The sequence below is a fragment of the Geotrypetes seraphini genome, chromosome 2 (genome assembly GCF_902459505.1).
Source record: "Geotrypetes seraphini chromosome 2, aGeoSer1.1, whole genome shotgun sequence".
Lineage (NCBI taxonomy): Eukaryota > Metazoa > Chordata > Amphibia > Gymnophiona > Dermophiidae > Geotrypetes > Geotrypetes seraphini.
Window position 1 is genome coordinate 497657397 of NC_047085.1, and position 123751 is coordinate 497781147.

The 123751-nt window shown below is 43.5% G+C and overlaps 2 protein-coding genes across 5 annotated transcripts; both read right to left on the reverse strand.

The window, feature by feature from the left end:
* Nucleotides 1-380: 380 nt before the first annotated feature.
* On the reverse strand, nt 381-67997 carry LOC117354454 (zinc finger BED domain-containing protein 4-like). 4 transcript variants are annotated; one of them, XM_033932035.1, is made up of 8 exons: nt 67647-67913; nt 53510-53661; nt 43844-43970; nt 30089-30181; nt 25776-25991; nt 3567-3762; nt 2535-2647; nt 381-1015 (listed from the first exon to the last, which is right to left on the reverse strand). In XM_033932035.1, exons 3-8 carry the CDS (start codon nt 43878-43880, stop codon nt 513-515), a joined length of 1158 nt encoding a protein of 385 aa, XP_033787926.1. In that variant the 5' UTR covers nt 43881-43970; nt 53510-53661; nt 67647-67913; the 3' UTR covers nt 381-512. The 4 variants fall into 4 exon arrangements, with proteins under 4 accessions (XP_033787926.1, XP_033787923.1, XP_033787924.1 ...); XM_033932032.1 differs by lacking the exons at nt 381-1015; nt 2535-2647; nt 3567-3762 and adding an exon at nt 20220-23694 and having other exon boundaries at nt 67647-67995; XM_033932033.1 differs by lacking the exons at nt 381-1015; nt 2535-2647; nt 3567-3762; nt 53510-53661 and adding an exon at nt 20220-23694 and having other exon boundaries at nt 67647-67997.
* Nucleotides 67998-86322: 18325 nt separating this feature from the next.
* On the reverse strand, nt 86323-117792 carry LOC117354455 (oocyte zinc finger protein XlCOF6-like). Its single transcript, XM_033932037.1, has 5 exons — nt 117658-117792; nt 113031-113157; nt 98035-98256; nt 96499-96720; nt 86323-87959 (listed from the first exon to the last, which is right to left on the reverse strand). Exons 1-5 carry the CDS (start codon nt 117682-117684, stop codon nt 86401-86403), a joined length of 2157 nt encoding a protein of 718 aa, XP_033787928.1. The 5' UTR covers nt 117685-117792; the 3' UTR covers nt 86323-86400.
* Nucleotides 117793-123751: the final 5959 nt, after the last annotated feature.

Here is a 123751-nt window from a genome sequence, read left to right on the forward strand (position 1 = left end):
TGACCTACAGCCTGTGTCTAAGACCGGGGGCCTTCTCTAACAAGCACACACCACCATTCCACGACCCCCTCCCTGAGGAGGAGTGTCTAGTTCAAATATTCCGTCTTCCGTACATCAAGGATGCACTCTTGCCAAAGGTGACGGCCTGCACGTGACAAAATTCAGATGTGTTAAGCTTGTTCTTCTTGGACATGTTCTGATAATTTCCCATGCTCACAGCACACTGGTCATCTCTCCCTCAGCTCTTCAAATACCATGATGCTCTGCCGGCTATGATCACCTTCTCCAAGGGACATTGTTTGGTAGTTCTTTCACCATGACAGTCCTTGTAGGCTTCTGGAAAGGGGTAAGTATGAAAAAAATGTACATAGCACCCCTGATATGTATAGAAAATAAACACATGACAAATGAAAAAAAAATTGATTTGTGGAATTTACTGAATATAATAATTATTTACAAAAAAATAAATAAGAGATATGTACATAAAAATACATGATTGATTCCCCCCCCCCTTAAACTTGTGGATCAAAGGGGAGAGAACCACAAGCTCCCTGCTGCCTGATGGCCTCTGTGAGGGCCCGTAGTTCTACCCTCATGCCCTCAATCTCCTGAATTAAAGAAGAGGGCCTCTGGCCCTCGACGACTCGGACGAGGCCAGCCATGCAGGAGCGAAGCATTGTGACCTCCCTCATGAGGGCTATATTGCTGTCTGTTAGACCCTGCAAAGTTTTCAAGAGTGTCTGAGATACTGACTGGTCTAGTGGCTCAACTGGGGGTGCTGACTCGGCTATGGTTGGCGATGGGTCAGCTGAGAGTGGTGGCCCAGCTGGAGCAGCAACGGGGGCAACTGGGACAGCAGCTGGATCCAGCTGCTCCTCTTCTGCCTCTTGAATGTCCTCCTCTTCCTCATTCTCCTCCTCCAGCTCTTGGGCTTCTAGCTCTTCATCGTCATTCAACACCACGACCTGATCTCCCCTCACCAGCTGCTGGTTGTGCATGCCTGGGTGATAGGCTCCTGTTGAATGAGGTACACAATTAATAAAAAGACTGATTAAAGATAGTCCAAGACATTGATACACAACATGGGAAAGACTCTACGCTACTGCAATGGGCTTGTCTCCTAGAGCTGCAAAACCAATCACATGCAGGACATACAGTTAAAAAAAATAAAATCCAGGATGAGGAAATAAGCAGGAGTGGCCTAGTTATGACCCAGACACCATGTGTTAGCAAACTGCTATAGAGAAAAACCCCAATATGAATAATAACAGAACAGATCAACACTGGTCCCTGCGTTCTGGCTCCCAGTATCACAGACAGATACTGTCACCCAGAAAGGAAGGTACATACAGACAGAGAAAAGATACGACATCAAGCGGCAAGACACGTGAAGAGTTCCCACAAACTCTTTGATCGGCTGTGCAAACCCAAGATAATTTACAGGATGGCGATGAAACTATGCTCTAATGAACCTGTGCACATGGCAAACACAAAATCTACTTGTGCACTGTTTTGGTTAGTTATTTATCTGAAACCATATGTACCTGAGGCAAACAAAATGCATTTTTAATTTGGCTGCAAATGGATATAACAGGAAGTGGGTACAAGCATTTTCACAGCCCTTTGACTTAACCCCCCCTTCCCATAATATGACAACAGCTCTTTTGAAACAGGCAGATTGTGTTATTAGGAGGTGGGGTATTCCCTGGATGGTCTGTTAATAGAAACAAATAAAAGTACACTTCTCCCTCCGTATTCGGGGGGGGGGGGATACGGGTGGACCATAGGTGCGAATATGGAAAAACTGCAAATAACTTTTTTAAAGTTATTCACGGTTTTTAGAAAAAGCCTTTGTTTTTATTATTGAAACCGTGAATAACTTGGAGCAGCAAGCAGCGATTTCTGGGCTTGGATTAGACAGGCATGCTGGGAAGAAGCCTTTCTCTATGGATGCTGGGAAGCAGCGTTTTTCTCAGTGCACACTGGGAAGCATGGAAGCAGCGAATTTGTGGGAGAAAGCATGGAAGCAGCGATTTTCAGAGTGAATGGTAAGCGATAAACTTTTATCGGTACAGTAAAAGGAAAAAGAACTTTAGTGATGACATAATTTTGGGTGACAGTCAGCATCTGAAAAATCACAAATCTGCAGATAACGGAAACTGCGACTACAGAGGGAGAAATTAGTATACCAGCACCGATTCTGTCATCTTGAAGGCACAAGGGTTTGCAGGCCAGTAGTGAAAGACTAGTTGACAGCCCAAGTGCCTTTAAGAGTGCAGACTACGAGGGGCTGTACTGCTGCTTCAATTTGTAGCTTGAGTTGGGGTGATGAGACCAAGATGTCGAACAGTAGTGGCTGGAGCCTGGCACAGCAGAAGCTGTGCAGTCAAAATTAGATGGGGTGGAGGAAGGATGAAGGCGAGAGAGAGACTGAGTGGAGAGAGAAGGGACAGAATCCCCAAACCCAGGCTGATTTTTGGCCACAATCCATCCCTGTTTTCAAAACAAACATGCCCATAATAATAGTGGCTTACCTAGTAGTGGATGGCTTTCCCGGCGTAGCTGGGCCAGAAGAGATACATCCTGTCGCCGCAGAGCCCGGTACTTGGCTTTAATGGACTCTATCTCCCTCCAGGTTCCTATCTCTCTGTTAGAAACAAAATTTTATATAAGGGAATAAGATCAGTGGATTGGCATATAATGCAGAGTCCCCAGCCCTCTTCCAAAATGCGTATTTCAATGATTCCCTGTCCATAGCAAATTCCTCTTAGGAAACATCACTAATAACTCTAGGCTTGTTATCACTTAAAAAGAATTTTCTTTGCCTCCCAGCTCAGCAGCAGTTCTGAAGGAAGGAGCAACGGCATTTTCCAATGGCAAGAGAGTCCCAATGGGTTCACCCTCTTCCTTCCTAGACTCCACATTCAGCAATCTCCTTGGCTTCATTTGAGCTCAGCAGTATTTGGGGGGCCCCAGCTGCATTCACTCTTTAAGTCATCATCAAATCTGAGGGGCAGTGCATATGCATGTTGATGTGGCAACTCTGGCCACTTTTCCCACACATTCTTGTGTTGCCGTAAACACTCAAATGAGGGACAGACCAGTTAAAAGATGATAAGCACACAGCAACTCTCCAACTGTTCCATCGCTTGGAGGTAATAGTCCTGATGCTAGCAAGAGACCCACTCCCAGCTAAACATGTAGAAACCCCAGAAGGGCTAACAAGACAGTAGGATATTTCCTTATACATCTAGAGTGGGGTGGGGGGGGAATGTATTTTGAAGATTAAAATTACTTAATTATAATATTGTAATCACATCATATGTCATATTGTATTAATAATTGGGAAGAGGGTGGGAGAAAATGATTGTTTTATGTATTTGTGTAGTTAATAGTGCATTTTATGTTCAATTAATTATATTGCATTGTCGAAGTTTGAAAATCAATAAAGATTAAAAAAAAAAAAAAAGACAGTAGGAGAATCCATGCAGTCTGGCTTTGCTACACCTTCCACCAAGCTCACACTGAACATGTCCCGATAGCATCAAAGAAAGTTGTGTGCTTACCTATATATAGTGCAACGGATGTCCGACCATGCCTTTCTCCTTGCCAAGATGCTGCCCCGGCCTCTCCCCGGGGGGAAAAGAATAGACTCTTTGGCCAGCACAAGCCTGGCCAGCAGGACTTTTTCTTCCAGGGAAAAATTCTCCTCCCTTGTTCGTGCCGCCATGTCGAATGCTTTATCCCCCTTTAGATGGCGCTCTAACCCGCGGGGCCGATGACATACATGTTGAAAGATACACAGAGAAAAGCAACTTATCCGTATATATTCAAGCTTGTACGGATAAACAGGCTTTGACCGTGCATATGCAACTACCACTCGATAACTGGCTCATTCCCATAGATACTGAGAGATGGATGGCTACGAGGGGTGCTGAAAAGTTCTCAGCCCAACCAACTTCCTAAATTCTGAGCATTATTTTCCACTGTAGCTGAAAAGAGCCCATTTGCACTCTATTTTGACATTGTTTCAGATCACTGATTGAACCATATCGTTCTCTTCTTGGCTGGACTGAGAACTTTTCAGCACCCCCTGAGATTCTGATGTCATAATGCATCATTCTACCACTAACAGCCAGCCTCATCAGTGATGTCACAATGGCTTGATTGTCCTCTACTTGGCTTGCTTTTATTACATACAAAGGATTGCTGAAAAGTTCTTAGCCCAACCAACTTCCTAAATTCTGAGCATTATTTTGCCACTGTAGTTGAAGAGAGTGTTATTTTGTGAATTTGCAGAATCGCAGTGCTATGATTTGACACGGTTCAATCAATGATCTGAAACAAAGTCAACGAAAAGGGTGAAATTTTCACATGTGGAACTTCGAGCCATCAAGTAGTTCCTATTCCTGCAGAAGAAAACTCCAAAGGAAATCCATGAATGTATGATGCAAGCATTGGGTGACAAATGCCCATTATACTCCACAGTGAAACAGTGATGTGCAAACTTTCAGCAAGGAGATTTCAAGACCAAAAGATGCAGCAAGGACTGCGAGGCCTCAAATAGCGTCAACTCCTGAAACGGTTGACTATGTCCATGACCTGATTTTGACAGATCGGCAAATATCGGCTAAAATAATGGCCGAGACTACAGCTATCCAGGGGGTATAATCCAAGAGCAGCTGAGTATGCAGAAGCTGTCAGCAAGTGGGTGCCCAAATGTTTGAATGCTGGTGAGAAATGATGTTGAGTGGACACTTTCAAGTTGATTTTGCACCAATTCAGTGAGCTGGTGCCAACTTTTGGGAATGACTAGTTACTGTTGTCTCAGGATCATAGTGGTGTAACCAACAGTCCATGCAATGGCGGCACTCAGGTTCTCCAAGACCAAGGAAATTCAAGTCCCGGAAGTCAGCAGGAAAGGTCACAGCTAATGTGTTTTGGGATCAAGAAGGTGTTGAAATGACTATCTCCTAGGGTGCCAAACATTTAATGCAGAATACTACTGTAACTTGCTACGCTGATTAAAGGAAACATTGAAAGAAAAAAAAGGAGAGGGAAGCTGAGGAATGGAGTTCTCTTTTTGCAAGACCATATACCTGCTTACAAGGCTGGCAAAACGATGGATGTTTGGAGGTAGTTGGGGTTTCAATGCATAGACCATCCATTCTACTCCCCAAATCTTGCTCCATCTATTTTCTGTTTCCAAACCTTAAAAATAATTTGAAAGGGTGACAATTTTCAAGTACTTAGGAGATGATTGCAGCAGCGGAGCAGTATTTCAGTGACCAGGCATCAGATTATTTTTTGGGAAGGGTTATAAAAACTTCAGACATGATGTGCCAAGTATGTTGAACTTAGGGGTGAATATGTGGAATAACTTGTAAATTTCATGGCTCCATATCATTCCCTTCTTGGATGGGCTGAGAACTTTCAGCACCCCTTCGTTTGATCAATGTCTATACACATCTTTGCATATAAACAACTAAATCAATTGCATTTGAACATATTCCAAAAATAGGTGACCGAGTTATTTGTGTATATTCAAAGATATGTGCGTAAAGGCTACCTATACCACTTAGTAGAAAATTCAAAAATGCATCCACATCTTAGACGTATACTGCAACATTCACTTGGGCTGTATAACTGTAATTGTATGCCTATCTCCTCAGCTATCCATGTACAGATAACTAGTCACTCTCGAAAGCTTGTGATTTATCCACATACTTATACAGATTTCTTGCTGTTCAGTGGCTTATTAAGTGATATCAGAAAAAAAAAAAGCTGCCACAGCTGAAGCCCAGAGAGGCTTGAAACACCTATAGAACAGGAAGGTGGGGAAAATAAAGTTAGTTGAGCAGTCACCAAAGACCTTGCCTGGCATATATGGGACCACGCAACACTAGACCACCAGGTAAACTAGCTTGCCCTCACCTACCTGACCAACAAAGCATAACAGGCTGAAGCAATACAATGTCCTAAGGAAACAGGTGCAGCTCGGTGCATGGACTACCATTGATATCAGCTTCTATCACAGATTCACATGCTTGCACTGAAGGCTTCAGCTTTCGCGCTTCTAAAAATAAAAAGCAATAACCTGCAGAGAGTGGTACTAACAACCCTTACCACAGGATAGGCCATTTTCAGTCGTTATCTGCCATCTTCTCTGTTACAGTGCATAGATGTCTGTCTTTAAGTATGTTTGAAGAGACACACTATTATTTCATGTGTATACTTAGAATTAGAGAATAACACTGGGACAGATTTTTCCCCGTCCCCAAGGGAACTCATTTTCCCATCCCATTCCTGTAAGCTCCGTCCTCTTCTGCACAAGTCTCAAACACTTTAAAATCATAAGTGTCCAAGGCTTCTGTGGTTAAGGCAGAGCTTACAGGAATGGGACAGGGACAGCAACAAAATTCACTGGGATGGGGGAAATTGAGTTCCTGTGTCCCCGTGTCATTCTCTACTTAGAATCCCAACCCAAATCAAAATATGGCCGCCAGTTTGCTTCCTATAAGGATACATGACGCATCCTTCACTTGCTAATATTCTTGGTAGGCCTATAGCAGGTAATCCAAACCTTTGTTATCACACTGCACAAGGGTATATATAAAATAGGTGCACTGCAAGATTGCGCCTATATTTTTACACATAGGGCTTTCTGGGCACAGCTGGGATATATCTGTGTAGTTTATAAAATATATAAGTACATGTGCAGAGTACATGCATACATTTACATCTTTGTACATTTTTATACAAGCATTTGTGCGCTACTGGGGGTCATTGTATGAGTCTATTTCATAAAACATTAAATAGGCATCTTTTTGGACATTTCACATAGGCATCCTGCTGTGATAAATTTTTCTCCATGTCCACAATTTTTGTTGCTGTCCCTGTCCCATTCCTGTAAGGTCTGCCTTAACCGCACAAGCCTCGAACACTATCATTTTAAAGTGTTTAAAGCTTGTGCAGATGAGGACGGAGCTTGCAGGAATGGGGCAGGGACAGGAAAATAACTCGGCGGGATGGAATAGGAAAATAAGTTCCATGGGGACGGGGAAAAATTTGTCCCCGTGTCACTCTCTACTGTGTAATTACCCTCTAAGGGGTTAATTTCATAACAGGCCATCTACATTTGACGACCACATAGGTACATATTTGTGTCTTTACACCATACTACAGGAGGGGTGTCCAACCTTTTGGCGTCCCTGGGCTGCATTGGCTGAAAAAACGCAGCAAGAGAGAGGAGGGAGTCGGCAAGACGGTAAACACCTGGGGGCAGCAGAGGAAAACACACTGCATCACCCTCGACCGGGGCCGCACAAAATACTTCATGGGGCCTTTGGGCTGCAGGTTGGACACCCTTGTACTACAGCAAAAGCGGCACCTAGGTTAAAGCTGCAGACAACCAATGCCAGCTCAGCAGCAGGCTTTAAATGTTGATGCATAAAGTGCGTTGGTACTGTATAAACCACAAGCATAAGTCATGACTGCCTGTGTTCTGCCCAAAACGTCACCCTTGAATACACCTATGCATGACTGTGTGAAAGTATGCAAGGAAGCTCTTTGATTAAAAAAAACAAACAAACCAACAAAAAACAACCCTCCCCCCACAAGACAATTTTTAAAGGCATGCATGTGCATAATTTTATACACAGAAATGTTTTTTTTAAAAAACTGCTGACCAGATATGAACACAGCTACATATCTTAAGAGATGTTCCCGAGGGAAGGGGTAGGGGCAGAGAGCACCCTTACACATATTACTTTTGGATTTCCAAAAAATATTACCCTCAGGTTGTCACAGAAAAAGAACCCATATGAAGAGTATGTGCAGATTGGTGTGTGTGTTTGTGTACTTTTTCTGGATCAATTTGGAAAGGAAAAAAAAAAAAAACCCTCCCCTTTGAAAATTGTTATAATGTGTGCAGAGCACCAGCATGTTCTTGGTTTAAAAGTTACCGCTAAACTTTTTCATTCCTCTCCAAATGTGCCCCCAAAATTAACGCTTTAACAAGAATGGCCTCCAACTAAAAGTGTTTTGTTTCAGGATGCTTCGATGGGGATTAGCGTATACAGTAGGTGTCTATCTTCAACTCTTCTACTATCTTGGATATAATTTCTGTACTATCATGTGTTTCCTTGCAAATCTGGACCCATCCAGAAGGTCAGTACAGCTAGGAAAGTGCCACTATGTTCCCACGTGACTTATGCACTTCAGGTATTCCCTAGGCTGCAGTTTTATCCATCATCAATTTGATAGCCCTGGTTCCTGTGCCTACTGATCTCGAGTCTCTGGTGATCTCGGCTCCTAATATACTGTACTTCTCATGCAGAAATTTGGCATTAATGACCTCTACAAACTTCGGTGGAGGCAGGTACAAAGCCTCACTAACATCTTGCAGCAAAGGAGATGGGATTATCTATTAACCTGCAGATGAGAGTTCATTAGATTACACGTGCACGTAGGTGACCAGAGGTTATTCGCTAAAGATGAAGGGAAAGTCTATAATCTATTTGTTATATCACACAGTAACGTACAGTCAATTTAATATCCAATTTGCAATTCTTCCGGAATTAATCCAGCTACCTCTCCTCTCTTGTAACCAAAAAAAACCAAACAAAAACCCAATACTGTTGTAACTTCACTGGAAATGTCCAGTTAGCTCTTTTGTAATCCGCCTTGAACTGCAAGGTACAGGCGGAATAGAAGTCCCTAATATAATGTAATGTAAAGTCCTAGGTGAAAACTTTTGTCAGACCTATCACTGAGATAGTGTTTCTCAAGTCATATGAAGATATTGATCACTGACTCACTATCCCCCTCTACAAAGTTGCGTTAAACTTTTTTAGCGTCAGCCACCGCGGTAACAGCTCAGACGCTCAAAGGACTTCTATGAGCGTCAGAGCTGTTACAGCAGCAGCCGGTGCTAACATGACTTTGTAAAGGAGGGGGTATATGTTGTTTTATGTTATCTGCTTATTCTGTTTGGGCCTGAGCAAGGCTAGGTTAATGCCTGAAATCTAGTCAAGAAAAGTATTAAAGTCCAGTCAAAGGATATTATCTTACATTATTTGTGTGCTCACCTTTATTTCCATGTAGTTTAATAAACAGTAATAGTAGCATCTATCGATACCAGATGGGGAGTGCACCACATATAGAATAGTTTTCTTATTTGTGTATTATTTTGCTACTCACTGGTTGTATTAAATATTCCATATGTGTATTTGTTAACCAATCAAAAATAGAAAATTATTACAAGCTTAATGAGTGTTTTGCTATCTGTATCCATACAGCAAGAACAAAACAGATGGCCACAGTGTAACATACTTGGCTGGTGGAAAAAATTGGAATCTCCATAGGATGTTTAGAAAGAATTTATTGCATTTATTGTTGCATCTGTTTTACATGTTTATAACACATCCTATCAATGGCTGACGTGATACAAGGGTTTTTCAGCAGGAATTCACTGATAAATGAATGAAACTACAAATAGTACCACCTGTCATTCATAATAGGTGGCATTCTACATGTCATATGTATCACTGGCAAAATATACCCTGGATAAGACCTTTATGAAACATAAGACTGAAAGCAGACTCAGTGCTATACTAATGTGCGCTTCAAAATTTACAATAAAGACAAATTACAAAAATATATCAGTGTATTTACTATCACTTCCTCAATCATCCTTATTAAACTGAATAATTATACATGAAGATGTCAAGTAACAAAGCAGTCCAAATCTTGGTAACTAAATTATAAATAAGTACTCAAAAGTTAATAGTTAATATACGAACAGTGCCTAGTTCAGATAAATATATTTTTAAATGAAAGCACAAAAAATAATAAAAGAAAAACATATGAGTGAAATGTGTTGAATGTGCTCAGTACCTAAAGGCAAAAGACCAATGGAACGGAGAACCATCATGGCTACATTCTGTTCCCTTTGTTAATATGCAATGTATAAAAATATCTAAAAAGATAAGAAAAAAATCAATACCGATGGCAAAAAGCTAGGTATTATAACTTCAGCAACTAGAAAACATTAAAGATAAGCGAATGAAACCACTTATCTGATCATTGGTGTTGAAATTCTTGCTTCCGAGATTATTCGTGACTGAAACTCATCAGCCATCGAAGGTAGATAATCCACACAAACCAGTCAACTTGATCGCCGAATATTGAATGTGTGTGTCCCAAACACCACAGTATCACATATGTCCAAATTCAAATAAATCCAACTCTGTGAAGCTGTCTCAAAGGCAAGTGTTCCATATTTATTTTATTTTTTTAGACTATCCCAACTCTGTCCACAGGGGTGTGGGGACACACACCGTTCAATATTTGGCGATCAAGCTGAATGGTTTTGTGTGGATTATCTACCTTCGGTGACTGATGAGTTTCAGTCACGAATAACGTCAGAAGCAAGAATTTTAACACCAATGATCAGATAAGTGGTTTCATTCGCTTATCTTTAATGTTTTCTAGTTGCTGAAGTTATAATACCTAGCTTTTTGCCATCGGTATTGACTTTTTCATATCTTTTTAGATATTTTTATACATTAATAATAACAAGGGAACAGAACGTAGCCACGATGGTTTTCCGTTCCATTGGTCTTTTGCCTTTAGGACCGGCATGTGGGGGTACTACTGAGCACATTCAAAACATATTTCTTTTATTATTTTTTTGTGGTTTCATTTAATAATAAAGTAACAAAACAGTAACACCAAATCCTAGTCTACTAAAAGGGAAACAGCTGGTGATTTCAAATCAAAACTCATTTGCATATACAAAGATAGTGCAAAAGTCATCACGTCATGAACTATTTGCCAAAGCAAAGTTTTCAGACACTGCTCTCCACCCAACAAATGTAAAGACGACAGCATACAAGATCATAATTATGTGGGGTAGAAGGCCCAGGGGTATCTTGCAGCTTATTAAGAATCAGCCTCTACTGGACTAGAATTTTTTGTCTTCTCTCTCAACCACAGGGTTGTTTTAACCCCGTATTTTATAGCCCCCCCCCACCGCTGTTACTTAGCTGTCAAAGCAACAGACCTGTATTCTGAGATGAAAGACTTGATATCGTACAGAAGGCAATACCCAAAGTCATTTCTAAGAGTATAGAAACATCATATCCACAGAAGAGTGAGTTCTGGATACGGCTCAAACTGTCCGTACTTTTATCCTCAGACTCTGGAAGCATTCTCTTGAGTGGGGAGAGGTCATCTAACTCCATCCCCCTTTTTACAAAACCGCACAAGAGGTTTTTAGTGCCAGCCGGCACACTGAATGCTCTGCACTGCTCCGATGCTCATTGGAACTCTATAACCGTCAAAGCAACGCAGAGCACGTAGTGTGCTGGCCGGCGCTAAAGACCTCTTGCGTGGTTTTGTAAAAAGGGGGGGAAGGGTAGTTTATTTAAACCTACTTTAATTATTGTATCTGTCTGTGCCTGGGATAGGCATGTGGGATCTCTCGGAGAAAGAGATAATGGTTACTGCGGATGGGCAGACTAGATGGGCCATTTGGCCTTTATCTGCCATCATGTTTCTATGTCCAAAAATTGTCCACAGAGAAAGCAATGATTAAAGCAAAAAGTACCCAAATACATTTGCTTTAAATATGTCAGAGTCTAATATACACTGTGTTTTATTGATACCCCAACATTATACTTGTAAATCGCTTTAAAATATGATGTTGCGATTGAATCAAATTTTTTTAATAAACGTGAAACCTGTGCAGAGTTTGCAACTAGGTGTTCAGTTGTATTTATCCCATGTACAACTCCTACTGAGATGACATCTTGACAAGAACTTTTAAAGGCATCCTTTTGCATCAGAGCATACACTCACCTTTTTTTGCTTAATGAGATCATGTTATAGGATAAGGAGAAAATTTTTAACGCTTTTCATTGATATAAGTCTGTGACTGAAACATATACAAGAATCTTTTTGAACAATTTATCTATATGTGGAATCAATTTAACTCTCCCTTTTCCTGGATTTTGATCATTTTTTTTCATCACTCTGTTTTCATGTGTTTGCAGATATTCTGTACCACTTTTTTGATTAAATGCTGTGCCTACAGCCTTCTGTGATTCCACAACAGTGGAGACCGGCTGCAAAGTCCCTTCCTGTTGAAGTGCTATGATGACCAAGGACCAGATAGAGGCGGTGATACGTTTAAAATCCCTCCTTCTTCCCACTGTGATTGACAGGAGGAGGAAAATTACAGCTGTGTGGTGTCCTTCCCCTCTGCAACCTTTAGCTTGAATGTTTGCAGCAGAGGATTCAAAACAGTTGGGTTTGATGCAGCAGAGGAAAAAGACTTGGCTCAACACAGTACAGCTCTCCTTCACATCCTACTACCAGGGAAGAAAGGGAGAGGAATTTTAAATATATTTCCAGCTACAAGTTCCTGGAGGGGGTTGGGTTGGGATGGCTAGAGAAGGGGATGAAGGAGCAAAGCTCCTTAGTGAGAGGATGTGGAGGGAGACAAGGAACAGGAAGAGGAAGGCTATGAAGACAATTGAGGAGACGTGCAGTATATCAGAGAGAGGAGCAATGTGGAGAGGGATTAGATTTATAAATCGATAATCTTCTTTTTGTATGTGTGTCTAGTAGTCGTGTACCACCCATCTCAACCCACAAGTTTATAGAAACAGAAATATGATGGCAGATAAAGGCCAAATGGCCCATCCAATCTGTCCATCTGCAGTAACCATTATCTCTCTCTCTCCAAGAGATCCCACGTGCCTATCCCAGGCCCTTCTAAATTCAGACACAGTCTCTGTCTCCACCACCTCTTCTGGGAGACTGTTCCATGCATCTACCACCTTTTCTGTAAAAAAGTATTTCCTTAGATTACTCTGGAGCCTATCACCTCTTAACTTCATCTTATGCTCTCTCATTCCAGAGCTTCCTTTCAAATGAGAGACTCGACTCATGTGCATTTATGCTACTTAGGTATTTAAACATCTCTACCATATCTCCCCTTCCCGCCTTTCTTCCAAAGTATACATATTGAGATCTTTAAGTCCATCCCCACATACCTTATGATGATGACCATGCACTATTTTAGTAGGCTTTCTCTGGACCAAATCCATCTTTTTTATATCTTTTGGAAGGTGCGATCTCCAGAATTGTTCACAATGTTCTAAATGAGGTTTCACCAAAGTCTTATACAGGGGCATCAATACCTCCTTTTTTCTACTAACCATACTTCTTTCTATGCATCCTAGCATTCTTCTAGCTTTTGCCATCACCTTTTCAACTTGTTTGGCCACCTTAAGATCATCACATACAATCACACCAAGTTCCGCTCTTCTGTCGTGCAAGTAAGTTCTTCACCCCTAAACTGTACCATTTCTTTGGGTTTTTGCAGCCCAAATGTATGAAGAAACAGAAGTGGTTGACAGCTTCATTTTCCTTGGGTCCCTCAATCACAGTGGCGGTTCGACAGCAGAGATCAAGCGTCGATTATCAATGGGGCAAGTAGTCATGGTGAGCATGGACCAAATATGGAAGTGCAAGGACATCTCAGTCACCATCAAACAAAGACTGATCACTATGATTGTATTATCACTCACGACATATGACTGGGAGACATGGACACTCACGAAAGCAGATAGAAGAAAAATTGATGTCTTCGAGCTGTGGTTCTGGAGAAGACTTCTACAAACCCCATGGACAGCTAGGATCACCAACAAAGATGTTCTTGATCATATAAACCCAGAGTTGTCCCTGTAAGACAAGATTACCACACAGAAACTGACCTACTTTGGACATGTGATGAGGGCGAATTAACTAGAAAAGGAGGTATTACTCAGAATGGTCAGTAGTAAAAGGAAGCAGGGGAGATCAAAGACCTGTTGGCAGGATACCATCAAGAATGACACGGGAATGAACATCAAGCAATTGACAGACGCCATGAAAAACAGGGAAGCATGGAGAGGACTGGCCTACAGAATATCCAAGGATCGGACATGACTGAATAGATAGTAGTGGTATTGGATAGAAAACAGAAGGTAGGGTTAAATGGCCATTTTTCTCAATGGAGGAGTGTAAATAGTGGCGTTCCATAGGGATCTGTAATGGGACTGGTGATATTTAACTTATTTATAAATGATCTTGAAATTGGAACGAGTGAGGTGATTAAATTTGCAGATGATACTAAACTGTTCAAAGTTTGTGAAAAATTGCAGGCAGACCTTAGGAAATTGGAAGACTGGGCGTCCAAATGGCAGATGAAATTTAATGTGGACAAATGCAAAGTGATGCACATTGGGAAGAATAACCCAAATCATAGTTACCAGATGCTAAGGTCCACCATGGGACTATCACCCAAGAATAGGGTCTAGGTGTCATTGTAGACAATACGATCAAACCTTCCACCTAATGTGCGGCAGTGGCCAAAAAAGCAAACAAGATGCTAGGAATTATTAAAAAAGGGATGGTATACAAGACTAAGAATATTATAATGCCTCTGTATCACTTCATGGTGAAACCTCACCTAGAATATTGAATTCAATTCTGGTCGCTTTATCTCAAGAAAGATATAGCTGAACTAGAAAAGGTTCAAAGAAGAGCAACCAAGATGATAAAGAGGATGGAAGTCCTCTCGTATGAAGAAAGACTCAAGAAGTTAAGGCTCTTCAGCTGGGAAAAGAGACGGCTAACAGGAGGTATGATTGAAGTCTACAAAATCCTGAGTGATGTAGAACAGGTACAAGTCGATCAATCTTTACTCTGTGAAAAATTACAAAGACAAGGGAACACTTGATGAAGTTATGGGAAATACTTTTAAAATCAATAGATTTTAGAAGGAAATATTTTTTCACTCAGATAACAGTTAAGCTCTGGAACATGTTTGCCAGTGGTTGTGGTAACGTAGTTGGTTTTAAGAAAGGTTTGGACAATTTCCTGGAGGAAAAGTCCATAGTCTGTTATTGAGGCAGACATGGGGGAAGCCACTGCTTGCCATGGATCGATAGCATGGAATGTTGCTACTATTTGGGTTTTTGCAAGGTACTAATGACCACAGTGAGGACAGGCCACAGTGAGGATGGGCCACTGGGTTCTGTACATGGAATGTTGCTGCTTTTTGGGGTTTTGCCAGGTACTAGTGATCTGTATTGGCCACCGTGATGAGGGGCTACTGGGCTAGATGGACCATTGTTCTGACGCAGTAAGGCTATTTTTATGTTATTATGTTAACGAGGAAACAACACAACACTACACTTCTGTTCTGTTACAAGTATAATAAATAACTCTTGCCAAAAAAATTGTGTGCAACCAGCACTAACATTTATGGAGCTCATAGCTACTCCCATGTCCTGCTAGCAGGCAGAGGCACAGTGTTTTTCTTTCTTTTTCCTTTTTTTAAAAAATTGTTTATTATTGAATTTCAAATTTCCAAGCATAAAAAAATCTTGTATATAGTGTGATTAACCTATAAAAATGATAATAGGAATCACAATTAAACTTATAAGGAAAAATAAAAAACAAAGTAATCTTTAACTATTGCATACAACTTAATCTCATTCAAGTCCTCACAACTAGATCCAAGAATGACAGTCGCTTTTGAGATAAAAATTTTGTCAGCTGACTCAAATCGAAAAAAACATATTTTAATGAGTGGTGCCTAACAATGCATTTGCATGGATAGCGGAGAAAAAAACTCCAATCTGTATCACCCTGGGTTTCAGCAAAAGAAACTGGTGTCGGTTTTTTTGAGTTTCCTTCGAAATATTTGGAAAAATTTGAATATGGAGACCAAGAAAGTCCTTCATTCTATTCAACTTCAATAACCAGTCTTTATCCGGGGATAATGCCACTGTAATTTAGAGAGTAGCTGGTTTAGCTACCTCATGATCAGAAGTGTCTAGCATTACAGAAATATCTAAAGGAGTCTCTCGTTGGTCTTCTTGTACTTCAATGTGGTCTTGAGCCATAGTTGGCAAGTAGTATGCCCTGTAAGAGGAGGCAAAGAGGCCTCTGGAATATTGAGAATTTCTAGAAAGTACCGTTTTACCATGTCTCTGGGAGGAATGGAAATGATCTTAGGAAAGTTTATCAACCTTAAATTATTAGTTATGCTATAATTTTCAAGAGCCTCAAGTTTCCTCCGCAGAATTATATTATCTTTAACTAACATATCTTGATTTTGCTTTAATGTTTTAACTTCTTTGTCCGTTTTTTAAATATCTATTTTATATAAAGTGAATTCATTTTTCAATAAACTAATCTCTACAAACCTCCTAGGGCGAAACTGCCCGAGCCTCCACCCAAGATGTAGTCACCCTTCTGGTAGAGTGTGCTTTCAACAAGATTGGCGGCTGATTACCAAATATACAAAGCCAATATACATGGAAGAAATCACCATTCTAAGCCATCTGGAGATCGAGGTGTTAGATGCCATCTTTCCTCACATGGCCTGACTGATCAAGGCAAAAAGATGATCTGGGAACCAAAATTCAATGGAACTTCAAGGTATCGAATAACTCTCCAAATGTCCATGGAATGAAAAGCAACAACCAGACCTCTTGACTGATATGGAAAGCTGAAACTACTTTCAGTAGGAAAGATGGCAACATGTGCAAGGAAAACCGTGCTCCCGTAAGCTTCAGAAATGGCTCCTTGAAAGACGGCGCTTGCAATTCAGAGACTCTTCTCACAGACAGAGTCACTACCAGGAACACCATCTTGACCTTAAGTTCTAGAAGGAAAGCCTCTTGAAACTGTGCACAGCCGGCCAGGTCCCCTTACCTTTGTGGCACTTCCTCCAACCGACCGACAACAGGCCCAGTCCGACAAACCTCCCTGCCCTGTAGCCACGAATCTAAATTACTTTCTTACAGTAGTTTCAATACTCCAGCTACTGTAAGAAGGTAATTTAGATTTGCGGCTACAGGTCAGGGAGGTTTGTCAGACCGGGCCTGTTCTATTGTCAGTCGGGCGGGGAAGCGCCACAAAGGTAAGGGGCAGGGAGGGAGAAAGGGAGGAAAGGTGTAGTGGAGAGGAAAAGACGCTTAAGGTAAAACTGAGGGGGAAGAAGGACGCTGAAAGCACTAGGGAAGACAAAGGGGTGGAGAAGGACGCTGAAAGGACATGGGGAAGACAGAGGGGGGAGAAGGTTGATGAAAGCACATGGGGAAGACAAAGGGGAGGAGAAGGACGCTGAAAGGACATGGGGAAGACGCGGGGAGAAGGATGCTGAAAGGACATGGGGAAGACGGAGGGGGAGAAGGACGCTGAAAGGACATGGGGAAGACGGGGGGGAGAAGGATGCTGATAGGACATGGGGAAGACAGAGGGGGGAGAAGGACGCTGACAGGACAAGGGGAAGATGGGGGGAGAAGGACGCTGAAAGGAAATGGGGAAGAGAGAGTGGGGAGAAGACGCTGGCAGGGAAGAAGACATAGATGCCAGACTATGAGGGAAGCGGAGGGAAGAAGATGGGTGCCAGACCAATTTGGAAGGGGGGAGAAAGGGAGAGGCACAGTAACAGAGCAAATGGAAGACGCAGAGAGAAGAGAGATAGTGGATGGAAGGAATTGAATGAGAACATGAGGAAAGCAGAAACCAGGCAACAAAGGTAGGAAAAAAATTCTATTTCTTTTTTTTTTTTTTTGCTTTAGGATAAAGTAGTATATTAATTGTGTTGATAAAAATTTATAAACATTAGAGGCTCTGGTAGAAAGCCGTTTACAAAGTATGTATTCTTCCCAATTAATATTTCCAAATTAACAAATAGAAACCCGTTTACAAAGTATGTATTCTTCCCAATTAATATTTCCAAATTAACAAAGTCTTTTTGCTTATTTGTAAATGGGTTTCTACCAGAGCCTTTAATTCAGTAGCATAATTAAATGAAATAACTATTCCTGTAGTTTATAGGGACGGGTGGGAAAGGAGGGGATTCCTCGTAGGGACGGGTGGGGACGGAGGGGATTCCTCACGGGGACGGGTGGGATTTCTGTCCCCGCGCAACTCTCTAGTCTGTGTTTCACTGAGTCACTTTCAGAGGGCCCTGGAAAGGATCTCTTTCCCTGAGACCAAATTACCTGCAGATCCCCAGCCCTTGAGGATTCGGAGAGGTTGAGCCCATGGTTCCCACCCCCCTTGTGTGCCTCGTGGCACATAGATGCTCCTCAGCCGTCCATCCAGTGCAAACCTGGCATGATATAGGGGTAGATAGGCCTGAGGGGTCCTCTCCTATCAATTTTAATGAAAATTGAGGGTTTTTGAGGCAGACAGAGGTTTTTAGAATAAAATTGAGAAATCCAAGATGTCCACCATAGCAGCAATTTTGGCACTAAAAGCAGCCCAGGGGAGGAAAATTAAGACAAAAAATGTCAAGAAGAGGTTTCTAGAGGCGGGGGACCCTATCCCTGGCCCCAAAAATCATCAAAACCTGCACCTCTACCCCCACCCCCGATTATCCCCATAGGCTGCAATAGCCTTACTCACTGTACCATGTGGTGACTGCCTGCTTCAGCTCAGAACTACAGCTGGGAAACTGGAAAACATCTTTGCCTCAATTTAATTTCACAGAATGAGATCTTCAGTTTGCCAGTCAGACCAATGTCAGACTGAACCTCAACCCCCTCAAATCCTCGGGCCACAACAGGGGGAAGACCACACAGCCGACCCTTGATTAAGCCCTGTCAAGCCAGGACAGAACCAAACAGCCTTGCTCAAGCTCCTGATAAATCAGGGATGTAAACTAGCTACAAGGGTAATGGACCCCGAGCTCCAAAAAGCAGCTGGCTAGACAGGTGTCCCCGAGGGCTGATCCTGCTAGCAGCAGACTTCCGCTGAAAGAGCCTGTGTCTTCTCCCAGGCAGAGGTCCCAAATGTGAGGAAACCTTTAGGCACCAAGCCTCAACTGATTGTAGAAAGCTCCCCTCCCCCCCCCCCCCCCCCCCGATTAATAATAAACACCAGAGCAGCTCAGAAAACCTCCTTCTCAACTTGTTTGCAGAAGGAAAAATTGAGGGGGCAGAAGGAAGCTTACTGGGAAGGAGGCAGAGTTCAAAGATGAGTGACATCCTTCTGCAATCAACTTGCGGGTTTAGAGGGATAACCCTACCATTCAGGACTACTAGACACATTGCACTAGAATGGGATCTAGAGTTTATAAGTGTGGAAGACTAGCCTAATGGTTAGTGTCGCAGACTGAGATCTAATGACTGTGGGCAAATCTAATCTAATCTAGTCTTCGATTTATATACCGGGCCATCTCGCAACGGAGCTCGACTCGGATCACAAATAATTAAAGACCAGAGTACATAAAAAAAAGAGAGCATGGAAAAGAAAATGTTGGAGTGCTATCAATTCGTTGGTTCTGTAGGCAAACCATTTAGGTACTGTGCAAACAGCAAAGTTTTTAGGACTTTACAAAATTGCTGTAGCTGACCAGAGTCAGGGAGTCTGTTCAAAGTCACTTAACCCTCCATTTTCCCTGGGTTCAGAAACTTAGATTATGAGCCCACTAGGGACAAAGAAAGACTCTGCACATAATGTGCACGGCACTGCAAATGCCTAGTAGTGCTAAAGAAATTAGAAGGGGGAGGAGGAATTGAAGGTGCTGTTATTGGGGATCAGAGGTTTTAGGGTGAGAGGTTAGAGTGGTATGTGGGAATGGAGTGATGGGATCCAGAGGGTTGTGGAAAGGTGTAGGCAGGGAGAGCAACTGAAGGGATTTGAGGTGGAGGAAGGTGTGGATATAGAGGTGCTGTGGTGTGCTGGGGATCTGAAGGGAGTCATAGAAACATAGAAACATAGAAGTCGACGGCAGATAAGGGCCAAGGCCCATCCAGTCTGCCCACCCTAATGACCCTCCCCTGCCTTTACTTTGCGAATAGAACCCACGTGTCGATCCCATTTGGCCTTAAAATCAGGCACGCTGTTGGCCTCAATCACCTGAAGTGGAAGACCATTCCAGCGATCCACCACCCTTTCGGTGAAAAAGAATTTCCTGGTGTCACCGTGCAGTTTCCCGCCTCTGATTTTCCACGGGTGTCCTCTTGTTGCCGTGGGACCCCTGAAAAAGAAGATATCTTCTTCTACCTCGATGCGGCCCGTGAGATACTTGAACGTCTCGATCATGTCTCCCCTCTCCCTGCGCTCCTCGAGCGAGTATAGCTGTAATTTATCTAACCGTTCTTCGTACGGGAGATCCTTCAGTCCCGAGACCATCCGGGTGGCCATTCTCTGGACCGATTCCAGCCTCAGCACATCCTTACGGTAATGTGGCCTCCAGAATTGCACACAGTATTCCAGGTGCGGTCTCACCATGGATCTATACAAAGGCCTTCCTTTATCTACAAATCCCCATCTCCAATCTCCTATACCTTTCTCAGGAACCCCCATACCCTTACTACCCCTCTGTTTCATGATTCACCTATTCTCTTTTCTCGTTCTACACCCCTATCCTTCCATCCGTCCAGCCCGAGATCTCTCCTCACCATTCTCTTCCTTTACATTTTCCCCCTTCTGTAACTCGCTATCCTGTCCTCCCTCCCCAGCACCAAACACTAAGATCCCTTCTCTCAATAAAGGGCTAAATAAATTAATCACGCACATAACAAAAAATGCCAAAAATATACATCTATAATGAACTTGGGGGGCCTGAAATGAGAGAAAGCAGTGCCGAGTGTGATTCTCAAATCTCAAACTCCCGCAACAGGTAATATAAATGACTGAGGGAAGAGAATGAGGAGGGGTAGAGAGAATGCCGGGAAGAGGGGGAAGGGATGCAAAGAGGAAGAGAAAAAGGATGTCAGGGCAGAGTGGGGGGTGGACAATGCTGGAGCCACTGCAAATGTTTTTCAGGCGTCTGCTAGTCATTTACATAAATTTAGCACGTAAACGTGCAAAATGTATGAAAATGTTACAACAGCCACATTATTAGCTATTATGAGTTGTCTTAATCTCAACATAAAAATAATCTTGTATACTTTAACAACAGTTTTGTTTATAGCAGTATGTCGGATTCCTCTGTTGACTTTACAGACTATACTAATTTTGGTATCTTCATCAAAAATGCAGCTTTTTGTCCTTTTTTGACAGCACAGAAGTTTAGGGATGTGTATAAAGAACTTTATTGTTTTGTATCATAGCGTTGTTTGGGTCTACGTCGTCATGTCGCATTTTCTTTTTCTTATCTGTGATGTTTCTATTAAAACCAATGGGGGGGAGAGTGATGAGTGCGCTGTAATTTTCAAAAACTTGAAGGCATGGAAAGTCCCTCCCTAGAGGTCAATCGGGCCAGCGAGTGACGGGCAGAGCAAACATTAAAGAGGGCATGGAAGAAGCCAGCATCAACTACCTATGGGGCAAAGAAACACAGCAGAGGCAGCTTCTCAAAGCGCCGAGAGTTGAAGGGTGGAAGCTGCGGCAGAAACACTGACATCCAAGGCACTGAAGAAAAAAATAAATAAATACGGACATTGGGGGTTCAGCAGAGAAAACCTTCAAAATGATTTGGTCGTTGGTTTTCAGTAAATGGGAATCTGCCCAAAAATGATGAAATGGTGCTGCCTGTTCAGTCCTCTTGCCACTCACATGGGAATTCAGGGAAACCCAGGAGAGGAAGGTTTATCTTTATGAAGACTAACTGTTCTATCAATTCTGGTGCCACCTGGGGATGGTGTGGACTCAAGATGTCCCCTGCCATTGAGAAAACCTGTTTACTAGGTACACTGGTTGGGGGGCAAGAAAGGAACTGCTGTGCAACCTTGGCAAGGTCTGGCCAGACTGCAGCCTTGTGGGCCCAGTATGCTAAGGGGTCTGTGGACATAACCTCAATGGGCTCGGCAAGGTATCGTTTCACTGACGTTTCTGCAGGGCTCTCCTCCAGGAGGTGCTGATGAAGGCCTCTGCTGCCCACTGCTGAAGCAATGGCTTGCGTCAGAAAAGCCCGTCCTGCAGCGTCAAGGTGGGGGAAACGGGAGAAGGAGGGGGAATAGGCAGTAGCCGACGAAGTGCTGCTGACGCTCCCAGTGCTGCAAGGGGAGCCCACTCTCTCCCCCAAGCTCCCTCGCTGCCTCTTCTGCTCACACTCCTGTACCGTGGCCACCAGCTTCTCCTTCCAGTAGCATAGGGTGCCGGATTGTAAGGCAATGCTTCCTTTTACCCGCGGGTCGCATATGGTGGCCAACATGTAACAATCTAGCTGAGTGAGGGGCTTGAGACGATTCTCAAGTTGCAGCTGCAAGCATTTCACTAGCACCAATATCTCCCCTGCTATTCCTTGCTCCCGATGGAAGCCCTCCAACTTCTGCTCCAGGAGGTTGACTATAGGAATGACCTCACCCAGGGTGGCAGTGCTCAAACTGAGGGCGTCCGTGGCGTCCTTGAAAGGTTTCAGAACATATGCCACCTGTTTCACGTACAACCAGTCCTGATATCCGAGGGGACGATCCAACCCTATCTCGGCCTCCAGATACAGCTCACGAAGGGGTAGCTGCTGATCCACTAATCTCTGCAGCATGAAGTAGACAGAATTCCACCTGGTGTCCACATCCTGAATGAGGTTGGTGAGAGGTACCCCGACTAATGCTTGCTTTTGCCGCAGCTGCCGGCCAGCTTTTATGCTTTGGTTGAAATGCCTGGCTATTATCCTGCACCTCTCTATTAGATTGTTCAGGACAATACTGCCACCATCCTTACCCCCAAGAGCATTTTTTACTGCCAAGTGCAGCAGGTGGGCAAAGCACTGAATCCCTTTGTAGCTGCCATCACCCATTACCCTAATCATTTTGCTGCTACTTTCTATAATGAAAAACCCCCTTTTGATGTCTTTGTCAACCAGCCAGCTCTCCACCATTCCCCTTATGGCCTCCAAAATATGGGCCGAAGTATGGCTCTGGTCCATCACCTGGGTGTGCAGCAAAGCCCACCTATACCCTGATGGCGTGCCCCCGCTAGAGCTGATACCTGCCCCTGCCTCATCCAGTTGCCACCAGTGTGCTGTTAGGGACAGGTAGGCATGTGTATCATTCTGGCTGGTGTAGATATCAGTGGTGAAATGTACGACACTCCCCTCTGCTTTGGCCAACTGTGTTTGCATTTGGGCATGGCACTGTGCATACAGGGTGGGTATAACATGTCTAGTGAATGTAGTCTGGTTGGGGACTTTGTAGGTAGGGGCTAACAGGTGGAGCAGTCGCTTGAAACCCACATTCTCAACCAACTGCAGGGGCTGGTCATCCAGAGCAATCATTTCCCCAATGTATCTGGTGACCAACTTGGATGGTGTCTGCTTCTTGCCATGGGACAGTTCTGCGGGATACCACCCCATCTGCTCCATGGTGGCTTGCCACTGTGGTAAGGGTTGCTCACCCAGGTCATCACTGGGAAAAGATGCTGAGGGATCAGGTTGACAAATGGACTTTCTCTTTTCTCTGCTGCTACTGTTGCTTGTGGTGGGAGAAGGGTTTTCCAGAAAGCCAGCGTCTCCTGCAAGCAACACTTCCAGATGCTGCTTTTTCAAATGGTATCGCATTGCAGTGTTGGAAAGATGCCCCACTATCTTTCCTCGGCTGATCGTTTTCCAGCAGTGCACGCACTCGGCAAACCGCTGATCCTTCATGGCGCGAAAGTGCCTCCAGACCAGCGATTTCTTTCTCGAGCCCCTCTGTGGATCCTTGGATGCTGCTGGGGAATCCCTTGGCATAGCTGAGGTTGATAAGTTAATAAGTAAGACACCAAAGTATTTCAAAGAGCCTTTTAAAATCAAAGGGTTAAACTAAATGGCACTGATAGAGGGGGAGGGGAGGAACAGCAAGCAGAAAATGGAATGCACAAATACTCTTTCAAAAAAGTAACTTTAAAAACTATTTTAGGACTAAAGCAAAAGAATAAATAATATTAATTCACCATAGGCAGCAGGAGAAATCTGCCAATTAGATGGGTAAAATCATGTGACAGCACAGAGATGGACTAGTTCTTTCAGAGCCCAGAAAGAGCTAATTTTTTTCCAGACATACATGTGAGCTCCTGCTTTCTTTTCTGCTCTGATTTTTTGGTTTTATATCAAGATTTGCAAACAACATGCCTGGAATAGAGGGCAGGTATATGGTATCTGATTCATCCTGCTTGGTCAACAGAGATGACTTTATTGTAGTGAAATCATGTCCAAGGGTAGTGTGATCCCAGGGCTTGCAGAAGTCACTCCTACATGGAATAATGCTATCCAAGTTTAATACCAGAAATCAGCTGTCATTATTGGTTAGAAGGATGGAGTGATGATCTGGCCTAGGACTAACAAAGTCCCGTGGGTTTATTGGTTTGGTAATTGAAAGATTTGTATGCTATAGCCCTTTCATGAATCTGGCCACAAAGGGATTTGTTTTCTACTAAGCAATGCTTGAACCATGCTAACATGAAGAGACAGCGAGATCAAACTCCTTCATGGAATCAATTACTATAGTGGGGGGTTTGTTTCTTTCCTTTTTCTTCCTATTTTTAATTCTTCTTGTGATCATTTTTGTATTCCTCATCCCTTGTGCAATCAGGAGAGAAAGCATGGACACATCAAGGTGGTAACATAGATGAAACAAAAACAAACAAAAAAAAGACTGGAGAATCAGCGTGAGAAGTGGATGAGGTGGGACCTTTTGCGCACATCCAGAAAGATTCTATCTCTTTCTGGGCTCTGAGAGAGCTAGTCTGTCTTGGTGCTGTCAGAAGACATCACCTTCCTCTACAGCTGATTCATCTTGTATAGCAACATAGAACCCCTGATATAAGCAATTTTGGTTTGGGGGAAATAAAGTACAGTATATGTGGCAGCCACACACAAGAGATATCTTTCATTCTCCGAGTCTTCAACTGCCTCAAAACTCCTACCCAGCAAAGAAACACCCAGGAAAAGTCTTGTAAATGATCTGTGTCTTAGGTCAAACTAAGCTAGGGTTGCCAGATTGGTTCCGCCTCCAACCCCACCCCCAGCCGAACCTCCTGTCTCCTTCCCCAAAGTCTGGAAGGCCTCTGCACATGGCGGACGTCTACACAATGACGTCATATGCAGGTGCATATGACATTGTTGCATCAACATCCACACATATACAGAGGGACTACGTTTTGGAAATCCCTCCGGGCACCCGTACAGTCCTCTAAAAAGAGGACATGTCCGGGCGCACGTCTGGTAACCCTAAACTATGCTAATGAATGATCCTGGCTCCTCCCCCTTCCCATCCCCACCACGGCTTGTTCAGTTATAACAGTAAAAAAAATATATATATACAAAACAAAACCACAACTCTGAAAACTAAAAGTGAAGCAGCTCTAGATTACAAAAACACTGCCATAGTTCTTGTATCATTTCAGATGGCAAATGATACAAAGAAACAATTATTTTATATTTCACAAATAGTGGTATAAATGTTAGAAACTCTAAGAAGCAATCAATCATCCACTATACAACAAAAGAATGATCCCAAAAACCTAAACTCACAAAATAAGATATGGTAATGGTGGAAAAAAGCCTCATAGCCAGAGTATAGCACATCTGATGTCAGTAATGGGAGTAATATGAACACCATATACTGACACCAGATGGTGCTATATTCTAGGTATGAGGCTTTTTTCCACCATTACCATACCTTATTTTGTGAGTTTAGGTTTTTGGTATCATTCTTTTGTTGTATAGTGGATGATTGTTGCTTAAATGATACAAAGTAACATAACATATGTTGTTGACGTTTTTAAAATGACAGCACTCCCCTACTAGAAGGTAATTGTTTCTCACTACTTACTCGTTATGGGAATCTCTCTTCGCTCAGGACGTGCTATGGCGTACGGCTCCTCGTCTTCCTCTTTAATAATAACTGAAAAGACGGACGAGATATCCGGGCGCACCATGCTGGTACTGGGGTTGTTATCCTTTCCAATAAAGACAGGGTGATCATTGCAAAGTGGCTGGTCCTCTTCTTTAATCCGGAATAAAACCTCAGGATCAGCAGCCACAGAATCTGGCATGTGTAGAAAAACACAAAAAGGCACAACGGGGTTTAAACTGTTAATTTATCAATTACACTTAGGGGGTAATTTTTAATGAAGTCATTTTTGTGCGAATCAGGCCAGATACGAACATCAATAGCCTTTTATAAAATATCAACTGGTTGCAATGCCAAAACGGAAAGGGATGACAGCTTTTGTGACGAGGGCGGTTCTTCTGGGAAAGAAAGCCATTTTGACTAACTGGTTGTCCCAGGATCCACCATCTTATAGTCAATGGAGATCTTCGATGATAGTGCATGCTTCTTTGGAACGGAGACAAGCTGGTGATTTTGACCTGGGCCCGGGTTGCCGCTTTTGTCAGATCTGGGAGCATTTCTGGATGGACCTTTCTCCCCAGGTAGAGAATGACACGGTGAAAAAATTGGTCCCCGTCACCGCCCCGTCCCCGTCTCACCATCCCCGTCACCGCCCCGTCCCCGTCTCACCATCCCCGTCACCGCCCCGTCCCCGTCTCACCATCCTCTTCACCGCCCCGTCACCGCCACTGCCACCCCATTCACCGCCCCGTCACCGCCACTGCAATCCCATTCACTTTTCTTTATTTACGTATAAAGGAAACATTCTTTAAAACTTTAAAACTTAGTTAAATATTAGTTAATAACTATACAAAAACAAAACACGCAGAGAAAAAATTAATTAATATAAATTCTCAAAACTGACACATTTTGATCACTAAATATATAAGCAGTGCTGCAAGTCTCCCCTCCCCCCAGCGATCACGGCAGGAGGGCACCCAACCCCTCCTGTAGACCCCCCCAACGGCCCTCCCGACAATCGCAGCAGAAGGGTACCCAACCCCTCCTGCCGGTCCTCCCAATGGCCTCCCCTAAGATCGCCGGCAGGAGGGTACCCAACCCCTCCTGCTGGACCCCCCCCAACGAACCCTCCCACCCCGGAACCCCCTTAGTCTTACTTTCCAAGTTGGACCGGACGGCTCCTCACACGTATGGCCAGCAGGCTTGCCTCCGTCCAAATGAGGCGGGCCCGCCCCTACCCTGCCCAACCCACAGGATCCTAGGGCCTGATTGGTCTAGGCACCTAAAGCCACTCCCGCTATAGGAGGGGCCTTAGGTGCTTGGGCCAATCAGGCCCTAGGATCCTGTGGGTTAGGCAGGGGAGGGGAGGGGCGGGCCCGCCTCATTTGGACGGAGGCAGGCCTGCTGGCCAGACGAGCGAGGAGCTGTCCGGTCCAACTTGGAAAGTAAGACTAAGGGGGTTCCGGGGTGGGAGGGTTCGTTGGGGGGGGGTCCAGCAGGAGGGGTTGGGTACCCTCCTGCTGGCGATCTTAGGGGAGGCCATTGGGAGGACCGGCAGGAGGGGTTGGGTACCCTTCTGCTGCGATTGTCGGGAGGGCCGTTGGGGGGGTCTACAGGAGGGGTTGGGTGCCCTCCTGCCGTGATCGCTGCCTAACCCACAGGATCCTAGGGCCTGATTGGCCCAAGCACCTAAGGCCCCTCCTATAGCGGGAGTGGCTTTAGGTGCCTAGACCAATCAGGCCCTAGGATCCTGTGGGTTGGGCAGGGTAGGGGCGGGCCCGCCTCATTTGGACGGAGGCAGGCCTGCTGGCCAGACGAGCGAGGAGCTGTCCGGTCCAACTTGGAAAGTAAGACTAAGGGGGTTCCGGGGTGGGAGGGTTCGTTGGGGGGGGGGGGTCCAGCAGGAGGGGTTGGGTACCCTCCTGCCGGCGATCTTAGGGGAGGCCATTGGGAGGACCGGCAGGAGGGGTTGGGTACCCTTCTGCTGCGATTGTCGGGAGGGGTTGATCTGACAAATGAGGAGCACGGTGAAACACAGGTAAATAGCGGTTCCTAGAAGGGGGTACATTGGCCCGCGGGGACAAACCTGTTCACCGTTTCCGCGGTCGGTGAATGGCCTTGTCCCCGTCACCGCAGCGACTGCTAGTTTTCTTCCCCGTTTTCGGCGGTGACCTGCGGCTTAAATGCGGTGGCCGCGGGTAAACCGTCACCGTGTCATTCTCTATCCCCAGGCTCGCAGCAGACTACTAAATTTGTGAAGGGGGCCACATGCTACATGGTGGACTGTTGGACCTTGACTTTATAGATGCGTGGGGGGGGGGGGATGGGGTTTGGTTTGTGCATATGCAAGAGTATTCAGTTTGCATTGCTCTGTGATTTTTCTTTGCACTTTATTGAAAATCTTAATACATACATTCAAACAAAATACCAACACAAAAGGCAAGTGAGATGTCCAAATCAACCAATGGAAATTATATCGAGTGTCTACAACTAAACTAAACCTTAAGCTTATATACCGCATCTTCTCTATAAAGATAGAGCCCGGCATGGTTTACAGAAATTTAAAGAAAAGAAAATATAATAAGAATTAGTGATTGTATAGAGAGCAGCGAAATTTACATTTTTGAAAACAGCCAAGTTTTCAGACGTTTTCGAAATAACTGGAAAGAGCCCAAATTACGGAGCTGGACAGGAAAATTGTTCCAAAGCTCAGTAATTTTAAAGTAAAGAGATTTCCAATATAGCTAACGCCTTTAACGAGGGGGAAAGATAATTTAAGCTTTTGGATAGATCTGGTAATATGAGGTCTCACAGAATTCCAAGATAGAGAAATTAAAGGAGGAAGAGAGCCATGCACGATCTTAAATGTTAGGCAGGCACATTTCAAGTAAACCCTAGAGATTACTGGGAGCCAGTGAAGTTTTAACAACTAGAGAATGGCACGGGGACAAAATTTTAAAGTGTTTGAGGTTTGTGCAGATGAGGGCTGAGCTTGCAGGAATGGGGCAGGGATAGGAAAAGAACTTGCTGGGACGGGATGGGAAAATGAGTTCCCGCGGGGGACAGGGAAAAATCTGTCCCCGTGTCATTCTCTATCTACAACCTCTGCAGGGTTGTTTGTTTTGTCAAATGGAATACAAAAAGGTCCCAACTAGGATCCCACTTTAGGCAGTGCAAACTGTCTTCCTCAGGGAACTTTACAAACAACAGTAAAATGCTGATCAGAGGCTCACTTCGCTTTGAAAAAAGGGGGAGAAGCGTATCGGAGGGAGCAGGGGTGGACTGGAAGAAGGGAGTAATGCATTTCCCTCCCTCACCCCATGTTAAAAATACTTTTGCTGGCAGGGATGCTGAAGCCCTGTCTGCTAAAGAAATTTGGTGCCCGACTTTCTCCCCTTTATTTTGCTTAACACAATATCTATTTTTGTATCATGTTCTCTTTTTCAGTGAGAGAATGAATGTCTTTGTATGACAGAGTTTTGAATAGTGTGATCAGAGAAAGAAAGCGATAATGGTTACTGCGGAAGGGCAGACTAGATGGGCCATTTGGCCTTTATCTGCCAGAGAGAGTGGTTGATCATTGGAACAAGCTTCCAGTGCAGGTGATCGAGGCAGACAGCGTGCCAGACTTTAAGAATAAATGGGATACCCATGTGGGATCCCTACGAGGGTCAAGATAAGGAAATTGGGTCATTAGGGCATAGACAGGGGGTGGGTAAGCAGCGTGGGCAGACTTGATGGGCTGTAGCCCTTTTCTGCCGTCATCTTCTATGTTTCTGCTGCTGTAATGCAGAAGTTAGTGGCGTGCCTCCAGCTGCCAACTCTGGGACTTCCTGAGCATACTCAGTTCTTGCACGAACTGAGCACGTACACCAGCCTTAGGTGTCCGTAGGTTTACCTACGTTGAAGGCGTCCTATGCCCCATCGATTTTTTTTTTTTTTTTAACATGCATCCCGATTGGTCTGTTAGACGGCGGTAGGACACCTACCATCGCCTACAATCGGGACGCCGTTTTTAGAATCGGGCCCAAAATGATCAGAGTTGTGGCGAGCAATTCGGGCATCAAATTTCTTTGGATGGTGGGGCTTTGGTTGCCCCATCAGCCATTTAATGGGGGTTTTCTAGATTTTTTTTTTTTTTAAATACCATAATAAAGATGTTACAGCTGCTGATTATTTGTCATTCTAGACAGACAGGGTGCTAAAGACAGAGTGGGAGGCACCAGACTCCAAAGGTACTGCCATTGTTTTCTTGATGTCTTTTCCATACCCCTTCAGAATTGTCCACTCACTTGCTGTCCTCTCCGAGACCACGGCACGTGCTCTGGGTCCCTGTAAGGCTACTTCGGTGAAATCTCTCCATATAGGTCCGCTTCCCTGCTCACCTTCAGTTAAGGGAAAGAAAGAGAGGAGTTAACTTTAGATAGGCAGCAAATATCATGAATATACATGACTCTTACTTGACACCAGTTTCTTCGTTCAAGAAATAAAGAAACTGAGATCATCATATTAATCCATGTTCCACTGGAGAACAAAATAAAATGCCACAAGTGTCACTTTATGGAGGAAACGTAGAAATAATTCTCCTCGTTTAGGAAGGGCCCAGTGCTTTGTTTGCAGATTGGACACCTGTATCGTTGGGGCTCATTAAGGTGCTGGTGGTTTACAAGCTCACAGACTCAGATAAGCACTAAAGACATCATTCTGGAAAAGGCACCTGCCGTGGTGGTGCCTGCAAGGCGGGCATCTACTGTATGTCAGTCACTGGCAGGTGCCGCGTCCAGAATCACGTCTATTTTTTTTCTACAGACGCCTTAAATGTAGGCATACATGTAAGGTATCCAACTTGCACCTTCGAGAAGTGCCCAGGCACGCATATGGACACCTAAGGCCGCTTCCAGCATAAACCATGACTACACCAGTCTTAGGTGTCCGTAGGTGTACATAGACATCTCCGTACGTGGGTGAACAACGCCTACGTTGAAGGCGTCCTACGCCCCATCAATTTTTTTTTTTTTACATGCATCCCAATTGGTCTGTTAGACGGCGGTAGGACGCCTACCACCGCCTACAATCAGGACACCGTTTTTAGAATCGGGCCCAAAATGATCAGAGTTTTTATAATATCTGGCAGAGACAATATCTGCAGGTAAAGATGATTTTCCTTCCCATACCATTAACTACCATAATAGTTATATGTCAACAGACCACACTTCAGAAGCAAGCAAAACATTTCCTAGTGCCTGAACAAAGGTAGAAGCAATTGTTATTGCTGTGCTTGAAATACATTCTTTTGGCTGCATCTTAAAAGCCCTGGAGAACAACACACATTACGGTAATGTAGCCATGGATGGCTGAAACCATGTTGAAGTACTATATTGCAGAAATTATAATTGGATTTGTTTACTGGCTCTCAGGCTAAGGGGGTGGAGCATAGGCTCAGAAAAGTTGTGGATTTCTGCAACACCCGGACTGCGGGTTGGGACTGAACACATGGTGTATAGCAGGGGTGCCCACATTTTTTGGGCTTGCGAGCTACTTTTAAAATGACCAAGTCAAAATGATCTACCAACAATAAAATTTTTAAAAAACACAACGCACACTGTACGCATAGAAAATGTTAATTATCATTCCTATTCCAGGGTTTTTCAAAGAGGTCAAAGCAGATGACTCTATGCACTATCACCTCAGTAACAACCATACAAAATTAGACAAATATACCCCCCTCCCTTTTTACTAAACCACGATAGCAGTTTTTAGAGCGCAGGGAGCTGCGCTGAATGCCCAGCGCTGCTCTCGACGCTCATAGGCTCCCTGCGCTAAAAAACTCTATTGCGGTTTAGTAAAAGGGGACCTTAGTGTAAAATATAGACAGCAGATATAAATTCAGACACATTTTGATCACTAAATTTAAAATAAAATAATTTTTCCTACCTTGTCTGGTGATTTCATGAGTCTCTGGTTGCACTTTGTTCTTCTGACTGTGCATCCAATCTTTCTTCCCTTTTAGCCTGTATGCTTGCTCTCCTCCACACCTCATTCCCTCCCCCAACTTTTCCTTCCTCTCTCCCTGCCCTTTCTTTCTCTCTGCCTCCCTTTTCTTTTTTTATGTTTCTCTTCTTTCCTTCTGTCTCCCTGCCTGCCCTTTTTCTTTCTTTCTCCCTGCCCTCCCCCAAGACAATGCCACTGCGATCGGGGACCAGGACCCAAACTGCCATCGGGGACCAGGACCCAAACCGCCACCAATAACAGGCCCGAAAGCCGATGCCAATAACACGCCCAAAAGCCGCCGCCGCCCCAACCTCTCCCTGCTTCGGCCGACCAGCATCGCGAGGAGCTGTTGGGGGAAATGCTGCCGGGTCCTGCCTTCGCGGAAACAGAAAGTAGGCAGGACCCGGCAGCAAGAAGAGGAAATGCTTCACTAACATGTCTCCTGCCTTAGCCCGTAGCGAACGCTTGCTTCAGGGCTCTCAACATGTGCGTGCCGGCTTCCCTTCTCCACCCCCCCGGACATAACTTCCGGTTTCGGAGGGAAGAGAAGGGAAGCCGGCACGCACACGTTAGAGCCACGGAGCATAAGTTCGCTACGGGCTGAAATCTCCAAGCCGTTTTTTTTGGTGTTTTTTTAATGTTCAGCGGCGGCGGCAGCAGCAGATGACAGCTGGGCAGACTGCCCAGCTAAAAGGCCCTAGAGAGAACACTGGAGAGGAAGGCTGATCGGCCCGGTATTTCAGGACGGCAACATGAGTATTATCACGGAGCCCGGGTTGGGCTCCGCGATCGACTCGCGTTGCTTTCCTGAGCTACTGGTCGATCGCGATCGACGTGTTGGGCACCCCTGGTGTATAGAATCCGGAAGGGATGCAACATCAATTACCACTGAAAAGAGTTTACTAGCAACTGGAAAACTGGTTTGCAGACTCAAAATGACAGAATTATACAACATACCCAAATTAGACTGCCAATAACTACACAGTATGTTAGGGGTCCTTTTACCAAGAAAGGTATGACATAAAAATGACCATAGTGCCCTTATATAGGTCCTTCCCATGCACCAAGGTCATTTTTACTGTGGTCATAAAATTGCCTGTTTTCTATTTTTATTTATTTATTTATATTCCGCATATTCTACAATTCTATGCGGATTACAAATTATTCAGGTACTCAAGCATTTTTCCCTATCTGTCCCGGCGGGCTCCCACTCTATCTAATGTACCTGGGGCACTGGGGGATTAAGTGACTTGCCCAGGGTCAGTGCAGGATTGGAGGCCACAACCCAAGGGTGCTAGGTAGCTCTAACCACTGTATCACACACTCCCCAGATGTAGATGCAGATGTAGTGCACCCATTCTATACCCCTGATGTAACCCCTAAAAAAAGGGATCAATTAAAGTTTTTAGCAAGTCATAGCACACGCACGTTTTGGAGTTACCAGAGGACACCTGAGCACATCCCAGGGCACTACATTTTTAGCTGCACTAGGCACACATTAGCATCTAACTCAGCTTAGTAAAAAGGTCCCTTAAACTATGTTAGGTGACATTGACTCGTGTTCAAGTCCTAGCAACTTCATGTTCATCAAGTTTTCATGGCAGAATACACAGTATGAATCCAATGTTGTCACATCAAACGCGATCCTCCGCCTCCAACACTACCCCCCATCTGCTGCTGCCCAGATGGGTGGTATATCATTAGTCTGATATCTTCACTGAAACCGGTCCGCTTCTCAGATGCACGCAAGCCCTAGTGGCACGACAAGCCTGTGTATTATAACTGGAGCTTAAAAATATATACACAGGTAAAATATATACACAGGTATCTTGCTAAAAAATGCAAGATAATGCATCTGGGTAAGAGAAACCCGCGTAGAACTTATGTACTAAATGGTGAGACCTTGATTAGGACCACAGCGGAACGCGACCTAGGGGTGATCATTAGTGAGGACATGAAGGTTGCCAATCAAGTGGAGAAGGCTTCCTCCAGGGCAAGACAAATGATGGGGTGTATCCGCAGAGGTTTCGTCAGCAGGAGACCTGAAGTTATGATGCCGTTGTACAGAGCAATGGTGAGGCCTCACTTGGAGTACTGTGTTCAGTTTTGGAGACCACACTACCGAAAGGATGTGCTGAGGATCGAGTCGGTTCAGCGAACGGCCACCAGGATGGTCATGGGGCTCAAGAATCTCACGTATGAAGAAAGACTAAAGAAATTGCGACTGTACTCACTTGAGGAAAGAAGAGAACGGGGAGATATGATTGAAACATATAAGTACATCACGGGACGCATCGAGTCAGAAGATAATATCTTCTGGCTCATGGGACCCTCGACCACCAGAGGGCATCTGCTGAAAATCAGGGGAGGGAAGTTTCATGGCGACTCCAGGAAGTACTTCTTCACCGAAAGAGTAGTGGATCATTGGAACAGACTCCCACTCCAGGTGATAAAGGCCAGCAGCGTGACGGATTTTAAGAGAAAATGGGATACTCACGTGGGATCTTTAAGGGAGTAAATTCAGGGGAGGGGATACTTGGAATGGGCAGACTTGGTGGGCTATAGCCCTTTTCTGCTGCTTTTTTCTATGTTTCTATGTTTCTAGATAAAGAATGACTTCTAAAAGCTGCTATTTGCATGTGGAAATACAGGTTAAGGGGACGTGGCTTGTGAGGGACTAAAACCTACATGTTATTCTCCATTTTATAAAGAGAATACCGTATTTTTCGCTCCATAAGACGCACTTTTTTTCCACCCAAAATTGAGTGGAAATTTCAGTGTGTCTTATAGAGCGAAGATACAATTTTTAACACACACACACCACCGGCACCATTTTAAAACACCCGCCACTGCAGCCCGCCCCCCCCTTTTTAAAACGTGCTGCCGCACCTTTTAAAAGACCAGTTGGGCTAGGGGTTGACGGTACATTGCTCTGTTGCGGCCTCTCTGTGCCTTCCTAGCTAAAGGAGAGCACACTGCTGAGCCACGGCCGGAGACCAATGCAACTTGTCCTCTTGGGAAGCCGAAGGGAGTCTGGCCTTACTGCAGAAAACTCCCGGGAAAAATGGCTTCTGCGTTACTTCTTTTCGATTACCGTCAAGTCTCCTCCCAGCGTTCATGGTAGTCGTATATAAAAGATCTCGAAGCTGAGGCTTTGGCCTGGAAGTTAACAGCTGTTTGATTTTTCCCTCTGGGTGGTCGAGCCAACTTGCCGTGCTTAATCCTTTCTGGGTGTTTTGTTTGAATATTTCTCGTTTAAAGAGAGGGTGTTAAGAGAGGTTTTTGTATCCCTATATGGGTTTTCTTAAATTGAATCGCACGGTGGGCTTGGAGACTTAATTTAGCCTTTTGGATGGATGCCAAGGGCTTATCCGATAAGTTGATATAATAATAAAACAGTTTAATTTTAGCTTTGTGTACGGGGTCATTTATATTGCATTTTATCTGTGATCAGTTGCATCTGTTAATACTTTCCAAACGTTCACAGGAGATTCCACAGCCAGTGGACTCGTGAAAACTGGCGATGTGGGGCCAGGTGGAAGCGCGGAAAGCTCGCACCTGATCTTCGCGCTCCTGACCTGTGCACTGCTGACCGGGAAATAGAAACATAGAAATGACGGCAGAAAAGGGCCACGGCCCATCTAGTCTGCCCACACCAAGACCCACCTCCTATCCCTGAAGAGATCCGACATGCCAATCCCATCTTTTCTTAAAATCTGGCATGCTGCTGGCCTCAATTACCTGTTGTGGTAGACTATTCCAGCGATCAACCACCTTTTCAGTGAATAAGCTGGCTAGAGAGGGAGGGGGTATGGGGGGATGATTTAAAAGTACTGTGGGAGTACAGGGGGATGATTTAAAAATACTGTGGAGGTATGAGGGATGATTTAAAAAGATATTGGTGGGGTATAAAAATTTAGTCGTCTGGGACGGATCCCTCCTGTCCCGGCCTACCACTAGACCACCACAGGGGGGGGAAGGGTACAGAACCTGGGGGGGCAGGGAGGAGGGACAGGGTGCAGAGCTTGGCAAGGAGTGTGGGGTTGTGTGCAGATCCTGGCAGGGAGAATTTTGTTCAGAATGGTTTTTTTCTTGTTTTCCTCCTTTAAATCTAGGGTGTGTCTTATGGTCAGGTGCGTCTTATTGAGTGAAAAATACGGTACATGTGAATTAAGAAAACTCTATGTGTTGGGACTTACACCAGCTCAAAGGCATGTATAAGTTTTTAAAACATGTTCATTTTGGCCAGGATTTTGCACGAGGGACTAAGGAGCCATTTTCCTTAATCCCGTTTATTTCTGCCTCCAAAATGAAACCAAAATAAACCTGCGATTTCACTACTTACGGTAATTGGTGGTACATACACATACAGATATCACTGGACAACAAATTTTTCCAAAAATGTTACTTCCTTAAGACAAAAACAAATATAATTCTCACTGACTGAATCACATAGGAATTTTGAGAAACACGATAGTATCTTTAATTGACTATAACATGTTTTAATGTACAAAGTTTCTGATACACTGGGATAGTTCACCGTGGCTAAAAGTGTTTTCCTGTGATTTTCATTTGTACTCCATGTCCAGTGCATCTCGTTGCAGTGTTCAACAATAGTCAGCCAGCATTGATGGATTCCAGTTGCTCCGATATCTTTTTTTCCATAATGGCAATGTCCTGGTGAAACCTTTTGCCATGTTCGTCGCTGACTGCATCAAGCTTTGCGGGGAAGAAGTCCGAGTGTGAATATAGAAAGTGCATCTTCAGTGACATGTTGCACTTCATGGTTTTGTATGCTCTAAGAAGTTTGCCAACCAAACCCATGTATAAGCATGCTCAGGCATGCCCAGACTGCATCATTTCCATGGACGTTATGCAACCTGCCCTGAATGTATGCCTGGATATGCTCACACCATATCCAGCAAGGTATAACGTGAGCTATAAGCCTATATTAAGAATTAAGCTAAGAATTAATTGCATTAGCCTGAAAGTATAACAAAAAATTGTAAAAAAGTACTTTTTTTGTTAAAATGGTTTGTGATATGTAATTTTAAATGTGATTTTCGTAATCAGCAGCCAAAAATCTGTAAGATACACCGAAAAGTGTTGAAGAAGCAAAAACTTGTTGTCCAGTGGATAGAGATGGTAGGAAAAAGCACTCTTCAATTCTTCTCTTTTGTTTAAATTGAGTATGGTTTCATCAAAGAGGTCATAGTGTTTGAGCGCACTGTTCCATACGAGTTGTGTGAAGACAGAACATACCGTAATTGTTTCCTTTTGAAGTCAATCCTATCTTTAGGATGCAAAGATATGGCCAGCGGTGAAAGGCTTCTTGGTATTCCCTTTCTCGGTGTGGGCTTTTGTCACAATGAGACATAGTAACATAGTAGATGACGGCAGATAAAGACCCGAATGGTCCATCCAGTCTGCCCAACCTGATTCAATTTAAATTTTTTAATTTTTTCTTCTTAGCTATTTCTGGGCAAGAATCCAAAGCTTTACCCAGTACTGTGCTTGGGTTCCAACTGCCAAAATCTTTGTTAAGACTTACTCCAGCCCATCTACACCCTCCCAGCCATTGAAGCCCTCCCCTGCCCATCCTCCACCTAACGGCCATACACAGACACAGACCATGCAAGTCTGCCCAGTAACTGGCCTAGTTCAATATTTAATATTATTTTCTAATTCTAAATCTTCTGTGTTCATCCCAAGCTTCTTTGAACTCAGTCACAGTTTTACTCTCCACCACCTCTCTTGGGAGCGCATTCCAGGCATCCACCACCCTCTCCGTAAAGTAGAATTTCCTAACATTGCCCCTGAATCTACCACCCCTCAACCTCAAATTATGTCCTCTGGTTTTACCATTTTCCTTTCTCTGGAAAAGATTTTGTTCTACGTTAATACCCTTTAAGTATTTGAACGTCTGAATCATATCTCCCCTGTCTCTCCTTTCCTCTAGGGTATACATATTCAGGGCTTCCAGTCTCTCCTCATACGTCTTCTGGCGCAAGCCTCCTATCATTTTCGTCGCCCTCCTCTGGACCGCCTCAAGTCTTCTTACGTCTTTCGCCAGATACGGTCTCCAAAACTGAACACAAAACTCCAAGTGGGGCCTCACCAATGACCTGTACAGGGGCATCAACACCTTCTTCCTTCTACTGACTACGCCTCTCTTTATACAGCCCAGCATCCTTCTGGCAGCAGCCACTGCCTTGTCACACTGTTTTTTCGCCTTTAGATCTTCGGACACTATAACCCCAAGGTCCCTCTCCCCGTCCGTGCATATCAGCTTCTCTCCTCCCAGCATATACGGTTCCTTCCTATTATTAATCCCTTTGCTTTGGATCTTGTAGGGCTCGGAGAGCCTCTTCCTCTCACTGGAGTCCACCAAACATTGTATTGGCAGTTGTCACCTTAAATGCCCTATGCTTCTCAAGTTGCTTGTCAGAGTTATCAATGATATGGAGCTTCATTTTACATTGAACATAGAAATCAGAACTGAGAATCGGATGTGCTCAATTTCAATGGCATTCTAAAGGATCTGGCAAGGCAGAACCTTTTCTAAAATAACTGCAGGAGTGCATGTGTGTTTGCTGGCACGTGACGTGGGAACAACCATTTCAAGAAGCTACACACTGCTAAAGTGAATGGAACAGGCCTAGCAGCTTCCAAATGAAAGTGGCACCACCTTCATGTGTAAGTGAAACAGGGCATCAAGGATTCAAGATTAAGACAAGTGTGTCCAGTGCAGATCAGATTATTTGCCTACGATAGATACGACAGCTTCAAAAGGAGCCGCAATAGCTATCATAGCCAGAAGGATGGCATAGTTGAGGGCATCTCAACTCTGAGTAAATATGCCTGACCACCTTGAAGATGCTCCATGGCCCGGGGAAATACTGGCCAACAATTCTCATTAAGAAATTCTCAATTCTGTCTATATAGGAGAGCCTATTATCATTACAGAAGATACCACTTTCAGAGATCTCTCCAACAACCAAAGAATTAAACCCGCATGAAAAGCTTGAATTTGGGAAAAATAAGCCCTATGTAAAACTCTATAAGTACTTTCTCTCCAAACAAACCCTGTAATAACTTTTAGCAGTCTGTTAATAGGTTGAGTAAAATCAATAAGAGAAATCTGAATTCCCAACTCCTCATTCCAATTTTGTAGAATTTTCCCATATGTATGAGTAGGTAATAAATTCCACCATCACTTGTGTAATAAAGAAACTGAAATAGGCAAATCTTCACATTGATTAAAAAAAAAGAAATAATTCTATCATGAACTCTACAAGAAAGATTCCATCTCTTCAATTTATTAATATAGTTTGCCAATTGCATATATGCATATAATGACCCAGGACCCCCTCCGCTCTTTTTTTTATAGAGTAAATTTGGCAACCCTAGATAGGTCATACTGTATGTTCTTTTATTTATTTAAAAAATTTCTAACCCACCTAGACCTAAGCGGCTTACAAAAATACAAACATACTTGTCATAAAACCAATATACAAACAAATCTAAAACATCTTCAACCAAGATCCAGTTCATTCAAAAGAATTCCTCCTCAAACAAAGTTGTTTTCAACAGTTTCTTAGAATTTTGAATATCGGAAACAACCGCAGCTGTCCTGTTAGATTACCATATTTCCCCGCATACAGGCCGCAAAAAAATGGCTATACATGTTTTAAAACCCCATTTTACAAGCCGCGGCTTATCTAAGAGTTTTAAAACCACATGTGGGCGGCCTATACATCCCTCTCCCTCGGTAAATATCGTACCTCCACCGGCTGCCTCCTGCAATGTCGCAACCACGGTGCAGGGCGGAAGCAATCTTTCCAGCGTCCAGCCACCACCACACTGCTTCCTCAATACCTGCGTCAATTCTCGTGGGACTCGTCCGCGAGAACTGACGCAGGCATTGAGGAAGCAGCGCGGTGACAGCAGGACGCTGAAAAGATCGCTCCTGCCCTGCACCGCGGCCGCAACATTGCAGGAGGCAGGAAGCCAGCGAGGGAGATGCATTATTTTAAAAGGTACGGGGGGGGTCTACTAATGGGGTGGCTTATCTACAATGTCATTAGATAGGCCGCCCCATATAAGGAAGCCACACCTACTGTTTGGATTGCAAAACCCATATATAGGCCGTGGCTTATATATGGGGAAATACAGTATTCCATAGTAAAGCACCTTCAACTGATATTATAGGTGTTCTCAAATTGGCATAATGTACATTCGCTAATCCATTTGTTGATAGTCATAACTTTCCCTCTGATCTTAATGATCTAGACAGGGGTAGGCAATTCCGATCCTCGAGAACCACAGGCAGATCAGGTTTTCAGGATATCCACAATGAATATGCATGAGATAGATTTGCATGCACTGCCTCCTTGAGATGCAAATCTCTCTCATGCATATTGTGGATATCCTGAAAACCTGACCTGCCTGTGGTTCTTGAGGACCGGAATTGCCTACCCCTGATCTAGACAGCTGATAAAGCCTCATCATGACTTTAAAAGTTAATACCAGAACCTTGAAAATAATACAAAATTTGATAAGTAAACCAATGGAGTTGTTTTTTCAAACTTGGTGTCACATGTTCAAATCTGCCATCATGACCTATGTTTCTACGATTATAATAAAATGCTCAAATATTACCATAATCTATATATATATATATAAAATCGGAGGTATGTATGTGTGTATGTATGTATGTATGTGCCGCGATCACGCAAAAACGGCTTGAACGATTTGAACGAAACTTGGAATGCAGATCCCTCACTACCTGGGATGATATGTTCTGGGGGTCTCGCGGCCCACCTGCACACGTGGGCGGAGCTACAAACATAAAATCAGATTTCACCCATTCATGTCAATGGAAAAAATGTAAAAAGCTGCCATTCTCACAGTAATTCAAAAACGGCTTGACCGATTTGAACGAAACTTGGTATGCAGATCCCTCACTACCTGGGGTGATATGTTCTGGGGGTCTCGCAGCTCACCTGCACACGTGGGCGGAGCTACAAACAGAAAATCAGATTTCACCCATTCATGTCAATGGAAAAAATGTAAAAAGCTGCCATTCTCACAGTAATTCAAAAACGGCTTGACCGATTTGAACGAAACTTGGTATGCAGATCCCTCACTACCTGGGGTGATATGTTCTGGGGGTCTCGCGGCCCACAACTCTATGTTGCTTGCTCAAGGGTGGGTTCACCCAAGAATTTATATGTTCTTGCTCCAGGAGGTGAAACAAAAAATGTTGTTTATAATCACGTTTTGCGTTAGTTGTATTGTATTCATTTTGTCAAATATTTCACATTATAATTTGAATATTGTGCTTTTTATTAAGCTGTAAAAAAATAATTTCATTCACCACTATAAAGTATCTTTATTTGAATCCATTTACAGTGTTATTGCTATAATTAAATACCCATGCAACGCCGGGGCATCAGCTAGTATGTAATAATAACAGCAAGACAAATTTAAATCATAGTGATAACAATAATATAATAACATGGTTAGCACAGTACACATTAAAACACAGGAAAACATTACTAAAATGTAAGCGTGAAACTCACATCATGATATCAACACAAACGATAACATCTTAAGAAAGGTGGAACATGCAAACAAGAGCCTATAACAAAAACAGCTTCCAAATTACCCAATCTCAAGAGAGGAATTTTATGCCAGCCCTGTTGGGATCCGTTTCATTGGTTAGACTCAGAGAAAACAAATACCCACAATGCTTTGAGATGTAAGTTTAAAACCAGGATTGGCCCAAAAGTCTCCTGACTGGAAATGGATTAACAGACAGCTCTGTAAATCAGTTGGAATAGATAAAAGTCAGTGGCTAACTTGAAGGACACAATGGCCTGTGCAGTCAAGTTAAGGTATGTGCAACTGATCTCAAGAGTGCATGCAGTAAGCTGGTCCTGTTGCAGGGCACAGAGATGATCTCAGAGGCATGACCTTCTAGTCCAGGGTAGAGTTGCGCAGGGACAGAAATCCCACCCATCCCAGCCGTTCCCGCCAGAATCCTCTCTGTCCCCACCCGTTCCCGTCAGGATCCTCTCCGTCCCTACCCGTCCCCGCCAAGATCCTCTCCGTCCCCACCCATCCCTGCAAGGAATTACCTCCATCCCCGCCCATCCCCATAAAATGAACATAACATAAGAACATAAGAAGTTGCCTCCACCGGGTCAGACCAGAGGTCCATTGCGCCCAGCGGTCCACTCCCGCGGCGGCCCATCAGGCCTATGACCTGTGAAGTGGTCCCTGACTATTCCTATAACCTACCTCTACTTCTATCTGTACCCCTCAATCCCCTTATCCTTTAGGAACCTATCTAAACCTTCCTTGAACCCCTGTAGCGTGCTCTGGCCTATCACAACCTCCGGAAGCGCGTTCCATGTGTCCACCACCCTCTGGGTAAAAAAGAACTTCCTAGCATTTGTTCTAAACTTGTCCCCTTTCAATTTCTCCGAGTGCCCCCTTGTACTTGTGGTTCCCCACAGTCTGAAGAATCTGTCCCTGTCTACCTTCTCTATGCCCTTCAGGATTTTGAAGGTTTCTATCATATCTCCTCTAAGTCTCCACTTTCCAGGGAGAATAGACCCAGTATTTCCAACCTGTAAGCGTATGAAAAGTTTTCCATACCTTTCCAGTTTTCCATACCTTTCCAGCAATTACTTCTGACAGGATCATCAATTCCAGTTTCTTTTGTGTTTGCGCTGCTGTTTTCCTTGTGGAATCTCTTTGGTGGAACTCTTTTTTTGTTTTCTGTTCAGGTAATTAACTTATAAACCCCCTCTTTTACTAAGGCTGACGTGTCCATTATATTATATGGACGAACCCTGCTTCCAAAGCCTTCCATCCCCCTGGGAGTCCCGTTGGCTAGAGGGGGGTCCCCGTGGGCCAGAGGTGGGTCCCTGTAGGAGCCCCGTGGGTTAGGGGGGATTCCTGCGGGATCCCCGTTTCCGTGCAAACCTCTAGTTCAGGGGTGGGCAACTCCAGTCCTCGAGAACCAGAATCCAGTCGGGTTTTCAGAATTTCCCCAATGAATATGCATTGAAATCATACATGCAAATAGATCTCATGCATATTCATTGGGGAAATCCTGAAAACCCGACTGGATTCTGGCCCTCGAGGACCGGAGTTGCCCACCCCTGTTCTAGTCAGTTACTTCATCCATTAAAGGTTTGGGAGGAACACTAGGGTTTCACCTGCTTCCTGAATCTGAAGTGGTCTTATATTAGGCAAAGCCAGGTGGAAGTGAATTCCAATGTGTGGGGGCTGTAGCCTAGAAGGTGGGGGACATATTGCATAACTTCTTTTTGCAAGGGTACAATTAGAGACGCTCCCCAGAAAAATCTTAGAGATCTTTTAAGGGCACAGAGGGAAAGCATGTTCAAGCATTCCGGCCCATTTCCTTTCAAGGCCTTGAAGATCTAAGACAGAATTTCAATTTCAAACCGTTTTATTGATGATGCAAATGATACAATTATAATGTACTTGAAAAGGTATATACAAGGATCACAATAGTGTATGAACTGTCAAGAACAATGTAAGGTAGTATCAACAAATTTTGTGTTTTATTGAGCTAAAATCCCAGACTAAGAACCCACCCCAAACAACCCCCTTCCCTCAAAAAACAAACTCTCGAAGCTAACCAAGGTCCTGTGTTCTTATGAACTTTGGCAAAAAGTTCACAAAGCACCTCCCCCCCCTTTTCAGAGTTCAGTTGTGGTCAAAAGATACAATAATCTTGGAGGAAATCAGACAATGAAAATGTATTGTTAAAAATTGGCATGTGTAAGTACCAAGCTCCGTGCACCAAGGCAGAATTTTAAATCTGGTCCTGCCAAACATGTCAGCTCTGGATACAGCGACCAGTTTACAAATAGTTCGTCCTATAATTCAATGACAGGAAACATCATAAGGATCCCTATAAATCATGGAAAACAAGCGAGAGGATCTGCCATATCTGTGGCGCACCTGACCCTTTAGGTTCAACCAAAGCACTATTAAAGAAACGAGAAGGACTTTACCCAGGAAGAATGGCGTTTCTGAATTATCCTTCATCATTTCCTTATACGCTGTCTTGCGGCCTTCATCTAAACCCTTCTACTCTTCCTCCCAGAAATAATCTGTGGCACCGTCAAACGTCATCAGCACCTGAAAAAGAAATGCAGATCCTCATGCGTCATGCTCTTTGGGCTTGCTCAACTCGGGTTTAGCAGATTTTTCAAGAGATCAGTAGGAACCGCCAGCATTATAAAGGGAAGAACCTTGGCATTACAATCTATATTTGTGGATGTACTAATATTTGTGGAAATCCAGCAGAGGCAGCCCATGAGGTTAAGACCTGAGAAGAGGTAATAAACATGTGTATAAGCTGAATGGCAAGGAAATTAGTTATCCTGAAAAGGATCTTTATGTCAGCGTTTCTAGAGAGTCACCAATGTTAACATAGCGTCAAGTCACGTAACGTAAAGTCAAGCAGTATATGAGTTGCTTTTCATTACATAGAGTCATCATAAACAGGGATCAAGTCATTATTCCACAACTGGATAAAGTTCTGGTACTACACCTAAACAACCCCTCCCCCCCCCCCAAAAGGAGAACTGCAGAGTTGTACTTTGTACATCAACTCCTACAGTTCTCCTTTGTGTTTTGGTTGATTGTGGACTTTTTTTTGTTTTTGTCATTCTAATACTATACCTGACATGTGAGATATAGGTTTGCTCTCACCTGAAGAGGGATGTAATAAAGCTGGAGAAAGTAAGTGAAGAGCAGCTTTATGCTGTGTGGGGGGTCAAATAGTGGAATTCACTTGTCGGTCAATTACGACAACGTCACGACAAGGGTAATTTCAGAAAACTATTAAAAACGCAGTTATTTGTTAATGCATTTTTCTAGGAACTGATCTTTGCGGTTGTTCTTTTGATGGGCACTTCACGTGATTTTCTGATGATTATCCAAGTTTCCAAGTTTATTAAGTATTTGATTAATCGCTTATTCCACATTCTAAGCGATGTACAACATATTAAAATATTAAAGTATTAAATTACAGTAGTTCAAGGGAAACAGACAATATGAATATAACTCACATGACAAAACATGACTCAAGAGGAAGGGAATGGGGAAAGAAATACAAGTTTAAAAGATAGTAAAGGAAACATATAAGGGAAGAACAACAATAGGGAGGGGGAAAAATAATAAGTAACAGAGAATTTGAAGCCCAGGGCTCAGTAGAAAGCCCTAAACTAATCTAACATTCTAGTTTTATTAGCTGTCAAATGCATCTTTAAAAAGAAAGCATTTTAGCTTGCTCTTAAATCTATCCAAACTTAATTCTTCTTGTATATAAATTGGGAGTAAATTCCACATTTGGGGGGCTGTGACAGAGAAAATAGAGTGTCGTCATGTATTTATAGATTTAAGGGAAGGAACTACCAAGAGATGTTGGTCGGTAGATCTAAGTCAGTGGTCTCAAACACGCAGCCCGGGGGCCACATGCAGCCCGCCAGGTACTATTTTGAGGCCCTCGGTATGTTTATCATAACCACAAAAGTAAAATAAAACAGTTTCTCGATCATCTGTCTCTTTAGCTATAAATGACAATATTATTATTAAGACTTAACCTAAAAGAAAGATTTTTAAACTAAAGAGTTTTACCTCATGCAAAATTGTCATTTCTTTAATAAGACATTAACTATTTATTTCTGAGGCCCTCCAAGTACCTACAAATCCAAAATGTGGCCCTGCAAAGGGTTAGAGTTCGAGACCACTGATCTAAGTGATCTAGATGGAGTATATATATGTTAATGTTTGTTTGATTTTATTTGTTTGATTGAATTATGTATGTAACGATATGTAAACTGTTTAGGTTTAAATGGTATAGAAATAAAATCAATCATTCAATACAATATCTAAGGCTAGGAGGAATATTCCCTCTCAAGAGGATGAGACTAAATTACCCATCTAATCCAACAGGTCCAAGGCAGCTTATAATACTTGAGCCAAGAGAAGTTATATCAAGTTCTGCCAAAACTAAACAAAAAAGCATTAAAGAAAAATATACCAAAAACACATTTGGATTCTTCAGGTTCAGTATCTAGATTGCTAACTTCTTTTACACTTCCCCCTCCCCCATTCACGGTTTCGGCAATCGCGATTTCACATATTCGCGATTTTGGGGGGAGGGAGAAAAAAAGGAAAAAACCCATAGGGTAGCCTTCCCCCGGGCGTCCCGGCCTTACCTGGTGGTCTAGCAGGCTTTCAGGGCAGGAGCAATCTTCCTACGCCCCTGCCCCGTGTAGATCGCCTATAGGAAATGGCTGTGGGGCGTTCCCGTCGTAGTCTCGAGAGACTACGGGAACTCACGGCAGCTATTTCCTATTGGCTATCTGCACGGGGCAGGAGCGTAGGAAGATCGCTCCTGCCCCGAGAGACTACGGGAACTCACGGCAGTTATTTCCTATTGGGGATCTGCACGGGGCAGGAGCGTAGGAAGATCGCTCCTGCCCCGAGAGACTACGGGAACTCACGGCAGCTATTTCATATTGGCGATCTGCACGGGGCAGGAGCGTAGGAAGATCGCTCCTGCCCCGAGAGACTACGGGAATTCACAGCAGCTATTTCCTATTGGCGATCTGCACGGGGCAGGAGCGTAGGAAGATCGCTCCTGCCCCGAGAGACTACGGGAATTCACAGCAGCTATTTCCTATTGGCGATCTGCACGGGGCAGGAGCGTAGGAAGATCGCTCCTGCCCCGAAAGCCCGCTAGACCAGTGTTTTTCAACCTTTTTACACCTATGGACTGGCAGAAATAAAAGAATTATTCTGTGGACCGGCATCGGTCCGTGGACTGGCAGTTGAAGAACATGGGGCTAAGTCGTGGGCCAGACCCCGCCCATCTCTACCCAATCTCCACCCCAGACCCCACCCCCATAATAGTACTAATTGCACCTTGCACGTCCCATGCCTCATCTGGAAGCCTTCCCTCTGACATTGCAACGTCAGAAAGAAGGCTTCCGGCTGAGGCGCAGGATGCCCGTAGGAGCCACTGCCCGTGGCTTTGTGCACTGAATCAGTGAGGAAGAGGGAGCTAGCTCGAAGATAACGCTGCATCGATCGCACCGTGGACCGGCGGTTGAAGAACACTGTTTTTGGCCTGATGCACGTGCTGGCCCTGTGGACCGGCAGGAAATTTCTGTGGACCGGCACTGGTCCATGGACCGGTGGTTGAAGAACACTGCGCTAGACCACCAGGTAAGGCCGGGACGCCGGGTGGAAGGCAGGAGGGAGGCGGGGCTGGGTCAGAGCCGGACCGGAAGATGTTCGCGGTATTTCACCATTCGCGGTCCGGCTCTGCCCCTATCCCCCGCGAATCCGGAGGGAGAAGTGTAACTCCCTTTGAAATCTGTAAAGAGTAAGTTAATCCAAACTCTATGCACTTGAAAAGAAAAAGAACTTATACCAAAATGCCTTTTACTGCTGGAAAACTAAGGGCTCCTTTTACGAAGGCACGTCAGCGTTTTAACGCGTGCAATACCACACGCTAAACCACCGGACGCGCTAGCCATTACCGCCTCCTTTTAAGCAGGCGGTAGTTTTGGGCCAGCGCGGGGGTTAGCGCGTGATGAAAAGTCACGTGCGTTAAACCCCGCTAGCGCACCTTTGTAAAAGGAGCCCTAAGTGACCATGAGGTCAAAAAGCAAGAACCATCCCACATTTGGATGGGAGAGTGAACAATAAAAATATGCAAGACCATTCAAGATCTTGAAAACCAAAAGGCTGTTCTTGCATCATGGTTCTCTCTCTCTCTGACGCTGCAGGAGTGTAGTGACTGTTCTAAACGAGCAAAGTCTTGCAAAACAAGTACGTATAGTATTTTGCATTACATTTTTTGGATTGTGGAACGAATCGTCTGAGTTCCCAGTATTCCTATGGGGAAATTCGCTTTGATCTACGAGTGCTTTGGACTATAAGCATGCTTCTGGAACGAATTATGCTCGCAAAGCAAGGTTTTACTGTATATAGTATTGAGAAAGTGCCCTTCCTATCTCCAACATTATCCAACTTCAGCTTATGATACAGGAATTTTCAGATTGGCCCCACTGCTACAAAACTGGTGAGCTTTGAAGAACTGGCGATCTCAAAAGTATTTTGATGTTTCAGGTGTTTTAAGTAGATTTTATAGGAGTTTTGTTGTTATTCTGTATTTTATTTTTTATTGTAACCTACTTTGAACCTGATGGTAAAGCAGGACATAAATGTTCAAATTATATTTCATTTTAATGTATTTAAAAAAAATTAATACCCACTAATAAGTTTTTTACACCAGCATCCACTTAGTACAAGTCAAATTTCAAGTTTTATTAAATTTTAATATACCGACCATCAACAGGTATCTAGCCGGTTTACAAGTTAAAATAGGATAAAAGTAATGCTAATAAAAGTAATATTTAGAGTGGGTACGTGAACATTGAGACTTTGACTAGACATACTAGATAGTGATGGTTAGAAAAGAAGGAAAAAGGAAAAATTACATTGTTAGAAGTTTAAAAAAAAAAAAAAAAAAAGGAAAGGAAATGAAATGAAGAGGGAGAGGATAAAACATTAGGGATGGGATCGCTTCTTGAAAGCAGTTGGCGTGTTTAAGAACAGGTTCTATTCAAGAGCAAGAGAACGCATCTTGAAATAAGAATGTTTTTAATTTCGTCTTAAATTTATCGATTGATATTCGAGCCCTTTATACCGACCCGCGGGCTTGTCTACATGTTAATCAATCTTATACCGATTTTTTTCCCATTTGTCGAGGGACCAGACAGGGCTGTCCGCTTTCACCTCTCTTATTTGCCCTGTCTATAGAACCATTGGCGCTGAGTATTCGGAATCATCCGAATCTGAGTGGTTTTGAGCTGAATGGGGTTGAACACCGGGTAGCGCTATTCGCGGATGATATTTTACTCTATGTGAGGAAGCCTGATGTCTCCTTTCCGCATCTTATGCAGCTCTTTGAGCTATATGGAAGAATCTCTGGGTTCCGAATCAATCTGGATAAAACCGAGGTGTTGAATTTGACACTCACGCCTCCTGAAGTGGAGAACATTCAGGGCAGTTTTCCTTTTAGGTGGGTGGAACATGGTCTTAAATATCTTGGAATCTATATTCCTAAAGATATAACCCAGATTTATGAGAAGAATTATCAGCCCCTCTATAGGCGAATCCGAGCAGACTTGCAGAGATGGCATGGTCTTTGGATATCATGGTGGGGCAGGATAGCTCTAGTGAAGATGAATGTGCTTCCAAGGTTGCTGTTCCTCTTTCAGACATTACCAGTGCAGGTCCCAGCTCGGGATTTAAGGGGGATGGGGAAAGCATTACGTACTTTTATCTGGCAACGTAAATCACCGAGGTTATCCCAATCTCTGTTGTGGGCGGCCAGATCCGATGGGGGGAGGGGACTACCGAATTTGGAATGGTATTATCAGTCAGCCCAATTGAAATTGATCCTGGACTGGGAACTGGGGGAACATAAAAGTGGAATCCAGTTGGAACAGGGACAGGGGGACAGTATGAGGTTGAAACATAGACTTTGGATCTCGGGATCCTGCCGATCTTGGACTTCGACTATAGCTAATCCCTTTGTAAAACATTTGGTCACGGTGTGGACCCAAGCTCGACACCAGTTGAGCAATGGAGCATTGATCTCTTCATTGGCTCCGATACAATTTGAACCCCAATTTCAGCCTGGGAGTGATACTAAGGTGTTTCATCGCTGGGCCCAGAGGGGACTGAGGGTCTTTAGAGATTTGATGGGGAACTCAGGGATCTTAACCTTTGAGACGCTCCAGAAGAAATTTGATTTGCCTGACAGGGACTACCTGGCTTATTTTCAGATACGACATTTCCTGCAGGCCCAGGGTTGGGGACAAGCTTTTAGTGCTGAGCGGGAATCCTTTGAGAATCTGTGGTTACTGCTTAGGCAGGTGCCCCGGCCTTTATCAGTGTTGTACCATTATAGGAGGGGTCATTCCCTTATTCAACCTTCCTTTCAGAAACACTGGGAGCGAGACTTAGAATTTTCCTTTTCCAATAAGCAATGGGAAGTGATATATGGGGAGGTGACCCGGGCATCAACTTGTGCTTTGGTCCAGGAGAATGCATACAAGGTACTCACTAGATGGTACTATACTCCTGAGCGTCTACATAAAATGTATCCGAGGACGTCAGCACTTTGTTGGCGTTGTAGTAATCACGTGGGTTCTTTTTTACATATATGGTGGGATTGTGAGTCTCTTGGACCCTTTTGGAGAGCTGTTGCCGCTACCTTGTCTACCTTGCTAGGGGCTCAGGTGGAGGTTACACCGCAGACGTGCCTTCTGGGGCTTTATAATGAAAAAGTACACGTTTGGCAGACTAAATTGTTGCGCTGGGGCCTAGCTGCAGCCAAATGTCTCATAGCGAATCATTGGAAAAACAAGGAGGCTCCTTCTCCAAATGCCTGGATAACGAGATTTCTGTCCATTGGACGAATGGAGATAGCGGTGGCTGTTCGTCGTCATAAATTCCTGTCCAGGGCTTTTACCTGGGTTAAAATAAGAAATTTATTGAACACCTTATAGGGGACGGTTAGCTAATTCTGCCGGGTCTGCTCTTTGGAAGATGAGAGGGTTTTACAGGGGGGGGGGGGGGGATGTGGATTTAGGATGGTGAACAATGAAGGGAGTAAAAGGGGGGGGGATTGGGGGGAGTAAATTGAGTGTGATTTGTGCATTCTTCATTTCTGAACATTACCTGAAGTTGTTGCTGTTGATGTTCTGGTGTTTGAAGATTGATATTCAAGGAGTAATGTATAACTTGAAAAATTGAAATAAAAATTGAAATTAAAAAAAAAAATTTATCGATTGATTTCTCGTGGCGGATTTGAGATGGCAGTGCATTCCTTAAAGTAGGAGCAACTACAGAAAAATTGGTTTTCCTGGTATAGAAAAATTCCTTAATAGAAGGAACGGAAAGCAAGTTCTGATCAGCCGATCTAAGGGTCCGTGAGGGGCAAAAAGGGATAAGAAGTTTATTTAGAAAGGGAGGTTGATGGGAAAGTTTGATTTTGAAAACTAGCATGATTGTTTTGTAAGTGATGCGATGTGTTATGTGCCAGTGAGCTTCTTTCAGAAGAGGGGTGACATAATCATATTTCCCTAACTTGTATATAAGTTTTATGGCCGTGTTTTGTATAAGTTGTAGCCGTCGTAGTTCTTTTTGAGGGATTCCGTTGTAAAGAGAGTTGCAATAATCAAGATGGGAGATGACTAGAGAATGAACTAGAGTAGTAATTGCTTCAGTGTTGAGGATAGAGGTTAGGGAACGTATAAGCCGAAGTTTGTAGAAACAGGTTTTTACTACTGAACTGATTTGATCATGAAAGGTTAGATCCTTATCTATGGTAACCCCAAGTAGTTTTATTTTGGTTTCCATTTTTACCGGATGAGTTTTAATGAGAATCTTTCCGATAATTGTTTCATTCTTTTTGGTAGGGAAAAGTAGGCCACATGATTTGTTGATATTTAGGGAGAGTTTATTTGCGTGGAGCCAGTCACTTATTTTGTCTAGTTTATTGTTGATTGCTTAAATTTCCATGATGTTTGAGGTATCAATTGGGTGGAGTAATTGAATGTCATCCGCTTAAGATTGTGAAGCCTATAGACTGGGCTAGAGTAAGAAGGGGAGACATGAAGATATTGAATAGCAGGGGAGATAGAATAGAACCCTGTGGGACACCGTAGGTTTGAGCTATAGGAAGAGAGGTTTCCTTCTTCGAAAGAACTCTGAAACTTTGTTCGTTAAAATATGAGATAAACCATAAAAGGGCAGAACCTGTAAGACCGCAGTCTCTGAGTCAGTTGATGAGGAGAAAGTGGTCAATAGTGTCGAAAGCTGCGGACAGGTCTAAAGAAATAAGGAGAACGGATTTTTGATGGTCTAGAAAATAGTTTACAATTGAAATAAGACCTAATAGTGATAGTTCAGTGGAGTAAGAAGAGCGAAAGCCAGTTTGGTGTGGATGCAGGGCATTGGTTTTTTCAATAAATTTGTCTTTACATTTGGTCTAAGAACATAAGAATTGCCATACTGGGTCAAACCAAAGGTTCATCTAGTACAGGGGTAGGGAATTCCGGTCCTCGAGAGCCAGAGCCAGGTCAGGTTTTCAGGATCTCCACCATGAATATGTATGAAAGGGATTTGCATGTACTGCCTCCTTGAGATGCAAATGCTTATTTATTGTGGATATCCTGAAAACCTGGCCTGGTTCCGGCTCTCGAGGACTGTAATTGCCTACCCCTGTGCTAGATGAACCTTTGGTTTGACCCATATGGCAATTCTTATGTTCTTAGATCAAATGTAAAGCCGAATTTATTGAAAAAAACCAATGCCCTGCATCACACCAAACTGGCTTTCGCTCTTCTTACTCCACTTTCGCTCTTCTTCCCCTGATCTAGCCCAACCAACATCTTGTTTCCAACAGTTGCCCAACTCAGGTCACAAGTACCTGGCAGGATTCCAAAAAGTAGCAAGATTCCATATTGCATGCTCTAGGGATAAGCAGTGGCTTTCCTCAGATCTACTTTAATAATGGTTAATGGGAAATAAGACTGGTTAATTTCCCTCGGGAGATGTTTAAAAGATATTTACAAGAAGTTCCAGAGGAGGCTTTACTTCCATTAACACAAGTGTATTATCTTCCTCAAAAACAGCAACAACCGTTCAAGACCCACTAAATGTTTCCACGTTGTTGGAACTTTCAGATAAAGAACAAGCAGTGCCTGCAACTTTACTTTTGATGGCTAATTTAGCTATGGACAAAAATTGGTTACTGAGACTTTTCTTTAAGAATAAACAGAAGGACTTTTTGGGTTTAAAAATTCAAATGTACCCAGATTTGGCTAGAGAAACCCAGAGACGTCGTAGAGAATTTTTACTTTTGAAACCAGGTGTGTTAGCTGTAGGGGCGACTTTCTGTTTGCGTCATCCATGTAAACCTATCATATATTATTCTTCACAAAAATTTGTCGTTTTTGATCCTTTCCAACTGTCAACTTTCTTGTCAGTGTCAAGATTGGAAAAAGAAAAAGAAAGTGCTAATGCCCTGTAATATAATACGGAAGATATCCCGAAGCTCAGCTAATTAGGCCTAATTTCTTGATTATGATTTGTTCCTTTAATTCTCGCTTTTGTAACATTTTGGATCCATTTATATTGAAGGACTTGAGCGGAATTTAAGCGTATGCTTTGCCTTTTGAATTTCTCTTTTCTTTTTTTTATGTATAACTAAATCGCTTAACTTTTGCTTTCTGTACAATTTAAACTTGATATGTATATTGAAAATTATAAATAATAATAATAATGGATAATGGACTTTTCTTCCAGGAATTTGTCCAAACCATTTTTAACCCAGCTACTCTAACTGCTTTTACCACATCCTCCAACAAGAAGTTCCAGACCTTAACTACGGGATAAGTGAAAATGTATTTCCCCCGACTTTTTTTTTTAAGTGCTACTTAGCCACCTCATTACATATCCCCTCTAGTCTTTTGTACTTTTTGATAGAGTAAACTATTTATTTGTACCCTTTCTACTCAAGATTTTATACATCTTTTATCACATCTCCCCTCAGCAGTCTCTTTTCCAAGCTGAAGCAGCCTTACCTCTTAAGCTTTTCGTTATATGAGAGTCGTTCCATTCCCTTAATCATTTTGGTTGTCCTTCTCTGTATCTTTTCTGATTCTGATATATCATGGGGGAAGTAACCTGCACTATATCATGAGGAAAGTAACCTGTCTGCACAGCAGGTAGAACCCTAAAATAAAATAAGACATTGGGCAAAATTATATTCAGGTACATTAGGTATTTCCTTGTCCTCAGAGGGCTTACAATCCAAGGGTCCCTTTTTGTCAAACAGCGCTAGAGGTTTTTAGTGCAAGCCAGGACAGTAAATGCACCGACGCTCGTAGAATTCCTAGGGGTGTCAGGGCACTCACCTCGATGGCCCACGCTAAAAACATCTAGCTCAGCTTGATAAAAGGGTGGGGGGTAATGGAGAGTTAAGTGACTTTCCTCAAGGTCACAAATACCCTAAACATGCCCAGATTTGGAAATACAATCTGCAGTACATGTGTAATTTTTTTTTACTTGCCTCTGGGAAGACCTATCATATATAATAAAATGCTAAGCGCGCATGCGCACTAGCGCCGTGTGTTCCCTGATCTGTCGTGGCGGCACGAGTGCGCATGCGTGCCAGACAAGCTTCCCTGCTCTCCACCTCACAATATGGAAGTGTCCTTAGACGCTGCCACGGCAAGGCAGTGCGGAGCGGCGGCTGCCGGGAGGAGGCTGTGGCGGCTTGAGGCAAAAGGCGGTGCGGAGCGGCGGCTACCAGCCGCTAGCACCCCCTGCCCTCTTCGTCGCGGCTCAGGAGAGACATGGCAGTGCAAGGCCTGGACGTCACCGCCGCGCGATGCGACGCCTGCGCGCTGCAGTAGGGACTCTAGAGGAAGTGGCTAGAAGTGCAGACACCAGCCGCACCAGAGTGAACTCACGCTGCCACCCAGAACTCCCCCACCTCTGCTGACCCTTGCCCCTGCATGTCCCACAGGGCACCCCTGGCAATCCTGGCCCACAATAGTCGGCCCAGACCCAAGGCAGAGGAGACACTGGAACACCAACAATGCAACAGGTACTCTAATGATACTGGATGGGGTGAAAAAGGTGGAAATAGGAAAGGTAAAAGGGGAAATGGGAATATTGGTAGGTAAAAAGAAGGGAGAAGAGCTACTGATGGACAGGGGGAGCAGGGAAGGGGTACTGCTGGACAGGGGGAGGTAAAAGGAAGAGAAAAGGGCTACTGCTGGACAGGGGGGATCAGGAAAGGGGTTCTGCTGGATAGAGGGAAGGTAAAAGGAAGGGAGAAGGGCTACTGCTGGACAGGGGGGAGAGACAGAAAGAAAAGACAGAAAAAAAGGGGGGCTGGGAGAAAGAAAAAAAGACACACATACAGAAAGAGAGAGAGAAATGCCTAAGTCTACACATCTATTCTAGCACCCGTTAATGTAACGGGCTAAAAAACTAGTCCCCAATATATGTCTAAATGTACACATTTCATGGAACATTATAGGGCTCATTTTCAAAGCACTTAGACTTACACAAAGTTCCATAGATTACTACAGAACTTTGGACGTCTAAGTGCTTTGAAAATATGCTTCTGTGTGCACTTTAGGAGGACTGGGGCAGGACAAGTTTCAAGCGGCCAATCTGCAGGCTCATTGGTTTTAGAAATCACCCTTTGTGGGAGCAGTAAATCTTCAGATTAGGAAAGTAAACGAATCCAAGATGAAAACAAAAAAGATCAATATGGCTCTCAAATGAGAAGGCTAAAACATGAAGTAGCTCCGTCAACTTTCTAGAGGAGGATTTCATAATGGGGTTCCTATGTTGATAAGGCACGATTTTGCCTATTTAAAGTTTAAAGACAAATACACAGATTCTTGCAGACATTACTTCAGTTCAAACGCAAATGTGCATATCAGGTGCATAGGCAACAAAGATAACTGGGATAGCTCAGAGTTTTTCCAACCAACTGAACTTGAGATTTCCATCTCAATTGTCCCCATCCATTGTATAAATAAACTCTTCGAGTCTGAGCCATTGGGTTAAAACTTGGCCACAGCTTTATTTGTGACACTGTAACAAATATCTTTTTCTCTTAAATCTTCAATTGCACAACTTACTCACTTATAGGGAGCTGTAATACATAAACACTTGATACCTGATAGTATAGTTCTCTATCAGCTTATTGCATCCCTTTATTCTATTAATATTATATGGGATCCTCAGCGCCACCACTCAGAGCTCAAATAGATTTCATAGCTCTAAGCTTTATGTGTCAGCTCCTCATTGGTTCCCTGTTGTTTATTTCATATTCTTAGTATATGCTTTTGTAATGTTTTAATTTTATTTTATAAATAAGTTTTCATAAGTAATAAGTTATTTAAGTACTTAACTTTGACTTGTGGTCTCTGGCTAGGGGAAACATAACACCGACATGTTTCGCTCCTTGAGCTTTATCAAGGCTTGCCCCTAGAAATAAAACAAAAGCTATCAGCTATTATTTAGTCGACTACAGACAAATAGTAACAGAACTTAAGGTGATACATTTCTTTTAAAGTGTCCTGCCTATTTGCTTACCTAAAGTTTTCGCCGCCACAACCTGTGACCACTCTATCCTGCAGATATGGCGGCGGCGTTTCTACTGAGATTTTAAAGACACCGGGACCCGCCTAAAACGTGACTGCGTCATTACGTTATTAACGCGTCATCCAGGGTACCCGATGCTATACTATTAGGAATTGTGAACTTAAGAAGAAAAGCCAAAATTTTAGCTACCTCCTCACTTTGGGATTTAGTACCTCATATAAATATTATAACAATGAAGCCCACTCTAGTTCGGCATTTAAGCCATGCGGGATCACTGTGTTTAGGGTATGGAGCTATAGAGGAGGTAGCTAAAATTTTGGCTTTTCTTCTTAAGTTCACAATTCCTAATAGTATAGCATCGGGTACCCTGGATGACGCGTTAATAACGTAATGACGCAGTCACGTTTTAGGCGGGTCCCGGTGTCTTTAAAATCTCAGTAGAAACGCCGCCGCCATATCTGCAGGATAGAGTGGTCACAGGTTGTGGCGGCGAAAACTTTAGGTAAGCAAATAGGCAGGACACTTTAAAAGAAATGTATCACCTTAAGTTCTGTTACTATTTGTCTGTAGTCGACTAAATAATAGCTGATAGCTTTTGTTTTATTTCTAGGGGCAAGCCTTGATAAAGCTCAAGGAGCGAAACATGTCGGTGTTATGTTTCCCCTAGCCAGAGACCACAAGTCAAAGTTAAGTACTTAAATAACTTATTACTTATGAAAACTTATTTATAAAATAAAATTAAAACATTACAAAAGCATATACTAAGAATATGAAATAAACAACAGGGAACCAATGAGGAGCTGACACATAAAGCTTAGAGCTATGAAATCTATTTGAGCTCTGAGTGGTGGCGCTGAGGATCCCATATAATATTAATAGAATAAAGGGATGCAATAAGCTGATAGAGAACTGTAACAAATATGACATCTTTTACCCAAGCCCCCCAAAAATCAACTAATGGGTATTTATCAGGCAGTGAAGATGCCTTCAACTGCCAACTGCCATCCCCTTACTTGCATTCCTTCCTATATTGGAGCAATGGGCAGACCACATACCTAGCAGAGCATCCCGCTCTCTCCGCCATCCATCCCAAAAGAATCCTGGGATAGAAACATAATGGCAGATAAAGGCCAAATGGCCCATCTAGTCTGCCCATCCACAGTAACCATTATCTCCTCCTCTCCCTATTGGCTAAGACTCTTAACATTTGCATCTCCTGTTCCTATAGGCTAAGGCTCTTTACACCTGCATCAGGCTTTTGTACAACCCGAAGAAAGATAAAACTTATCAGCTTCTACAAACCGGGGGTGGGAGGGAGGGATTGGGATGCGAGAATGGCATAACCTGCATCTATGTCTCGCTTCCTCCGCTCCCATGCTGCTCGTGGCCAGCCGACCAATCAGCATGCTTGGGGTTTGAAATGGCCCCTGCGCAGGTATCAGTTCACCAGCTATGATGGGCACTCCACCCCCAACAAAGCCGTCATCCTTCTACTCCCTTCCCCTCCACCACCACCTTGAAGACAGAAAAGGTAAAAAGAGGGGGTGGGGGTTTAGGCACTGTCCCATCATTCCCCTTGGTTTTGTTACTTTTGGCCACCAGGATAAGCCTGACAGATTCTGCTCTTATGCTCATTTTATAATACACACACTCGCTTTTCGACTCCACCCAAACTCTGACTCTGTGCACGCCAGCTTGCGCCACGTGTAGTTTTACCCTTGACCTGTCATCAACCCACTGGCTACCCATAGCCAAACACTGCGTCTTTAAGGGCTTGATGCTAGCGTATAAGTCTTTGCACAACACGGCGTTACACTTACGTTAACTAAGCTTCCTCCATATATCCCAAACGGACCGCTCCACTCCCGGGAAGAAACAGGTGTCCAAATACTCCCTGGTCATGCCCTCCAACTCCAAAATGCCAGACGATGATCCTACTCCCGTTTCATGCCAAGCTACAGGAATCAACCGCCCCAACAGATAAGATCCCTCAAAGGGCTTCTGAACTTTAGGAAAGCAATAAAAACGGGAAAATAAAAACGCTTTCAGGAAGCGATACCTCATTTTTCCCTCTTGTTTTATCCTTCCCTTCCTTTTATTTTCATTTATACAATGTATTTTTTAAAAACTTTCCCTTCTGTCCCATACCCATTGTAATCAAGTCTTTGCTTTGATCTCAATCCCCCCCTTTTTTTTTTTTTTTTTGTTATACTGTACATAATTTTAATATTTTAAATAATTTATTTTTACTTTTTATCATTGTAAACTGACCAGATACTTTTGATGGTCGGTATATCAAAATATTAATAAACTTGAACCTTGAAACCTCGTCACCTAATTTCCCCCGCCAAACGCCTGTATGATTAAAAAAGATATGTATACTAAAATGTATGTTGAATGAGATCTTCTGTGTGTGTCAAATTAGGATGAACACAATGCATTATACTCGTAAATATGGCAAACTGGAGGAGAGCGTGGCATAGCGGTTAGACAACAGCTTCAACTCCCTGAGGTTATGGGTTCAAACCCCATGCTGTTCCCTGTGACCCTGGGCATGTCACTTAATCCTCCATTGCACTAGGTAAGTTAGATAGACTGTGAGCCAGCTGGATCAAATAGAGAAAATGCTTGAGAACCTGATTTATAACCCATTCTGAGCTCCTTTGGGGGGATGAGCTAAAAAAAAACCTACTAAATAAAAAAATTGGAACCAATTTTGTCTATATATTATGTACCTTTAACCTTTAAATTACATTTTTTTTTTTAAATTTATAATATTTCTTTATTGAGCAAACCAGTACATACAGAACATAACAGAGTAAATGGACATCCATCAATCCAGAAAAAACTGCCCTACCGGGCATACAGAGAGCAAAGGTCATAAACACAACCAAGATCAGATGTCTCAGGATCAAGAGGTGCTCAATACAATTTTTCATGTAAAACCCTCTGAAAACCCCTCCAGGACATATCGTAACACCCCAATACTATAACATACATTAGAATACACCGTAGAAAACCAGATCCAAACCACCCCCCAACCACCCACCCACCCCTACTCCCGACCTGTGAAATATATATAGATACGAAATACACAAAATAGACAAAAAATAGATAAAATAGACAAAATGGGGAGGAAAACTAGGTCAAAAAGGGAAGAAGAAGAGGAAAAAAGAAAGAGAAAGAGAAATGAACCCCATAAGAGAATCCAAGTAAGAATGAGTCTGAAGAGGGAGAGTACAGACGAGGACAGAAGACCCCAGTAGATGCTAACAGTTCAATAGTAGACTCCTCTCGCGATGGGGAAGGGACAGCCAGTACTCCTCCCATACATCCTGAAATCGAGACCACCTTCGTTCATCCCGAGTGCCCGCAGCCCGTCTTTCCAAGAGAGCTAAGTCATAAAGAGACCCCTGCCATCGAGAGAAAGAGGGAGCATGCGGCTCTCGCCAAAAAGTCAAAATGGCTTTCTTAGCCAGCAAAAGGGCCTTAGAAATCATCTGCCACTGCCCAACAGTGCAACCATGAAGCTCCGCCTCCTGGTAAAAAAGAGCTACACAGGGGTTACAGCTCGGGAGCCCATGAACCAAGGAGGACAAGAAGACCCAAACACGCAGCCAAAAGGCTTGCACAGAGGGGCATTCCCAAAACATATGTCCCAGGGAAGTAGGATTTACGGGACATTTGGGGCACCCCGCATGAGCTGCAATACCGGCCCACTATGCTCTGTGAGGGGAGATAAAAGCCCTGTGAAGGAATTTATATTCTTGTTCCCTATGTAACATGTTACATGATATGGTGCGCAAATGGACAAAGCAGTGAGAGATCAATGCAGACAGAACTATGCAACCCAAGTCAGCACTCCACGCCCCTGCCAACCAATCAGCCCGTTCGATCTGTAGGGGGAGGCCCAGAGCATCAACATAATAGCGAAGACGTGGAGCCGAGTCCTCCCCCAATGCCAAACACCTCCTAAGATCCCGTGCCACAGATCCGCTCAGCCTCATCAGTGATGTCACAATGGCTTGATTATCCCTATACAGGCAGTACCTAGGTTAAGAACGAGTTACGTTTTTAAAGCTGTTCTTAGTTGGATTTGTATGTAACTCAGCACTTGTAGATTTTAAGATTCTTGCTGCTTACCTCTGCTCCCAGCTGACAAAAGGGCCGATTGGCCCTACCTGTGTTCCCTCTAAGCCTGTTTTTCATGTGGTTATACATCATTCCTGAAACAGCTACAGAAGTGTAGGAGTCTGTGCCACTGGAAAGACTGCTCAGTGAAATCAAATGAAGCCGCGACCGCGTTCTTAAGTACGAGTCGTAGTAAAGTCAGGCGTCTGTACATCACACCAGCCTTCTCCCATGATACAACTGTTTGGTCACTCTATCAAAGATCAGATCAGATCTGTTTCACAAAAACCTACTTCTAGTAAAACCATGCTGCATCGGAACCTATCATCCATTAGATTCCAGGAATTGCACTATAATCTGTTTGAGCAGCGTTTCGATTGGTTTATGCACCACCTCTAGTTCCCAGTTCTCATTAGTTCCACTTTTGTGGCCAGGAACCATATCTGTCCATCTCCATGTCCATCACGGTCACCTAAGCCCATAAAGAAGTTCTGAATAGGTCAGGGAGTAGAGTTGCCAGAATTTCCCTGAAGTCATACAAACATAAGAATAGCCTTACTGGGTCAGACCAATGGTCCATCAAGCCCAGTAGCCCGTTCTCACGGTGGCCAATCCAGGTCACTAGAACCTGGCCAAAACCCAAGTTGTAGCAATATTCCATGCTACCGATACAGGGCAAGCAGTGGCTTCCCCCTTGTCTTTCTCAGTAATAGACTATGGACTTTTCCTCCAGGAACTTGTCCAAACCTTTCTTAAAACCAGCTACACTATCTGCTCTTACCACATCCTCTGGCAATGCGTTCCGGAGCTTAACTATTCTCTGAGTGAAAAAAAATTTCCTCCTATTGGTTTTCAAAGTATTTCCCTGTAACTTCATCGAGTGTCCCCTAGTCTTTGTCATTTTTGACGGATTGAAAAATCGATCCACTTGTACCGTTCTGCTCCACTCAGGATTTTGTAGACTTCAATCATATCTCCCCTGAGCCGTCTCTTTTCCAAGCTGAAGAGCCCTAACCATTTTAGTCTTTCCTCATACGAGAGGAGTTCCATCCCCTTTACCATCTTGGTCGCTCATTTTTGAACCTTTTCTAGCACCACTATATCTTCATATGTATCTTGCCTAAACCTACTTTAGCATACTTAGCTCCTCAACACAATCTTCTGAAAATGATTTTGAGGTCTATCCTATTTCCATTCCTACCTGTGGCAGTTTATTGTGATCCTGGTCACTGAACAGATATTTATTAGCCCATTCTACGTTTTTCCTCGGCAGCCTCCACAAATCTCTCCCTCACATTTTGAGTTTTTACAATCCCAATTTTGTACTTCTTCCTGTCACTAAATAGGTCCTAAAAAAGGAGTTCTGTCTCCCTATTTTCTTCCTATTTTACTATCCCCCTTTTATAAAACCATAGTGCGGTTTTTAGCACCAGCCACGGCAGTAACAGCTTGCATGCTCATAGAATTCCTATGAGCGTCTAAGCCGTTACCTCCACAGCTGGCCCTAAAAACCAGGCTACGGTTTTGTAAAAAAAAAAAAAGGGGGGGAAGAGTATATTAGCTATTTAAAAAACAGATTCCATTTGCTTCTTCACTTTTCTGTCTGCTTTCCCAGCTTCTCTTATCTTTTCCAGATACTTTGTCTTTCTGTGAATTCTTGTAGCTTATGAGCACTAACTTCTTCCCATGATCTCTCCCTGAATAACAAGAGGGGAGGAAATTAATTTAAGAGCAGAGTGAGTCATTTTGCATTGCTGTATCTACTTCGGCAAGTCACTCTCTCCCACCACTTCTTTGAGGAAGGGATATATTTTACTAAATGAGCTGATAGCTACCAATGATCCAGGCCTCGCCTTCTTCATGGAAACCTGGCTAAAAGACTTAGCATGTCCAGAACTATCCCACCTTTATCCACCTGGTTACAGCATCATCCACTCATCAAGGCCAGAAAAGCGGGGAGATGGCCTTGTCGTAATTTACAAGACCTTTTTCAAAATCACCTTGCCCGACGCCTCCATTCTTCCTGAACTAGAGTATATGACTAGAGAATGACATGGGGGCAAATTTTTCCTCGTCCCCGCGAGTTCTTTTCCGGTCTCTGCCCCATTCCTCCGCTTGTGCAGTTAAGGCGGAGCTTATAGGAAATGGGGTAGGGACAGGGAAATTGAGTTCCTGCCGGGATGGGGACACATGTGTCCCCATGTCATTCTCTATATAACATATGCAAGTTGGAAGATAAACTGATTATATACTCCAAAGCAAAGGTATCCTCCTGGTCTATCACCCTCTCCCTCCCCCAGGACCATGGTCGAACAACATCACAAAACTACTAGAAATTATTTTTATCCTCACTTGCCAATATACAAGTGTAATTGTTATAGGCGGCGTAAACTTATCACTAGAATCCCACAACAATATTAATGTCTCCAAATTTAAAGAATTCCTCCTTGACAATCTAGATCTAAAGCCGTCTGGCCCTACTCATGAAAAAGGGCACACCCTAGATATTATAGCTTCCAATCCTATGCACATTGTCTCAGATTCTACATGGCCCCCAACTCCCTGGTCTCATCACTTACCTGTTGTCCTTCAACCTTTCCCTTTACATGGAAAGTACTTCTACCAAGGGTCCTACTTAAAAAAAAAAAAAGCTTAACAAGAGACAGGATCAATGCAAATCAATTTTGGAACAAAATCATGGAACAATTTAGAAAGCGGCAATTATATACGGTGCTATAGCCATTCATGGCAGATTACACATTTTCAGCCATAGGTACTACTTGCTCTTTGGATTCTATAAAACCTAACAGTTGTTTAGGTTCAAAAAATAAGTAATTCTTATTCTGACAGAGAACAAAACATTTCACAGGAAATTTCAACAAAAAATTAGCTCCCAAGGCTAGGACTCTTGGCTTTAATGCCAAGAATTCTTTCCTACATTTCTAAGATCTTAAAGACATATCGGGGAATATTCGAACATTAGAACCTAAAAACTGATCATTAATATGACGAAAGTACAATCGTAATACATATTCTCTATTGCCGCTTTCTAGGTTGGATAAGATTGTTTCAATTGTAAAATTTTTTCTAAAAATCTCTCCCCAATGTTTGTGGACTAAATAATTGAATTTATAAGTGAATAACCAAAACACTGATTTGAGTGGATTTGGGTTTATAGATTTTCTTTTTAATAATTTTTGTAAATCTGAGTACAAGTATGTAACTTGCTTGTTTGTATTAGTTAAAATTGAATAAACAAATAAAATTAAAAAAAAATCATGGAACAATTAATTTCAACCTCAAACGATGACATCTCTATGCTGGATAACTGGAACAACACAATTGAACTCAATAGCTCCTCATTCCTACCACAACACAAGAACTACCAGAATCTCACCATGGTTCACTGAAAACTTAAAACAGAAAAACAAACCTGCTGCAGGCTTGAGAGACAGTGGCAAAAAAGCAACAAACAGAACATAAACTTCAACAAATACAAATTCAACACTGCCGAAGCCCAAAAAATCCATTTTGCACGTGAAATAGACAACAAAACCTTTGATATGAAAAAGCTAATTCGTCTAACGCGCACTATGGCAGCACCTCCAGAGCTAGGCCTAGCTGACATTAGTTCGCAACCAACTGCCCAGACTCTGGCCAACTTCTTTTCAAACAAGATTAAAACTGTTCAAACAGAGGTCAAGAAGGCAGCCGCCTATTCGCATACTGCTCCCGATGGCAACCGAACCAAATCTGGAATACTTTTAAGCCTCTTACAACTTCTGACACAGCAAAGCTCATTCAAAAAAAACCCCAACTGTCCACTCACAGCTGCATCCTAGACAAATATCCCGTCCGATTGTTAGCTGACGCTCCAGACTATATAATTACCAGGATCACCAATCTCCTGGACAATCTATTACATCATGGCCAACTCCCATCCCAAATGGGTCAGATCGCCCTCACCCCCCCATTCCCAAAATACAGACCTAACTATTCCCTCTAACTACAGGCCCATTGCTGACATCCCAATACTGACCAAATTTCTAGAAGTTCATGTGTGAAAACAACTCTACCTATATTGAAAAATACTCTTGTCTTCACTCCTCTCAGTTTGGGTTCCGACCGCAACACAGTACAGAGCTCCTCCTGCTCACCTTAACCATAAAAATCAAACAGGCCTTAAGCAGGGGTCATCAAGCAGTATCGCTTCAATTTGATATATCAGTGGCCTTTGACTCTGTCAATCATAATCTTCTCTTAAACAAACTAAGTGAAATAGGTATCGAGGGAGCAGTAGTACTTAAGACTGGTTCAATGATTTCCTGCAGATCAGGATTTACTTCATCTGGAAAAACGATATATTTTCCAAAAGCTGGCAAGCATTCTCGAAGGATCCCCTCTCTCCCCAATTCTGTTCAACCTATTTATGAGTTCCATGGGCCACATCAGCTTCAACAACAATGAATGTTTTCTATCTTACACAGATGACATGCTCTTTCTCATCCCTATCAAATGCATATCCATTGATACCCCCCTCCCACCAGAGAATATCAAATGGCATTGACAAGATAACACACCTAAGCCACAGTCAATAAGCTCAAACAATACAACCCCCCCCCTCAAAGTCTTATGGTTTCACAACTCCTTGCAATCATCTCCCACTACCATTAACGTGCCCTCAGGAGTAGTGCTGGACATGAACTAAACTTTCAAAATTTCTGGGAGTCATTCTTGACTCCATCCTCTCCTATGAACCCCAAGTCTCCAACTTAAGGGAAAAAAACCCTACTACTGAAGACCTAATCAGGCCTTTCTTCCATGACTGACACTTTGCCGTACTGATACAAATGCTAATACTTTATCAATTAGATTACTGCAATTCTCTCTCTATGCAGGCTTTAAACGTTACACTCACCCAGAAACTGCAGATGGTACAAAATACTGCATAAAGACTAATTTTCAAACTGCACAAATCTGAGCCACTCTTTCTTTACTTTAGAATACTACACTGGCTACCCATCAATGCATGCATCACCTTTAAACTATCATGCATAATCTTTCATATCCTATATGCTAATTCCTCTGGGGCCCTCAAACCTTTTCTCCAACTCCTAGTCAACCTCATGAAATTTTTACTGTTTCTTTCTTCACCCAATGGAGTTAAATATAAGCACATATTTAGCATGCTTATCACCTACCTTGGCACAAAAAACCTGGAACGACCTCCAACAACCATCAAGATTGAACCTAACTACCTCAGATTTCAGAAAAAAAAACAAAAAAACTCTACTCTTTGAAACAACAAACACCATCGAAACATGATGCCTGAAAACAGAGAATTTCACACCATCCTTTAGTCATATACAGCATGACTCAACCACCAGACAACATAGAAACATGATGGCAGATAAAGGCCAAATGGCCCATCTAGTCTGCCCATCTGCAGTAACTATTATCTATTCCTCTCTCTACAAGATTCCATGTGCCTATCCCAGGCTCTCTTGAATTCAGGCACAGTCTCCGTTTCCATCACCTCTTCTGGGAGACTGTTCTACGCATCTACCACCCTTTCTGTAAAAAAGTATCTCTCTTCTTATGCACCCCTAGCATCCTTCTAGCTTTCGCTGTCACCTTTTCAACCTGTTTGGCCAAATTTTTTCTCTATGCTCCATTTCCTATCAAACACTCCGAGAACAAACCAATTGTTATAAAGTGTGTCTATTGTCTCCGCTATATTCCCCTCTATAAGAGTATTAACTCCACCTTTGCCTGTAACCCATGTTGACTTTTGCCTCATTCTTGTATGTATGTATATATATATATATATATTTTTTTTTTTTTAATTTATATTCTGCATATCCTACAATTCTATGCAGATTACAAATTATTCAGGTACTCAAGCATTTTTCCCTGTCTTTCCCGGCAGGCTCACACTCTATCTAATGTACTTGGGGCACTGGGGGATTAAATGACTTGTCCAAGGTCACAAGGAGCAATGCGGGATTTGAACCCACAACCCCAGGGTGCTGGGGCTGTAGCTCCAACCACTGCACCACGCACTCCTAAATACTCTGAAACCCTCTTGAATTGTAAGTTGCCTTGAACCTAGTTAGGCATAGTGCGACCCAGAAATCCTAGATGAGATTAGACTCAGTGGTTGCAGAGAGTAAAACCTACCCACCCAGCCCCCAAAAACACAGAGGCGGAGGAGGGCAAGCAAACCTTTTGAAAAATAAGTCATTTCACTACCTCCCTCAATGACAGCACTCTCTTCCCATGCCCCTGGCAGTTGCAGAGGCATCACCTCCTACCGCCAGATCAGTCTCATGGAGCCGTCATCGTGAGACTTTAGCTGAGCAGCGGGAGGAGAGGCGCTCATGGACCTCTCTGATTGCCAAGGATGACGCAATGAATGGTGTTAATGAGATAGGCGGTATAGCAATGTTTTGAACAGTAAGTTATTTAATGCATTCTGCCTGCACTGTTGCAGTGGGGGGGGGTCCTGGGCCCCCTCGTTGGGTGGAATTTATGCCAGTGACCTGAATACCGCTGGAATTTATGCCAGTGACCATTGTATTTACAGCACTGAATATGTTCAACAATGGCGTAAGAATTATTATAACTTCATTCCCGTGAGGAAGAGCTGAAGCAAGAAGCAAAAGGCTGATCCCTGAGTTTCAGGGAGGGAAGCTATAATGTACCACAGGCATGAATGAGCCCATGCCTCTGGCCAGCTGTATACTCCTAGCTCTGTGATTTTGAGCAAACTCCATTGTGTCTAGGGAGAAGTAATTCATATTTTTGATGCCTCCAATTATTTAAAAAAGTTAGTTTCTATGTGTATACTCTCCCACTGCTTCCAGAAATGTCCAACAACCTTTGTATATATTTGTCTCATTCTCCCCCCTTCCCATTAGAGGCACAGTACAGCATAAGGTGTTTTCCTGCAAACCAAATAAAAGAGACAACCATTTCGTTACTCAGAAGGGGAAATCGCTGGAAACGAAACAAGCGTTGCTGAGGTTTTGTTTTGGTACAGTTTTGAAGATGACAGCCTAGCTCTGGTTTAAAGGACACCCGGACTGAGGAGCAGCAGGTTACCGAAAGAGCAGCTGCAAGGATCTGGGCCTTTGGTTTTAGCCGATATTTTGCCCAAAGGGTCTTTGGCTGCTCCACTCCGGTGACAAAACGACAGAAGAAGTGGGTGAAGCTTCTAGTTTCGGCGCTGTGAAGTGCCCGGTTTGTTGCCTTCAAAATCCATGGCATGCCAAAACTACTAGAGAAATCGGGGGGCAAGTCCACTCTGCACCAGAAGCAACCCGTGCCTTAACCTTATCAAACCCCTGAATAGATATATATAATAATCTCTCGGTGCCACCATTCCCAGGTACATCTATTGTGAGGGTAACTCTCAAGTCCCTCTGCTGTGCCCGGAACTCATCCCCTGCAAACGCCTACCTGAGCAGCTGCCTTTGCAGGCATCTCCTGCTCCGTTTGCCCTCACGATCTGGCAGCTGGTCGCGGGCTGAGCTCCCGGGGCTCGATCCTGAGCTGCAACTTCGGGAATCCTCAGGACCCAGCTCTCCCCGTCCTCATGGCTGCTGCTGCTGCTGCTGCTGCCTCGCAGGATGGGCGGCCCGCGGCATGCCGGGACTTGGAGTCCTTCCCGGGTGGCGTTTCCTTCCCCCTAGCTCGGCACCGGTTTGCAAACTACATCTCCCGGCAGCACCAGGAAACAGGATGTTTTCAGAATCCGAGAAACTTTATTGACGTGACACTGGGTGGGCGCAATTGCTAAAAGTAAAGTAAAGCGGCTAAGAGAACAGGAAAAAGTATACTACTGGGATGACACTGAGATAAAATGACTGGGTACAGAAATAAAAACAAGGATAATTCTCGCTAGGTTCTGAGCCATATTGCTCTTGGTTATAGGGTTACTATATTCGTGAAGACAAAAAAAAAAGAGGAAAGAGTGCTATGGCCCCGCCCCCGGACCTACCCTCACCCCACCCACGCCCCGCCTCCACGTCTTGCCTCTGCCTTCCACCTGTCCCAGTCCCATCCCTGCCCCACCCCCACCTTTCACCCATTTCCTTAGCCCCCTTTCCCATCCTCTACTCTTTTGGAACCTCATCTATCCTCCATTGTACCTCATCACCCTTTCAGCCCCAGCTCCATCCCTTGCCTCCAAGGCTATTCTTCTATCCCTGTCTCCATATTACACCCCTGCATAGCTTCTCTTTCTTCTTTACACTTTCTCCTGTACCCCATCCTAGGACCAATATCTTTCTCTTCTCTCCCCTGTCCCTCCCCATATGACAACTCTCCCCCCTCCTCATTCCAGCATCTGCCACTCTCTCCCTCTTCACCCAACCACGCCCCAACACCAGAGCCTGCACCAATTCAAACCCCACTCCCCAGACTGATCCACAGGCCTCGCTCTCCAGTTCCCAACTCCCTCACCTACCTCCTCCCCAGCTGCTGCACTGAATCTTCGGGCAAGCCAGCAGCAGCAACGAGGGAAGCCTTCTGCTGCCGGCCTGCCCCAGAAGACGCTTCTCTGAAAATCCCGCCTATGCAGAAACAGGAAGTCGCTGCAGAGAGGCGACTTCTGGGGCAGGCCGGTGGCTGCAGGCTTCCCTCGTCGCTGCTGGCCTGCCCGAAGATTCAGTGCACCGGCTGAGGAGATAGGTGGGGGAGTCGGGAGAGACATCAAAACCCAGATAGAATCCCTCCTTTAAAAAAAGTCATCCAGGCAACCGGGCTGTTCTCTAAAAGAGGACATGTCTGGATTTTCCCTGTCGTCTGGTAAACCTACTTTGTTAGAAAATAAAAATAGTCTTACTTGGTCAGATCAATAGTCCATCTAGCCCAGTATCCCATCTTCACGGTGACCAATCCATCTTCAATGTCCAGGTACTATGGTTTTGCATGTGAGGGGGCAGGAGCGCTGGGTTTAGCCCCCTCTAGCCCCTTCAGGGTCTTGAAGTTGCAGGAAGCTTGAATGTTGGGGCAAAAGTCCCTCTTAGGGCTCTCAAATTGTGACTCAGCGTCATTGGCAAAGCACAAATGCACAGACGCCCCCCAAACCCATGAGAAGACAGCAAATGTTCCTACACAGGTCCTCAGGAGATCCTGTTCAGGGATTTGACTCTGATTATATGAGTTTAATGTTTGAAATATAAAGGGTCATCTGCACAGCATGGAAGTATGCTGGTGACTAACCAGGGGTTTTTCCATCGCAATTCTGAAGAAATCACAGGTCCATTCAGAAAAGGACTTGGATAACTGGGGGGTCAGGATTAATTCCTTTACTCCCACAAAGTGAATTTTCAAGTTTAGAGGACTCCAGGTTGCAAGTGGGTGCTACCAGCCAAGAGTTTGTGGCAGCCCTGGACTAGGGAGAAGACCCAACAAAGTGCAGAATTTATAAACCAGTGGACTTGTCTTAATGTAAGACTTTACAGTATCTCTGAGGGAGTTAAATTTGGAACTGCCACAGGCTTCCACGGCTCAAATTTCTCTTATGGACAGTTCTAAGACCCAGTCCACATTTTTTTCCTTCGCATCCAGAGATCACCATGATGCTGATGGAGCATTGGAAGGCACCAGAGGGCCCTTTGAGGGTTGCCAGAGCCATTACAAAATTGTACCTGATGGCTCCTGAGTTCCAGCAGTTATATGTGCCACCTAAGGTGTATTCGCTGGTAGCGCAAGTTGTGAAGTGTACGTCACGTTCTAGTGAAGGTGGAGTAATTCTAAAGCAGGGGTCTCAAAGTCCCTCCTTGAGGGTCACAATCCAGTCGGGTTTTCAGGATTTCCCCAATGAATATGCATGAGATCTATGTGCATGTACTGCTTTCAATGCATATTCATTGGGAAAATCCTGAAAATCCAACTGGATTGCGGCTCTCAAGGAGGGACTTTGAGATCCCTGTTCTAAAGGATGCACAGGATTTCACGGTGGACTTAGTCCTCAAATGTCAGTTTAAAGCTTTAGCTTTGGGTCTGAAAGTGGTGGCATCCTTTGTGGTGCACACCTGCCATAAAATGCTGCACCAGGCTCCGGCTAGGGAGGAGAGTGCATAACTCCAGGTGGTATTTTCGGGGTGAATATAAAGCAGACACTCTAGATCAGTGGTTCCCAACCCTCTCCTGGAGGACCACCAGGCCAGTCGGGTTTTCAGGATAGCCCTAATGAATATGCATGAGAGAGATCTGCATATAATGGAGGTGCCAGGCATGCAAATCTGCTCCATGCATATTCATTAGGGCTATCCTGAAAACCCGACTGGCCTAGTGGTCCTCCAGGACAGGATTGGGAACCACTGCTCTATATGATGTGTTCAGGGTCATGATCAAAATATCTGCTTATTCTAATCCCCCCTCCCCGATACATAATGGTACACATAATGTTTACTAGCTGCTTATTTGCAATACAAGACTCTGTTTTTGCCATGACTAGTTTTCGTGTAAGCTTATTGCTTTCTGTGTTTCTGTCTTGTTCTCGTCTTTGACGAGTGTTCAATAAACATATTCAAACAAACAAAGAAACTGATCACCTCAGGGATCAATATTGGGGCCCATTCTGTTCAATATACAGTGTTCCCCCGCAAATTCGTGGTTCGCGAATCACAGACTCACTAATTTGCGGTATTCTCCAACCGCCTCTTCCTGTACTAAATTCAGGCTACACCAATTAGGAGCTGCGTGTCAAAGCAGCTCCTGATTGGTGTAGCCTGACTTTAGCAACAGGAAGAGGCGGTCGGAGCATACCGCGAGTGATTTTGCACCTGCCGGCACCCCAGCTGCCCTCTCCTGCCTAGAAAAACCATATTTGCAGTTTTTCAAAATTTGCGGGGCTTCCTAGAATGGAACCCCCGCAAATTTCAGGGGAGTACTGTATTTGTGAGTGATATTTCTGAAAGATTAGGACAAGCATGGTTTTTTTGCAGACCACACGGAGATATGCAACAGAGTAGACACACCGGAAGTAGGAAACATGAGAAAAGATCTACAAATGTTGGAAGAATGGTCTAATGTCTGGCAGTTAAAATTTAATGCAAAGGAGCGCAGAGTGATGCACTTGGGGAGTAAAATTCCAAAGGAGATATATATGAGGAGGAAACAGCCTCAGGTCCCAACCTCCAGGTATAGCAGTGTAATAAACCTCATAGGCATTAACAAAAACCCTCCTCAGACTACTCCCCCTGGCCTTAACCGGGCAGCGGGTCCAGCTTCTTGCGAACTTTTGACTCGCTGCTGGACAGCAGACATGACAGCCACTGGCCACAAGGAAAGCTGTGAACCTGGATCCCTGTGCCCCCTCCCTATGCCTCTTTCCTTCTCCTGGTCTGTTTTCTGCCTCCTCCCTGTGCCCTCCCCCCTCCCCCCACTGTGTACTCTCAGCCCCCTTCAGCACCTGTTCCTGCCAGTGCCCCCAAGTTCACATCATCTGCACAGGGAAAAGGAGAGAGATGTGTGTACTGGCCATCTCGCTAACCTTCCACAGTTCATTGCCACTCCTGTCTTTGATCCTCCAGGTAGACCTCCTGAACTTCTTTCCTCTCTTTTTATCTGCCCTGGGTTTCCTCTCTCTTCCTTTGTCTGTCTTTCCTTCTCCATGTAAGCAGAGGCAGAGCAGGTAACCCTCCTTCCAATCCCAGGGCTCTCCACACATATATAAAAGGCTCGAGGTGGGGTGGGGGTGGGGGGGCTGCTCAGCTTCCCTGGTCCTCCTTGATGTTCCTGTTGTCATGGTGGACTCGATTGAGGTGCTCACAGATGGCCACCTACTCTTTCCCCATGTTGCTGGGGCATCCTGGCAGTCCACTCTGCTCCCCTCCACTCTGTCCTCCTGACCACACAGTAAAGTCCAGTCCCTTGCACTGCCTGAGCACACCTGCTGGCCCATGCCTGATGGGTTGCTATGATGGGACAACAGATATGTCTATGGTTCTTCCCTGCCCTCTTCCCTATGTGTCAATGCTGCCCTGGTGTTCTTGCCCTGCAATACCCTCCACCCCCCCAATCAGAGATCCCTTTTTTAACTGAAGACTTTATACGAGAAAGATTTTAATAATTGCATAATTTTTTTTATGATGAGGATATTTGTACATGATTTTATCTGTACAGAATAATTTTAACCATCTATGAATGGCTGATATTTATTGTCTATGGGGCTCATTTTAAAAAAAAGATAGGTGTCCAAAACACAGGACGACCAAGTGGGCATTCTCAAAACAGACTTTCTAGACATCTTTCTCTTGGTTTTGTCTCCAGTGCATCCAAATCTTAAGGGGCAAGTTAGAGGTGTGTTTTGAGCGGTCTTTGCTCCCTCAGTGGCAAATCTTTATATGGCAGATTTCGAATCCACTTGGATCGATCATTCGCCATTTTCATCTAAAATTTATTGTTGGCTAAGGCACATAGATGACGTTTTGATGTTGTGGACAGGAGAAGAAAAAGAATTATTGTCATTTCTTTCCTGGCTTAATAGTTGTGATTCCAACATTGTGTTTACAATGCAATATTCAAAACACAATATAAATTATCTAGATGTGATGATCATACAAAAAGAAATGCATTTTGAATTTGACGTTTACACAAAAGAAACTGACAGGAATACTTTCTTGTCATACCACAGCTGTCACCCCGTAAGTTTGAAGCAGAATTTACCTTTCTCACAATTCTTACGTTTAAAAAGAAATTGCTCCTCTAAAAAAAGATTTACATCACAATCCAAAGTGCTCATAAAAAAACTTGAAAATCGTGGATATCCAAGCCAAATTTTGAAGAGAACATTTAAGAGGGCAAAATATTACAACAGAGATTGGTTAATTCACAAGAACATTAAAAAAGAACATCCAAATGAAGAAGAAATAATGACTTGTGTAATGAAATTTTCAGCGTATGGCAGCAACATCGCAAAAATTTTGAAGAATAATTGGAGAATTATGCGAACTAACACTACGTTCAAAGAAACAGAATTACGTATAGCATTCACACGAGATAGAAATTTAAAAGAAATACTCTCCCCAGCAGATTTCAAAATCAAATCGAGAGATGATAATTTGTTACCAAAAGGTTTTTTTAGATGTGGTAAATGCAGCGTGTGTGAAAACATGATCCAATTAAAAGAGTTCACTAGCCAGAAAGATGGAAAGATCTATTCTATTAATCATTTTCTCACTTGCACCACGGATCACATAATATATGTGATAATATGTCCATGTAAAAAGTGGTATGTTGGAAAATCAATCAGATCATTAAGAACACGGATCATTGAACATAAGTCCAATATCAAATGCATGAGAATAACTGCACCACTTGTAAACAATCACAACATAGTTTCAAAGAATTGAAATGCTTTGCAATAGATCGGGTGACATTAAATCCACGAGGAGGCGACAGACAAAGAACTTTACTACAAAAGGAATCCCGTTGGATTTTCAATCTAGGCACATTAAAACCTACCGGTCTAAATGCGAATATGGACTGGAGTGTTTTTTTCTAAGCTGAAGTTTGTTCTAAGCTGATGTTTCATAAGCAGTTTCCAATTTTAAAATGATGATTGTCCCTTTAAGACACATAGGGGTAGTTCAATTGATACATCTATATAGCGCATGCGTTGGCGTTTTACTTCTGCTAACGCCATTTTGAAAAAGCCGCTACAAGCAATTACAGTGAGTACACGCTTTCCTAAATAAGTTTGTTATAAAATGTTTTCCAAATGAGTGAAATATTATTTCCTGTGTTAACAGCAATTTGAGACCCCTGAAGAAGCCGTTATTTGGGCGAAACGGGTCCCGTTGGGCACAGAGCGCATACTACAAGGCATAACAAAGCCACCACAAAAGATAAGTGCTTTATCTAAAAAATTCAGAGTTGAATATTTAGCACTTGCTTTAACTTTTTGCATACTACGGTATGGTGGAGCTCAATGATTGATACCCTTGCCTACAGAACCGTTTGAATAATCTGTAATGATTAACGGAGTAGGTATCTGAGAGCTCCACAAAATATTATGAAACATTTGATGAACCAATCTAGATCTGTTGAGTGGGCTTAGGACAGGGATTTCAAAGTCCCTCCTTGAGGGCCGGAATCCATTCGGGGTTTCAGGATTTCCTCAATGAATATGCATGAGATCTATTTGCATGCACTGCTCTCAATGCATATTCATTGGGGAAATCCTGAAAACCCGAATGGATTCTGGCCTTCGAGAACCGAAGTTGACCACCCCTGTTCTAGCCCAGGGATCTCAAAGTTCCTCCTTGAGGGCCACAATCCAGTCGGGCTTTCAGGATTTCCCCAATGAATATGCATCGAAAGCAGTGCATGCACATAGATCTCATGCATATTCACTGGGGAAATCCTGAAAACCCGACTGGATTGCGGCGCTCAAGGAGGGACTTTGACACCCCTGGCTTAGGACTTGGACACTTGTCAGGCATAATCAAACCTTTAACAAAAGGTCCTGGGCTTTTTTTTAGATGTTGTGTCTCAATGCTAAAAGGTGCCCAAACTGACCAGATGGCCACTGGATGGATTAAAGCATGACCCCCCCCCCCCCTTCTTCCCCAGGGGTCATTGATCCCCACCCACCACCTATAGATGAAAAATAAACAGTATAGTGTAGCCTGTTTTAGGAGGGGGTGCTGTAAAGTTCTCAGCCCAAGCAGCTTCATATGATAACACAGACATTTGATCCCAGAGAGGAAAGGGGCATTTTAAGTTCACATTAAAAGTTCCAGATTCAGATATCACTATATCTTGCTTTTATTGTCTGGTGAACCCTCCAAAACATTAAGGTGACACCTGCAGGCTTAAGAGCTATAGTGGTGTACAGGTGGGTACAGTAAGTTTTGGATGGTGTAAAAGAGTCAGGGATTCTCCCTCAGAAATGTTATTGTATCACTGGGCAGCAGAGGGCCCAGTAATGCGGAAACTACAGCTCCCAGGATGCACTGGTCTTATCAGTCTTGCTGAGTCACAGGAGCGGTCCTCAGGCAGGAGGAGAATATATACCTGAACCTGGGATCAGTTCGGGGAGGTCCCTGAACGAGAGAGGTGAACTCCTGATTTTTCCTTAGACATCAGCTGAGGACAAAACTGTGGGAAAAGGACTGATGCCTGTACTGCTTGGCTGAGGTAAGCCAAGCTGTCTGTAAAGTGTGAGGCAAACTAAAGAATGGAGAAATTAGGTTCTTACCTGCTAATTTTCTTCATGTTAGCCTATGGACCGGTATAGTTCTTCACAGATGGGTTATATCTCACTGTGACCAGCAGGTGGAGACTGAGACCAAACCTTGGTTGTAGTATATTAACTGAGGCTCCCTCTTGCCAACCCAGTCTGCCAAATAGCCAAGCAGAATCAAGCACAATTCTAACTGTAAACAGTAAAAACACTCCGAACAGGAGAATAAAAACAACAGACATATAGTAACAACTGTTGGAAAATACATAGAACTGGAATCCTGCAGTGAAAGTCTCCCCATAGCTCACCAGCTTAAGCCAGCAGAGCCATAGCCGCTGTTCTTATATCTCCCCGGCCCTAGAAAAATACTAGAACCCACAGAAAAATCAAAATCTGCACGTGAGCAAAACCCGCAATCATCGCATGAAGACAGAAATGGTGGGGGAGACCTTGCCATTGAGGATACAGCGAGAGGAGAGGATTGTGTGCTTCCTGCTCACCCGCAGCAGCGGTTTGCTGCTTTTTCCTACCGCCGTGCAGGCACTCACAGAGACGGACCCCTTGATCACCGGGTCCGTCTCCATAGCTTTAAAATCAAGCCGCCACCGCGGCTGAACTCGGGAGACCTTGCCATTGAGGATACAGCGAGAGGAGAGGATTGTGTGCTTCCTGCTCACCCGCAGCAGCGGTTTGCTGCTTTTTCCTACCGCCGTGCAGGCACTCACAGAGACGGACCCCTTGATCACCGGGTCCGTCTCCATAGCTTTAAAATCAAGCCGCCGCCGCGGCTGAACTCGGGAGACCTTGCCATTGAGGATACAGCGAGAGGAGAGGATTGTGTGCTTCCTGCTCACCCGCAGCAGCGGTTTGCTGCTTTTTCCTACCGCCGTGCAGGCACTCACAGAGACGGACCCCTTGATCACCGGGTCCGTCTCCATAGCTTTAAAATCAAGCCGCCGTCGTGGCTGAACTCGGGAGACCTTGCCATTGATGATACAGCGAGAGGAGAGGATTGTGTGCTTCCTGCTCACCCGCAGCAGCGGTTTGCTGCTTTTTCCTACCGCCGTGCAGGCACTCACAAAGACGGACCCCTTGATCACCGGGTCCGTCTCCATAGCTTTAAAATCAAGCCGCCGCCACGGCTGAACTCGGGAGACCTTGCCATTGAGGATACAGTGAGAGGAGAGGATTGTGTGCTTCCTGCTCACCCGCAGCAGCGGTTTGCTGCTTTTTCCTACCGCCGTGCAGGCACACACAAAGACGGACCCCTTGATCACCGGGTCCGTCTCCATAGCTTTAAAATCAAGCCGCCGCCGCGGCTGAACTCGGGAGACCTTGCCATTGAGGATACAGCGAGAGGAGAGGATTGTGTGCTTCCTGCTCACCCGCAGCAGCGGTTTGCTGCTTTTTCCTACCGCCGTGCAGGCACTCACAGAGACGGACCCCTTGATCACCGGGTCCGTCTCCATAGCTTTAAAATCAAGCCGCCGCCGCGGCTGAACTCGGGAGACCTTGCCATTGAGGATACAGCGAGAGGAGAGGATTGTGTGCTTCCTGCTCACCCGCAGCAGCGGTTTGCTGCTTTTTCCTACCGCCGTGCAGGCACTCACAGAGATGGACCCCTTGATCACCGGGTCCGTCTCCATAGCTTTAAAATCAAGCTGCCGCCGCGGTTGAACTCGGGAGACCTTGCCATTGAGGATACAGCGAGAGGAGAGGATTGTGTGCTTCCTGCTCACCCGCAGCAGCGGTTTGCTGCTTTTTCCTACCGCCGTGCAGGCACTCACAGAGACGGACCCCTTGATCACCGAGTCCGTCTCCATAGCTTTAAAATCAAGCCACCGCCGCGGTTGTGGCCACAGCCGCGCGGCCGCAGGGCATGGCCGAAGGGGCGTGCCCTAAGGGGCACACCAGGCCCCTTGGGAGCCCCTTGGAGCCACGAGGAGCCCGGGAGCTGGAAGCTGGTCTGGTAATCTATAAATTCTTTCAATATACTATTATATGACTTTAAGAATATGGGTAAAAGAAAGATAAAACTTAAAAGCTCTACACCAGTGGTATCAGGTCCAATGGATAGACATTTACTATTATTTTCGGATAATCCACCTGTGATACCACCAGAAGCAGACTCATTGTCAGGAGCCTCAATGAGTCCTCTCAATCGTACTCCTCCCCTTCATCCAGTACCCAGTGATAGTGGGAATATAACCCCTGCTATATCTGATGCTCAAGTGATTTCATCCACCCATTCAAGTAAACTAATATATGCCGAAATACCTAAACCTTTGATATTTTCTGGTGGAGTGGATGAAACCACACGAACAGAAGAAACACAGGATATTACCTTAAAAGACTTATGGTTAGGTATATCTAGGGTTGAAGGGTTTCTCAGGACAACGATGAAGCAAATGGGAGATTATTCCCAGTCAGTTTCTTCTAAATTAGAAAATGTGGATGCTAACCTAGGTTGTTTGGATAAACGACTAAATGTGGTGGAAAATCAATGTAATAACTTACAGGCTGTCTCTGTATCAGCTGTTAAAGATTCAACTTTAATACATTCTAAAATTGAATCTATGGAAAATATGAGTAGAGTGGAAAAATCTACGCTTGGTCAATTTTCCAGTAACTCACTTGTTGTCACCTGAGATTTTATTAAGGAAATTTTTTAAAGAAGTACTGGGATTGGCCAATGCAGAGAATTTTCCAATAAATAATTATTACTATATACCTTTCAAAAAACTTGAATCTGCCCAGGGGGGAGGACCATCTGACCACACCAGAGGTAAATTTGACTGAATTTCTAGAAGACACACAGGATGTGATTCAGACTCGGTCCACCCTGGTAATAACATGCATGAGCGAGATGGATAAAATGTTGATAATGAGACTTTATTTTAAAAATAGGTTAACAAAATTTTGCGGGGATTTGGTCAGGATTTTTCCGGATGTATCCAGAACCACACAGTTGAGGAGGAAAGAATTTTTGAGATTAAAGGATAGAGTATTGGCACTGGATGCATCCTTTTACCTGAAATTTCCCTGTAAATGTATGATTAAATTGCAAGATATTGAATATTCTTTTTGGGATCCAATACAACTACAACAATTTTTAATTGCAAGAGAAAAGAAATAGAAATGAGTTTTGTTTCACCTTACTGAGAAATACGAGGAGAATTAATATAATTGTATCCTAGATTAAGGAATGATTCAGGGTTTATAACTATGAACCAAGAATTACCATTCTTTATATTTCCTGAACTTTATTTTTAGAAATAGCAAGATATACTCCCCATTAATGTGGACTTGAAAGGAATTTTGTATGTATGATTTGATTATGTATTACTTTATTTTACGCGATATCCTTTTTTCTTTTGAACTCTTGGATATTGTAAAGTATTCAAAACTATAAATAAAAAATAAAATAAAAAAAAGAAAAGAAATGGTGGGAAACTATACCGGTCTACAGGCTAACAGAAAGAAAATTAGCAGGTAAGAACCTAATTTCTCCTTCTGCAGCGCCTGTAGACCATTATAGTTCTTCACAGATGGGATGTACCAAAGCAGTACCCATCATGAGTGGGGCCCCTGAAGGGCCAACACCAGAACACGCTCACCGAACACCGCATCCCGACGTGCCTGAACGTCCACACTGTAGTGTCTGACAAAGGAATGCAGGGAAGACCAAACTGCAAATATCCACTGGAGGCACTAGCGAAGACTCAGCCCAAGAAGCTGCCTGACCCCGAGTGGAATGAGCCTCGAGAAATTCAGGAACAGGCTTTTTCTGAAGAAGATAAGCGGAAGCAATAGTCTCCTTGATCCAGTGCGCAATGGTAGCCTTGGAAGCACCATCCCCCTTACGAGGACCCGCTAGAAGGACAAAGAGATGATCAGATTTCCTGATCTCCTGGGTCCTCTGCACATAAGAGTGAAGGACCCGACAGACATCCAATTTGCACAAATTTTTCTGCTCAGAACCCTCTTGACTACCCAGCACTGGGAGGACCACTGATTGACATGAAAAGGAAAAACTACCTTTGGAAGAAAGGAAGGAACAGGCCGCAACATAACCCATTCCCTAGAGGACCCCAGGAAGGGAGACCTACAAGAGAAAGCCTGCAGCTCAGAAACACGCCTAGTAGATGTAATGGCCAAGAAGACCACTTTAAGAGTGAGGCCTTTCAATGTGCAGGCCCCCAAAGACTTGAAAGATGGGTGCTCCAGCACGGACAAGACCAGATTCAGATTTTTCCTACCTCTACTTGCTGGAGACTGAGAAAGACTGGGTTGGCAAGAGGGAGCCTCAGCTAATATACTACAACCAAGTTTTGGTCTGTCTCCACCTGCTGGTCACAGTGAGATATAACCCATCTGTGAAGAACTATACCGGTCTACAGGCGCTGCAGGAAAAAAGTGTTTTTGTTTATATGAGACTGTGTTATGTCCTAACCTCTCCCCTCCAACACATGTGCTTCCTTATCACAGATGGGTTTTGTAGGGCTCTCCATTCAATGTAAGCCTGGGACTTTGAAATGTGACAGTCATTGCAATACCCCCTAGAGTGCTCAGCTCTTTGTGAATAATTTGCTAAGAGTGCTAGCTGATTTGAAGTCTGAAAAACTTTAATGTGGACATCTATATATTCAAGATTTGGCTAAAAAAGATAGATATACTAAGAACCAAAACGTCTACCTAGGTCATTAAAAAAAAAGATAAACATCTTGCTGTTTTGAGAATGGACATTTTCTCTACTGGATTTCTGGACATCTTTCCCAAAACATTCAAACTCAGACTTAGACGTCCTATCGAAAATGCCCCTCCACGTATGTATTTATATTATTGAAAGTGGTATCTACTAGCATCACCTTTGCCACGTGATGTCCCAGTATTATCATCTGTGGGTATTCTTTGACACACTTGTATATCTCTTGACGACTGTCACCCTGTGACATAGGAGCTCATTTTCAAGCACTTAAGACATACAAAGTACCATTTTCATACCACTTAGATATACAAAGAACTGAAAGCTATGGTACTTTGTATGTCTTAAGTGCTTGAAAATGAGCTCCATATGTACCATATGACTGTCACGTGTCCTTTATTTTTCAGCTAATTAGGGGTTTTGTGAGGATACAAAAGATCTTTCTTTTTGTATCATAATTACCATTGCTGGGTACTATTTCCAGTAGAATTAAATATTTTAGTTATTTATTTATTTATTGAATTTTCTATACCGTTCTCCCAGGGAAGCTCAGAACGGTTTACATGAATGTATTCAGGCACTCAAGCATTTTTCCCTAACTGTCCCTGCAGGCTCAAAATCTATCTAACGTACCTGGGGCAATGGGGGGATTAAGGGCTCCTTTTACAAAGGTGCGTTAGGGCCTTAGCGCGCGCTAGCTGCTACCACCTTCTCATGAGCAGGCCGTAGTTTTTCGGGTAGCGCGCGCTAATCCAGTGCTTGCGCTAAAAACGCTAGCGCACCTTTGTACAAGGAGCTCTAAGTGACTTGCCCAGGGTCAAGTTTCAAGTTTATTATAAAATTTGATCAATCGCCTATTCCAAATTCTAAGCGATGTACAGATCGATAAAAATTACAGAGTTAGGGGAAACAAACGTAACTAACAAAAACATTACAAAGCTAACTTATACAAACATAATATAACACAAGGAAAGTCTAGGGAGGAAATACAATTTGGTTATAAAGAAAAACAATTAAGGTTAAAAACAATAGGAAAGGGAAAGGGAAAACTATCAAAAGATATATAGATAAAATGAGAGTCATAAGCAATTCATTTAGTCATTGAATGCATCTTTCAAAAGAAAGCCCTTGAGTTTGCTCTTAAATTTTTCCAAGATATACTAAATCGGAAGGGCATTCCGTGTTTGAGGAGCTGTAACGGAAAAGATAGATTGCCGCCGTGTGTTAATAATTTTAAGAGAGAGAATGACCAATAAGTATTGGTCATTCGACCTCAGTCATCTAGATGAAGTATAAGGAATCAAAACTTTATAAATAAAAGCTGGGGTTTTAAATGTCAGAGATTTAAAGGTGAGCAGACTTAATTTATACATTATACGATGAGCAACTGGAAGCCAATGCGCTTTTTTAAGTAAAGGGGTCATATGATCAAATTTCTTGGCTTTCATAATAAGTTTGATGGATGATCTGCAGACGCCTAATTTCTTTTTGAGCAGTGTGGGTTTGAACCCAAAACCTCAGGGTGCTGAGGCTGTAGCTTTTAACCACTGCGCCACGATGTAGCCCGTATTTTGAGGGCGGCGCCTGGGGTGACCCTGTGTGCTTGGTTGCGGGAAACGTATTATAGGGTGACCTTACGTGCTTATTACACTCGTACACAGATGTTTTATGGTGGAGGTCTTCCTACACCACTATGTCATAAATGTGGGACGGGGGGTCATACTTTGGGACATGCCTTTTGGTTCTGCCCCATTATTCAGCACTTCTGGAGGCGTATAATCTCTTTTATGTCAGGGTTAATTGGGAGAGTCTTATGCAATACCCCGGACCACTTTGTCTTGGATTTGCCAGAGGTTTTTGGCCATTTACCTAGGGGGCATCGAGCTTTGTGTAGGAAGATGAGTTTACTGGAAATGTATTCTTCAGTGATGGAGGTTCCAGACCCTCTGGCATATTGGCATTGGCGGAACCAATTGCATTAGTTGGTCATCTGGGAGGCGCAAGATGCCAGAGGGTCTAGGAAACGAACTAAGGCCAGTACTGGGCAGACTTGCACGGTCTGGGTCTGTATATGGCCATTTGGTGGAGGATGGGCTGGGGAGGGCTTCAATGGCTGGGAGGGTGTAGATGGGCTAGAGTAAGTCTTAACAGAGATTTCGACAGTTGGAACCCAAGCACAGTACAGGGTAAAGCTTTGGATTCTTGACCAGAAATAGCTAAGAAGAAAAAATTAAAAAATTTAAATTGAATCAGGTTGGGCAGACTGGATGGACCATTCGGGTCTTTATCTGCCTTCATCTACTATGTTACTATGATGTTGTTTTTGAATATATGGGAGCCTTATCTGCAAGTCTTACATCCTAAGGGTCGCAGTGCGGTTTTAAGATGGGTGTCCTAATTTGTTAGTTAGTTGGGTTGGGAGAGTAATGGTGAGTACTGGTGGGGCGGGGTGGAGAGTATCACTGAGGGGAGGAAAAGGGGGGTTTGAGGAGGGGAAATGGGGTGTATTGAAGGTTCTGGCAATTAGGTCAAAGATAGGATAAGTGGCTCAGGTGGGGGGAAGGGGAGGTGTGACATTTTTGAGGTTCATAAGAGTACAGGGCTTTGGAGTACATTTCCACCCTCAATAATCTCACTTGCCCTATGTAGAGAAGGAAGGGGAGGGAGTTTGGTGGAGTACCACAGGGCTCAGTCTTGGGCCCAATCCTATTCAACATCTTTATAAGAGACTTGGCAGAAGGGCTTCGAGGTAAAATAACATTATTCGCCGATGACGCCAAACTGAGTAATGTAGTGGGCAAATGCACAACAGACGAAGATTCAGTGCCCGACAACATGATGCACGACCTACTCCTACTGGAGCGATGGTCTAGGACATGGCAACTCAACTTCAATGCCAAAAAATGCAAAGTTATGCACCTGGGCAGCCAGAATCCATGCAAGTCTTATACCCTTAATGGCGAGATCCTAGCAAAAACGGTAGCAGAACGAGACTTGGGGGTAATCGTCAGTGAGGACATGAAGTCTGCCAATCAAGTGGAGCAGGCTTCGTCCAAGGCAAGACAAATCATGGGCTGCATACGAAGGGGTTTCGTCAGTCGTAAGGCGGAAGTCATTATGCCATTGTATAGATCCATGGTGAGGCCCCACCTGGAATACTGTGTGCAATTTTGGAGGCCGCATTATCGCAAGGATGTGCTGAGACTGGAGTCGGTGCAAAGAATGGCCACCCGGATGGTCTCGGGACTCAAGGATCTACCATACGAAAAACGGCTTGACAAATTACAGCTATACTCGCTCGAGGAGCGCAGAGAGAGGGGAGACATGATCGAGACGTTCAAGTATCTTACGGGCCGCATCGAGGCGGAGGAAGATATCTTCTTTTTCAAGGGTCCCACGACAACAAGAGGGCATCCGTTGAAAATCAGGGGCGGGAAACTACGAGGTGACACCAGGAAATTCTTTTTCACTGAAAGAGTGGTTGATCGCTGGAATAGTCCTCCACTACAGGTGATTGAGACCAGCAGCGTGCCTGATTTTAAGGCAAAATGGGATCGGCACATGGGATCTATTCACAGGGCAAAGGGCCGTGGGCCCTTATCTGCCATCTATTTCTATGTCTATGTTTCTATGATGTTACTTTTTTATTGTATATGCTTGTTCTATTATTGTATATGATGCATTATTATTTGTACTGTGCACCTATGGGGTGCGCTGGTGTTGTATTTGCTGTGTTTGCATCAATAAAAATTATTTGAACCTAACCACTGCGCCACATATTTGTCTCACTTTGGAATGATTAGACCAGAAAAGGCCTAAAAATTGTGTGAAGGATACAAGATAAACCCTGGGGAGGGGCGTTGCTGAGTACTAAGGGAAGTGATATTTTTCTGTTGTTTACCAAATGAACACCTATTTTCACAATAGTAACATAGTAACATAGTAGATGACGGCAGATAAAGACCCGAATGGTCCATCCAGTCTGCCCAACCTGATTCAGTTTAAATTTTTAAATTTTTTCTTCTTAGCTATTTCTGGGCAAGAATCCAAAGCTTTACCCTGTACTGTGCTTGGGTTCCTACTGCTGACATCTCCGTTAAAATCTACTCCATCCCATCTAAACCCTCCCAGCCATTGAAGCCCTGCCCAGCCCATCCTCCCCCAAATGGCCATATACAGACACAGACCATGAAGTCTGCCCAGTACTGGCCTTAGTTCAATTTTTAATATTATTTTCTGATTCTAAATCCTCTGTGTTCATCCCACGCTTCTTTGAACTCAGTCACAATGAGAGTGTTTTATCAGTGTTTATCGGTTAGATCTTAAAAACAGACCAGCTAATATTCAAAGCGCATTAAGCGGGCAGGAGCCTCATGTACCACCGCCTAAGTGGGGATATTGAATGGCACTTATTCAAATATAACTGTGTTTAGATAAGAAGAAAGCCAGTCCAACACTGTTCCAGTGAGACCTATCTTATTATTTTTTTATTATTATGCATATTAATTATTACACCAGCAAAAAAAAATGTTTTGATAATGAAAGGCACAATTCAATAATATAAGTTTAGGAAATATAAACGCCAAATATTATACAATGCCATTTAGACCACAACATAAAGTAGATCTAAAATTTTAAAAACCCTGAAGCATGGGAAAATTACAGTAATTAAGAAAAAGGAGACACAAAAAGAAAAACCAAAACAAAACCCATCTGATCAATTACAATTATTGCCCCTTAAACAATTATCTCTCAGAATCTAACCTGCCCTGTGACTAGCGGGTTCTGGCTAATATTCAACTGGACCCACATAGCTTTCTTGTGCAGGCCCCGGATGAATATCGGCCAAGTCCTGCATAGGCTCCAGTGGCTAATTTAGCCCCTAACATGGCCCAGCACTGAATACTGAGGGCTAAGCCACCCAGAGACGGTAAGCATTTAAAATAAAACACTGACTGCCGCCAGCTGAATATTGGGGTGGGGGGGGGGGTAGGGTGAAGAAACTTTAAATATAAAATTAATTCTAAAATGATGACTTCAAGAGAAATTTTCGAGAGGAGGAATCATTTCTGTAACATGAAAATCGCTAATTTGCTATACCAAGATTTGGTCTCCAAAATTTTATATTTACTTCACAGACTTTAAAGAATAGAGGCAGGTGACACCAGTAAATAGGTTAGCCCATAAGGTGCCATTTTGCCTTCATTATTTTTGATACAGCAGACAGCTACCCCTTTTTAAAGTTATCTTCAGTCAGAGTATTAATGGACTTCTGACAGCTGGAAATCCATTCTAGATCCCATGCAGTTTAAAAGAGACACTTTAACATGCATCATCTTGTGCTTTAAGCTACATGATTAAGAAACCAAGCCAGCCAGAACCCCTCTCTATCCTGTGATCTTATGACAAAGTTCCTCTCAACATCCCCACCAAAGGGAAGTTGGGGTTTTATTCCCTTTAAGTCTCCATTGCATTCAAGGAAGACATAAAGGCTGACAATCCCAGTAATGTATGGCCCATTTCCAGCACAATACTGCATTAGTGGGTCTTCCTCTAGTTGAGTTGGTTTGGGGGTTTTTTAGGCTGAGTTGGTTTGGGTTTTTTGTTTTTTTTAGGATACAGCTCGCACCTTTTCTATTAGTAGCTCTAGACAAGTCACGATTGGGTACAATATGCATTTTGTTGTCCACAGAGGGTTTAAAATATACATTTCAATCCATTTCTGATACTTGACCACATATTTCCATGGCAGACACAGGCACAACATGTTGAAGGAAGCTTTCTGCGGGGGAGGGGAGGAGGAAGTACTCAGAGAAGTCTCAAAACACAGGTGGGAAACTCCTACTACAGATATATCAGTGGTTGAAGGAGCTGAAGAAGTGCTCATAAAGACCTCGTCAGAGCCTTGAACAAGTGCTGGAGGTTTGAAAGGGGAGTCCTCAACTTATTCTTTCTTTTAGGCCTTTTTAAAGAAGGGAAGGAAGAGAGAAAAGGGGTCAGCATACGAGGGTTCTTCCAAATGTTTCTGCACATTCATGTTTTGTGGGATATGGTTGGGGTGGGAGAAGTGGTAAGAGGGCATGACTAGTCAGTCAGGCTTCACAAAGTGATTATGTGGAAAAGTGATGTAATTTGTTTAATAGTATTTAGAAAATAAAAGCGTGGAAACTTTTTGAAGATCCCTCATATAGGAAAGGTTATTTAAAATGCAGCTGCTTGTGACACAATCCTGTTGTTTTTCAGTCCTCAGAGGCTGATTTTTTTTTTTTTTTTGTGGCTAGAGGTGACCAAGACAATCTGTACCACTTTTATATAATTCTGCTACATTTTTTTTGATCCATTATTACATCTTTCTCTCCATTCTTGTGAATCCTTTCATGTAGTTTCAGTTTTGATACCCAAATAAAACTTTTATCGCATTCGGTACATTTAAAGGGTTTATTTCCAGAATGAACCATTTTGTGTCGTCTTATTTGTGACAGGGTACAGAAACGTTTATCACACTCAGTACACTGAAATGGTTTCTCACCTGTGTGACTTCTTTCATGAGTTTTCAGAGTTGATTTCTGACTGAAGCATTTATCACACTCAGTGCATTTAAATGGCTTTTTGCCTGTATGGATCAGTTCATGAGTTTTCAGAGTGGATTTCTGACTAAAGCACTTTTCACACGCAGTACATTTAAATGGTTTTTCCCCAGTGTGAATTCTTTCATGCAACCTCAGTATTGATGCCAAAGTAAATCTTTTATCACACTCGGTGCATTTAAAGGGCTTTTCACCTGTGTGAGTCATTTCATGCCTCCGTAGATGTGAGATCCTTCTGAAACTGCCATCACACTCCGTACATTTAAATGGTTTTTCTCCTGTATGGATCATTTCATGCCTTCGTAGATGAGATATCATGCTGAAACTTCTACCACAATCACTACATTTAAATGGTTTGTCACCTGTATGGTTCCTTTCATGAGTTTTCAATGTTGATTTCTGTCTGAAGCTTTTATCACACTTAGTACATTTAAAAGGTTTTACCCCTGCGTGGATCCTTTCATGGAGCCTCAGACATGACTTTAGGCTGAAGGGCTTGTCACATTCTGCACATTTATAGGGTCTCTCACCTGTATGTCTTCTTCTGTGTATTGTCAGATCTGATTTCAACCTAAAGCTTTTGGCACAGTCAGTACATTTAAATGGTCTCTCTCCTGTGTGAATCTTTGTATGTAATCTCAAATAAGAAATCATACTGAAGCTTTTATTACACTCACCACATGTAAATGGTTTTTCTCCTGTGTGAATCTTTGTATGCAACCTCAGGTACGATGGAAGACTGAAACTTTTCTCACATTCAGTGCATCTAAATTGTTTTTCTACAGCATGAGTCTTCACATGAGTTGTTAAATGTGATTTTTGACTGAACATTTTATCACATGTAGCACACTTAAATGGTTTCTCTCCAGTATGTGTCCTTGTATGTGCTACCAAATTTGTTTTTGGACCAAATATTTTATTACACTTAGTACATGTAAATGTTTTTTCTCCATCACAGCTCTGATAACATATGAAAAACGGGTCTTTACTGGTCTTATTTTTCTCTAACTTACTGTATGTGTATAATTTTTGTTTTATGATATTCTTTTGATAGCCAGTTGTCTCTCTAAGGTAACCGTAAATGAAATTCTGGTTGCCTCTTTTTTCTGGAGGGCTTTTTCTTTCTTGCTTTAGGGTAGGCTCACTCATGAACTCGCCTTTATCTTGTGATTTATGAAAATCCTGTAGAAAGGTTTGTTTCTCTGAATCAGGAACCATCTTGTTTGGTTCTATTTTTACAGCACTTTCTTCATACCATTTCTTATCTTTGGATCCTTTACCTGATGGATGAGAAAAAGAAACAGTTCAGATATGACTTCATGTCTTCCTTACATAGAAAACATCCTTATGCTGTACAACAGAAAGCTCACCCAAGAGCCTTGAGGAAGACAGGGAAGGACATTTCCTGATGTACAATGTGATGCAGTAATTAGGTGAATTCTTATAGTTTATATACTGCATTTAATACAAAAAAAGACTTAAAACAAAATAAACAACTAAGACTGAGAGTCTGTCATAAAAATCTCAATATAACTTAAAGATCTTAATAAGTATGTACACTTTGGAAGGAAGGTTGGAGAGGGGAGATATAGAGATGTTAAAAATGTCTGTGGCATAAATCAGGTTTCAGGTTTATCTAAAAATTTGATATACCGCCTTATTAAACAAAGTATAATTAGAACGTACATTAAAAACAAATTACAAACAATCAAACGCACCAGATGGTAGGGGTCGTGACAGAAAAAATGCTAGTGCACATAGTGTTAATGTAACTTTAAGAGGGGATGGATGGCAAGTTTTGATTAGATGAACACATTGTACGATGGGGGGGGGTATAGGGGAATGAGGGAGAATGGGATGAAGGTGACAGGGGATACACTCAGAAGTAATCTCAGGAAACATTTCTTTAAAAACGGGGAGGGAGTGGGGTGGTTTTATGGAATAGCCTCCCAGCGAAGGTGATGGAGACAAAGATTTTATCTGAATTCAATAAAGCACATAGGATCTCTAGGGAAAGGAAGAGAAGGCGGTATGGATGCGCAGACTAGATAGGCCAAATGGTCTTTGTCTGCTGTAATTTTTTTCTGTATATGTGCTCCATCTTAGTGTTCATAAGTGTTCAAGAGGAAGACAACTTGTTAAACTAAGCAACCAGTAAGAGAGAGGACTGATGGCAGCATTAGGAAGATGGCTAAAGCGGAGACATTAGAACCAGTGGTGTAGTGCAGGGGGCGTGGGGGGGGGGTCAGTCTGCACTGGGCATGGTCTTCTTAAGGGCACAGTGGCACCTCTCCTCCTCTCAGCCTCCCCCCCAGCTTGTTCCATGCTCCCCTCCTTGCCGCGCACGTGCCCCTTGTTTTCCCCCATACTTTTTTGTTTCTTTCACAGCGCGAGGTTGCTGCACGCATCGGCATCGGCGCTTTCTCTGACATCACTTCCAGGACCCATGCTTAGGAAGTGATGTCAAATGGCGAGCTGACACCGACGTGGGCAGCATGCTGCTCACGCTGGAGAAGTTAAAAAGGGAAGGGGGAAGGGAAGAGGGGCGTGCGTGGGGAAGGGGCGCCGCGCACCGTTACTACGCCACCGATTATAACCACTATTCTCTCTAAACTGTGTAGATGCATGGTTGCACACCTTTTTATTAAACCGTCACACAGCACTTCTGGACTGCTGCACAGCAAAGGCAGCAGGATCTTCCATGCTTCTTTCCCACTGGCACCTCCACCACCTTGCTACTTTTCCAAACCAGCAGCAGAAATAACAGAACAACGTAAAGTTTTCGCAGGGCCCTAGTCTGCCAGTCTCCATGAGCAGAACTGCTGGATGCGCCCCCCCCCCTCCAACATCAACTTCCTTTTCCAGGGCAGAGCCAGCGGCCACCTGTATAGAGGCTGCAGCTCTGCATGTGACTGAAGCTGCTTTGCCCTGGCTGTTGCTGGTCTAGGAAAGCAGCAATGGCTGGGGTGTCTGGGAAGCAGGGGGAGAGACAGAGGAAATGGGAGTGAGAAAAAAAAAGGAGATACTGGGTGGAAAGGGGAGAGGGGCAGATGCTTTATAGATGTGGATAACAGAAAGAGGGCAGATGCTGGATGAAAGAGGGGAGAGAAAGTAGATAGAGTTAGTGAAGGACTGCAGAAGAGGAGGGAGATACTGATGGAAAAGGAGAGCTAAAAAGAGGAGATGATAGAAAGAAAGAGGGGACAGATCCTGTTTGAAAGGGGTTAACAGAAAGCACACAACTGCTGAACAGAAGGGGGAGAGAAAATAGAGCTAATGAAAGATTGGGGAGAAAGAGGAAGTGAAATAGAAGAGTCGGGTGAGGGAAAGAAATAGCAAGTTGTAAGTAGACAGTAAAAAAAGAGAAAAGAAGAAGGAAATTGAAGACTGAATAGTAAGAATGAATTAAATCTGAGCAGAGAAGCATACAAATTAACTGATGGAAGCTGAAAAGAAGCAGAGGAGAGGGAAAAATTACAAATGGACAGGAAATCTTGACAAGATAAGATAAAGAGAAGATGGAGTAAAGCAGAAACCAGAGACTGGCCAACACAATTAGAGAAAGTAAATGGCTTGAGAAAAAAAAACAACGTATAATATATACACGGAGTGTTCGATATTTTATCTACCTCAGTAAGAAAGAAAAAAGTTTTCAAAAAGTTTTTGTTTTATTTTTCAGTATAGTCCCCCAATAGCTCCATACACTTCATCCACTTTTCCTGCAATGACTTTAACCCCTTTGCAAATAATTCTTCTCTTTGACCTTCAAACTAGGACGTCACAGCTCCTTGACATCTTCATCACTTCAAAAACGTTGCACACGAAGAGATTTCTTCAAAACACGGAACAGGAAATAATCAGAGGGAGGAGTCAGGTCAGGACTGTCGGGTGGATGGTTCAGCTGCTGAAACCCACGTTCTCGGATGGCAGCCTGCGATTATTGGGACATGTGCACCAGCCCATTGTCATGAAGAAGCAGCACGTCTTTTCTCCTTGATTGACTCTCGCAAAACAATTATTGAGTTGGCGTAACTCTCCCCAGTTCCGGTTGTCTTGTGTGGGAAGAACTCCAGAAGCAAGAGTCTGTCATCATCCCAGAAGACAGTTGCCATGACTTTTGCTTGCAGATTTTTCTGTCTTGAACTTTTTTGGGGTGTGGGGGGGGGGTGACTTGTGCTTCCACTGCATAGACTCCATTATGGACTCAGGATCTCTGTAATAGACCCAAGTCTCATCTCCAGACACCAAACGATGAAAAATATTCACTTGGTCTTCACGGAGCATCTCCAAGTTCTCCTGGAGCCTCCTGGCCTTCTGATAGGGCATCAGCATTCTAGAACCCATCTTGCACTAACCTTGGACACGTCCAACTTGTCATGATTTATTTTCCAAACTGTACCTGTCAAGATGCCCATTTCTTCAGCTATTCGGGAAACCTTAACTCGTCTGTCTGACAAAATGAATAATAATAATTTATTTTTATATACTGCCTAACCAGCAGTTCATAGCGGTTTACACAATAGGTACTCAGCATACAATATAATAATAACATCATACAGAATAAAATTCTAAGGGCCTGTTTTGCAAAGCCCATAGAGATTTAAAGGGCTTCGGGGCCATTGCCATGCAGCAGCTGCTCGTGCAGCTTCGTAAAACGGGGTAAGTGACTAATACTAAACTATTAAAGTATTAAAACTAATGAATAAAACTCCCCCACAATATAAACTAAAATAAGTATAGATAAAAAGATTAAAAGTATGAAGGGCAAAGAGAGAGTAGAGAGGGACAGATTCTTCAAACTTTCGAAAAATAAGAGAACAAGAGGGCATTCGGAAAAGTTGAAAGGGGACAGATTCAAAACGAATGCTAGGAAGTTCTTCTTTACCCAACGTGTGGTGGACACCTGGAATGCGCTTCCAGAGGGCGTAATAGGGCAGAGTATGGTACTGGGGTTCAAGAAAGGATTGGACAATTTCCTACTGGAAAAGGGGATAGAGGGGTATAGATAGAGGATTACTGCACAGGTCCTGGACCTGTTGGGCCGCCGCGTGAGCGGACTGATGGGTACGATGGACCTCAGGTCTGACCCAGCAGAGGTATTGCTTATGTTCTTATTATAACTACATGATAATGTGAAAATCAGTAATGTATATTATATTATTTAAATAAGTCCTTTCCTGTTTTATATATTTCTGTGGAAGTTGTTTCCAGAGGCTGTGCAGTGCAAGGGTCATCTTCACTGGACTCTCTACCCCACTTAAACAGCTTGCTCCAAAATTTTACTTTGTAGGATGATGGGGCAGATTCACCATGGATCTCCTTTGGCTTTTTCCTTTCTTAGGTGAGAAATTTTATCACTGAAAGGTCCTCCAAATCTAGCAGTTTCTTAGTTGATTTGCACAAGGACTCTTTTGATATCCTTTTGGAATGATAAACTCGCGCTGAGTCACAATTGTACATGAGTAATCTTGAGAAATGTCACAACATACGTGTTACTTTCTTTCATACTTAAGTAGATAAATATTGAATGCCCCTTGTATTATAGTTTAGGAATAACAGAAAATGGCAATAAGGTATTTTTTTTTATTGGACCATGAGAGGGAGTAAGGCAGGAGGATGGGGAGTGGTGAAGGAGGATAAGGAAGTGGCGGATAGACTAAACATGTTCTTTTCGTCAGTTTTTACAAGAGAGGACAGATCCAGCGTGCTGGAACCTGAAAAAATCTTTATAGGAGATCAAGCAGAAAAATTAACGTCCATGGAGGTAAGCCTCGAAGACGTGCTCAAGCAGATATATAGATTAAAAAATGACAAATCTCCGGGCCCGGACAGAATCCACCCTAGAGTATTGAAAGAGCTAAGAGGAAATAGTGGATTTACTACAGCAGGTTTGTAATCTATCCCTGAAAACAGGAGTGATCCCAGAGGATTGGAAGATAGCAAATGTTACACCGATCTTTAAAAAAGGGTCGAGAGGCGACCCGGGGAACTACAGACCGGTAAGTCTGACTTCGGTTCCGGGGAAGATGGTGGAAGCGCTGATAAAAGACAGCATCGATGAACATCTAGAAAGGAATAAACTGATGAAAACAAGCCAACATGGTTTCTGCAAGGGAAGATCGTGCCTAACAAACTTATTGCACTTCTTCAAAGGAATAAACAAGCAAATGGACGAAGGGGCCCCCACAGACATCGTATACTTGGATTTCCAAAAAGACTTTGACAAGGTACCCCATGAACGCTTGCTTAGGAAACTGAAGAACCATGGGGTGGAAGGGGATGTACATAGATGGATCAAAAATTGGTTGGCGGGTAGGAAGCAAAGGGTAGGAGTGAAGGGCCACTACTCGGACTGGAGAAGGGTCATGAGTGGTGTTCCGCAGGGGTCGGTACTCAGACCGCTGCTGTTCAATATATTCATAAATGACCTAGAAACAGGGCTGAAGTGCGAAGTTATAAAATTCGCAGATGACACAAAACTTTTTAGTGGGGTTAGGAATAAAGAGGACTGTGAAGATTTACAAAGGGACCTGAACAAACTGGGAGAGTGGGCAAATAAATGGCAGATGAAGTTTAAAATGTAGAGAAATGTAAAGTCTTGCATGTAGGAAATAGAAACCCAGTGTACAGCTATACGATGGGTGGGCTGGTAATGGGTGAAAGTAGCCTAGAGAAGGACTTAGGGGTACTGGTGGACAAAACAATGAAGCCGTCGGCACAGTGCGCAGTGGCCTCTAAGAAGAATGCTAGGTATTATCAAGAAAGGTATTACAACCAGAACGAAAGAAGTTATCCTGCCGTTATATCGGGTGATGCTGCGCTCACATCTGGAGTGCCTTAAGAAGGATATGGCGATACTCGAGAGGGTTCAGAGGAGAGCGACGCGACTGATAAAAGGTATGGAAAACCTTTCATATGCTGAAAGATTGGAGAAACTGGGGCTCTTTTTCCTGGAGAAGCGGAGGCTTAGAGGGGACATGAAAGAGACTTACAAGATCATGAAGGGCATGGAGAAAGTGGAGAAGGACAGATTTTTTAAACTTTTGAAAATTACAAGAACGAGAGGGCATTCAGAAAAATTAAGAGGGGACAAATTCAAAACCAATGCTAGGAAGTTCTTCTTTACCCAAAGGGTGGTAGACACCTGGAATGCGCTTCCAGAGGGTGTGATACGACACAGTACGCTATTGGGTTTCAAGAAGGGATTGGATGATTTCCTGAAAGAAAAGGGGATTGAAGGGTATAGATAGAGGACTGGATGATTTCCTGAAGGAGAAGGGGATTGAAGAGTACAGATAGATGATTACTATGCAGGGCCTGGACCTGATGGGCCGCCACGTGAGTGGACTGCTGGGCATGATGGACCTCTGGTCTGACCCAGCAGAGGCACTGTTTATGTTCTTGTGACTATTATATTGTTGGACTGCAGGGGGCTCTAGCATAAGAGTCAGCCACCTGGAGGAAAGTAATGCAACCCTGCTGAATCAGAGGGATGGGACTCAGACAGGGAGGAGTACTTCTAAACCAGTCTGAAGTCATTGAGGGAGGTCCCGATGGAGAGGCTTCCCTAGCAGTGGATTGAATCAAAGCCCTGGGAAAGATGAAACATAGAAACATGATGGCAGATAAAAGGCCACATGGACCATCCAGTCTGCCCATTCGCAGTACCATTATCTCTTCCTCTCTCTAAGAGATCCCACGTGCCTAACCCAAGCTTTCTTAAATTCAGACACAGTCTCTGTCTCCACCATCTCTTCCCAGAGACTGTTCCATGCATCTACCACCCTTTCTGTAAAAAAAAAGTATTTCCTTAGATTACTCCTGAGCTTATCACCTCTTAATTTCATCCTATGCCTTCTCATTCCAGAGCTTCCTTTCAAATGAAAGAGAAATGACTCGCATGCATTTACGCCATGTAGATATTTAAACATCTCTATCATATCTCCTCTCTCTCGCCTTTCCTCCAAAGTATACATATCGAGATCTTAAGTCCATCCCCATATGCCTTATGATGTAGACCATTTATCTGCCTTCCTCTGTGAGCAGTGTATCAGTCATGCTTCCGATTGTCCAGGGAGAGGGGGGGGATAGGAAGGAGTGTGAGGTGCCAGTCACTGTGGGGGTCAGGGGTGGGAATAGGAATGGGGGAGGGAGAGAAGTTGGAAGTTTTTAGCTGCCAGCTAAAACAGAGATGTGTTGCAACTGATGGGGCCTGGGGCCGTCTCTGGCTACCCACTGAACTGTGGGATGAGGGGAGGGAGTTCAGGCAGAGCAGGTGTGGTGGGAAGAGGGCAAAAATGCTACACACCAAGGGATAAGAGGAAAGGGAGAAATGCAGGAAACCATAGGGGGAAATGCTATACTTGAATATAAAGCCTCCGGCTTATACTCAAGTTAACAATTTTCTCCACTTTTTAAGGGAAAACTTAACTCAGTCTAACTCGGATAGGCTTATATTCGAGTATGTATGGTAAGCAGTCAATAAAAGTTTGTGATTAGATTAGATCCCTTGAACATAAAAACTACAATAGAATTGTACAATTGTACAATTACAATATTGCATGTGACTGTAAGAGAATCATAGAGATTCCCAGCCCATTTACCACCATCCCCCTTCCCAGAAACATCATTCTAACAGCTTATTCCTTTCTCCTATGTTATTGCTAATTTTCATTTTCTTTTTCTCTATATTTTAGATATGTTCTGGGACCCTTTCCTGCAGTCCTCTTCTTGAGGTCAAAAATTGTATCTTTCCTCTCCCTCCATCAAGGCGATTCTACTGCTGGTTAAAATTTTACTACTGCAAACTGTAATCACAATAAAAGTTGATAATGGAGGCCTGAACATAAGAATTGCCACTGCTGGGTCAGACCAGTGGTCCATCGCGCCCAGCAGTCCGCTCATGTGGCAGTCCTCAGGTCAAAGACCAATGCCCTGATTGAGTCTAGCCTGACCTGCGTACGTTCTGGTTCAGCAGAAACTTGTCTAACCTTATCTTGAATCCATGGAGGGTGTTTTCCCCTATAACGACCTCCAGAAGAGCGTTCAAGATTTCTATCCCCTTTTAACTTTAGAGAGTGCCCTCTTGTTCTTTCTACCTTGGAGAGGGTGAACAACCTGTCTTTATCTACTAAGTCTTCAGTATCTTAAATGTTTCTATCATGTCCCCTCTCAGTCTCCTCTTTTCAAGAGAGAAGAGGCCCAGTTTCTCTAATCTCTCTCACTATAAGGCAACTCCTCCAGTCCCTTAACCATTTTAATCGCTCTTCTTCTCCGGACCCTTTTGAGTAGTACCATGTCCTTCTTCTTGTATGGTGACCAGTGCTGGACGCAGTATTCCAGGTGAGGGCGTACCATACAGAGCGGACTGTACATTATTGGCTATACAAGGGCCAGTCCTAATGACATTGGTGTGTTGTTTGGCCCACTGGAGATTACAAAAAGAGCATCACACTGTCTTTCTAAACAGCAAATACATTTCATGAACCTACGCCTTAAATTTTATAATTATTTACACAAAGATTTTATATACAATACAATGTGTACTCATATCCTGCTATATCCCAGCAGAGTTCAATGCGGTTACAAGTAAAGAGACTGGACAATACTTGTATTTGATAGGAGAGCATTCTAGGATAGAAATAGATATAAAAATATATCAGCACCAAATCCCAGCCTGCTAAAGAAGGATACTCTGAAGATGTCATCAGTGATGCACATTTGTAAGTGAACTGGTGACTACAGATGCTTTAACTGTGATATCACAATGATACAGCAGTTTGTTCCATTCTGATGTCACAGTCATTCAGATCTACTCACTCGTTATGGGAGTCTCACTTCTCTCCAAGTCAGGATGTTCGGTTGCATACAGCTCTTCCTCTTGTTTAATGCAGTATGAAAATACAGATGTGATAACTGGAAAGTCTGTGCTGTGTCTGGAGTTATTTTCCTTTCTCTTAAAGAAAAACTTATCACTGTGATGCAGCTCATCTTCCTCTTTAATCTTCATTAAAACATCAGGACCGGAAGCTGTGCAACCTACTGCATTTGCAAACATATACCAAGTTTATTAATTAATTAAGTTTCCAAGTTTATTAAAATTTGTCAAAGCGGAATACATTAAAAAAATAAAATAAAATTTGGTGACAAACAATGAATACTTAACCCCTCTTCTACTAAACTGCTCTAGCAGTTTGTAGCGCAGAAAGCCACGCTGAATGGCCTGCGCTGCTCTTGACGCTCATAGGAACTCTATGAGCGACGGGAGCAGCGCGAGCCATTCAGCGCGGCTCACCGCACTAAAAACTGCTATCACTGTTTTGTAGAAGAGGAGGTTAGGGTAGATACCTGACAAATCGATACCTAAGGGAAGAAGGGTGGAACTACAATCTTTTATAGGAGAGAAGGAGAAAAGGTAAAACGATGGGGAAGGGAAAGTATGCTCTTCCTTAGTTAAAGTTCAATTGGGAGAGGTCTGTGATTTTTTGCTTGGATGAAAGGTCATAAATTATAAGCATCCCTAAACATAAAATTTTTAAATTTATTTTAAATGTATCGATATTTTCCTCTTCTCTTAGAGGAGGGGCGGGACCACTGCAGAGGAAACAGCTCCGAAGCAGTTTGGAAAGACGCTATAACTGCGATCTTGTTTGCAGGCTGGTCTTCAAAGGTAAACAGTGCGGGGAGGCCAAGGGGGGAATTCGGACGTCAGGGGAGAGAAACCGGACACCAGGGGGGAGGAAGCCGGACAGCAGCACTTCCCGACTGATACTCCCCACTCGCCCATAAAGCAGGTGGTGGCAGCAGCCGGCCAGCAAGAGCAGCGCTGCCGCTCCTGCTTTAGGGGGCGAGGGGGGTGGTCAGCCGAATGAATCGATTCGAATCAATTCACCTGAAGTGAATCGGTGAATTGATTCGAATCGTGAATCGGGCAGCACTAGTCCCAAGTACTTGGTAGAAACCCAAAGAGTAGCAACATTCCAGAGCTGAGATTGTGATGTCATAATGCCTCAATCCAATGCCTAAGAGCCAGCCTCATCAGTGATGTCACAATGGGTTCATTATCTTATACTTGGCTCACATAAAAACATAAGACTTGCCATACTAGGACAGACCGAAGGTCCACGAGCCCAGTATTCTGTTTCCATAGGATATAAAAGGACCGTACTCTGGCACTCCTTGCATCTTTCACATCACCATTTGCTTGGTTGACAGCAATTTCTCAGACCCCTGGTTTCATGTCACCAACTGCAGGCTGTTCACCCTGCCTTGCTTTGACTGTCATCAGCTGTACAGCTCTTTCTTCTGTCTGGACAGAACAAGAGAGTTTAACTGCAGTCTCTTCTTGCTACTTACTTGTTAAGGGCACGTCGCTGCCCTCTGATTCAGGATGTCCTATTTCATGCGGCTCCTCCTTTTCTTCTTTAATGATGACTGAAAACACAGATGTGATGAGTGGAAGGCCTGTGCTGGGGCTGGGGTTATTTTCCTTCCCTTCAAAGGCAGAATAATCATTGCAAAGTGGCTCATCCTCCACTTTAATCCTCGACAAAACCTCAGAATCGGTAGTTGTCGAATCTGTTGTGGGCAGGAAAATGCAAAGACAACATTCAAATTGTCGATGTATCAATTGCATTTAATATGGAAATCAGCACAACAGCAGCACATCCTATGGCGTGTTATGTACAGTAAAACCTTGGATTGCAAGTAACTTGGTTTGCAAGTATTTTGCAAGACAAGCAAAACATTTGATTAAATTTTAACTTGATGTACAAGCAATGTCTTGCAATACAAGTACATACAGTAAACACACATCACAACTGAGCCGATGGTTCTTCTCTTTCTGATGCTGCAAGAGTGTAGTGACTGTCCTAAACGAGCGAAGTCTTGCAATACGAGTACATACAGTATACACACGTCACATCATCACAACTGAGCCGATGATTCTTCTCTCTCTGACGCTGCAAGAGTGTAGTGACTGTTCTAAACAAGTAAAGTCTTGCAATACGAGTACATACAGTATACACACGTCACATCATCATAACTGAGCCGATGGTTCTTCTCTCTCTGTCGCTGCAAGAGTGTAGTGACTGTTCTAAATTAAAGAGGTCTTGCAATACAAGTACGTACAGTATTTTGTTTTAAAGTTTTTGGGTTGTGGAATGAATCGTCTGAGTTTCCATTATTTCCTACGGGGAAATTTGCTTTGATATACGAGTGCTTTGGATTACAAGCATGCTTCCGGAACGAATTATGCTCGCAAACCAAGGTTTGACTGTTTATGTTTATTTTTTTTCTGTACCAGTTTTTAGTATGAAATATCAAAGCAGCTAATAAAAATAAAGCCAAAACACATTAACCAAAGAAGAGAAAGAACTCCAATCATCATGACAGGAAAGCATAACGACAGACATGTCACGATGATTGGAGTTCCGCTCGGACTTCAACATGTAACTTTTTCTTCCTGGCCTTTACTGGCTCAGAGTGTCCATGGAGGTCAATAAGTTAAAGAACAAACAGTATCTATTTCTCTCGGGCTGCTTTCTTTACTACTGTCCCTGATAAATATGTAGTGGGGATGGTTTTGAAATATATATTTTATGCGCCTGATCAGCTAAGATCCGTTTTGGACCTCAAGGGGTTTATCAGAGATGAAGTGTCTGGTTTAAATAATTAGTAACTGGGGGTTTTGATGTATTAAGCCTTTGCCTAAATTGTTTCCTGTAACTTATCTCTCAGTAATTTTGATTCCTCTTTTCCTTGTTTGTGGTCTAAGAAAGAACTATTTCCATATGGGGAGAGTGTGGCACATTGATTAAAGCTACAGCCTCAGCACCCTGAGGTTGTGGGTTCAATCCCACGCTGCTCCTTGTGACACTGGGCAAGTCACTTAATCCCCTCAATGCCCCAGGTACATTAGATAGATTGTGAGCCCACCGGGACAGACAGGGAAAAAATGCTTGAGTACCTGAATAAATGCATGTAAACCCTTCTGAGCTCCCCTGGGAGAACGGTATAGAAAATTGAATAAATAAATAAGATTGTTATTACTTCTTAGTTTTTACTTAGATTTATTTTCATGTTGGATTATGGCTCTGTTTTTCCTTAAACAAGTTGTTATACTTGTGAAAAAGTTATAATTAATATACCGTATTTGCCGGCGTATAGGACGACTGGGCGTATAAGACGACCCCCCAACTTTTAGTTAAAAAATAGAGTTTTGTGTTATACTCGCCGTATAAGACGACCCCTTCTTCCTTCTCCACCCCTTTGTATTCCCCATGTGCTTTCAGCGTTCTTCTCCCTCCTCTGTCTTCAAGTGCTTTCAGAGTCCTCCCCCCCCCCTCCTGTCTTCACCATGGCATTTCAGCGTCCTTCTCCCCCCCCCTCCTTCTCTACCGCCCCGGTTGCAGCACAGCCAGCCAGGTCCCCTTACTTTTGTGGCACTTCCCCGACCGACCGACAACAGCCCGGGTCCGACAAACTTCCCTGCCCTTAACCGCGAATCTAAATTACCTTCTTACAGCTGCTGTAAGAAGGTAATTTAGATTCGCGGCTACAGGGCAGGGAGGATTGTCGGACCCGGGCTGTTATCGGTCGGTCGGGGAAGTGCCACAAAAGTAAGGGGACCTGGCCGGCTGTGCTGCAACCGGGGCGGGGCGGCCGCCCTTCTCTCTTGGTACCGCGAGGCTACTCTCCTTCTCCTTACCTGCCATGCCTGCAGCACAGAGCCGAACGGAAGTCTTCCCGACGTCAGCGCTGACGTCGGAGGGAGGGAGGGCTTTGTTTAAGCTTTGTTTAAGCCCTCCCTCCCCTCCGACGTCAGCGCTGACGTCTGGAAGACTTCCGTTCGGCTCTGTGCTGCAAGCAGAGAAGGTAGGGAGAAGAAGAGCCGCGCGACTGAGTACATCCAGCCCCGCAAGTAAAGGCATGTAAACTGTACCCGGCGTATAAGACGACCCCCGACTTTGGGGAGGATTTTAAGGTACTAAAAAGTCGTCTTATACGCCGGCAAATACGGTATATGTAGTGGGAGAAGAGTAGTAGAGAAGTAACTACATTTCTCCCTCCGTATTCGCTGTGATAGGGGATTAACAGAACCGAAAATAACTTTTTCATATGTTATTCGCTGTTTTCTATTAAAAACCATCGTGAATATAGTGAAACCGTGAATAACATGGTGGAAGACCCGGCCTGTTCCTGAAGGAGAGGCAAAACACGGTGAAGAAAGTGCTGGGAATCGGCGATATTCTCTATGCAAGCTGATGCAATTGGGGGGAGGAGCCAGCAAGCTAAAAACCGTGAATAATCGATACCGCGAATGCTGAAATTGTGACTACGGAAGGAGAAGTGTAGAGAGAAATAGGCACTGTCTGTTCTTCAACTTATTGGCCTCCATGGACACTCTATGGGCCCGTAAAGGCCAGGAAGAAAAAGTTACATGTTGAAGTCCAAGTGGAACTTCTTATAAGAAGACATCAGCTCACAAATGTAATTGTGTAATTAAACTCTGGAATTCATTTGCTGGAGAATGTGGTGCAGTCAAGTTAGCTTAGCAGGGTTTAAGAAAGGTTTGGATAATTTCCTAAAAGAAAAAGTCCATAGGCCATTATTGAGATGGCTTGGGGGAATCCACGGCTTATTCCTAGGATGAAATCTGTTTTATTACTTGCGACCAGTTGGCCACTGATGGAAACGGGACACTGAGCTGAATGAACCTTCCGTGTGGCAATTTTAAAGTTCTTAGATAAGGACAATATATTCTACTGTACAAGGACGGGGCCAGGAAAAAAGCGGCAAAATGCCTTGTGGATTCACAAACGAGTTGAATGAGTATCATTCTGAGAAGAGCCACAGGTTGCTTATTCCTGGTCTAGGTGCTAGCTAGGTGGATACTAGGTAATTGAATACGCCAAAATATTTGGCAACACAGAAAATGGCAGCATATAAAAACCACATGGCCTATCCAGTCTTTCCATCTATGCCAGTGGCTTCCAACCCTGTCCTGGAAGGTTTTCATGATTGCCCTAACGAATATGCATGAGAGAGATCTGCATATAATGGAGGTGCCAGGCATGCAAATCTGCTCCATGCATATTCATTAGGGCTATCCTGAAAACCCGACTGGCCTGGGAGGGGGTCCTCCAAGACAGGGTTAGGAACCATTGATCTATGCAAGCTATTAAGCTCCTGAATCCCTTCCTCTCTCTCTGAGATCCTCTGTGCTTGTCCCATGCTATCTTGAATTCAGATATAGTCAAACTTTTCCATAAAGAAGTACATTTCCTTAGATTACTCCAGACTCTGTCTCCTTTCATCCTCATCCTTTGACTCCATATTCCAGAGCTTCCTTTCCTCATTTAAAATTCTTAGCTCAACCATTAAAAATGGGGTAAAGGGGAATGGGACTTCTCGTATACCACTTTTTCTGTGTGGTTTACACAAATCAAAGCGGTTTACATAGGGCCTCTTCTATCAAACAGGTATTTATTATGCACCTGGGGCAATAAAGTGTTAAGTGGCTTTGGCCAGAGTCACAACCTCAGGAACACGAGTGATCTTGATCATAGGGATTTGGAAAAAGATTTACAGAATGGTCCTAATTGGTGGTGTTAGATCAGTTGTTCTTGGGTCACAGATTTGTTATACCGCCTTTCTATGGTGCAAGGTAATTTACATTAATCTATTATAATTATATACCCAACGTTGACGTTCCAGGTATAGTGCTGGTGGCAGTCAGCAAAACATTGATCGCCACAGGCTTTTGGGCCTCGTAGATACAAAATGGGAGACAAACTTTACTACAGAGTAGTTTTTCTGAACTTTTTCTTGTGGTACTCTTTCAAATCTGTGGCATCGCTGGGTATTTCAAAAGCGGATAATATATATTCAGCCGCTTTATTTTTATTTAATATTTTATTTCTTTGCATTTACAGATTGTGCAAGCATCAACGTGCATGAGGAATAAAGTCCGTGCATAAAGTAAAATCAATAGAGGGAAAATCTAAATCTAAATATTAAAGCTCCATGACTTTCTCCAAGTCCACTAAAGGGGGAGGGGAGGAAATCCCATAAGGAAATTAAAACTGACGTCATTATTAGTAGATTAGACGTTGTATGTCTGCCTAGATCTCCTTTTTATTTAACCCTTTCTGGACCATAAGGATCGTAGGCCAATTTTTGTGGTTTTGACGACATTTTTATGGTAAAAAGGGCTTGCAGATGCCAAAAAATTGATTTTTTTTGTGAAATATCATTATTTTTATTTAAAAAATCACACTTCTGGCTTATGGACAGTGTGGCAAGTGAATCTTCTCGTCAATCTAGCAACGACGCTAATGAATGAATGTCGGAACCAGTTTGTTTACATAAAGGCAGTATCATATGGAATCCGTACATATCAAATTTAGAACTGTAGACTATCCCAATCAAAATTTATAGGATTTTAAAGTTATGGGACAAATATGTCCCTTGGTCCTGAAAGGGTTAATCACTTTGTACTTTCATAAAGATGATAATGCTTAATCAATTCCCCTGACAGCACTGGTCGACGATTATCAAGAAAAGCTCTAAGCTGTATAGGGTCATAAAAATAAGTGACGATTACCACCAATTGAATTAAACATTTACAAGGAAAAAAGTAGACAAAATAAGCACCGAGGGCCGATGATTTCGGATGCAAAAACAAAAGCTGCTTTCTTTTATCTATGATGTCTCAGCACAGAGATCTGGGGGGAAAAAACCCCCCCCCCCCCCGACTTTTTCCACCCCATAAACTGCTTTTCTTGGTTCCTACAGTACAATTTTAGAATTCAATCATTATCTAGGACCAAATCAAATGTCACCAAGAAGGTAGTTCTAACTATGACGTGGGGACAAATTTGTCCCTGTCCCCGCGGGACCTATCTCCATCCCCCGTCCTGTCCCTGTGAGTTCTGTTCCCATCTCTGCAAGCTCTATCCTCATCTGCACAAGCTTTGAACACTTCCTTTCTTCTGCAAATTCTTCTTCAAGCAATTGCTGTCTATTCGTTCCTCTTACCATGGTCCAACATTTCTCCCTCCCTCCCACTGTAAAGCATCCTCACTCTCTTCTGCCCCTGGATCCATCTCCCTCTTTTCCTCCTCCCCACTCCTGGACAGTATATCGTCCTCTCTCCTCCACCCCCATGTGCAACATGTCTCCCTCTCTCTCATTGTCCACCCTCTTTCCCTCTCATTCCCTCCCTTGCAAAGGGAGTGGAAAAAGAGAGAGGGATCCAGGGTGCATCTCTCTCACCCTCTCTACAACCACATCCAACATTTCACCCTCTCTCATCCCCTGACTCTTAGGCAGTATCTTTTGCCCCACCAGCTCCATAAACATTTCTCCTTCTATCATTCCCCTCTAGCACCATGCAGTATTTCTCCCTCCATTCCCTCTAGCACACCATGTCCAACATGTCTTGCATCCCTTTCCATCATTCCCACCCTTCTCTTTCCACCACAACATCCAATATGTCTCCCTCCTCTCCACTACTTTGTCCAACAACTCTCCCTCTTTCCGCCTTTCCCCATCTCTTTTTCCCTCCTGCTCCAGGGATACATGTCCAGCCATTTTCCCTTTCTATCCCCTCCCTCACCAGCAGCATCTTTCTTTCATTTCCTTCTCATCCCCCTAGCCCAAGCAGCATCTCTTCCCCTCCCTTCCCACCCCCCCCCCAGCAGTGGAATACCATTTTCAAGCTCCGCCCCCAACTCTACCCCACCCCAGCTTCATCCCCGGACCTGGCATCTCAACTTCTCTTCTCTACCATCCTATAGTTCCCCCCTCACATCTTATCTCTCTTTCCCAACCTCGCCTCAGGGTGTCCATCATTTCTCTACTTCTTCCCTACCTTCCTTCCCCCTTCCATGATCTCCAACATTTTACTGGCTCCACCTTGTGCATTTTGTGGACATCTCTGTTTGTTTGGTGGAAGCCTGACCTTTTGCTTCTGACTTTGGGATCGCTGTTTCCACAGCGCGCCCTCTCAGCGGCTTCTGTGGATTGTCCAGCTCATGAACTACACAGAACTCCTGTGACTCATCTTTCCAGTGAGGAATATAACAACACCTGTTCATCCGGTGATCTGCATCAGCATCACAGAGGAGGAGACATTCACTACATGCCTACATTGTACAAACACAAGCTCTGCTATTACTGTTAGGTAGTAAACAGATGGTCCAATAGGTGGGCCTAGGAAGCGCATGCATTTACTCAATCATTGTTAATAAGAACATTTGTCTGTTACTTCTTTCTGAGCTACTGACTCACATTTGCATTTCTGCTGCTGGGTGTTCGGTTATGAAGGGTAGAGATGACTAAGAATTACAGCTGGACAGTTATACACTTAAAACCTAAGGAAATGTATTTATTTATTATGCTTACTACAGTATAATCTCGTTATAACGGACTTGCTTATAACGGAACCTCGCCTATAGCGTACGAGGTCCACTGGTCCCGGCCGAGCGCCATTATAAACAAACAGAAAATCATCGGATATAGCGGACTCGCATATATCAGACTTTCGGATATAACGGACAACTATTTTGGTCCCCAGAGTCGCTTTTAGTTTTATTCAGCTATAACGGACATGCAGGCTCCACCTACAAGGCACGTGGCATGCCGGTGATATAGTATCAAAATGCAGCCCAGGAAAAAAATGACAAGAGTATTTTTCTTTCCAGTACAGTGTTATGGTTTGCAATCATTTCGTGCCATACCAATGTTTTGCTGAGTTTTGTTATTGATGTTGCTGATATGCTTGTGCAGTGACTGTTGTTCATCAATTTACGTTGTTTCAAGTTGCCCTAAATAAAGTTTTAAAAAAAATGCAACTCTGGATATAATGGACTCTGGATATAACGGACCGTTTTTCCAGGTCCCTTGAAGTCCGTTATAATGAGACTATACTGTATAATAATTTCTGAGGTGTTATCTTATAACTGGATCACAAGGCTCCCATTTCAGCAGTGGAAAGATACTAGTTGTAGTTTGAAGATTTTGGTAAAGTGGTACATAAGTCACTTTGCACCAAATACGTCAGCTGTAAGATAGCACGACCTGGTTCCCAGAGCTCCCTATAAATTCACAGACCTACATTCAGGATCTGGATATCTAGGGGTGAATATAACAAGAATGATATTTAAACTATATCTGGCCAATTACATAGATTTAGTTAATAACATCATACATGAGCTAAATAGATGGAAACATTTAAATATATCATGGTTGGGAAGAATACATTCCATCAAAATTATTGTTCTTCCTAAACTATTATATCTATTTTCTGCAATTCCGATCTTAATACCATCTTCCTTCTTTAAAGGATTGGAGAAAACACTTTTTTTTCCCTATATTTGGAATCATAAACACTCAAAAGAGTTCAACATAGTATGTTATATCAACCCAAAAAATTAGGTGGAATGGCGGTCCCGCATTTTCAATTGTACTATCAGGCAGCTCAGCTTCAATATTTGATTAGTTGGAAATTTGAACCTCAAAAGAGTTGGGTAATTATGGAACAAAATTTAATAGAAGTCCCTCTCTGGGTAATTCCATGGGTGTCTAATGAAAATCTGAAAAAACTGGCCTTTAATACTAACTCTATTATACAATATACTTTGACCTTCTGGATTAAGATATAACCTAAACTTATGAGCTCTCAAAATTTTCTCCATGAAACAGCTGTAAGATATGCGCCCTCTTTTCCCCCAGGGAAATTAGATAAGGCTTTTTATAAATGGGAAAAGCAAGGTCTAAAAACGTTGGGTCAACTTATAAATGATGGCAAATTAATCTCATTTGGTAAATTGAAATCAGAATATGGCCTTGAGGACCGAGTTTATTTCACTACAGACAAATAATTGACTTTTATAAAAAAGAGTATTACAAGAGCTAATTCAACCATTAACGCTCTTGGAGAAGGCATTTCTATATGGAGCAAAAGGGGGGAAATATTACACGAATGTACAATGCTATTATTCAAATTATTATACTGCCCTCCAAATATAAAACAACTTAGGAGGAGGTACTTGGGAAAACCTTTGAACAAAATACTTGGAACAAGCAACTAGGTTCTTTAATTTGTGTATCTATTTCTAGTAATATGGTTGAGAATGGGTATAAAATGTTGTATCAATGGTACTATACCCGGTACGTCTAAAAGCTATGTTTGGAAAAGGTACAGATGAATACTGGAGAATGTGTGGGGCCCAAGGCTCATTTATACATATTTGGTGGAACTGTCACAAGATATAAGTTTTTTGGGAACAAGTAATGAGTTTTGTATCTGAGGTATTGGAAATTCAGGTATATAAGACTAAAGAGAGTTGTCTACTGAATATGGTTACACTGGAAATAACAGAACATCATAGGAAATGGATATGTTTAGTTATGACATCAGCACGAATGGTATTAGCTACATATTGGGAAAAAACAAGACATACCATCAATAAAGATAGTACAATCTAAGCTAAATTTTTTTTATAATATGTCTAAATTAACTGCAATGAAAAGAAACCAGATATCTACATTTCAAAAAATATGGTAAAAATATAAAAATTGGGAAGAATTCGCTATATTAGATTAAATTAAACGTAAATTTGATGAACAACAGTCACTGCACAACATATCAGCAACATCAATAACAAAACTCAGCAAAACATTGGTATGGCACGAAATGATTGCAAACCAGAACACTGTACTGGAAAGAAAAATACTCTGTCATTTTTTTTCTGGGCTGCATTTTGATACTATATCACTGGCATGCCACGTGCCTTGTAGGTGGATCCTGCATGTCCGTTAGAACATAAGAACATAAGAACTGCCATCTCCGGATCAGACCTTTGGTCCATCAAGTCCGGCGATCCGCGCACGCGGAGGCCCTGCCAGGTGTACCCTGGCGTAATTTATAGTCCATCATATCTTTATATGCCTCTCTTAAGGAGATATGCATCTAGTTTGCTCTTGAAGCCTAGGACGGTCGATTCCGCAATAATCTCCTCTGGGAGGGCATTCCAGGCGTCAACCACTCTCTGAGTAAAGCAGAACTTCCTGACATTAGTCCTGAACCTGTCCCCCCTTAGCTTCATTTCATGTCCTCTAGTCCGTGTCAAATTGGACAATGTAAATAATCTTCTCTGCTCTATTTTGTCGATTCCTTTCAGTATTTTGAAGGTCTCGATCATATCCCCACGCAGTCTCCTTTTCTCTAGGGAGAACAATCCTAGTGTTATAAGTCTATCCTCGTATTCCAGTTTCTCCATACCCTTCACCAGTTTTGTTGCTCGTCTCTGCACCCTCTCCAGCAGTTTTATATCCTTCTTTAGGTAGGGAGACCAATGTTGGACGCAGTATTCCAAGTGTGGTCTGACCATTGCCCTATAAAGCGGCATTATAACTTTCTCCGATCTACTCGAGATTCCTTTCTTTATCATGCCCAACATTCTATTTGCCTTCTTTGCCGCTGCCGCGCATTGTGCCGACGGCTTCAGGGTCCTTTCTATCAGTACACCCAGGTCCTTTTCTTGTTCACTCTTCCCCAGAGTTGCACCTGACATTGTATACTCGTATTCCTTATTCTTATTGCCTAAATGCATTACCTTGCATTTCTCCACATTGAACTTCATCTGCCATTTCTCCGCCCATGTTTCTAACCGACACAAGTCGCTCTGGAGTTCCTCTCTATCCTCCTGCGATCTGATTGCCCGGCATAGTTTTGTATCATCTGCAAACTTGATGATCTCACTGGTTGTTCCTTCCTCCAGGTCATTGATATAAATATTAAAAAGGATCGGCCCAAGTACCGAGCCCTGTGGTACACCACTAGTCACTTTCTCCCAGTCGGAGAACTTCCCATTTATGCCCACTCTCTGCTTTCGGTTTTCCAGCCATTTGCCTATCCACCTTTGTATATCCCCCTCTATGCCATGGCTTTGTAGTTTCCTGAGAAGTCTTTCATGTGGAACTTTGTCGAACGCTTTCTGGAAGTCCAAGTATATTATGTCCACCGGCTTCCCACTATCAATTTGCTCGTTCACAGTCTCAAAAAATTGGAGTAAATTCGTCAAACATGATTTCCCTTTCCTGAATCCATGTTGACTGGGTTTCATCAAGTCGTGTGCGTCCAAGTGCCAGACTATGCTATCCTTGATCAGTGCTTCAACCATCTTGCCGGGGACAGACGTAAGACTCACAGGCCTATAGTTGCCCGGTTCCCCTCTCGATCCTTTTTTAAAAATTGGCGTGACGTTCGCTATCCTCCAGTCGTCCGGTATCTGTCCAGTTCTGATTGTCAGGTTTGCAAGTTTTTGCAATAACTCTCCGATTTCAACCTTCAATTCCTTTAAGACTCTCGGGTGAATTCCATCCGGTCCAGGGGATTTGTCACTTTTAAGTTTGTCGATCTGATAGTATATCTGGTCTAAGTCCACTTCAACTGTGGTGAGGCTGTCTTCTATTTCTCCTGCAAACACTTTCTCCGCTTCAGGTATTGTTGAGGTGTCCTCCTTCGTAAAGACGGACGCAAAGAAGGAATTTAGTTTGTTTGCGATTTGTTTATCTTCCTTGATGTACCCTTTTCTTCCCTGGTCGTCCAGGGGTCCCACTGCCTCTTTTGCAGGTTTTTTCCCTTTCACGTATCTAAAGAAGGGCTTGAAGTTTTTGGCCTCCTGGGCTATTTTTTCCTCATACTCCTGTTTGGCATCCCTCACCGCCTTGTGACATTTCTTCTGATCATCTTTATGTTTGTTCCAGGCTTCGGTTGTCTTTATGCATTTCCATTTTTTGAAAGAGTCCTTCTTTTCTTTTATGGCTTCCTTCACCTGTATGGTAAGCCATGCCGGTTCTCTTTTGCTCTTTGTTCTCCGATCTTTGGAAATCCTCGGAATGTAGAGATCTTGTGCTTCTGTGATAGTATTTTTCAGTAGGGACCATGCCTGATCTACCGTTTCAAGTTTGTCCACCATCTTCTCGAGTCGTTTTTCTACCATGGCTCTCATGCGATCGTATTTACCCTTTTTAAAGTTTAAGGTGGTGGTTAAGGTTTTGGCATGTTTCCCTTTCCCGATGTCAAGTTTAAAGTTGATTACATTGTGATCACTCGTTCCCAGTGGAACCACGACTTCCACTTCTGTTATCGGTCCCGTGAGGCCATTTAGGACCAAATCCAAGGTGGCGTTGCCTCTTGTCGGCTCTTTTACCATTTGTTCCAGGAAGCAATCCCCTAGCACCTCCAGGAACCTGGCCTCCTTGCCGCAGTTGGAGGTTGCTAGTTTCCAGTCTATCCCTGGGAAATTGAAGTCTCCCAATATAATTACATTTCCTGTCTTGCATTCTTGTTTGATTTCCTCCATCACTTCTGAGTCAGTTTCCTCCGCCTGTCCTGGGGGACGATAGTAAAGGCCAATTTTCGTATCTGCGCCATATTGACCAGGAATTTTGATCCAGAGTGACTCAAGCTTCTCTTTCATTTCTGTTGTAACCATTTCAACAGAATCTATTCCCTCCTTAACATATAGAGCAATACCTCCACCTTTCTGCCCTACTCGATCTCTTCTATACAGTTTGTATCCTTGTAGTACTGTGTCCCATTTGTTTTCTTCATTCCACCATGTTTCTGTTATGCCAATGATATCCAATATGTCATGTCTTGCTATTGTCTCTAGTTCCCCCATTTTGTTACCTAGACTTCTAGCATTCGTATACATACATCTAAGTTCCCTTCGTGTTACTCTTGGCCGTCCCTATAGTTTCAATTACGGTATCCTTTACTGCTCCTGTGTTATCACCCTTGTTTGCTGTGTGGTCGTCCCCTCCTGTGTCTGAGTTGTCCCTTCCTGCTTTTTCTCCCTTATTGGCTGTGAGGTCGTCTTCTCTTGTGTAGGAGTAGTAGTCCTTGGCTTCTTCGTCGGGGCATCCTGCTATCCGTGCCATCGACCGGTGGTCGACTGTCGGCTTTCCCCTATCTTTCAGTTTAAAGCCTTCTCGATTGCCTTCTTCATGTTGCCTGCCAAAACTCTTGCTCCTTCCTTGTTGAGGTGTAGTCCGTCCCTTCTGTAGTACTTGCTTTTTCCCCAGAACGCCGTCCAGTTGCGCACGAAGTCGAAGCCTTCTTCTTCGCACCATCGTCTCATCCAGGCGTTGATTACTTGCAATTCCCCTTGTCTCTTTCCATCTGCTCTTGGTACTGGGAGGATCTCAGAGAAGGCCACCTTCACCTCCCTGATCTTCAGTTGTCTTCCGAGTGAGCGGAGCTGGCCCTTCAGCTCTTCCCTGTCATACTTCCGCCCGCTCACATCATTTGTTCCCACGTGGATAAGCACAGCGGTGTCCTCTCCCCCTGCGCCATCTATGATCCTGGAGATCCTGTTGGTCACATCCTTCACTCTTGCTCCAGGCAGACAGGTGACAACTCTGTCCTCTCTTCCTCCTGCGGTGTGGCTGTCCACATGTCGTATAATGGAGTCGCCTACGATGATCCCCATCTTCTTTATTCGGGAGTTCCTTGGGGGGCGTAGGTCCACGTCCTTGGAGTAGGGCCAGTCTTCTTCCTCCAATGATACTCTTGAAATTGTTTCCTGTTCTTTGGGTGGGGGGATGTCTTCCTGTGCTCTCACTATTCCTCCTGGTGTGCGGTTGTCTCCTACCTCGTCTTCGGTTTCTTCTGTGTTTGCATGGGTGTCTTCTCTCCTCACATGGGTTTCCTGAGTACAGTTTTCCAGCCCTGGGATCTCTACATGGTGCTGATGAGCTTCCTCTATGAACATTTCTAGTTCCTTGACATCGTCGTTTGGGCTGTACTCCACTAGAATCTTCTCCTGTGCTCGGATTCTGTCTTCGAGTTCCATCACTGTTCCTTCCAATAGTCTTACCTGACATTTCAAGCTATCCATCTCCATGCATCGATTGCAAATGTATGCCTGGATCCCCAAAGGGAGGTAGTCATACATATTGCAGCCGATACAGAAGACCGGAAAGCTCACCTTCTGACTTCCTTGGGCTTCCATTTCTTGCTTCCCTCGTGTGTGCTTGTGTCCCTTGCCTGCTGCTTCCTTATGTTGCTTGCCTTGCTCTCACTTTTGTGTGTGCTGTCTCCGCTCTACCTCACCTTGATTGTATGTGTGGGTTTATTCCCTTGGCGTCTGTCTCTTCCTTACCTTCTGTGTTTGTCGCTTCCTTACCGTTCAGTCCTCCTCGGTGTTCTTGATAGTAGATACTCGTCCCTTGCAAGGCCCTTCGCAAAGGCGCTCTCACTAAGGCGAGCGCCTTTACCGCTCGCCTTCGCCGCGCGCCAAACGGCTGGGCGCCGTTGGCTCCCCCCCTTTTAAGGGGGAGCTTCGGATCGGTGCCTGGCTGACGTCAGAGGGGTGGGCGGAGCTAGCTCTCGCCTCTGCCCCTCACTCTCGCCTGCCCTGCTTCTCCGATTCCTTCCTTCTACCTTCTTTTCTCCTCTCTCAGCTCCTCTTCGCCTGCCTCCTGACTTGCTTCTGCCTGCCCTGCTAACTGGGCTCTGGTGTTATCGCGCCGTTGGCTCCTCCCCTTTTAAGGGGGAGCTTCGGATCGGTGCCTGGCTGACGTCAGAGGGGTGGGCGGAGCTAGCTCTCGCCTCTGCCCCTCACTCTCGCCTGCCCTGCTTCTCCGATTCCTTCCTTCTACCTTCTTTTCTCCTCTCTCAGCTCCTCTTCGCCTGCCTCCTGACTTGCTTCTGCCTGCCCTGCTAACTGAATAAATATAGCTGAATAAAACTAAAAGCGACTCTGGGGACCAGCCTCAGGATGCCCAGAGGAGGAAGAGAAAACTGTTAGGATGAAAAAAAATTAAATCTACAAGTATATTTTTGAAACTTTCTTGGTAGTATTCTATTTATGTTTACATTTGGTCATTTTACTTCTGTTGTGCTGTTAACGAAATTGCTGTACACCGCTTTGGGTGAATTTCTTCATAAAGGCGGTTAATAAATCTCAATAAATAAATAAATTATAACAGTATGAATCTAGATTATTTCTGTTACTTCTTAGGCTCATGGTTGGCTGGGGGGGGGAGATGATCGGGAGGGGGGGGGCTTTGGAAGAGTGTGAATATATTTAATGATGTAGAAATGTGTCATATTAGTAAAGAATGTTACTTGGACTAATTGTATTATGTTTATTAGTAATAGGAGAATTAAGATTTTAAAATTCTGTATTTTGGAAATAACTTAATAAAGATAAAATTTTTTTTTTATAAAACCCTCAGGATCTGTGTCTGTGTGTATGTGTCTGACTGTATCAGCAGTTATATCTGACCCTTTAAGTCAACTGAGGCTTTCCTAAAAAGAATAGAAATCTTACCCAACAAAACTGGTGTTTCAGAAGTGTCCTCCTTCATTTCCTTGTATGTCGTCTTCTGGCCTTCATCCGCACCCTTCCATTCTTCCTCTGAGAAATAATTTGCAGCGTTATCAAATGTCACCAACATCTGAAAAAGAAATTTTCCAAAATGCCGTGTCATGCTCGAGACCTCAGCTGGTTTCAGAAGATTCTGGTCAAGAGAGCAACTGGGATCTGCTGCATTGTAAGCAGACATCCGTATTGATATTCTACAAGCCAGCAGATGTTTGATTTGATCGCAAAATCCAAATTCAGTGCAATTTACATTTAGTTAAGAATTAAAGGCGCGGTAGGGGTTTAATGTGCGGAATACTGCGCGTTAAACCGCCTGCCGCGCTAGTCGCTAACGCCTCCATTGATGAGGCGTTGGTTTTTGGCTTGCCGCGGGGGTTAGCGTGTGATTAAATGTCCGACGCGCTAACCCCGCTAGCGCACCTTGATAAAAGAGTCTAAGTTTAAAAAAAACAAACATAACAGGACAATTGGAACTACAGTGGTACCTTGGATTATGAGCATAATCCGTTCCAGGAGCATGCTCGTAATCCAAAATGCTCGTTTATCAAAGCGAGTTTCCATTATTTTCTATGGGGAAACTCCGGCATCGCTCCCCCACGCTCGCAAAGGCCCCCTCGCTCCAACCGGCAACCTCCCCCCCCCGCGCAAACTGGCACCCCCACCCGAACAACTTAAACTTACACCCCCCCCCCCCCGTCTAGCACAGGCACAGATCGTGTGCCTAGAAGATCTTCCGGCTTCTGCCTGCCTGCCTTGAGCATGCATCTGCGCATACTCAAGGCAGGCAGGCAGAAGCGAAAGCCTGAAGATCTTCTAGGCACACGATCTGCGCCTTCGCTATACAGAGGGGGGTGTTGCCGGTTGGAGCGAGGGGGCCTTTGCGAGCGGGAGGGGGGGGGAGCGATGCCGGTTATCGGGGGAGGGTGTGCTCGCAAATCAAGTCAACACTCAGTTTGCGAGTCAAAAGTTTGCTGAGTGTTTTGCTCGTCTTGCAAAACACTCGCAAACCGAGGTTTGACTGTATTTTGACAAAACAAAACGTGAAAAAGGGAGTAAAAAAAGTTAAGGATTAAATACAATTCATAAACAAATAAAAAGGGGTAGGTAATAAAACAAGAGGTTGAGGAGGGTTACCCACTTAATTTTCGCTTACTGGCGCTGCTAGTTGACTGTACGGGATCCTAATAAAATTTAGATGATTCAATTAAAAGCGTCCTTAAAAAGCCAGCTTTTTAGAAGACTTTTAAACTTATTAAGTAATTTTTCTTCTCTTATATTGATCGGGAGCGAGTTCCAAATCTGAGGGGCTGTAACAGAAAAAATCTTATCTCTCTTTGAGTAAATGAATTTTAGCGAAGAGACTAGTAAAGATTTTTCTTCGAATCTTAAAGATTTTGTGGGAATATAAGGAATTAGAAATCTTTCTAAGAATGCAGGAGCTTTGTTAATTAGTATTTTTGTGTAAGTAATGCTATTTTATATGTAATTCTGTGGTTTACAGGTAACCATTTTATTGTAATTCGCTTAGTATGTAATAAGCGATTCATCAAATTTGATTAAACTTGAACCAGTGCTTTTCTTTTAAAAGAGGAGTTACATGATCAAATTTTTTCTTTTTAGATAGGTCCTAGGTCCGTCAAAGCCCAGGATCTCCAACTGTGGCAAATCCAAGTCTAAAGTACTTGGAAGATCCCAAAACAAACATGGGAACAAGCTGGAAATTAGAATTAGTTCCACTAAAAATGACAGTGTTCATGAGGAGAGAAAGGGGCCTAGCAGTTGGAACTATGGGCCGAGAACCAGGGAATCCAGGGTTTAGATCTTGTTTCTGCCACTGACTCTCCTTGTGACCCTGGGCAAGTCACTCTCTCCCATTGCTTGCCTCAGGGACTCACTTAGATTATAAACTCTGCCGCAGTCAGATTGTTTTTTTGGACTAAAGAAGTATGACCATATAATACCTTTTTTTTCGTGAATTGTACTGGTTGCCAGTGGAGGCATGAATGAGGTTTAAGTTTGGTTGTTTTTTGTTTGGTCTTACCCCTAAATATTTAACCGATCTTTTTTCTCTTGCCTCTAATAAACATATGAGAAGCTCACACTTGAACTTTGTTTTCGTGCCTATAAAAGGTTGTAAACTTAAAAAAAAAAAAAAAAAATCACCAACATCTTTTGTCTTATCAGGCTGCTCTATGAAGTAAGGATTTAGATTGATTGACTATGACTTCTAGTTCCTACTTAGAATTTAGGGGGCATCTGAAAGCATACCTATTCGCCAAATATTTGGGTAACTAATTTTTTCCATTCAGTTGTATATCTTATTTTTTTGTAAAACGCATAGAACTTCATGGTCCTGCGGTATATAAGCTGATTGTTGTAATAAGTAGAACGTAGGAAAAGTCAAGACAAAAATGGAGCCACAGTTTATGGTACCAAGCCAGGAAGGCTGTCATGTCAGCAGTCTGAGTCCGAAAGGAATGCTCAAAGCAACCCTTGTCCAGAGCACCTTTTTTCCCCTGCAACTGCCCTATTCAAGAAAAAATGCCTAATTTAGAAAGGAAAAGACTTAAAGATACCAGGATTTTTTTTTCCATATAAATACTTAAATGTTAAAATAAGGATCAATTAGATACATCTATATTAGGTGGCCTGGAAGTGACAAAAAGTTCATTAGCAGGCTCCTTTGTTGGCCAGTACGAGTAAGGGGAATGAGCTGATGCTCACTGCTGGTGAAGACCTAAACAATTTAAAGCAGTGGTCTCAAACTCAAACCCTTTGCAGGGCCACATTTTGGATTTATAGGTATTTGGAGGGCCTCAGAAAAAAATAGTTAATGTCTTATTAAAGAAATGACAATTTTGCATGAGGTAAAACTCTTTATAGTTTATAAATCTTTCCTTTTGGCTAAGTCTTCATCATAATTTATAGTTAAAGAGACATATGATCAAGAAACTGTTTTATTTGACCTTTGTGATTATGATAAACATACCGAGGGCCTCAAAATAGTACTTGGCGGGCCGCACGTTTGAGACCACTGATTTAAAGGTATCGGTGCAGGGGATTGTGGGGCTGAAGTGACCCCCCCCCTCCATATTGATAGGAGGGGAGAAATAAATGCCAGGTAGAAGGGGGTGGCTGTTTTGCCTGCCCTAAATTGGGTGTCTGGCTATGCCCCCATGAGAGACCAGAATTGAGGGATAAGGGAAATTTGGTTGCAGCAAAAGAGATACTAATTTGTTCACAGAGCTTTTGTGGGTTTCACCTAGCAATATTATTTTATTAATATAAGCCCTCGGTGAAAGCATCCAGCAAATACCAACTATGCATGCTGAAGGAGTCACCAAAAAAAACAGAGATAGCATCCAGAAAGGTTGAAGTCCCTCAGCTTTGGGACTCTGAAATCAGATTCTCCACCACTGACACTGCTGCATTAAAAACACCACAATCTTCCTCTTCAAACCCAAATGCCCACATTCATGCGGATAAAATACAGTGCTGCCATTTTACGTTTTAAAGTTATACAGCAAGTCTGATTTTTGGCAGGTTAATGATATTAGCCCATTATGTTGGCTGGAGGAGGCAGTCCTGAAATCTTCCCATTTAATCCTGCTGACTTCAGTTTACCAGGGAGCAAGAGATACAGCACTGCTCAGCTGGGAGAGAGAGCCAGCAAGATACCGCTACAACATGTATGAGGGAAGGAAGAGGATCCATCCAAACGTCCAGAATCTGTAAGGCTGAAGGAGATTGGACCGAGGGGCAGTGTTTTCTGAAAAAGCAACTGCCTTTTGACTACATCATTCGAGCCTTTTCAACCTTTTTATAGCTATGGACCGGCAGAAATAAAAGAATTATTCTGTGGACCGGCATCGGTCCGTGGACAGGCGATTGAAGAACACAGGGCTAAGTCGTGGACCAGACCCCGTCCATCTCTACCCAATTTCCACCCCAGACCCCGCCCCCATAATAGTACTAATTGCACCTTGCACGTCTCGTGCCTCATCTGGAAGCCTTCCTTCTGACATTGCAACGTCAGAGAGAAGGCTTCCGGTTCAGGCGCAGGATGCCCGTAGGAGCCACTATCCATGACTTTGTGCACTGAATCAGTTAGGAAGAGGGAGCTGGCTTGAAGATAACGCCGCATCGATCGCACCGTGGACCGGCGGTTGAAGAACACTGTTTTGGGCCTGATGCACGTGCTGGTCCTGTGGACCGGCAGGAAATTTCTGTGGACCGGCACTGGTCCATGGACTGGTGGTTGGAGATCACTGCACTAGAGGTTTTAGGATGTTTTGCTGAAGCCTCTTTGTACCATAAGATAAAAAGGTGATAGACACTCCTCTAATTTGCTGTGAATCTGGGGTACATCGCATTCAAAATCAATCCGTTATATAATGAATACAGAAATCCTGAATATGGCCACACAGCAATAGAAATAAACCCCCGTCTATACAACCTCTTGCTACAAAAATACAAAGGATTTCTTAGTCCAAGCTAAATCTATTGTTACGGTCTCTGCATCCTGTGTCCTGGCTCTTTTTTTTTTTTTTTTTTTTTTTTTGCAAACTCCCACCTGAGCAGCAGCAGCCCCTGCAGACATGTCCTGCTTTGCTTTCCTCGGGATTTGGCAGCCTTGAGCTCCCGAGCTGAGCTGCAACTTCAGAAAGCCTCAGGACGCAGCTCTCCCTCTTTTTCTCATGGCTGCTGCTGCTGCCTCTCAGGAGAAGCGGAACGAGGCATGCTGGGACTTGGAGTCAATCCCTACAGTGCATCTTCTTTCCTAAGCTCTTCGTGGGCTCAAAACTACAACTCCCAGCAGCCCCAGGAACATCTTTATTTCAGTTGTAGAAACAGACAAGCTGTTAAGAATGAACCCCAAGAAAACAAATGAAAAAGAGAGGTAACACAAAGTAGAACCACTGTATCACCCTCTAGAGAGCATGTCACTAATCTCATATCCTGTTATGAAACAAAAGCCACTTAGCACAGGCAGTGGCATAGTAGGGGGGGGGGAAGACTGCCCCATGCACCATCTTAGTGGGGGCTCTGGCACCTCTTGACCCCCACGTCATGCTTGCACCCTCCCTTCCCCACCCCTGTACCTTTTTAAATCTTCAACACAAAGTCTACAAGGAAGGACCAATGTTCCATAAACAAAATTGAGGATCCCAAAATACAAAAAGTGGACCTCTAGTTTCTGGAGATTGAAGAAGTTTGTATAAAATGTTTATTTAAATTGTTTATTTCACAAAATTGCAAATAGTGAAAGCGATAGCATATCAGGTACATAAAAGTCTGTGTCAGAAGTGTTGGATATACAAAAGTCAGTGTTAAAGTATAGTATGCACATTGAGTGAGACCAGGATCCTACATGGGCTGTGCTTCAGCAATGCTTAGCCTTCCTCAGGGGTCCTGTGAATAAAGACACAAATTGTACCATACCCGAACTTTTTGATGAAAATGTTGTGGCTAACAACTTTGGCCGCAAATGGCCGAAGAAATGAGCAAAAAAGCCAGCGCCAGCACGAGCAACTACTCTGACCCGCTGCTTGCGCTAGCCTGGCTCCCTCTGAACTCACTTCTGGAGTCACGGGGCCAGGAAGTGATGCCAGAGGTAAAGCCAATGCTGGTGCGAGCAGCAGGCCAGAGAAGCTGCTCACGCCGTGGAAAATATCAAGAGCCACGGGGATGGGAAGGAAGGGCGCGAGTGTGGCATTGGTGGCATGGAAGGATCAGGGAAGGGGGTGGAGAGGAGGGCGCAAGAAGGGTGCGTCACTGCTACGGTCACCTCCTACCCTCAGTACACCACTGAGAACAATAAAATCATGGGCCCTTTTACCAAGCCTCACTAGCAGGACTGTGGAGTCGGAGACATTTTGGGTACCTGGAGTCGGAGTTGAAAGATTTATCTATTGACTCCACAGCCCTGCCAGGTCTGTGGAGTCGGAGCTGGAGTTGAGGAGTTGGAGACAATTTTGGGTACCTGGAGTCGGAGTCATGGATACCAGAAACTGAGGAGTCAGAGTTGGAGTCGAAGGATTTATCTACCAACTAGTAAAGGACTTGGCACATAGTGCATCCTATCATGAAAATTTCCCATGCGCCTAGTAGAGCAAGCCACAGGGGTCTTCATTAGCCTGATGGGTGGGCTAGTGAACTATAGAGAGAAGGACCCGGACCTATAAGCCACTCACTACATTTATGGTGGAGTGTGTAAGCCCAACAAAACTCTACTATAGTACTATATAGGTACCATCTGTAGCCATAAAGGTTTTTGGGGTGGTAAATAGGTGGATATAGTAGGCTTTGGGGGAGTTTTGGAGGGCTCACCAAGTGTACATCTGGTAACACTATAGAAATAATTAATAGTAGTAGTAGTTTAAGGAGGTTATGGTGAGATGCACTTATGTCACCCTTTATGTGAAGTTCATAGCAGTGCCCTCACAGGTGTCTCACTGCTGTGTTGGTATGTCTATGTAACATATTAACATAGTAAATGATGGCAGATAAAGACCCGAATGGTCCATCCATTCTGCTCAAACATACTGTACACTCTGTACAACTTAATGATTTACTTTAAATTGTTCTTTTGATTAGATATTTCTGGGAAACCTAGAGCTCTACCTGGTCCTGTGCATAGGTTCCATCTATTGGAGTCTCTGTCAAAACTCACTCAAGCCCATCCTCAACCAAATGGCCATATATGGGACACAGACCGTGCAAGTCTGCCCAGTACTGGCCTTAGTTCTTTAATATATACCTATTATTTTCTGATTAGAGATCCTCTGTATTCATCTCATGCTTTTTTGAACTCTGTCACCATTTTCCTCTCCACCACCTCCCTTGGGACCGCATTCCAGGCATCAACCACCCTCTCCGTAAAGAATACTTTCCTAACATTACTTTTGAGTCTACCACCCCTCAAACTAGATTATTCCCTCTGGTTTTACCATTTTTTTTTCATCTGGAAAAGATTTTGTTCTATGTTAATATGTCTGAAATCATATCTCCCCTGTCCTTCCATTCCTCTAGAGCAGTGATTCCCAACCCTGTCCTGGAGGAACACCAGGCCAATCGGGTTTTCAGGCTAGCCCTAATGAATATGCATGAGAGAGATTTGCATATGATGGAAGTGATAGGCATGCAAATTTGCTTCATGCATATTCATTAGGGCTAGCCTGAAAACCCAATTGGCCTGGTGTTCCTCCAGGACAGGGTTGGGAACCACTGCTCTAGAGCAGGGGTGCCTACACTTTTTTGGCTTGTGAGTTACTTTTAAAATGACCAAGTCACAATGATCTACCAACAATCAAATTTTAAAAAACACAAAGCACACTGTATGCAGAGAAAATGTTAATTATCATTTATATTTGGGAGGTTTTTCAAAGAGGTCAAGGCAGATGACATTAAAATATGCAATGCCACCTCAGTAGCAACTACACAAAAATATACCTCCTCTCCTTTTACTAAACTGCGACAGCAGTTTTTAGTGCAGGGAGCATTGTTGAATGCCCCACGCTGCTCTCAATGCTCATAGACTCCCTATGCTAAAAACCGCTATCACGGTTTAGTAAAAGGGGGCCATAGTGCAACATATAGACAGCAGATATAATTCTCAAAATGGACACATTTTGATCACTAAATTGAAAATAAAATCATTTTTCCTACCTTTGTTGTCTGGTGATTTAATGAGTCTCTGGTTGCACTTCTTTCTGACTGTGCATCCAATATTTCTTCCCTTCTTTCTGCCTTTTCATGCTTCCTTTCCTCCATGAGTCCAACTTTTTCTTCCTCTCTCCCTGCCCCCTCCCCTTTCTTTCTCTCCCTGCTCCCCCCTTTCTTTCTTTCTGCACATTAAACAAATAACACAGATTCTTATGATTTGATGGTCTCCTGCTGGACCTCTATCTTTTTGTATGAAAATTGCCTATCTAGACGTCTTGTCCCCTAGGACGTCTAACTTTTTTGCCCAGAAAAATGTCCAACTTAAAAATGTCCAAATGGACACCATTTGGACGTGGGAGGGGTCAGCATTGCAGTAGACCAGTGTCTCTCAAACTGTGTGCCACGGCACAGTCAAGAGATATCGGGTTACCACGAGAGATTCCAGAATTTTACTTCATTTTTAAAAATTCCCTTCATAAGTATACACTAGAATAGATGACATGTACATCGCGTATGCAAGAGTCTGTCAGTGTTAGGAGCATCTGTGTACGTAAGGATATAACTGCCCAGATCAGCATCATTCTTTGATGTGATTGGTCCTTGAAAACTAATGGCAAGTAATTTTAGTTTTATTTTTGATGCAGAAGTTATCCTAACTTGACCAACTAATCAAGGCTTTGTTACTGTTTGGATCTTCTTATCTTTGCAAACTTGGATTTTCTTTTTTTTTTAAGTTCAAACTTTTTATTAAGGTTTTGCGCGCGTTAAGGCCCTAGTTCTTTGTAAAAAGAGCCCTATGTGACTCTGTGCAGTGCTGCTTGCATCTGGTAGTGCTATAGAAATAAACAAGAGGCAGTAAGTGCTCCTACACAGTGGCGTACCAAGGAGGGGGCGAGGGGGGGGGAAGTCCGCCCCGGGTGTACGCTCCAAGGGGGTGCACAGCTGGCTGGGTCCAGGAGCTCCCATGTTGCTGAAAACGGCACCTCAGCACGGCTGCTGTATTTATTTCAGAGCAAAGTCGTTAGCTGCGCTGAAGTGCACGAAGATCCTGCGATGCCGACTATTGGTGCCGCTGCTTCGGAAGAGGTAAGTGACGTCGGGGAGGGGTGTGGGGGGGGGAGGTGTGGACCGGCAACTGCAATCATCGCGGGACCTTGCGTCTGCCGGCCCAACCTCCTCCGACGTCACTTACCTCTTCCAGAGCAGAGGCAGCAGTAGTCATCATTGCGGGACCTTGCTGATTTCAATGGAGAGAGAAAGAAGCATAGTAGGGTGGTGAAAGATGAGAAAGGGGGTCAGGGTGGTATGGAAGGGTGGTGAAGGGAGAGAAAGGGGATCAGGGTGGTATGGAAGGGAAAGAAAGGGGGTCAGGGTGGTATGGAAGCATGGTGAAGGGTGAGAAAGGGGGTCAGGGTGGTATGGAAGCGTGGTGAAGGGTGAGAAAGGGGGCAGATGCTGATGGAAGAACATATGAACATAAGTAATGCCTCTGCTGGGTCAGACCAGAGGTCCACCATGCCCAGCAGTCCGCCCACGCGGCGGTCCATAAGGTCCAGGACCTGTATAGTAATCCTCTATCTATACCAGTGGTCTCAAACTCAAACCTTTTGCAGGGCCACATTTTGGATTTGTAGGTACATGGAGGGCCTCAGAAAAAATAGTTAATGTCTTATTAAAGAAATGACAATTTTGCATGAGGTAAAAAACTCTATATAGTTTATAAATCTTTCCTTTTGGCTAAGTCTTAATAGTAATATTGTCATTTATAGCTAAAGAGACATATGATCAAGAAACTGTTTTAGTTTACTTTTGTGATTATGATAAGCATACCGAGGGCCTCAAAATAGTACCTGGCGGGCCGCATGTGGCCCCCGGGCCATGAGTTTGAGACCACTGATCTATACCCTTCTATGGGGGGAAGGGAGAGGAGAGAGTGAAATGCCAGACCATGGGGTTGTGGGAGAGATGGAAGGGGGAGGCATAAAATTTCTGGAAGGAGCGAAGATGCCATATAGAAGGGGCAGAGAGAGGGTAGACAGTGGATGAAAGGAAGAGTGACAAGAAGATAAGGAAAGCAGAAACCAGAGAAGACAAAGTAGAAAAAAAATTATATTTATTAGTATTATTTTTTTTTGCTTTAGGGGAAAATGCATTACTGTTTCTATGGTGTTGCTTTGTATGCAGAGTCCAGCTTCTTGGTGCTTCAGTTTAACCTTTGTCTACGTATTTTTATTCTATCTCCCCATTTACGAAACTGTAGAGCGTTTTTTAGCGTTGGCATCTGAGCTGTTACCACTGTGGCTAAAAACCACACTACAGTTTTGTAAAAGGGGGAGGGGTTAGTTTGTGATTACATACTAGGCAAAGGTGTTTTCTGTGTTCTATGTGTTCAAAAAGACATGGTTTTCTGTTAGGATTGACTGTGTAGGATTGATCTGTACTAGTCTGGCTTGTTTAGTTTTACAATGGGTTTATTGACCCATTGTAAAACTAAACAACTTACTGCTCACTGCAGTAAGATGCTGCCTTTTCCTAGGTACACTCTTGTGTGACCTGTGGCTTGTTACTAAAAATCATGTTTTTCATACAGATTGGGGGGGGGGGGGGGTTTATAAAAAAAATGATGGGCCCAGGGTGTCAGCTATGCTAGGTACGCCACTGCTCCTACATTAACTCTGTAGTGTGTAGTTCCTGACCCCTCTCTACCTCTTCATCCCTTTGTATTTCTCTACATGAACTGCATATATTTATTAATTTTTGTCCAATGCATCTGCCATAATTAGATTGTAAGCTCTTTCGAGCAGGGACCGTCTCTTGCGCTATAGAAATAATAAATAGTAGTAGTAGCAGCAGCAGCAGGTACCCAGCATTAATCCAATAAACTTTTATGTGAACGCCCCTTTTTGATGCAGCTCTAGTGTGGGCCTTGCCGCATATTACAATTCAGCGTTGTAGCGTGTTAAATCCAAAACGCAATGCATTTTAGCGACAGACCTCTTTTT

Excerpts from the sequence above, each read along its gene's own strand:
- LOC117354454 (XM_033932033.1), bottom strand. The coding sequence starts at position 43,880 with ATGATGAAGGATAATTCAGAAACGCCATTCTTCCTGG. Across the intron at positions 25,992-30,088 it reads GGTCTCGGAGAGGACAGCAA|ATTCTGTGGCTGCTGATCCT; the intron begins GTGAGTGGACAA and ends TACACATGCCAG. Across the intron at positions 23,695-25,775 it reads AAGAGAGATTCCCATAACGA|CTATGCCAAGGGATTCCCCA; the intron begins GTAAGTAGTGAG and ends TATCAACCTCAG.
- LOC117354455 (XM_033932037.1), bottom strand. The coding sequence starts at position 117,684 with ATGTCTGCAGGGGCTGCTGCTGCTCAG. Across the intron at positions 98,257-113,030 it reads TGAAACACCAGTTTTGTTGG|ATTCGACAACTACCGATTCT; the intron begins GTAAGATTTCTA and ends TGCCCACAACAG. Across the intron at positions 87,960-96,498 it reads AAGTGAGACTCCCATAACGA|GTAAAGGATCCAAAGATAAG; the intron begins GTGAGTAGATCT and ends CTCATCCATCAG.